Source organism: Oncorhynchus clarkii, chromosome 12 (genome assembly GCF_045791955.1).
Source record: "Oncorhynchus clarkii lewisi isolate Uvic-CL-2024 chromosome 12, UVic_Ocla_1.0, whole genome shotgun sequence".
NCBI classification, from domain to species: domain Eukaryota; kingdom Metazoa; phylum Chordata; class Actinopteri; order Salmoniformes; family Salmonidae; genus Oncorhynchus; species Oncorhynchus clarkii.
In genome coordinates, this window is record NC_092158.1 from 11,173,074 (window position 1) to 11,288,941 (window position 115,868).

A 115,868-nucleotide genomic window follows, 5' to 3' on the forward strand; every position below is an offset into this window, starting at 1 on the left:
ATCGTCTTCTTTCTCTTGTCCTCTCTGATTTAAGAGAAGCTTCTTTTATCTCTCCTTCCTTTTTTGTTTGCTTTTGTTTCTGAGGAGAAAGCAAACGTGCTTTCCTTTTTTTATGTATTTGCCAGGCAGGAAGGCGAGAGGGAGCGAGAGAGCGAGAGAGAGAGATAGATAGACAGAGACAGAGAGAGAGAGAGAGAGATAGACAGAGACAGAGACAGAGAGAGAGATAGACAGAGACAGAGAGAGAGAGAGCGAGAGCGAGAGCGAGAGCGAGAGAGAGAGAGAGATAGACAGAGACAGAGAGAGAAAGAGAAAGAGAGATAGAGAGAGAGCGAGAGAGCGAGAGAGCGAGAGAGAGAGAGAGATAGATAGACAGAGAGAGAGAGAGAGAGAGATAGACAGAGAGAGAGAGAGAGATGTTGGGAGGGACTGCAGTGCAGTGCGAAATCTGCAGCAGCAGGATAAGAGAGAGCGGAAGCTTATGAATGACTGTCAGTCTTCTTAGTTGTGTCGCTCCTGTGGACATTTTACATGAATGGTTTTTGGCTTCATGTAGAAAGACTGCTGATCTAGACTGCTGTTCTACTGATGCCTTGCCTTGCTGTTTGGATGAGCCTGTCTTCTTGTATTTCTGTTCTGAGTCAGTGTTGTCTGTTTAATTAGAAAACGTGTTTTTATTCTGTTTATGAATTATTCACTGGGATAATTCAGGACAGGCAGGTTGTTATCAGAGAGGTGAAGTATCATTCTACTGATCCTTTGTCTCAGAATGTAAATAGAATAGTGATAATGCAAATTCAACAGAGGAAGGAAAATATCTATTCTACGTTGTTCAATATTTTTTGAATGATAGAATTATCATGAAGTGTACTGATGTGTTCAAATACATAGATGTGTTATCTAGATGTATTTTAATATAAGATTAGGGTCTATTTTTGCATTTGTTTAAAGTATTTGTATTAATCTCATGCATGTGTCATCATCATGGTAGCATATAATATTTATGATGTTATAGAAGATATGTATTGATGTCCTTGTCCGTGTCATTGCAAAAAATGTGCACGCTGCAATGAGAACAGTATGTTAATGTAACAGTCAACTTGTACATTTTGTTGCAAATACAGATACTAGGAAGATTGTCCTCTTCTTCTGAAGTACTGTGGACATGGAATAGATTCATTGCCAGCTGCATGCCTATCACTCACATCAATGTTATTTTTCCTTGTTTCCTATTGATTTTTCATCACCTGTCATCAGTAGGCTATATTCAGCATCAATTACTTAGATTTTCCCCTTCACAGGAACATAATCCCAGTCTGTAGAGGAGTATGTTCTAACCAGATAATGTGTGAAGGGAGTATGAAGGGAGACAAGTTGATAATCATTTATTATCTTTTATCATCAGGATATATTTTTCTCTTTGCGATTCTTTCCCTTTTTCCCACAACCGACCGTACCACAGAATAAAATTGAAAAGCATTCCTGCGGTGAAGAGGAAATATCCGTCTGGGAAATTTGAGAATTGATTGGTTCTAGTGTGCTGTAAGTGGGAGGATTTTTTTTTTGTAACAGGAAGTGATTTTCAGTGTTCAGTGAGCCTTTTGTTGAGAAGGTCTCTGTTCAGATCTGTGAGTCATGCTTCTGCTTTGAGCCGGTAGGCAACAGTGAGAGGAGAGCAGCAGCGCAATATAACTATATCCTCCTCTACCACGTCCATCTCTCTCTCTGCATTCTGGAAGCTTCTGGAACCTTTTTTTCACCTTTCCTCCATGTTCTATTTCCATGGATTGTGTTCTTCTTTTCTGTTTATTTTCTACCAACGGATTGGATCATCGCGGCGTTGGATTTTCCTAACAGCAACCTCAGCCTCAGCATCAATAACAGCAGTAGCAGCAGCACTAACCCAGCTCTCTAACTTCCTCAGCAGCAGAGAAAATTCTAGTCAACCATCATACAGGGCCTGCTGGGGTTACTATAAGGCATTTGCTATGTTTAAGGAGAGAAGGATAATTTACTTGGCGGCATTACATCTGCCGGTGCATTTGTAAGGCAGAGGAGGGGGCAGAGGCAGAGAAGAGGGGAATGCTTCACCGTACCAAATACAACAGATTCAGGAATGAGTCGGTGACGTCCGTCGATGATCTACACGGCCTCACCATGAACCCCAAGGTCTCGGCAGCCCCTGCGTCCTCCGCCGAGCCCCCGTACACCCCTCCTACAGCGCCATCCGAGGGCGGCGTGAACCACCACCACCACCCCGCTGCCGACCCCTCAGACGATGGAACCAACACCCTGTGCACCCTCATCAACAAAGTGTCCAACCTGAAATTCACCAACTCAGGCTCCAGCCTGCTGGGTATCAAGAGCCTCCCCTCCCACGTCAAGGACCTGACCCTCTCCAAGCTGCAAGGTGCTGGAGGCTCCGGTGGTGGATCCAGCTGCATTGGTAGCGGCTCTGGCCCCAGTGTGTCGTTGGCAGCCTCCGGTGGCGGTAACGGTGGTGGTGGTAACGGCTCCTCCTGTGGCTCAGCCTCCAGCATCTCCCACCACCACCACCCTCCCTGCTCCCACTCCCACTCCTCCCAGCAAGAGCCAGGCACCATGAGCAACGCAGGGGGAAAGAAGGGCAGCAGGTTGGGGCTGGAAGAGAGGGAGGCTGGGCAGAGACAGGGACATGGAGGGGAGGACTGGGGACCTAGTGGAGGAGGAGGTAACAGTGGACTGGTGAATAAACCCTGTTCCAGGGGATGGCTGCATTCCAGTGAGAAGATCTCTGGACCCGGAGTGACGTACATTGTAAAGGTTGGTGTTGATTCTTGGTTTTCCTTTCTCTCTCTCTCTCTCTCTCTCTCTCCCTTCATCCATACATTTTTTTTTCCTTTTTCTCTCTCCTCTCCCCCCATTCTCTCTTTTCCCTCAATGACTGAAAAGGAGAAAATGTACGGTAGCCTAACCGCCAGATCGTGATCATCATCTTGCCCTAGTGTGGGCGTAGATAGAAACAGCAGGGATTATTGTGAAGAGAAAGACCAGCAAATAATAATTGAATAATTCAGACAAACAGAGAAGGTCATCATTGATAAAACCAGAGAAAACCCTTTGATGCCGTAACAAAAGGCCATGTAGCCATGCCTCCACCGTCCGGATGCTTTTATGTTTATCAACGTGTTTATGCTTTTATGTTTATGATCATCTTCATCATCTTCATCCTTTCATTTTTGTATTTTCTTTTCCTTTCCTCCTTTTTTGCCTTTATATGTTTTGACGCAGGTTAAAACATGTACTGTATATGTACTGTATTGAATATGTACTGTACTGTATATGTACTGTATATGTACTGTACTGTATATGTATTGTATATGTACTGTATTGAATATGTACTGTATTGAATATGTACTGTATATGTACTGTATTGAATATGTACTGTATTGAATATGTACTGTATATGTACTGTATTGAATATGTACTGTATTGAATATGTACTGTACTGTATATGTACTGTATATGTACTGTACTGTATATGTACTGTATATGTACTGTATTGAATATGTACTGTGTTGAATATGTACTGTACTGTATATGTACTGTATATGTACTGTACTGTATATGTACTGTATATGTACTGTACTGTATATGTACTGTATATGTACTGTACTGTATATGTATATGTATTGTATATGTATATGTACTGTACTGTATTGTATATGTACTGTATATGTATTGTATATGTACTGTACATGTACTGTATATGTACTGTATATGTATTGTATATGTACTGTACTGTATATGTATTGTATATGTATATGTATTGTATATGTATATGTACTGCATATGTACTGTACTGTATATATATTGTATATGTAATGTACTGTATATGTATTTATATGTATATGTATTGTATATGTACTGTACTGTATATGTATTGTATATGTATATGCACTGTATATGTACTGTACTGTATATGTATTGTATATGTACTGTACTGTATATGTATTGTATATGTATATGTACTGTATATGTACTGTACTGTATATGTACTGTACTGTATATGTACTGTACTGTATATTTATTGTATATGTATATGTACTGTATATGTACTGTACTGTGTATGTACTGTACTGTATATGTATTGTACAGTTGAAGTCGGAAGTTTACATACACTTAGGTTGGAGTCATTTAAACTTGTTTTTCAACCATACCACAAATTTCTTGTTAACAAACTATAATTTTGGCAAGTTGGTTAGGACATCTACTGTATGACACAAGTAATTTTTCCAACAATTGTTTACAGACAGATTATTTCACTTATAATTCACTGTATCACAATTCCAGTGAGTCAGAACATACACTAAGTTGACTGTGCCTTTAAATAGCTTGGAAAATTCCAGAAAATGATATCATGGCTTTAGAATCTTCTGTTAGGCTAATTTACGAAATTTGAGTCAATTGGAGGTGTACCTGTCAATGTATTTCAAGGTCTACCTTGCCTGTTTGCTTGACATCATGGGAAAAAAATGAAATCAGCCAAGACCTCAGAATTTTTTTTGTAGACCTCCATATGTCTGGTTCATCCTTGGGAGTAATTTCCAAGTGCCTGAAGGTACCACGTTCATCTGTACAAACAATAGTATGCAAGTATAAACACCATGGGACCACGCAGCCGTCATACCGCTCAGGAAGGAGATGCATTCTGTCTCCTAGAGATGAACGTACTTTGATGCAAAAAGTGCAAATCAATCCCAGAACAACAGCAAAGGACCTTGTGAGATGCTGGAGGAAACAGGTACAAAAGTATCTCTATCCACAGTAAAAAGAGTCCTATATCGACATAACCTGAAAGGCTGCTCAGCACGGAAGAAGCCACTGCTCCAAAACCGCCATAAAAAAGCCAGACTACGGTTTGCAACTGCACATGGGGACAAAGATCATACTTTTTTGAGAAATGTTCTCTGGTCTGATGAAACAAAAATATAACTGTTTGGCCATAATGACCATCGTTATGTTTGGAGGAAAAAGGGGGAGGCTTGCAAGCCGAAGAACACCATCCTAACCATGAAACACGTGGGTGGCAGCATCATTTTGTGGGGGTGCTTTGCTGCAGGAGTGACTTGTGCACTTCACAAAATAGATGGCATCATGAGGAGGAAAATTATGTGCATATATTGAAGCAACATCTCAAGACGTCAGTCAGGAAGTTAAAGCTTGGTCACAAATGGGTCTTCCAAAATGACAATGACTCCAAGCATACTTCCAAAGTTGTGGCAAAATGGCTTATGGACAACAAAGTCAAGGTATTGGAGTGGCCATCACAAAGCCCTGACCTCAATCCTATAGAACATTTGTGGGCAGAACTGGAAAAGTGTGTGCGAGCAAGGAGGCCTACAAACCTGACTCAGTTACACCAGCTCTGTCAGGAGGAATGGGCCAAAGTTCACCCAACTTATTGTAGGAAGCTTGTGGAAGGCTACCCGAAACGTTTGACCCAAGTTAATCAATTTAAAAGGCAATGCTACCAAATACTAATTGAGTGTATGTAAACTTCTGACCCACTGGGAATGTGATTAAAGAAATAAAAGCTGAAATAAATAATTCTCTCTACTATTATTCTGACATTTCACATTCTTAAAATAAAGTGGTGATCCTAACTGACCTAAGATGGAATTTTTACTAGGATTAAATGTCAGGAATTGTGAAAACTGAGTTGAAATGTATTTGGCTAAGGTGAATGTAAACATCCGACTTCAACTGTATATGTATATGTACTGTATTGTATATGTACTGTATTGTATATGTACTGTACTGTATATGTACTGTATATGTACTGTACTGTATATGTACTGTATTGTATATGTACTGTACTGTATATGCACTGTATTGTATACGTACTGTACTGTATATGTACTGTATTGTATATGTACTGTATATGTACTGTACTGTATTGACTGTGTATGTACTGTGTTGTGTATGTACTGTACTGTATATGTACTGTGTTGTATATGTATATGTACTGTGTTGTATATGTATATGTACTGTATATGTACTGTATTGTATGTACTGTATTGTATATGTACTGTACTGTATATGTACTGTATTGTATATGTACTGTATTGTACTGTACTGTATATGTACTGTATTGTATATGTACTGTACTGTATATGTACTGTACTGTATATGTACTGTATTGTATATGTGGAGACTGAATACTGCTGTGGCTCTAGCTAGTGATACAAGGAAGAGAATCAGACAGGCAGCAAAATGCTTGTCCTCACCTACTGTTCTCAGACCATATCAATGTACCTGCACAAGTGTATTCAGTCACCAAGAATTTACACCGTTTAGGCAATACAGATTTACACAAAGTTTAACCAAATGTAGGCTATCGTTGTTGTAAGTAACAGATTATGAAAATGAATGGAGGAAATATGGATGAAGAGGACCTGTACAAGATGTGGTTGGAACAACTAAAACCCACAACAGAATCTGCAGATTCTTTCCAATACAATAATTAGCAATGCTGATCCCTGGGAATCTAAATAGCACTTTCTCCTGTACATTAAATGAATACATATCTGCTCATTTCTATGTTTGAATTGATTTTGAGAAATGCAGCGTAACAGTTTGTCAGGTGAAAGAACAAGAAAGAAAACACATAATGTATGATCAGAATTTCATAGAGTCTGACATATCTGAATCAGGCATGTTCATGTCCCATGACACATTTCCTGTCTGGTGTTAGTCCATTAACAAATAGGCAGCAGTGGGGTTAGAGTGAGTTAGTTTGACCGACACACACAGCCAGTTGAATCAATACATTGAAAGTGTCCACAGAGGGGAAAGGGGAAATAGGTCTCTCTCATCTCCCCCATGCACTTTTCCCCGGTCTTAATGCGTTCCCAATGGAACCCTATTCCCTATATAGTGCACTATTTTTGACCAGAGCCCTATGCACTATGTAGGGGATAGGGTGCAATTTGGGATGCAAACCTCTATCTGCTGTGCCTGTTTATTGAGTTATTGGTGCTATTCTGCTCTTGGGCCTTTTTAATTAATGTCATGTGGTCGTGGTTACACACCATGCTCCATTAGGTTAACAGAGCAGTGGTTGGCATTGACACACAGCCGGGGTTTTGACTGACACTTATTCTTGACATAGTCGTGTTGCCGTGGTGAACATTCTAGACACAGAAGTCTATTTTAACGCTACACTAGTAGATCATTTTCTCATGTCTGTTGATCGTGTATTGTATTATGATGCTATGTGGTGTCTTTCATGTGTATTGTTACTGGCACATAGGCTATGCTAACCGTGTTCTGGACGCAACTCGGAAATATTTATTGTTATATACTGGTATGACCAGTTTAGTTTGGTTGATAATGTGTAATAACAATGAAAAATATATATTTATTAGAAATAGCACTTTGAATTCAGTTTACGAGCAACTGAACCCAGTAATTCTTTAACATGCTGTTCTCCATACTTCTCGGTAACCATAGCAATCCTCCTCGTGTCTCTCCCTGGCCAAGTTAGTGTTTGATTCTTGACTAAAGGTGTAGCTACATATTAAATGCAATTTCCGTAGCTTACAACACAGTGAATAGGATATTCATATAAAGCTTCAGGTGTGGTCTAGTGAGGATAGCCAGTGGGTACATGTAGGTTGGGCTATAATATACCAGATATGCCTTGATTGATAAAGAGTGTAGGATGTTGCATTTTTGTTATTCTTGCTAAAATGTTCTGATTACATTTGCTACTGTGTCTCTGGTGAGTTCAATAGTTGCTTGGTATTACAGTCTTTCTCTTTCTGTTGATACTTTGCCTGCAACATGCAATGATGGTTCAGTGTCAGATTAGATTGAAATAGGATTAGCTCTCTGCACCTGCCTTTGTTTCTGTTATGTATAATAAATGCAGTAATTTGATAAACAGTGATGCGTACATTGGAAATGCACTGTAAAGAATGGGGCCTCTGGTTGAAATATTGTAGGCCCATTGCATTGTGAGCTATATTTATAGCTATTTATATGTCCTGGCTAGCTATATATTATTTAGACTACATTTTAGAGTTCTCCCCTCTCCACTCATCCCTCTCTCCACTCATCTCTCTCTCTACTCATCTCTCTCTCTCCACTCATCTCTCTCCACACATCTCTCTCTCTACTCATCTCTCTCTCTCCACTCATCCCTCTCTCCACTCATCTCTCTCTCTACTCATCTCTCTCTCTCCACTCATCTCTCTCTCCACTCATCTCTCTCTCTACTCATCTCTCTCTCTCCAATCATCTCTCTCCACACATCTTTCTCTCCACTCATCTCTCTCTCTCCACTCATCTCTCTCTCCACTGCCTGAAGTAAGTTGGACTTTGTTCCCTTTCACTCTCTCCACGATTCAAAAAACATGGTTTGTTATTTACAGGTATTGTTATTTACCGGCAAAACATGGCATTTAAATAGTATAGCAACACTGCAGGTCCCGTAGCTTGTATCCACCCCTTCACGACCCTCTACTGTTGATTTACCTTCCACCACCTTTATATGGTCCTGCATTGTGGTTACAAAACCTCATACATTGACAGACACCTCACTTGATCAACTGTGGGTACTCACTTTAAGGTACTCTGAAAGCAAAAACATGTACTTTCAATGCAAATCGATAAATAAAGATGTGTTTCTATTATATTCCAGCTCTAAATATCATAGTTTCTGTGCACGTAATAATCCATAGCATTCTGTATCACCCGTGACCAAAAGGCTACAGAGGTTAACCAACCAACCAGGAAACACGCGGCACTGTGCATGATTATTATGAAGTGTTTTTTCATTCGTTTCCTCCTTTTTGCCCTGTTTTGTTTAGAGCCACTTCTTTATGAGTCTGTCTGAGTGAAGAGGAGGAGAGAAACTCCATCTTGCTCTTTTTTTAATTCTAGGGACAAAATGTTCCTTGCCAGTGGCATTAGCCAGCTAGAAGAGAGGAGGGTATGTGGGTGGATGTTATACTGAATGGGATTGGGAGACAATTACATTCATTGGATCATACTGCACTAACAGGTGTCTCTCCGTGAGAGGAAATTAGTCCCCTGGATAGTGTAGGTCACCGTGCTTACAGACACTAACCTTCCCTGGCCTGCTCCCATAGCTCAGACAGACACTAACCTGGCCTGCTGCTATAGCTCAGAGAGACATTAACCTAACCTGGCCTGCTGCTATAGCTCAGACACACACTAACCTGGCCTGCTGCTATAGCTCAGCTGGACACTAACCTCCCCTGGCCTGCTGCTATAGCTCAGCTGGACACTAACCTGACCTGGCCTGCTGCTATAGCTCAGCTGGACACTAACCTTCCCTGGCCTGCTGCTATAGCTGAGACAGACACAAACCTGGCCTGCTGTTATAGCTCAGACAGACACTAACCTGGCCTGCTGTTATAGCTCAGACAGACACAAACCTGGCCTGCTGCTATAGCTCAGACAGACACTAACCTGGCCTGATGATACATCTCAGACAGACACAAACCTGGCCTGCTGCTATAGCTCAGCTGGACACTAACCTTCCCTGGCCTGCAGCTATAGCTCAGCTGGACACTAACCTTCCCTGGCCTGCTGCTATAGCTGAGACAGACACAAACCTGGCCTGCTGTTATAGCTCAGACAGACACTAACCTGGCCTGCTGTTATAGCTCAGACAGACACAAACCTGGCCTGCTGCTATAGCTCAGACAGACACTAACCTGGCCTGCTGTTATAGCTCAGACAGACACAAACCTGGCCTGCTGCTATAGCTCAGACAGACACTAACCTGGCCTGCTGATAAATCTCAGACAGACACAAACCTGGCCTGCTGTTATATCTCAGACAGACACTAACCTGGCCTGCTGCTAAATCTCAAACAGACACTAACCTGACCTGCTGCTATATCTCAGACAGACACTAACCTGGCCTGCTGCTAAATCTCAGACAGACACAAACCTGGCCTGCTGCTATAGCTCAGACAGACACTAACCTGGCCTGCTGATAAATCTCAGACAGACACAAACCTGGCCTGCTGTTATATCTTAGACAGACACTAACCTGGCCTGCTGCTAAATCTCAAACAGACACTAACCTGACCTGCTGCTATATCTCAGACAGATACTAATCTGCCCCGGCCTGCTGCTATAGCTCGGACAGTCACTAACCTGGCCTGCTGCTATGTCTGAGACAGACACTAACCTGGCATGCTGCTATATCTCAGACAGACACTAACCTGGCCTGCTGCTATATCTCAGACAGACACTAACCTGTTCTGCTGCTTAAGATCAGACGAACACTAACTTGGCCTGCTGCTATAGCTCAGACAGACACTAACATGAACTGGCCTGCTCCTATTGCTCAGACAGACACTAATCTGGCCTGTTGCTATAGCTCAGACAGACACAAACCTGCCTTGATGCTATAGCTCAGACAGACACTAACCTGGCCCGCTGCAATATCTCAGACAGACACTAACCTTGCCTGGCCTGCTGCTATTGCTCAGACAGACACAAACCTGGCCTGGCCAGATGCTCCAGCTCACACTAAAACTAACCTGGCCAACTGCTATAGCTCAGACTGACACTAACCTTGCCAGCTGCAATAGCTCAGACAGACACAAACCTGGCCTGCTACTATATCTCAGACAGACACTAACCTGGCCTGCTGATACATCTCAGACAGATACAAACCTGGCCTGCTGCTATAGCTCAGCTGGACACTAAACTCACCTGGCCTGCTGCTATAGCTCATGCTGGACACTAACCTGACCTGGCCTGCTGTTATAGCTCAGCTGGACACTAACCTTCCCTGGCCTGCTGCTATATCTCAGACAGACACTAACCTGGCCTGCTGCTATAGATCAGACAGACACTAACCTGGCCTGCTGCTATAGCTCAGACAGACTCTAACCTGGCCTGCTGCTTTAGCTCAGACAGACACTAACCTGGCCTGCTGCTATAGCTCAGACAGACACTAACCTGGCCTGCTGCTATAGCTGAGACAGACACTAACCTGGCCTGCTGTTATAGCTCAGACAGACACAAACCTGGCCTGCTGCTATAGCTCAGACAGACACTAGCCTGGCCTGCTGCTGTTGCACAGGCAAACAGTTTCCTGCCTTGGCCTGCTGCTTTAGCTGAGACAGACACTAACCTGGCCTGCTGATATAGCTCAGACAGACGGTAACCTCCCGTGGCCTGCTGCTATAGCTCAGCTGGACACTAACCTACCCTGGCCTGCTGCTATTGCTCAGACGGACACAAACCTGGCCTGCTGTTATAGCTCAGACGGACACAAACCTGGCCTGATGTTATAGCTCAGACAGATACTAACCCTCACTGGCCTGCTGTTATAGCTCAGACAGACACTAACCTGGCCTGCTGTTATAGCTCAGACAGACACAAACCTGGCCTGCTGCTATAGCTGAGACAGACACTAACCTGGCCTGCTACTATAGATCAGACAGACACAAACCTGACCTGCTGCTATAGATCAGACAGACACTAACCTGGCCTGCTGATAAATCTCAGACAGACACAAACCTGGTCTGCTGTTATATCTCAGACAGACACTAACCTGGCCTGCTGCTATATCTCAGACAGATACTAATCTGCCCCGGCCTGCTGCTATAGCTCGGACAGTCACTAACCTGGCCTGCTGCTATGTCTGAGACAGACACTAACCTGGCATGCTGCTATATCTCAGACAGACACTAACCTGGCCTGCTGCTATAGCTCAGACAGACACTAATCTGGCCTGCTGCTATATCTCAGACAGACACTAACCTGTTCTGCTGCTTTAGATCGGACGAACACTAACTTGGCCTGCTGCTATAGCTCAGACAGACACTAACATGAACTGGCCTGCTCCTATTGCTCAGACAGACACTAATCTGGCCTGCTGATACATCTCAGACAGACACAAACCTGGCCTGCTGCTATAGCTCAGCTGGACACTAACCTCCCCTGAACTGCTGCTATAGCTCAGCTGGACACTAACCTGACCTGGCCTGCTGCTATAGCTCATCTGGACACTAACCTTCCCTGGCCTGCTGCTATAGCTGAGACAGACTCAGACAGACACTAACCTGGCCTGCTGTTATAGCTCAGACAGACACAGACCTGTCCTGCTGATAAATCTCAGACAGACACAAACCTGGCCTGCTGCTATATCTCAGACAGACACTAACCTGAAATGCTGCTATATCTCAGACAGACACTAACCTGGCCTGCTGCTATAGATCAGACAGACACTAACCTGGCCTGCTGCTATAGCTCAGACAGACACTAACCTGGCCTGCTGCTATCGCTTAGACAGACACTAACCTGGCCTGCTGCTATAGCTCAGACAGACACAAACCTGGCCTGCTGCTATAGCTCAGACAGACACTAACATGGCCTGCTGCTGTTACACAGGCACACAGTTACCTGCCTTGGCCTGATGCTTCAGCTGAGACAGACACTAACCTGGCCTGCTGATATAGCTCAGACAGACATTAACCTGACCTGCTGCTATAGCTCAGACAGACGGTAACCTCCCGTGGCCTGCTGCTATAGCTCAGACAGACGGTAACCTCCCGTGGCCTGCTGCTATAGCTCAGCTGGACACTAACCTATCCTGGCCTGCTGCTATTGCTCAGACGGACACAAACCTGGCCTGCTGTTATAGCTCAGACAGACACAAACCTGGCCTGATGTTATAGCTCAGACAGATACTAACCCTCATTGGCCTGCTGTTATAGCTCAGACAGACACTAACCTGGCCTGCTGTTATAGCTCAGACAGACACAAACCTGGCCTGCTGCTATAGCTGAGACAGACACTAACCTGGCCTGCTGCTATAGATCAGACAGACACTAACCTGAAATGCTGCTATATCTCAGACAGACACAAACCTGGCCTGCTGTTATATCTCAGACAGACACTAACCTGGCCTGCTGCTAAATCTCAGACGGACACTAACCTGACCTGCTGCTATATCTCAGACAGACACTAACCTGGCCTGCTGCTATATCTCAGACAGATACTAATCTGCCCCGGCCTGCTGCTATAGCTCGGACAGTCACTAACCTGGCCTGCTGCTATGTCTGAGACAGACACTAACCTGGCATGCTGCTATATCTCAGACAGACACTAACCTGGCCTGCTGCTATAACTCAGACAGACACTAACCTGGCCTGCTGCTATATCTCAGACAGACACTAACCTGTTCTGCTGCTTTAGATCAGACGAACACTAACTTGGCCTGCTGCTATAGCTCAGACAGACACTAACATGAACTGGCCTGCTCCTATTGCTCAGACAGACACTAATCTGGCCTGTTGCTATAGCTCAGACAGACACAAACCTGCCTTGATGCTATAGCTCAGACAGACACTAACCTGGCCCGCTGCAATATCTCAGACAGACACTAACCTTGCCTGGCCTGCTGCTATTGCTCAGACAGACACAAACCTGGCCTGGCCAGATGCTCCAGCTCACACTAAAACTAACCTGGCCTGCTGCTATAGCTCAGACTGACACTAACCTTGCCAGCTGCAATAGCTCAGACAGACACAAACCTGGCCTGCTGATACATCTCAGACAGACACAAACCTGGCCTGCTGCTATAGCTCAGCTGGACACTAACCTCCCCTGGCCTGCTGCTATAGCTCATGCTGGACACTAACCTGACCTGGCCTGCTGTTATAGCTCAGCTGGACACTAACCTTTCCTGGCCTGCTGCTATATCTCAGACAGACACTAACCTGGCCTGCTGCTATAGATCAGACAGACACTAACCTGGCCTGCTGCTATAGCTCAGACAGACTCTAACCTGGCCTGCTGCTTTAGCTCAGACAGACACTAACCTGGCCTGCTGCTATAGCTCAGACAGACACCAACCTGGCCTGCTGCTATAGCTGAGACAGACACTAACCTGGCCTGCTGTTATAGCTCAGACAGACACAAACCTGGCCTGCTGCTATAGCTCAGACAGACACTAACCTGGCCTGCTGCTGTTGCACAGGCAAACAGTTTCCTGCCTTGTCCTGCTGCTTTAGCTGAGACAGACACTAACCTGGCCTGCTGATATAGCTCAGACAGACGGTAACCTCCCGTGGCCTGCTGATATAGCTCAGACAGATTGTAACCTCCCGTGGCCTGCTGCTATAGCTCAGCTGGACACTAACCTACCCTGGCCTGCTGCTGTTGCTCAGACGGACACAAACCTGGCCTGCTGTTATAGCTCAGACAGACACAAACCTGGCCTGATGTTATAGCTCAGACAGATACTAACCCTCACTGGCCTGCTGGTATAGCTCAGACAGACACTAACCTGGCCTGCTGTTATAGCTCAGACAGACACGAACCTGGCCTGCTGCTATAGCTGAGACAGACACTAACCTGGCCTGCTGCTATAGATCAGACAGACACAAGCCTGACCTGCTGCTATAGATCAGACAGACACTAACCTGACCTGCTGCTATAGCTCAGACAGACACTAACCTGGCCTGCTCCTATAGATCAGACAGACACTAACCTGGCCTGCTGCTATAGATCAGACAGACACAAACCTGGCCTGCTGCTATAGTTCAGACAGACACTAACCTGGCTTGCTGATAAATCTCAGACAGACACAAACCTGGCCTGCTGCTATAGCTCAGACAGACACTAACCTGACCTGCTGCTAAATCTCAGACAGACACAAACCTGGCCTGCTGATAAATCTCAGACAGACACAAACCTGGCCCGCTGCTATAGCTGCGACAGACACAAACCTGGCCTGCTGTTATAGCTCAGACAGACACAAACCTGGCCTGCTGTTATAGCTCAGACAGACACAAACCTGGCCTGCTGCTATAGCTCAGCTGGACACTAACCTTCCCTGGCCTGCTGCTATAACTCAGCTGGACACTAACCTTCCCTGGCCTGCTGCTATAGCTGAGACAGACACAAACCTGGCCTGCTGTTATAGCTCAGACAGACACAAACCTGGCCTGCTGCTATAGCTCAGACAGACACTAACCTGGCCTGCTGATACATCTCAGACAGACACAAACCTGGCCTGCTGCTATAGCTCAGCTGGACACTAACCTCCCCTGGCCTGCTGCTATAACTCAGCTGGACACTAACCTGACCTGGCCTGCTGCTATAGCTCAGCTGGACACTTACCTTCCCTGGCCTGCTTCTATAGCTGAGACAGACACAAACCTGGCCTGCTGTTATATCTCAGACAGACACTAACCTGGCCTGCTGCTAAATCTCAGACGGACACTAACCTGACCTGCTGCTATATCTCAGACAGACACTAACCTGGCCTGCTGCTAAATCTCAGACAGATACTAATCTACCCCGGCCTGCTGCTATAACTCAGACAGACACTAACCTGGGCTGCTGCTATAACTCAGACAGACACTAACCTGGCCTGCTGCTATAACTCAGACAGACACAAACCTGGCCTGCTGCTATAGCTCAGCTGGACACTAACCTCCCCTGGCCTGCTGCTATAGCTCATGCTGGACACTAACCTGACCTGGCCTGCTGTTATAGCTCAGCTGGACACTAACCTTTCCTGGCCTGCTGCTATATCTCAGACAGACACTAACCTGGCCTGCTGCTATAGATCAGACAGACACTAACCTGGCCTGCTGCTATAGCTCAGACAGACTCTAACCTGGCCTGCTGCTTTAGCTCAGACAGACACTAACCTGGCCTGCTGCTATAGCTCAGACAGACACTAACCTGGCCTGCTGCTGTTGCACAGGCAAACAGTTTCCTGCCTTGGCCTGCTGCTTTAGCTGAGACAGACACTAACCTGGCCTGCTGATATAGCTCAGACAGACGGTAACCTCCCGTGGCCTGCTGATATAGCTCAGACAGACGGTAACCTCCCGTGGCCTGCTGCTATAGCTCAGCTGGACACTAACCTACCCTGGCCTGCTGCTGTTGCTCAGACGGACACAAACCTGGCCTGCTGTTATAGCTCAGACAGACACAAACCTGGCCTGATGTTATAGCTCAGACAGATACTAACCCTCACTGGCCTGCTGGTATAGCTCAGACAGACACTAACCTGGCCTGCTGTTATAGCTCAGACAGACACAAACCTGGCCTGCTGCTATAGCTGAGACAGACACTAACCTGGCCTGCTGCTATAGATCAGACAGACACAAACCTGACCTGCTGCTATAGATCAGACAGACACTAACCTGACCTGCTGCTATAGCTCAGACAGACACTAACCTGGCCTGCTCCTATAGATCAGACAGACACTAACCTGGCCTGCTGCTATAGATCAGACAGACACAAACCTGGCCTGCTGCTATAGCTCAGACAGACACTAACCTGGCTTGCTGATAAATCTCAGACAGACACAAACCTGGCCTGCTGCTATAGCTCAGACAGACACTAACCTGACCTGCTGCTAAATCTCAGACAGACACAAACCTGGCCTGCTGTTATAGCTCAGACAGACACAAACCTGGCCTGCTGCTATAGCTCAGCTGGACACTAACCTTCCCTGGCCTGCTGCTATAACTCAGCTGGACACTAACCTTCCCTGGCCTGCTGCTATAGCTGAGACAGACACAAACCTGGCCTGCTGTTATAGCTCAGACAGACACAAACCTGGCCTGCTGCTATAGCTCAGACAGACACTAACCTGGCCTGCTGATACATCTCAGACAGACACAAACCTGGCCTGCTGCTATAGCTCAGCTGGACACTAACCTCCCCTGGCCTGCTGCTATAACTCAGCTGGACACTAACCTGACCTGGCCTGCTGCTATAGCTCAGCTAGACACTTACCTTCCCTGGCCTGCTGCTATAGCTGAGACAGACACAAACCTGGCCTGCTGTTATAGCTCAGACAGACACAAACCTGGCCTGTTGCTATAGCTCAGACAGACACTAACCTGGCCTGCTGATAAATCTCAGACAGACACAAACCTGGCCTGCTGCTATAGCTCAGGCAGACACTAACCTGAAATGCTGCTATAGATCAGACAGACACAAACCTGGCCTGCTGCTATAGCTCAGACAGACACTAACCTGGCTTGCTGATAAATCTCAGACAGACACAAACCTGGCCTGCTGCTATAGCTCAGACAGACACTAACCTGACCTGCTGCTAAATCTCAGACAGACACAAACCTGGCCTGCTGTTATAGCTCAGACAGACACAAACCTGGCCTGCTGTTATATCTCAGACAGACACAAACCTGGCCTGGCCAGATGCTCTAGCTCACACTAAAACTAACCTGGCCTGCTGCTATAGCTCAGACTGACACTAACCTTGCCAGCTGCAATAGCTCAGACAGACACAAACCTGGCCTGCTGATACATCTCAGACAGACACAAACCTGGCCTGCTGCTATAGCTCAGCTGGACACTAACCTCCCCTGGCCTGCTGCTATAGCTCATGCTGGACACTAACCTGACCTGGCCTGCTGTTATAGCTCAGCTGGACACTAACCTTTCCTGGCCTGCTGCTATATCTCAGACAGACACTAACCTGGCCTGCTGCTATAGATCAGACAGACACTAACCTGGCCTGCTGCTATAGCTCAGACAGACTCTAACCTGGCCTGCTGCTTTAGCTCAGACAGACACTAACCTGGCCTGCTGCTATAGCTCAGACAGACACCAACCTGGCCTGCTGCTATAGCTGAGACAGACACTAACCTGGCCTGCTGTTATAGCTCAGACAGACACAAACCTGGCCTGCTGCTATAGCTCAGACAGACACTAACCTGGCCTGCTGCTGTTGCACAGGCAAACAGTTTCCTGCCTTGTCCTGCTGCTTTAGCTGAGACAGACACTAACCTGGCCTGCTGATATAGCTCAGACAGACGGTAACCTCCCGTGGCCTGCTGATATAGCTCAGACAGATTGTAACCTCCCGTGGCCTGCTGCTATAGCTCAGCTGGACACTAACCTACCCTGGCCTGCTGCTGTTGCTCAGACGGACACAAACCTGGCCTGCTGTTATAGCTCAGACAGACACAAACCTGGCCTGATGTTATAGCTCAGACAGATACTAACCCTCACTGGCCTGCTGGTATAGCTCAGACAGACACTAACCTGGCCTGCTGTTATAGCTCAGACAGACACAAACCTGGCCTGCTGCTATAGCTGAGACAGACACTAACCTGGCCTGCTGCTATAGATCAGACAGACACAAGCCTGACCTGCTGCTATAGATCAGACAGACACTAACCTGACCTGCTGCTATAGCTCAGACAGACACTAACCTGGCCTGCTCCTATAGATCAGACAGACACTAACCTGGCCTGCTGCTATAGATCAGACAGACACAAACCTGGCCTGCTGCTATAGTTCAGACAGACACTAACCTGGCTTGCTGATAAATCTCAGACAGACACAAACCTGGCCTGCTGCTATAGCTCAGACAGACACTAACCTGACCTGCTGCTAAATCTCAGACAGACACAAACCTGGCCTGCTGATAAATCTCAGACAGACACAAACCTGGCCCGCTGCTATAGCTGCGACAGACACAAACCTGGCCTGCTGTTATAGCTCAGACAGACACAAACCTGGCCTGCTGTTATAGCTCAGACAGACACAAACCTGGCCTGCTGCTATAGCTCAGCTGGACACTAACCTTCCCTGGCCTGCTGCTATAACTCAGCTGGACACTAACCTTCCCTGGCCTGCTGCTATAGCTGAGACAGACACAAACCTGGCCTGCTGTTATAGCTCAGACAGACACAAACCTGGCCTGCTGCTATAGCTCAGACAGACACTAACCTGGCCTGCTGATACATCTCAGACAGACACAAACCTGGCCTGCTGCTATAGCTCAGCTGGACACTAACCTCCCCTGGCCTGCTGCTATAACTCAGCTGGACACTAACCTGACCTGGCCTGCTGCTATAGCTCAGCTGGACACTTACCTTCCCTGGCCTGCTGCTATAGCTGAGACAGACACAAACCTGGCCTGCTGTTATATCTCAGACAGACACTAACCTGGCCTGCTGCTAAATCTCAGACGGACACTAACCTGACCTGCTGCTATATCTCAGACAGACACTAACCTGGCCTGCTGCTAAATCTCAGACAGATACTAATCTACCCCGGCCTGCTGCTATAACTCAGACAGACACTAACCTGGGCTGCTGCTATAACTCAGACAGACACTAACCTGGCCTGCTGCTATAACTCAGACAGACACAAACCTGGCCTGCTGCTATAGCTCAGCTGGACACTAACCTCCCCTGGCCTGCTGCTATAGCTCATGCTGGACACTAACCTGACCTGGCCTGCTGTTATAGCTCAGCTGGACACTAACCTTTCCTGGCCTGCTGCTATATCTCAGACAGACACTAACCTGGCCTGCTGCTATAGATCAGACAGACACTAACCTGGCCTGCTGCTATAGCTCAGACAGACTCTAACCTGGCCTGCTGCTTTAGCTCAGACAGACACTAACCTGGCCTGCTGCTATAGCTCAGACAGACACTAACCTGGCCTGCTGCTATAGCTGAGACAGACACTAACCTGGCCTGCTGCTGTTATAGCTCAGACAGACACAAACCTGGCCTGCTGCTATAGCTCAGACAGACACTAACCTGGCCTGCTGCTGTTGCACAGGCAAACAGTTTCCTGCCTTGGCCTGCTGCTTTAGCTGAGACAGACACTAACCTGGCCTGCTGATATAGCTCAGACAGACGGTAACCTCCCGTGGCCTGCTGATATAGCTCAGACAGACGGTAACCTCCCGTGGCCTGCTGCTATAGCTCAGCTGGACACTAACCTACCCTGGCCTGCTGCTGTTGCTCAGACGGACACAAACCTGGCCTGCTGTTATAGCTCAGACAGACACAAACCTGGCCTGATGTTATAGCTCAGACAGATACTAACCCTCACTGGCCTGCTGGTATAGCTCAGACAGACACTAACCTGGCCTGCTGTTATAGCTCAGACAGACACAAACCTGGCCTGCTGCTATAGCTGAGACAGACACTAACCTGGCCTGCTGCTATAGATCAGACAGACACAAACCTGACCTGCTGCTATAGATCAGACAGACACTAACCTGACCTGCTGCTATAGCTCAGACAGACACTAACCTGGCCTGCTCCTATAGATCAGACAGACACTAACCTGGCCTGCTGCTATAGATCAGACAGACACAAACCTGGCCTGCTGCTATAGCTCAGACAGACACTAACCTGGCTTGCTGATAAATCTCAGACAGACACTAACCTGGCCTGCTGCTATAGCTCAGACAGACACTAACCTGACCTGCTGCTAAATCTCAGACAGACACAAACCTGGCCTGCTGATAAATCTCAGACAGACACAAACCTGGCCTGCTGCTATAGCTGCGACAGACACAAACCTGGCCTGCTGTTATAGCTCAGACAGACACAAACCTGGCCTGCTGTTATAGCTCAGACAGACACAAACCTGGCCTGCTGCTATAGCTCAGCTGGACACTAACCTTCCCTGGACTGCTGCTATAACTCAGCTGGACACTAACCTTCCCTGGCCTGCTGCTATAGCTGAGACAGACACAAACCTGGCCTGCTGTTATAGCTCAGACAGACACAAACCTGGCCTGCTGCTATAGCTCAGACAGACACAAACCTGGCCTGCTGATACATCTCAGACAGACACAAACCTGGCCTGCTGCTATAGCTCATGCTGGACACTAACCTGACCTGGCCTGCTGTTATAGCTCAGCTGGACACTAACCTTTCCTGGCCTGCTGCTATATCTCAGACAGACACTAACATGGCCTGCTGCTATAGATCAGACAGACACTAACCTGGCCTGCTGCTATAGCTCAGACAGACTCTAACCTGGCCTGCTGCTTTAGCTCAGACAGACACTAACCTGGCCTGCTGCTATAGCTCAGACAGACACTAACCTGGCCTGCTGCTATAGCTGAGACAGACACTAACCTGGCCTGCTGTTATAGCTCAGACAGACACAAACCTGGCCTGCTGCTATAGCTCAGACAGACACTAACCTGGCCTGCTGCTGTTGCACAGGCAAACAGTTTCCTGCCTTGGCCTGCTGCTTTAGCTGAGACAGACACTGACCTGGCCTGCTGATATAGCTCAGACAGACGGTAACCTCCCGTGGCCTGCTGATATAGCTCAGACAGACGGTAACCTCCCGTGGCCTGCTGCTATAGCTCAGCTGGACACTAACCTACCCTGGCCTGCTGCTGTTGCTCAGACGGACACAAACCTGGCCTGCTGTTATAGCTCAGACAGACACAAACCTGGCCTGATGTTATAGCTCAGACAGATACTAACCCTCACTGGCCTGCTGGTATAGCTCAGACAGACACTAACCTGGCCTGCTGTTATAGCTCAGACAGACACAAACCTGGCCTGCTGCTATAGCTGAGACAGACACTAACCTGGCCTGCTGCTATAGATCAGACAGACACAAGCCTGACCTGCTGCTATAGCTCAGACAGACACTAACCTGGCCTGCTCCTATAGATCAGACAGACACTAACCTGGCCTGCTGCTATAGATCAGACAGACACAAACCTGGCCTGCTGCTATAGCTCAGACAGACACTAACCTGGCTTGCTGATAAATCTCAGACAGACACAAACCTGGCCTGCTGCTATAGCTCAGACAGACACTAACCTGACCTGCTGCTAAATCTCAGACAGACATTAACCTGGCCTGCTCCTATAGATCAGACAGACACTAACCTGGCCTGCTGCTATAGATCAGACAGACACAAACCTGGCCTGCTGCTATAGCTCAGACAGACACTAACCTGGCTTGCTGATAAATCTCAGACAGACACAAACCTGGCCTGCTGCTATAGCTCAGACAGACACTAACCTGACCTGCTGCTAAATCTCAGACAGACACAAACCTGGCCTGCTGATAAATCTCAGACAGACACAAACCTGGCCTGCTGCTATAGCTGCGACAGACACAAACCTGGCCTGCTGTTATAGCTCAGACAGACACAAACCTGGCCTGCTGTTATAGCTCAGACAGACACAAACCTGGCCTGCTGCTATAGCTCAGCTGGACACTAACCTTCCCTGGCCTGCTGCTATAACTCAGCTGGACACTAACCTTCCCTGGCCTGCTGCTATAGCTGAGACAGACACAAACCTGGCCTGCTGTTATAGCTCAGACAGACACAAACCTGGCCTGCTGCTATAGCTCAGACAGACACTAACCTGGCCTGCTGATACATCTCAGACAGACACAAACCTGGCCTGCTGCTATAGCTCAGCTGGACACTAACCTCCCCTGGCCTGCTGCTATAACTCAGCTGGACACTAACCTGACCTGGCCTGCTGCTATAGCTCAGCTAGACACTAACCTTCCCTGGCCTGCTGCTATAGCTGAGACAGACACAAACCTGGCCTGCTGTTATAGCTCAGACAGACACTAACCTGGCCTGCTGCTATAGCTGCGACAGACACAAACCTGGCCTGCTGTTATAGCTCAGACAGACACAAACCTGGCCTGCTGTTATAGCTCAGACAGACACAAACCTGGCCTGCTGCTATAGCTCAGCTGGACACTAACCTTCCCTGGCCTGCTGCTATAACTCAGCTGGACACTAACCTTCCCTGGCCTGCTGCTATAGCTGAGACAGACACAAACCTGGCCTGCTGTTATAGCTCAGACAGACACAAACCTGGCCTGCTGCTATAGCTCAGACAGACACTAACCTGGCCTGCTGATACATCTCAGACAGACACAAACCTGGCCTGCTGCTATAGCTCAGCTGGACACTAACCTCCCCTGGCCTGCTGCTATAACTCAGCTGGACACTAACCTGACCTGGCCTGCTGCTATAGCTCAGCTAGACACTAACCTTCCCTGGCCTGCTGCTATAGCTGAGACAGACACAAACCTGGCCTGCTGTTATAGCTCAGACAGACACTAACCTGGCCTGCTGTTATAGCTCAGACAGACACAAACCTGGCCTGTTGCTATAGCTCAGACAGACACTAACCTGGCCTGCTGATAAATCTCAGACAGACACAAACCTGGCCTGCTGCTATAGCTCAGACAGACACTAACCTGGCCTGCTGCTAAATTTTAGACGGACACTAACCTGACCTGCTGCTATATCTCAGACAGACACTAACCTGGCCTGCTGCTAAATCTCAGACAGATACAAATCTACCCCGGCCTGCTGCTATAACTCAGACAGACACTAACCTGGCCTGCTGCTATAACTCAGACAGACACTAACCTGGCCTGCTGCTATAACTCAGACAGACACAAACCTTGCCTGCTGCTATAGCTCAGCTGGACACTAACCTCCCCTGGCCTGCTGCTATAGCTCATGCTGGACACTAACCTGACCTGGCCTGCTGTTATAGCTCAGCTGGACACTAACCTTTCCTGGCCTGCTGCTATATCTCAGACAGACACTAACCTGGCCTGCTGCTATAGATCAGACAGACACTAACCTGGCCTGCTGCTATAGCTCAGACAGACTCTAACCTGGCCTGCTGCTTTAGCTCAGACAGACACTAACCTGGCCTGCTGCTATAGCTCAGACAGACACTAACCTGGCCTGCTGCTTTAGCTGAGACAGACACTAACCTGGCCTGCTGTTATATCTCAGACAGACACAAACCTGGCCTGCTGCTATAGCTCAGACAGACACTAACCTGGCCTGCTGCTGTTGCACAGGCAAACAGTTTCCTGCCTTGGCCTGCTGCTTTAGCTGAGACAGACACTAACCTGGCCTGCTGATATAGCTCAGACAGACGGTAACCTCCCGTGGCCTGCTGCTATAGCTCAGCTGGACACTAACCTACCCTGGCCTGCTGCTGTTGCTCAGACGGACACAAACCTGGCCTGCTGTTATAGCTCAGACAGACACAAACCTGGCCTGATGTTATAGCTCAGACAGATACTAACCCTCACTGGCCTGCTGGTATAGCTCAGACAGACACTAACCTGGCCTGCTGTTATAGCTCAGACAGACACAAACCTGGCCTGCTGCTATAGCTGAGACAGACACTAACCTGGCCTGCTGCTTTAGATCAGACAGACACAAACCTGACCTGCTGCTATAGATCAGACAGACACTAACCTGACCTGCTGCTATAGCTCAGACAGACACTAACCTGGCCTGCTCCTATAGATCAGAGAGACACTAACCTGGCCTGCTGCTATAGATCAGACAGACACAAACCTGGCCTGCTGCTATAGCTCAGACAGACACTAACCTGGCTTGCTGATAAATCTCAGACAGACACAAACCTGGCCTGCTGCTATAGCTCAGACAGACACTAACCTGACCTGCTGCTAAATCTCAGACAGACACAAACCTGGCCTGCTGATAAATCTCAGACAGACACAAACCTGGCCTGCTGCTATAGCTGCGACAGACACAAACCTGGCCTGCTGTTATAGCTCAGACAGACACAAACCTGGCCTGCTGTTATAGCTCAGACAGACACAAACCTGGCCTGCTGCTATAGCTTAGCTGGACACTAACCTTCCCTGGCCTGCTGCTATAACTCAGCTGGACACTAACCTTCCCTGGCCTGCTGCTATAGCTGAGACAGACACAAACCTGGCCTGCTGTTATAGCTCAGACAGACACAAACCTGGCCTGCTGCTATAGCTCAGACAGACACTAACCTGGCCTGCTGATACATCTCAGACAGACACAAACCTGGCCTGCTGCTATAGCTCAGCTGGACACTAACCTCCCCTGGCCTGCTGCTATAACTCAGCTGGACACTAACCTGACCTGGCCTGCTGCTATAGCTCAGCTGGACACTAACCTTCCCTGGCCTGCTGCTATAGCTGAGACAGACACAAACCTGGCCTGCTGTTATAGCTCAGACAGACACTAACCTGGCCTGCTGTTATAGCTCAGACAGACACAAACCTGGCCTGTTGCTATAGCTCAGACAGACACTAACCTGGCCTGCTGCTAAATCTCAGACAGATACTAATCTACCCCGGCCTGCTGCTATAACTCAGACAGACACTAACCTGGCCTGCTGCTATAACTCAGACAGACACAAACCTGGCCTGCTGCTATAACTCAGACAGACACAAACCTTGCCTGCTGCTATAGCTCAGCTGGACACTAACCTCCCCTGGCCTGCTGCTATAGCTCATGCTGGACACTAACCTGACCTGTCCTGCTGTTATAGCTCAGCTGGACACTAACCTTTCCTGGCCTGCTGCTATATCTCAGACAGACACTAACCTGGCCTGCTGCTATAGATCAGACAGACACTAACCTGGCCTGCTGCTATAGCTCAGACAGACACTAACCTGGCCTGCTGCTATAGCTGAGACAGACACTAACCTGGCCTGCTGTTATAGCTCAGACAGACACAAACCTGGCCTGCTGCTATAGCTCAGACAGACACTAACCTGGCCTGCTGCTGTTGCACAGGCAAACAGTTTCCTGCCTTGGCCTGCTGCTTTAGCTGAGACAGACACTAACCTGGCCTGCTGATATAGCTCAGACAGACGGTAACCTCCCGTGGCCTGCTGATATAGCTCAGACAGACGGTAACCTCCCGTGGCCTGCTGCTATAGCTCAGCTGGACACTAACCTACCCTGGCCTGCTGCTGTTGCTCAGACGGACACAAACCTGGCCTGCTGTTATAGCTCAGACAGACACAAACCTGGCCTGATGTTATAGCTCAGACAGATACTAACCCTCACTGGCCTGCTGGTATAGCTCAGACAGACACTAACCTGGCCTGCTGTTATAGCTCAGACAGACACAAACCTGGCCTGCTGCTATAGCTGAGACAGACACTAACCTGGCCTGCTGCTATAGATCAGACAGACACAAACCTGACCTGCTGCTATAGATCAGACAGACACTAACCTGACCTGCTGCTATAGCTCAGACAGACACTAACCTGGCCTGCTCCTATAGATCAGACAGACACTAACCTGGCCTACTGCTATAGATCAGACAGACACAAACCTGGCCTGCTGCTATAGCTCAGACAGACACTAACCTGGCTTGCTGATAAATCTCAGACAGACACAAACCTGGCCTGCTGCTATAGCTCAGACAGACACTAACCTGACCTGCTTCTAAATCTCAGACAGACACAAACCTGGCCTGCTGCTATAGCTGCGACAGACACAAACCTGGCCTGCTGTTATAGCTCAGACAGACACAAACCTGGCCTGCTGTTATAGCTCAGACAGACACAAACCTGGCCTGCTGCTATAGCTCAGCTGGACACTAACCTTCCCTGGCCTGCTGCTATAACTCAGCTGGACACTAACCTTCCCTGGCCTGCTGCTATAGCTGAGACAGACACAAACCTGGCCTGCTGCTATAGCTCAGACAGACACTAACCTGGCTTGCTGATAAATCTCAGACAGACACAAACCTGGCCTGCTGCTATAGCTCAGACAGACACTAACCTGACCTGCTGCTAAATCTCAGACAGACACAAACCTGGCCTGCTGCTATAGCTGCGACAGACACAAACCTGGCCTGCTGTTATAGCTCAGACAGACACAAACCTGGCCTGCTGTTATAGCTCAGACAGACACAAACCTGGCCTGCTGCTATAGCTCAGCTGGACACTAACCTTCCCTGGCCTGCTGCTATAACTCAGCTGGACACTAACCTTCCCTGGCCTGCTGCTATAGCTGAGACAGACACAAACCTGGCCTGCTGTTATAGCTCAGACAGACACAAACCTGGCCTGCTGCTATAGCTCAGACAGACACTAACCTGGCCTGCTGATACATCTCAGACAGACACAAACCTGGCCTGCTGCTATAGCTCAGCTGGACACTAACCTCCCCTGGCCTGCTGCTATAACTCAGCTGGACACTAACCTGACCTGGCCTGCTGCTATAGCTCAGCTGGACACTAACCTTCCCTGGCCTGCTGCTATAGCTGAGACAGACACAAACCTGGCCTGCTGTTATAGCTCAGACAGACACTAACCTGGCCTGCTGTTATAGCTCAGACAGACACAAACCTGGCCTGTTGCTATAGCTCAGACAGACACTAACCTGGCCTGCTGATAAATCTCAGACAGACACAAACCTGGCCTGCTGCTATAGCTCAGGCAGACACTAACCTGAAATGCTGCTATATCTCAGACAGACACAAACCTGGCCTGCTGTTATATCTCAGACAGACACTAACCTGGCCTGCTGCTAAATCTCAGACGGACACTAACCTGACCTGCTGCTATATCTCAGACAGACACTAACCTGGCCTGCTGCTAAATCTCAGACAGATACTAATCTACCCCGGCCTGCTGCTATAACTCAGACAGACACTAACCTGGCCTGCTGCTATAACTCAGACAGACACTAACCTGAAATGCTGCTATATCTCAGACAGACACAAACCTGGCCTGCTGTTATATCTCAGACAGACACTAACCTGGCCTGCTGCTAAATCTCAGACGGACACTAACCTGACCTGCTGCTATATCTCAGACAGACACTAACCTGGCCTGCTGCTAAATCTCAGACAGATACTAATCTACCCCGGCCTGCTGCTATAACTCAGACAGACACTAACCTGGCCTGCTGCTATAACTCAGACAGACACTAACCTGGCCTGCTGCTGTAACTCAGACAGACACTAACCTGGCCTGCTGCTATATCTCAGACAGACACTAACATGAACTGGCCTGCTCCTATTGCTCAGATAGACACTAATCTGGCCTGTTGCTATAGCTCAGACAGACACAAACCTGCCATGATGCTATAGCTCAGACAGACACTAACCTGGCCTGCTGCAATATCTCAGACAGACACTAACCTTGCCTGGCCTGCTGCTATTGCTCAGACAGACACTAACCTTGTCTGGCCGGATGCTCCAGCTCACACTAACACTAACCTGGCCTGCTGCAATAGCTCACACTAACACTAACCTGGCTTGCTGCAATAGCTCAGACTGACACTAACCTGGCCAGCTGCAATAGCTCAGAAAGTCACAAACCTGGCCCTAACCTGCTGCTATAGCTCAGACAGACACTAACCTAGCCTGCTGCTATAGGTCAGACATACACAAACCTACTCTGGCCTGCTGCTATTGCTCAACCAGACACTAACCTGGCCTGCTGCTATTGCTCAGCCAGACACTAACCTGGCCTGCTGCTATAGCTCAGACAGACACTAACCTGACCTGCTTCTAAATCTCAGACAGACACAAACCTGGCCTGCTGCTATAGCTGCGACAGACACAAACCTGGCCTGCTGTTATAGCTCAGACAGACACAAACCTGGCCTGCTGTTATAGCTCAGACAGACACAAACCTGGCCTGCTGCTATAGCTCAGCTGGACACTAACCTTCCCTGGCCTGCTGCTATAACTCAGCTGGACACTAACCTTCCCTGGCCTGCTGCTATAGCTGAGACAGACACAAACCTGGCCTGCTGCTATAGCTCAGACAGACACTAACCTGGCTTGCTGATAAATCTCAGACAGACACAAACCTGGCCTGCTGCTATAGCTCAGACAGACACTAACCTGACCTGCTGCTAAATCTCAGACAGACACAAACCTGGCCTGCTGCTATAGCTGCGACAGACACAAACCTGGCCTGCTGTTATAGCTCAGACAGACACAAACCTGGCCTGCTGTTATAGCTCAGACAGACACAAACCTGGCCTGCTGCTATAGCTCAGCTGGACACTAACCTTCCCTGGCCTGCTGCTATAACTCAGCTGGACACTAACCTTCCCTGGCCTGCTGCTATAGCTGAGACAGACACAAACCTGGCCTGCTGTTATAGCTCAGACAGACACAAACCTGGCCTGCTGCTATAGCTCAGACAGACACTAACCTGGCCTGCTGATACATCTCAGACAGACACAAACCTGGCCTGCTGCTATAGCTCAGCTGGACACTAACCTCCCCTGGCCTGCTGCTATAACTCAGCTGGACACTAACCTGACCTGGCCTGCTGCTATAGCTCAGCTGGACACTAACCTTCCCTGGCCTGCTGCTATAGCTGAGACAGACACAAACCTGGCCTGCTGTTATAGCTCAGACAGACACTAACCTGGCCTGCTGTTATAGCTCAGACAGACACAAACCTGGCCTGTTGCTATAGCTCAGACAGACACTAACCTGGCCTGCTGATAAATCTCAGACAGACACAAACCTGGCCTGCTGCTATAGCTCAGGCAGACACTAACCTGAAATGCTGCTATATCTCAGACAGACACAAACCTGGCCTGCTGTTATATCTCAGACAGACACTAACCTGGCCTGCTGCTAAATCTCAGACGGACACTAACCTGACCTGCTGCTATATCTCAGACAGACACTAACCTGGCCTGCTGCTAAATCTCAGACAGATACTAATCTACCCCGGCCTGCTGCTATAACTCAGACAGACACTAACCTGGCCTGCTGCTATAACTCAGACAGACACTAACCTGGCCTGCTGCTGTAACTCAGACAGACACTAACCTGGCCTGCTGCTATATCTCAGACAGACACTAACATGAACTGGCCTGCTCCTATTGCTCAGATAGACACTAATCTGGCCTGTTGCTATAGCTCAGACAGACACAAACCTGCCATGATGCTATAGCTCAGACAGACACTAACCTGGCCTGCTGCAATATCTCAGACAGACACTAACCTTGCCTGGCCTGCTGCTATTGCTCAGACAGACACTAACCTTGTCTGGCCGGATGCTCCAGCTCACACTAACACTAACCTGGCCTGCTGCAATAGCTCACACTAACACTAACCTGGCTTGCTGCAATAGCTCAGACTGACACTAACCTGGCCAGCTGCAATAGCTCAGAAAGTCACAAACCTGGCCCTAACCTGCTGCTATAGCTCAGACAGACACTAACCTAGCCTGCTGCTATAGGTCAGACATACACAAACCTACTCTGGCCTGCTGCTATTGCTCAACCAGACACTAACCTGGCCTGCTGCTATTGCTCAGCCAGACACTAACCTGGCCTGCTGCTTTATCTCAGACAGACAATAACCTGTCCAGCTGCTATTTCTCAGCCAGACACTAACCTGGCCTGCTGCTATATCTCAGACAGACACTAACCTGGCCTGCTGCTTTAGATCAGACAAACACTAACTTGGCCTGCTGCTATAGCTCAGACAGACACTAACATGAACTGGCCTGCTCCTATTGCTCAGACAGACACTAACCTGGCCTGCTGCTATAGCTCAGACAGACACTAACCTGACCTGCTGCTATATCTCAGACACACACTAACATCCCCTGGCCTGCTCCTGTAGCTCAGACAGACACTAACCTGGCCTGCTGCTATAACTCAGACAGACGCCAACCTGGCCTGCTTCTTCATCTCAGACAGACACAAACCTGGCCTGATGTTATAGCGCAGACAGATATTAACCCTCACTGGCCTGCTGCTATAGCTCAGACAGACACTAACCTGGCCTGCTGTTATAGCTCAGACAGACACAAACCTGGCCTGCTGTTATAGCTCAGACAGACACAAACCTGGTCTACTGCTATAGCTGAGACAGACACAAACCTGGCCTGCTGCTATAGCTCAGACAGACGCTAACCTGGCCTGCTGTTATAGCTCAGACAGACACAAACCTGGCCTGCTGTATAGCTCAGACAGACACAAACCTGGCCCGCTGCAATATCTCAGACAGACACACTAACCTTGCCTGGCCTGCTGCTATTGCTCAGACAGACACTAACCTGGCCTGGCCGGATGCTCCAGCTCACACTAACACTAACCTGGCCTGCTGCAATAGCTCAGACTGACACTAACCTGGCCTGCTGCAATAGCTCAGAAAGTCACTAACCTGGCCTGCTGCAATAGCTCAGACTGACACTAACCTGGCCAGCTGCAATAGCTCAGAAAGTCACAAACCTGAACCTAACCTGCTGCTATAGCTCAGACAGACACTAACCTAGCCTGCTGCCATAGGTCAGACATACACAAACCTACTCTGGCGTGCTGCTTTTGCTCAACCAGACACTAACCTGGCCTGCTGCTATTGCTCAGCCAGACACTAACCTGGCCTGCTGCTTTATCTCAGACAGACAATAACCTGTCCAGCTGCTATTTCTCAGCCAGACACTAACCTGGCCTGCTGCTATATCTCAGACAGACACTAACCTGGCCTGCTGCTATAACTCAGACAGACACTAACCTGGCCTGCTGCTATATCTCAGACAGACACTAACCTGACCTGCTGCTATATCTCAGACACACACTAACATCCCCTGGCCTGCTCCTGTAGCTCAGACAGACACTAACCTGGCCTGCTGCTATAACTCAGACAGACACCAACCTGGCCTGCATCTACATCTCAGACAGACACAAACCTGGCCTGATGTTATTGCTCAGACAGATATTAACCCTCACTGGCCTGCTGCTATAGCTCAGACAGACACTAACCTGGCCTGCTGTTATAGCTCAGACAGACCTAAACCTGGCCTGCTGTTATAGCTCAGACAGACACAAACCTGGTCTACTGCTAGAGCTGAGACAGACACTAACCTGGCTTGCTGCTATAGCTCAGACAGACACAAACCTGACCTGCTGCTATAGATCAGACAGACACTAACCTGACCTGCTGCTATAGCTCAGACCGACACTAACCTGGCCTGCTGCTATAGATCAGACAGACACTAACCTGGCCTGCTGCTATAGGTCAGCTGGACACTAACCTTCCCTGGCCTGCTGCTATTGCTCAGCTGGACACTAACCTTCCCTGGCCTGCTGCTATAGCTGAGACAGACACAAACCTGGCCTGCTGTTATAGCTCATACAGACACTATCTTGGCCTGCTGTTGTAGCTCAGACAGACACAAACCTGGCCTGCTGCTATAGCTCAGACAGACACTCACCTGGCCTGCTGATCAATCTCAGACGGACACAAACCTGGCCTGCTGCTATAGCTCAGACAGACACTAACCTGAAATGCTGCTATATCTCAGACAGACACTAACCTGGCCTGCTGTTATAGCTCAGACAGACACAAACCCTGCCTGATGCTATAGCTCAGACAGACACTAACCTGGCCTGCTGCTAAATCTCAGACGGACACTAAACTGGCCTACTGCTATAGCTCAGACAGACACTAACCTGGCCTGCTGCTATAGCTCAGACAGACACTAACCTGGCCTGCTGCTATATATCAGACAGACACTAACCTGGCCTGCTGTTATATCTCAGACAGACACTAACGTGGCCTGGTGCTATAGCTCAGACAGACACTAATCTGGCCTGCTGCTGTAGCTCAGACAGACACTAACCTGGCCTGCTCCTATAGATCAGACAGACACTAACCTGGCCTGCTGCTATAGATCAGACAGACACAAACCTGGCCTGCTGCTATAGCTCAGACAGACACTAACCTGGCTTGCTGATAAATCTCAGACAGACACAAACCTGGCCTGCTGCTATAGCTCAGACAGACACTAACCTGACCTGCTGCTAAATCTCAGACAGAAACAAACCTGGCCTGCTGTTATAGCTCAGACAGACACTAACTTGGCCTGCTGTTGTAGCTCAGACAGACACAAACCTGGCCTGCTGCTATAGCTCAGACATACACTAACCTGGCCTGCTGCTATAGCTCAGACAGACACTAACCTGGCCTGCTGCTATAGCTCAGACAGACACTAACCTGGCCTGCTGCTATAGCTCAGACAGACACTAACCTGGCCTGCTGCTATAGCTCAGACAGACACTAACCTGGCCTGCTGCTATAGCTCAGACAGACACTAACCTGGCCTGCTGCTATAGCTCAGACAGACACAAACCTGGCCTGCTGCTATAGCTCTGACAGACACTAACCTGGCCTGCTGCTATAGCTCTGACAGACACAAACCTGGCCTGCTGCTATAGCTCAGACAGACACTAACCTGGCTTGCTGATAAATCTCAGACAGACACAAACCTGGCCTGCTGCTATAGCTCAGACAGACACTAACCTGACCTGCTGCTAAATCTCAGACAGAAACAAACCTGGCCTGCTGATAAATCTCAGACAGACACAAACCTGGCCTGCTGCTATAGCTACGACAGACACAAACCTGGCCTGCTGTTATAGCTCAGACAGACACAAACCTGGCCTGCTGTTATAGCTCAGACAGACACAAACCTGGCCTGCTGCTATAGCTCAGCTGGACACTAACCTTCCCTGGCCTGCTGCTATAGCTCAGCTGGACACTAACCTTCCCTGGCCTGCTGCTATAGCTGAGACAGACACAAACCTGGCCTGCTGTTATAGCTCAGACAGACACAAACCTGGCCTGCTGCTATAGCTCAGACAGACACTAACCTGGTCTGCTGATACATCTCAGACAGACACAAACCTGGCCTGCTGCTATAGCTCAGCTGGACACTAACCTCCCCTGGCCTGCTGCTATAACTCAGCTGGACACTAACCTGACCTGGCCTGCTGCTATAGTTCAGCTGGACACTAACCTTCCCTGGCCTGCTGCTATAGCTGAGACAGACACAAACCTGGCCTGCTGTTATAGCTCAGACAGACACTAACTTGGCCTGCTGTTGTAGCTCAGACAGACACAAACCTGGCCTGCTGCTATAGCTCAGCTGGACACTAACCTTCCCTGGCCTGCTGCTATAGCTCAGCTGGACACTATCCTTCCCTGGCCTGCTGCTATAGCTGAGACAGACACAAACCTGGCCTGCTGTTATAGCTCAGACAGACACAAACCTGGCCTGCTGCTATAGCTCAGACAGACACTAACCTGGTCTGCTGATACATCTCAGACAGACACAAACCTGGCCTGCTGCTATAGCTTAGCTGGACACTAACCTCCCCTGGCCTGCTGCTATAACTCAGCTGGACACTAACCTGACCTGGCCTGCTGCTATAGCTCAGCTGGACACTAACCTTCCCTGGCCTGCTGTTATAGCTGAGACAGACACAAACCTGGCCTGCTGTTATAGCTCAGACAGACACTAACTTGGCCTGCTGTTGTAGCTCAGACAGACACAAACCTGGCCTGCTGCTATAGCTCAGACATACACTAACCTGGCCTGCTGCTATAGCTCAGACAGACACTAACCTGGCCTGCTGCTATAGCTCAGACAGACACTAACCTGGCCTGCTGCTATAGCTCAGACAGACACTAACCTGGCCTGCTGCTATAGCTCAGACAGACACTAACCTGGCCTGCTGCTATAGCTCAGACAGACACTAACCTGGCCTGCTGCTATAGCTCAGACAGACACAAACCTGGCCTGCTGCTATAGCTCTGACAGACACTAACCTGGCCTGCTGCTATAGCTCTGACAGACACTAACCTGGCCTGCTGCTATAGCTCAGACAGACACTAACCTGGCCTGCTGCTATAGCTCAGACAGACACAAACCTGGCCTGCTGCTATAGCTCTGACAGACACTAACCTGGCCGTCTGCTATAGCTCTGACAGACACTAACCTGGCCTGCTGCTATAGCTCAGACAGACACTAACCTGGCCTGCTGCTATAGCTCAGACAGACACTAACCTGGCCCGCTGCTATAGCTCAGACAGACACTAACCTGGCCTGCTGCTATAGCTCAGACAGACACAAACCTGGCCTGCTGCTATAGCTCTGACAGACACTAACCTGGCCTGCTGCTATAGCTCTGACAGACACTAACCTGGCCTGCTGCTATAGCTCAGACAGACACTAACCTGGCCTGCTGCTATAGCTCTGACAGACACTAACCTGGCCTGCTGCTATAGCTCAGACAGACACAAACCTGGCCTGCTGCTATAGCTCTGACAGACACTAACCTGGCCTGCTGCTATAGCTCTGACAGACACTAACCTGGCCTGCTGCTATAGCTCAGACAGACACTAACCTGGCCTGCTGCTATAGCTCAGACAGACACAAACCTGGCCTGCTGCTATAGCTCTGACAGACACTAACCTGGCCTGCTGCTATACCTCAGACAGACACTAACTTGCCCTGTCCTGCTGCTCTCTTGTAGCTCTGCTGTTGTACTTGTTGCTTGATTCACAACGAGTCTGAGACTGGAATTCTGATCCAGGATTAGTTTTTCCTTTAAGATCATATGGAATAATATATGAATTTATGATGAAGTGTCTCAAAGTAATAGTGCGTATCTAGTTTCAGTGCCCAGATTCCCCAAACACTTATTTCGCAAGAACTTAAGAAGGTTCTTAAGAACAAAAATGAAGACTACATAAGATGGTTCTTATGCAATTCCTCAACAATATCTTAAGACTTAGTGATTTTCTTACGAACTTCTGAAATATCTTCTTACAAATCTTCGTAAGATGTTTGTTGCTAGGCAACCATTTTAGCTACCTCTCTAGCTAGCAATGGAATGTTAGCATATTTCTGATCTAAAACATGTTATTGAGTTTATAATTAATCAATACTGATACTTTCAGAAGTTTGTGAGTGAATTAAACATGTTCACATTTTTTTTTTTCAAAATGTTCAACTTTTTTCTCACTGCCCTGAGTTTAAGACAAAGGTTAAACCTTGGAATTAACAACATTTCCAATAACTTCATTTTCAAGAATCTAATTTCTTCTTAACTTTTTGCTTAAAGGTGAAACATAAGAAATACCGAAATAACATTTTCAATAACCTTTTTGAGGAATAGAAACTTTGCTTATCTTTCTTCATAAGTCTTGTAGTTAAGGAAAAAATGGCAGTTAAGAAGATATTTCTTCTTATAAGAAGGTTTTGTGAATCTGGGCCCAAGTCTCCCCTGTCCACATAATCTTATTCATTATGCTCTAAAAGGCTAAACTGATCCTAGATCATTTCGCACTCCTTCTCTGAGACGCTTTTGTGAATATTTATTTATTAACCTTTTTTTAAACAGGAAGTCACATTGAGATAAAAAAAAAATTTTCAAGAGAGCCCAGTATAAGTTTACAAATAAAACCCTGTACATAAAGAAAACACAACAGACCTACATAACCAATACAAATAAAACACACTATAATTAAACACACTATAATAATACACACTATAATAAGCTGCGGTCATCCCCCTCTTCAAAGGGGGGGACACTCTTGACCCAAACTGCTACAGACCTATATCTATCACCAACTACTTCTCTGATAGAGTTCAGTGTGTCAAATCGGAGGGCCTGTTGTCCGGGCCTCTGGCAGTCTCTATGGCGGTGCCACAGGGTTCCATTCTTGGACGGACTCTCTTCTCTGTATACATCAATGATGTCCCTCTTGCTGCTGGTGAGTCTCTGATCCACCTCTATGCAGACGACACCATTCTGTATACTTCTGGCCCTTCTTTGGACACTGTGTTAACAACCCTCCAGACGAGCTTCAATGCCATACAACTCCTTCCGTGGCCTCCAATTGCTCTTAAATACAAGTAAAACTAAATGCATGCTCTTCAACCGATCGCTGCCTGCACCTGCCTGCCTGTCCACTACACACTATAATAAAACGCACTATAATAAAACACACTATAATTAAACACACTAATAATACACACTATAATTAAACACAGACCTACATAACCAATTCAAATAATACACACTATAATAAAACACACTATAATAAAACACACTATAATTAAACACACTATAATAAAACACACTATAATAAAACACACTATAATACAACACAATATAATAATAAACACTATAATTAAACACACTATAATAAAACACACTACAATAAAACACACTATAATACAACACAATATAATAATAAACACTATAATAAACACACTATAATAAAACACACTACAATAAAACACACTATAATTAAACACACTATAATAATACACACTATAATTAAACACAGACCTACATAACCAATACAAATAAAACACACTATATTTAAACACACTATAATTAAACACACTACAATAAAACACACTATAATAAAACACACTATATATATAATTAAACACACTATAATAATACACACTATAATAAAACACATAATACACATCATTAAACATATTTAAGAAAAGCAATTGCATTCTGTAACATATAAGTCTCCAATCAATAATGTGAAATGCCTGAAAGGAACCAGAATATCGAACTGCAAGGAATACTGTTATTTTTCCACACATAAGGGGCAAAAAAAAACTATCCAGATTTCCCCAATTCTGTGGGTGGAGACCAAAGTTATCAGAGTTATCCATCCCTTAGAACGGGTTTGGTCATTAGTACATCTAAAATTAATCAATGAAGTAATGTACAGAGGAAGTTTCTGCAAGACTACTGTGTAAATACATAAGAGCTCTCTTCTTACAGACAGAGAGGTTCAGTGATGATTTTAGCATGTAAATCTTGGTGGGGAAAAACAAAAAAAATTGGGATGTATGCCAGCAAAGACACCACACAACACTAAACAACACAACATATTAATTGCATTATAACGGTGACAAACGGTGCCAACAAACTGTTAGGGCCTCCAGTACATAAAGCTGTTCCAACAGTAGAGTCCCAACAGCAGAGTCCCAACAGTAGAGTCCCAACAGGAGAGTCCCAACAGTAGAGTCCCAACAGCAGAGTCCCAACAGCAGAGTCCCAACAGCAGAGTCCCAACAGCAGAGTCCCAACAGCAGAGTCCCAACAGCAGAGTCCCAACAGCAGTCCCAACACCTTACCACTGCTCCACATGGCTATCAGAGGAGCCTTGTCTGGCAGTGAAACAGTTAATTCAGCCTCATTTACTGTCATTAAAAAAAACATAGCTGATATGGCTGACTTGCTTAAACAAATGTGGTTTCTACTGACAATTGAGATACAAACTATGGCATAAGGGGACGACAAGCGGATAAGAGGGAATCTGTAATTTTGATTAAGACATTAATGAGCGAGCTAGGACGGACATAGTCAATATAACTATTTGTGCAGCACTTTTGAAATGTACAGCTACAGAATTCAGAATATGGGCCTTTCTTCCAGTGTTCTCCCTGTACACCAAGTCAGAACTGTAGGATAAATAAAGGAGGCATATAAAGCAGACAATGATAGCTCTTACAATATTTGATGATTACATTTCTCTAATACAGGGGCCCCACCAAGTCAGAGCAGTAGGCAAAATTAAAAGGTGAAAATAGACCAAATAATTAGGGTGAAGCACATGGGCTACTAACAGCTTACTACACAACATCCACTTAGTATTATTAATATTACAATATTAACTCTCTTAGCTACTGTATACATATCTCCCTGGCATATTACAGCATACAAAACATTTTTGCACTCACCTCACCTCACCTTTTTGGACTCACTTGAAAAGGAAGGTAGCGCGGCGGTCCTTCGTGGGTCAATTTTGTCATCAAAGTCTGCCATTCTCTGGATTTATGGTGCTTTCAAGTCAAAACATCGAATCATGATGACATCAGGGATCTTCAGGTCGTAGCTCTCGAGTTGGGTGAAAGTTAAAAACGTATTTTCACAGTCATAGTTTGATTTTCCCAGTTGTCTTGAACTCACTGAAGTCAGATTTTGCAGTTCCGAGTTAACAGTTGTTTTGAGCGCGGCACAAATCCTGCTTCATTGACAGCATATGGCCAATGTTGAATGTTTTACATTTCAAACTAGGAAAATAGACCCTTAATCTTAGACTTGGTACCTCACAGCCACTCCACTGAATAGCAGGCCAATGATTGCTTTGCGATGCTTGCAGTTAGCCACTTATTCCTTCCAAACCACTCATTGTTGAATTTGCGATTTCCATCTTGTTGTGTAATGTTTTGTCCAGTGGCCGATGAGCACCGATACCTTTTATCTATAATTTCTCTTCATAATTTGTCTTAATATGACAAGGATTAAAAAGGATTTGCCAGTAGATTGTCGACTTGATTCATGATGATGACTGCTAGCTAAGATTTTGAAAGTATGATGTTGGACAGTCCAATCAAAGGTACTGTCGATAGAATGTGATTTGACTTCATTTTATCTGTGGCCAATGAGCTTGAGCCTTCTTGGATGGGCACTTCTAATGTAACTCTATGGCAGCACCCAAGGGGCTTGAATTGTCGAGGTCTACCCTTAGACTTGGCCATGAAGTAGTGTCCCCATGAGTGACAGAAAACGCTCTGTATTTTCTGCTGACTTGCCCCACCACCACAGAAAGCACTGAGCTAGGCTGAAACACCTGCATTTGGGAGCTGCCTTACTCAAGAAAACAAAAAAGAGACCATGTTTGTATGCGGCTTTAACTCAATGATATATATATATTTTTAATGTTGTTTACAAACTGATATGTGACACGTATTAATGCCAAAATTACATGCAAAAGAGGCAAGCCCGAAAAAAATCAATAATAATATTACATTTTTTGCCACTGGAAAGGTCTGTTCCACATGTTTGTAAAGAATACAATGATGAGTTCTAAAATGTATCGCAGTAATTAAACATATTACTGAATGGAAAACTGGGTCCAATGGCTTCAAAAACAGATGCTGCCGCGTGAATATAAATAATGTCAACATAGTCTATTACAGGGAGAATCTTCCTTCTATTTTCGGGAACTGAGGCAGGATTTATTTCTATGTAAAAAAACAATCAAAGATCTCAGCTTCTTTGTCAAGTTTTCAATGTGTGTTTCAAAAGGCGAACCTGTCATCAATCCAGATACCTAAGGAGTATAGTGAGAAACATGCTCAATTTGGGCTCCATTTTGGAGTACAAAATACGCAAGTTCTCAGGGTCAGCGCTACGAGACCTAGAGAACAGCAGAAACCTGGTTTCATTTGCATTTAACACTAATTTAACATCCGTAAGTGATTTTTGGATTGAGTCAATATCATGCTGAAGGTCACGAATGGCCTGCTGCACTGAAGAGGCACAGGAATAAATAACTGTGTCATCTGTGCCCTGGTCCTCTTTCTCAGACTACAATGACAGCGACTCCTGTGGCGGGCGGGGCGCAGTGCGCGCTAACCAAGGTTGCCAGGTGCACAGTGTTTCCTCCGACACATTGGTGCTGCTGGCTTCCACATTGGTGCGGCTGGCTTCCGGGTTGGATGTGCGCTGTGTTAAGAAGCAGTGCGGCTTGGTTGGGTTGTGTATCGGAGGACGCATGACTTTCAACCTTCGTGGGAGTTGTAGCGATGAGACAAGATAATAGCTACTAAACAATTGGATGCCACAAAATTGGGGAGAAAATGGGGTACATTTCAAAAATATAAAAAAATAAAAAAAATAGAATGGCTGATTATATTATAAGAGGTAGAATTGCAAATATCCTGGGTGTTAAAGTCACATTGTTTTGACATAATTAAATGCTTCACATTTTAACATTCATCCATTAACTAATTGAATCTCTTCTCTCTCTCTTCTAGTATTTGGGTTGCATTGAAGTCCTTCGGTCGATGAAATCACTGGATTTCAACACGAGATCGCAAATAACAAGGTAAGAGATTCATGTATTTTGAAGGAAATGGATACTATGTGGGAGCAATTTATTATGTGTTGTGTAATCCATTTCACCCATATCTTACCCATACTTTAACCCTGTTTTACCCAAATGTACCCCTATTTTACTCATGTTTTACCCCGGTTTTGCCCCTGTTTTACCAATGTTTTTATTTTACCCATATCTTACCCATATTCACATGTTTTACCCCCATTTTATCCCTATTTGACCCCATGTTTTACCCCCATTTTATCCCTATTTGACCCCATGTTTTACCCATATCTTATCCATATTAACCTGTTTTACCCCCATTGCATTCGGAAAGTATTCAGACTGACTTTTTCCACATTTTGGTACGTTACAGCCTTATTCTAAAATGTATTCAATTGTTCCCCCCCCCCCCCCCCCTCATCAATCTACACATAATAAATACCCCATAATGACAAAGCAAAAACAGGTTTATAAAAAATAAAAACTGATATATCACATTTACTTAACTATTCAGACCCTTTATTCAGTACTTGGTTGAAACACCTTTGGCAGCGATTACAGCCTTACGGTCTTCTTGGGTATGACGCCACAAGCTTGGCACACCTGTATTTGGAGAGCTTCTCCCTCCCCCCTCTCATTTGCTAGCATTTCAAAAAATCTGTTTTCGCTTTGTCATTATAGGGTATAGTGTGTAGATTAATCATTTGTTTTATTTAATGCATTTTAGAATCAGGCTGTGACGTAACAAAATGTGGAAAAAGTCAAGGGGTCTGAATACTTTCTGAAGGCACTGAAGCCTGTATTTTCTATGGTTGTTTATTGAATGACAAGGCCATGGCTGCCAGACGTGGGGACGTGGGGCCTGTACTGTGAATATGGCATGTCTGTGTCACGTTCACTTTTCTGCTTGAGTTCATGGAGTCAGCTAGCTGGTTTAAACCAGAGTGAAAGCTGTGCTCAGAGCCACTCTTCATTGTGCGCCTTCACACTACTGCAGGGCAAGGACCACATGATATTGTACCATCCATTGATGAGAGAGAGAGAGAGAGAGAGAGAGAGAGAGAGAGAGAGAGAGAGAGAGAGAGAGAGAGAGAGAGAGAGAGAGAGAGAGAGACCAAGACTTCACAAAATGGGACAAACACCAAATTGAGACTCTGCACGCAGAATTCTGCAAAAATATCCTCCGTGTACAACGTAGAACACCAAATAATGCATGCAGAGCAGAATTAGGCCGATACCCACTAATTATCCAAATCCAGAAAAGAGCCGTTAAATTCTACAACCACCTAAAAGGAAGTGATTCACAAACCTTCCATAACAAAGCCATCACCTACAGAGAGATGAACCTGGAGAAGAGTCCCCTAAGCAAGCTGGTCCTGGGGCTCTGTTCACAAACACAAACACACCCTACAGAGCCCCAGGACAACAGCACAATTAGACCCAACCAAATCATGAGAAAACAAAAAGATAATTACTTGACACATTGGAAAGAATTAACAAAAAAACAGAGCAAACTAGAATGCTATTTGGCCCTAAACAGAGAGTACACAGCGGCAGAATACCTGACCACTGTGACTGACCCAAAATTAAGGAAAGCTTTGACTATGTACAGACTCAGTGAGCATAGCCTTGCTATTGAGAAAGGCCGCCGTAGGCAGACATGGCTCTCAAGAGAAGACAGGCTATGTGCTCACTGCCCACAAAATGAGGTGGAAACTGAGCTGCACTTCCTAACCTCCTGCCCAATGTATGACCATATTAGAGAGACATATTTCCCTCAGATTACACAGATCCACAAAGAATTCGAAAACAAATCCAAATTTGAAAAACTCCCATATCTACTGGGTGAAATTCCACAGTGTGCCATCACAGCAGCAAGATTTGTGACCTGTTGCCACGAGAAAAGGGCAACCAGTGAAGAACAAACACCATTGTAAATACAACCCATATTTATGCTTATTTATTTTATCTTGTGTCCTTTAACCATTTGTACATTGTTAAAACACTGTATATATATATATATAATATGACATTTGTAATGTCTTTACTGTTTTGAAACCTCTGTATGTGTAATGTTTACTGTTAATTTTTGTTGTTTTTCACTTTATATTTTCACTTTGTATGTTGTCTACCTCACTTGCTTTGGCAATGTTAACACATGTTTCCCATGCCAATAAAGCCCTTGAATTGAATTGAATTGAATTGAATTGAGAGAGAGAGAGATATGGAAAGGGGGAGAGAGTGAGTGAGAGAGCGAGATAGATAGGGAGAGAGAGGGTGAGATGGAGAGATGGGGAGAGAGAGAGAGAAATAGGGAGAGAGAGAGAGAGAGACCCTTAACCATTTGTTGTTTTCAAACTTCTGTATGTATAATGTTTACTGTTAATTTTTATTGTTTATTTCACTTTTGTATATTATCCACCTCACTTGCTTTGGCAATGTTAACATGTTTCCCATGCAAAGCCCATTGAATTGAATTGAGAGAGAGAGAGAGAGAGAGAGAGAGAGGGAGAAAGGTAGAGAGAGAGAGAGAGAGAGATGGAGAGGGGGGAGGAAGAAAGGTAGAGAGAGAGAGAGAGGGAGTGGGAGAGATGGAGAGGGGGAGGGAGAAAGGTAGAGAGAGAGAGTCAACTTTTGGTATACTATAAATAGACTTCCTATTCTAAAATAATTGAGAGCATGTATTTAAAGACGGTGATAAAAATAAAATAAACACATTTCAATAAAGACATTACAAATAAACACATTTCTCTCTCATCACCACCAAAGCTACTGCTATAAATGTACTGTAGCAGAACCCTGTTATTTTGTTTCTTATTGTATTATTAGGTGCATTATCATCATACCACTCTAGAATCTAGGAGGAAGCTGTCTTCAAACAGAGGGCCAGGATTAAAACACGTATTTCCCTTGTCTCTATCTGTTGTAGAAGAATGCAGGTAGCCTAGCGGTTAGGAGTGTTGGGCCAGTAACCTAAATCTGTCGATGTGCCATTGAGCAAGGCACTTAACCCTCATTGCTCCTATAAGTCAGTGTCTGCTAAATGATTAAAATGTGAAATGCTACCGTTTGTTAACCGGCTGTCCTCTAGGTCCTCCAGAATCCATAGACATACAGTGCCTTCGGAAAGTATTCAGACCCCTTGACTTTTTCCACATTTTGTGATGTTACAGCCTTATTCTAAAATGTATTAAATAAAACACATTCTTCAGCAGTCTACACACAAAACCACATAATGACAAAGTGAAAACAGGTTTTTAGACATTTTAGCAAATGTATTACAAATAAAACAGAAATACCTTATTTACATAAGTATTCAGACCCTTTGCTATGGAACTCGAAATTGAGCTCAGGTGCATCCTGTTTCCATCGAACATCCTTGAGATGTTTCTACAACTTGATTGGAGTCCACCTGTGGTAAATTTTATTGATGGGACATGATAACACTCTAGAATCTAGGAGGAAGCTGTCTTATAGCAGAGGGCCATGATTCAAACACATATTTCCCTTGCCTCTATCTGTTGTAGAAGAATGCAGGTGGCCTAGCGGTTAGGAGTGTTGGGCCAGAAAGGCCTTGGTCAGGGAGGTGACCAAGAACGCGATGGTCACTCTGACAGAGTTCCAGATTTCCTCTGTGGAGATGGGAGAACCTTCCAGAAGGACAACCATCTCTGCAGCACTCCACCAATCAGGCCTTTATGGTAGAGTGGCCAGACGGAAGCTACTCCTCAGTAAAAGGTACATGACAGCCCGCTTGGAGTTTGCCAAAAGCCAGCTAAAGGACTTTCAGACCATGAGAAATAAGATTCTTTGGTCTGATGAAACCCAGATTGAACTCTTTGGCCTGAATGCCAAGCGTCACGTCTGGAAGAAACCTGGCACCATCCCTACGGTGAAGCATGGTTGTGGCAGCATCATGCTGTGGGGAAACCTGGAACCATCCCTACGGTGAAGCATGGTGGTGGCAGCATCATGCTGTGGGGAAACCTGGCACCATCCCTACGGTGAAGCATGGTGGTGGCAGCATCATGCAGGGAAATGTTTTTCAGCAGCAGGGCCTGGGAGACTAGTAAGGATTGAGGGAAAGATGAATGGAGCAAAGTACAACGAGATCCTTGATGAAAACCTGCTCTGGAATTCAGACTGGGCCGAGGGTTCATCCTCCAACAGGACAACGACCCAACGACCCTAAGCACACTCTCTGGAGAGAACTGAAAATAGCTGTGCAGCAACGTTCCTCATCCAATCTGACAGAAGATCTACAGAGAAGAATGGGAGAACCTCCCAAAATACAGGTGTGCCAAGCTTGTAGCGTCGTAGCTATGAAGACTCGAGGCTGTCGTCGCTGCGAAAGGTGCTTCTACAAAGTACCAAGTAATTGTTTTATATATATATATTTTATTTAACCTTTATTTAACTAGGCAAGTCAGTTAGGAACAAATTCTTATTTTACAATGACGGCCTACCCCGGCCAATCCCTCCCCTAACCCGGGTGACGCTGGGCCAATTGTGTGCCGCCCTATGGGACTCCCGATCACAGCCGGTTGTGATACAGCCCGGGATCGAACCAGGGTAGTGACGCCTCTAGCACTGAGATGTATTGCCTTAGACAGCTACGCCACCTAGGAGCGAAGGGTTTGAATACTTATGTAAATGCTAATACATTCCGAAAGACACTGTATTTCTCTTGCATCTATAAGACTGATGATTGCTAAGCTTACCCGTTGTTTAACCAGCTCTATTTTCTTGTGTCCTTCTATCTCTCTACCACCAGAGAGGCCATCAGCTTGGTGTGTGAGGCAGTCCCGGGGGCCAAAGGAGCACTGCGGAAGAGAAAGGTACCCCCTAACTAACTCCCCATATCTGGGCAGGGAGGGAGAGAGTGAGAGAGTGAGAAAGAGATTGAGAGGGAGTGTGTGTGTGTGTGTGTGTGTGTGTGTGAGAGAGAGAGAGAAGAGGGGAAGGGATGGGGGTGTGGGACTGTGTTCTCTGTGTGCGTGGGCATAGATCCAGCCCACGATGAACAGTGAGTGTTCAGCTATGGTCAGCTCTGCTCAGTGACTCATGTAGAGCAGAATATCACTAATCAGGAGGCTGAGCTGGAGATGGGGAGCCATGCAATGTGTCTGTGTCCTCGTAGTGTGGGGTGTTGATCCATGCCATGTGTTTGACCTAGCTATGTGCCTGAGAGGAGCGTGTCCTCTTGCAATACATTTAATCAGAGCAATATTCAGGTTGGATTCCATGTTAGCCTTTCCAATGTATATCTGTGTCTAACACATATCACAACTGGCTCTGCCTGAAAGAATATAATAATATAACAATCTGATGCCCTTAAACTGTAGACCAGTGGTCACCAACAGGTTGTCGATCTCCAATACATTTCTAGTCGATCGCCAAACATTTCTGTAAAAAACAACAACGACAAAGCCTTGTGTTCCTATAGTTTTATTAGTCTCGGGCTGTTGGTGGTAGGTGCAGCCAATTCAGCTGCCCTGCGCGCCGGGTAGGCAAACTGTTGCCATTTCTTATGTCTGAAGGTACAAACCCTGCCTTCCCGGTGGGCGTGGAGAGGACATCAAGTGCACTCGCCATCTCTGGCCTATCAGATTGCTCAGATGACTGAGTCTGCAGTAACGTAGCAGGCATACAAGAAAGCTACGGCAAAATTGATACAGTGAGATTTCAAAATGTTTAAATCAATGAATAGAGAGAGACTGTCAACGAATACAGTAAATAGCTGTTGTTTTTATGAGTAAATTCATGTTTAAGTATTTACTCAGCACTGTCAACACTTTGTTTTCAACAGTCTTTTAACCCATAAAATGCGCGTTCTTCCTATTTCCACTCAGCGCTACAACAACCAGTGCATCAGCAATGAATGAGTAGGAAAGTGTATCTATAGGCTTGCGTTGTTATTATTAGCGGCTTAGGTCTTTTTTAATATCGAGGAATATTTCATTCTCTCTGTTCATAGGAGTAACAACATGAACTTGCGCATTAATGCGGTGCGACTCAAGTTTCGCTATCATCTGGATGACCGTGTCCCTTTTTGGTCAGTGTCAGTGGAGGAAATGGAGAGCGGAGGGATGTTGAGAGACTGACCCTCAGTTTGCTGCTCTCTCCCTCTGCTGAGACTGACCCTCAGTCTGCTGCTCTCTCCCTCCGCTGAGACTGACCCTCAGTCTGCTGCTCTCTCCCTCCGCTGAGACTGACCCTCAGCCTGCTGCTCTCTCCCTCCGCTGAGACTGACCCTCAGTCTGCTGCTCTCTCCCTCCGCTGAGATTGACCCTCAGTCTGCTGCTCTCTCCCTCTGCTGAGACTGACCCAGCAGTCTGCTTCTCTCTCCCCCCGCTGAGACTGACCCTCAGTCTGCTGCTCTCTCCCTCTGCTGAGACTGACCCTCAGTCTGCTGCTCTCCCTCTGCTGAGACTGACCCAGCAGTCTGCTTCTCTCTCCCCCCACTGAGACTGACCCTCAGTCTGCTGCTCTCTCCCTCTGCTGAGACTGACTCCCAGTCTGCTGCTCTCTCCCTCCGCTGAGACTGACCCTCAGTCTGCTGCTCTCTCCCTCCGCTGAGACTGACCCTCAGCCTGCTGCTCTCTCCCTCTGCTGAGACTGACCCTCAGTCTGCTGCTCTCTCCCTCCGCTGAGATTGACCCTCAGTCTGCTGCTCTCTCCCTCTGCTGAGACTGACCCAGCAGTCTGCTTCTCTCTCCCCCCGCTGAGACTGACCCTCAGTCTGCTGCTCTCTCCCTCTGCTGAGACTGACTCCCAGTCTGCTGCTCTCTCCCTCCGCTGAGACTGACCCTCAGTCTGCTGCTCTCTCCCTCCGCTGAGACTGACCCTCAGCCTGCTGCTCTCTCCCTCTGCTGAGACTGACCCTCAGTCTGCTGTTCTCTCCCTCTGCTGAGACTGACCCTCAGTCTGCTGCTCTCTCCCTCTGCTGAGACTGACCCTCAGTCTGCTGCTCTCTCCCTCCGCTGAGACTGACCATCAGATGCAGGCACCATCAGCCCAGTAAAATAAAAAGCTAATTATTTAAACGTATGCTCACTCAGCTGTGCCTCACAAGTAATACAACAATGGATCTATTACCGGTATGATCATATAGCCTACCTCAAATTTTGAAATATATATATTTTTAAATGTCCCGAACAACAATGCATTGGTAGGTGAACTCAGGCAAAGCCAGTATGGTGATAATGTATAGGCCTATAGCTTACTGAACAAACCTCATTGCTACAGTACTGTTTTTAATTGGTTAAGGTTGCATGTGCTTACATTGTTTAAGTCATGGTAATAAAAAATCAGAGCGGGTAGATCTCGACATGCATTTTGACTCAGAAAGTGATCTTGACTCAGAAAAGGTTGGTGACAACTGCTGTAGACTATCAGAGTATAACAGCTGCTTCAGTGTCCTGGCACTTTGGGTTTCTGAATAAAATGACCAAACAAAATGTATTACTCATATTATTATTGCTCTATTTGTGTATGATGTACAACTCATCTCCTACCTGCCTCTCTTCTCTCCCCCCAGCCTCCATCTAAAGCCCTGTCCAGCATCTTGGGGAAGAGCAACCTGCAGTTTGCTGGGATGAGCATCAATTTGAATATCTCCACCAGCAGCCTCAACCTGATGACCCCAGACTCCAAACAGGTCAGTTTACAAACAATGTAAAGTTCCCTTTCGTGAAGAAAATATATTTCTGTAAGAGATGTCAAGAAAAGTTAGGCCTACAGTGTTATTTGATTTCCTGATCAATGTGTGTGCCTCTGCCAGATCATAGCCAATCATCATATGCAGTCCATTTCCTTTGCATCAGGAGGAGATCCAGTGAGTGATCCAGTAAGAACCATTTTTTTTATTTGAACCTTTATTTGAACCATTATTTGAACCGTTATTTAACTAGGCAAGTCAGTTAAGAACAAATTCTTATTTACAATGGGAGAGAGCTTATGGGAAATGTGGTTCACAAACACAAGGGGATTTATGGAGCCACGTTTTATCTGTTGAATGAATCTGACTGTAGATTATGGCTATAGACAATCCTGAGACTCATCCAAGTCTCTAATATGGGCAGATCAATGTTAAGTTTTTATATTTAACTAGGCAAGTCAGATAAGAACAAATTCTTATTTACAGTGATGGGCCTACCGGGGAACAGTGTGTTAACTGCCTTGTTCAGGGGGCAGAACGACAGATTTTTTTTTAACCTTGGGGCGTCTACCTGCCGCCCCACATCGGTTTATTTTGTTTATAACTCATGTCAATCCAGTGTATTAACACATCTATACATTAGTATGCAGACTCTCCTTAGGACTGCTGTAGATGTCGATGTATGAATGCCTTCCTGGTTGACTTTCCCTTTGGCGTCTCTGTTCACCATTGACTAATTGCCCTTTCCTTGGTCCAGGACACGACTCATTATGTTGCCTATGTAGCAAAAGATCCTGTCAACCGAAGAGGTAGGCCCTACCTGTATTTCCCTTCTTCTTCTTCTTCTTCTTCTTCTTCTTCTTCTTCTTCTTCTTCTTCTTCTTCTTCTTCCTTCTTCTTCTTCTTCCTTCTTCTTCTTCTTCCTTCTTCTTCTTCTTCCTTCTTCTTCTTCTTCTTCTTCTTCTTCTTCACCTTTCTCCTGCTGGTAGTTGACCTCTGCACCTCTTCTCCTATTCTAGCGTGTCATATTCTGGAGTGTTGTGATGGTCTGGCCCAGGATGTGATCAGCACCATCGGCCAGGCCTTTGACCTCCGTTTCCAGCAGTACCTCCAGTGTCCCTCCAGCAAGATGACCTCTGTACACGACAGGTGAGCCCGTCTGCCTTCATAGGCGACAGTGACATTATTTCCTATGTTTTGTGTGTGTGTGTGTGTGTGTGCCCTGCTAGACATATGTTGTATGTCCTCCCATCCGCCCTGCTAGACATATGTTGTATGTCCTCCCATCCGCCCTGCTAGACATATGTTGTACTTCCTTCCCATCCTCGCTGCTAGACATATGTTGTATGTCCTTTCCATCCTCCCTGCTAGACATATGTTGTACTTCCTTCCCATCCTCCCTGCTAGACATATGTTGTACTTCCTTCCCATCCAACCTGCTAGACATATGTTGTATGTCCTTCCCATCCTCCCTGCTAGACATATGTTGTACTTCCTTCCCATCCTCCCTGCTAGACATACAGTTGAAGTCAGAAGTTTACATATGGTACTTGGAGTCATTAAAACTCGTTTTTCAACCACTCCACAAATTTCTTGTTAAAAAACTATAGTTTTAGCAAGTCTGTTAGAACATCTACTTTGTGCATGACACAAGTAATTTTTCCAACAATTGTTTGCTGACAGATTATTTCACTTATAATTCACTGTATCACAATTCCAGTGGGTCAGAATTTTACAAACACTAAGTTGACTTTACACAGCTTGGAAAATTCCAGAAAATGATGTCATGACTTTAGAAGCTTCTGTTAAGATAATTGACATAATTTGAGTCAATTGGAAGTGTACCTGTGGATGTATTTCAAGGCCTACCTTGCCTGTTTGCTTGACATCATGGGGAAATTAAAATAAATCAGACAAAAATTGTGACCTCCACAAGTCTGGTTCATCCTTGGGAGCAATTTCTAAACGCCTGAAGGTATCACATTCATCTGTACAAACAATAGCACGCAAGAATTAACACCACACAGCCGTCATACCGCTCAGGAAGGAGACACATTCTGTTTCGTAGAGATGAATGTACTTTGGTGCGAAAAGTGCAAATCAATCCCAGAACAACAGCAAAGGACCTTGTGAAGATGCTGGAGGAAACATTTACAAAAGTATCTATATCCACAATAAAATGAGTCCTATATCAACATGACCTGAAAGCCGCTCAGCAAGGAAGAAGCCACTGCTCCAAAACCGCCATAAAAAAGCCAGACTACGGTTTGCAACTGCACATGGGGATAAAGATCGTACTTTTTGGAGAAATGTCCTCTGGTCTGATGAAACAAAAATAGAACTGTTTGGCCATAATGACCATCGTTATGTTTGGAGGAAAAAGGGGGGAGGCTTGTGTCGTGTCTTTACTATCATTAACTGAAGACTGATAGTTTTTATCAAAGATTCTCTGTAATTAGTTATTACGCGATTAGACTGATTAATCATGTAACCGTAATTACTAGGAAGTCGGTGCACCAAGGAAAAATATTCAGATTACAAAGTTAACATTTCCTAAAATAACTTTTCTGATATTTTATCTGATATATTAGTATTCGAGTTATTGAATTATTTACTTTACCTCACGTTAGTCTCATTCCAAACATCGTAAATTGTTGGTTATCTGCACGAACCCAGTCTTCACTATAAGTCATCCATACATCAATTGTCTTAAATCATTTATTTATTACTAACTAAGTAATTCACAGAAATGCATAAACAAACAAACAAACAAAGTAAATATGGTTACAAGAAATGATAGGAGAATGTGCCCTAGTGGGCTAAACCGGCATGGCGGCTTGTTAGACAAAAGGGGAAGTGGGGGTCAGCTGAGAAGTCCCGACAGAGTTGATAATTATAACAATTGAAATGCTAATCCTTTACACATGAACGCTCACTCATTCGGGAACAATTGCAATCAATATATATATTTACGCTCCGTGTGTCGTCGGGATCTCTGTTGAAAAGTTAATTTCTGTTGGAGAGTTTGTCTGCTCTCTCTCTCTCTCTCTGTCGTATTTAGAATGGATAGTTCAGAGTGACATTCATCGTTATAGAATGGTGTTTCGGCGGTTGTCGTTCTTCGTGTTCAATGATACCAAATTCTTAGCTGCAGACTAGTAATTAATATCAAAGACTTGTTCTTATTCTGTCAGTATCGATAGTCTAAGAGTTTATCCACGTGGTATGGTTAAAAGATTCAGCAATGGTCTACAACCTTTGTCCTCCTAATGGAGAAAAACATGGTCTGCAACCTTTAGCCATCTCATAATTGAGGTAAGCTCGGTCTGCTGATCGAAAACCCGAGTGGGGGTTTTATTCGGAAGGGCCGAAAAAGGGCTGTCCCAGGATGCCTGACCCTAACTGGGCTCAGGGGCGGTCCTCTGATTTAGTTCAAATCAAAAGGGAATTGTATTTTTCTTCATTAAACAGTCCACAATCATATTACACCATTATTCAAACAGTATCATACTCACTCATTCATCTTATACAACAATTAGATGTAAACCTCATATCTGAGGCTATTATATAAACAGCGTTATGGTAATGTGGCCACACCGTCTCCCATGAGCTTCCCCAAGTTGTGACAAATGGACCAGTTTGTAGCTGGATTCTTCACCGATTTTTCATACTTTCTCTGGAACATGAAATTTGTTCGTACCTCAAGTTCTGTGAGGTGGAAGGATTTCCTTTGTTCTCTATGAAAATGTACCCTCTCTATATACTGTGTGTCCATGAGGAAATCCTCAGGAATTTACGACGTCTCTCTGACCACAGCAACCTAGTTGAAGGAGGAAAGGGGGGGGGGGGGGCAGGGAGAGGGGGATGGGGCTTGCTATACCCAAAGAGGCCAACGTCATGACACTTGCAAGCCGAAGAACACCATCCCAACCGAGAAGCTCGGGGGTGGCAGCATCATCATGTGGGAGTGCTTTGCTGCAGGAGGGACTGGTGCACTTCACAAAATTGATGGCATCATGAGCAGGAAAATTATGTGGATATATTGAAGCAACGTCTCAAGACATCAGTCAGGAAGTTAAAGCTTGGTCGCAAATGGGTCTTCCAAAATGACAATGACCCCAAGCGTACTTCAAAAGTTGTGGTAAAATGGCTTAAGGACAACAAAGTCAAGGTATTGGACTGGCCATCACAACCCCCTGGCCTCAATCCTATAGAAAATGTGTGGGCAGAACTGAAAAAGCGTGTGCGAGCAAGGAGGCCTACAAACCTGACTCAGTTACACCAGCTCTTGCCAGGAGGAATAGGCCAAAATTCAGTCAACTTATTGTGGGACGCTTGTGAAAGGCTAACCGAAACGTTTTACCCAAGTTAAGCAATTTAAAGGCAATGCTACCAAATATTAATTGAGTGTTTGTAAACTTCTGACCCACTGGGAATGTGATGAAAGAAATACAAGTTGAAATAAATAATTCTCTCTACTGTTATTCTGACATTTCACATTCTTAAAATAAAGTGGTGATCCTAACTGACCTAAGACAGTGAATGTTTACTAGGATTAAATGTCAGGATTTGTGAAATACTGAGTTTAAATGTATTTGGCTAAGGTGTATGTAAACTCCTGACTTCAACTGTATGTTGTACGTCCTTCCCATCCACCCTGCTAGACATATATTGTACGTTCTTCCCATCCACCCTGCTAGACATATGCTGTAATGTCTGCAGGAAGAGCTTCACGATGCACATATTAAGCCTGCTTTCTAGTGAGCAGAAATTCACAGCTGATCGACCCTCTGTGTGATGACAGGGTTCTGAATATGGAGTCAGTCTGGACAGAGGAGGAGGAGGAGGAGCCTGCTGAACATCCGTACTACAACAATATCCCCGGAAAGATGCCACCACCTGGAGGATTCATAGACACCCGGCTAGGCCAGAGCATCCAGGCTGAGGTACAGGACAGTTCCCTCGCCACATCTCACCATATGCAGCAGCAACAGCCAGTACAGAGTGCTACACTTTAGGGCTCCCGAGTGGCACAGCGGTCTAAGGCACTGCGTCTCAGTGCAAGAGGTGTCACTACAGTCCCTGGTTTGAATCCAGGCTGTATCACATCCAGCCGTGATTGGGAGTCCCATAGGGCGCTGCACAATTGTCCCAGGATTGGCCGGGGTAGGCCATCATTGTAAATAAGAATTTGTTCTGAACTGACTTGCCGAGTTAAATAAATATATATATATATATACAATTCTGCAAAGAGTTCAACACAGTTTTGAACAGTGACTACATACATGTTTTATGTGATCACTGCGGGACATGAACCCACTATCTTGGCTTCACTGGCGTTGCACTAACTGAGCCACACAGGTACCACAAATCAACATGATGTGTAGGTACGTCATCACCAGTTAGAAATATAATTCCCAGGATGTCCATTCCACACTTACCTCATCTACACCAACCTCATCCATCCTTCGTCATCCACACTTACCTCATCTACACCAACCTCATCCATCCTTCCTCATCCACACCTACCTCATCCATCCAACCTCATCCATCCTTCCTCATCCACACCTACCTCATCCATCCAACCTCATCCATCCTTCCTCATCCACACCTACCTCATCCATCCAACCTCATCTACACCAACCTCATCCATCCAACCTCATCCACACCTACCTAATCCATCCTACCTCATCCACACTTACCTCGTCTATCCTACCTCATCCATCCTACCTCATCCACACCTACCTAATCCATCCTACCGCATCTTCAACAACCTCATCCTCACTTGGTAATCTCATCCACACCTACCTCATCCATACAAACCCCACCCACACCAACCTAATCCATCCTACCTCATCCACACCAACCTCATCCATCTTACCTCATCCAGAGTCTACCTCATCCATCCTACCTCATCTACATCAACCTCATCCACATCTACCTCATCCATCCTACCTCATCCATCCATCCTACCTCATCGACATCTACCTCATCCACACCTACCTCATCCATCCTACCTCATCCACACCTACCTCATCCATTATACCTCAGCCACACCAACCTCATCCATCCTATCTCATCCACACCTACCTCATCCATGCTACCTCTTCCTAAGGCACCCAGGGCCTACATACGTCATCACAGTCTAGAAACACATCCTGTTAGCCTCTGGGATTTGATTTGCTTCCCAATCATGAATGAGATGGATCCTGCTGACAGAGGAAGGAAGGAATACAGACCTTGCAGAAGAGTTGCTGTTTTTTTATCTTTATTTTTCTCTGACTCATTCTGTTGTTTTTCCTGTGTCTGTCCCTCGAGCAGCAGGCCCCAGGGGCTGGGGTGGACCAGACTTACTACCAGGGTAGACACTGTGGCGAGATCTGGGGGGCGGACAGGAGGCCTACTGGGATACTCGTCCAACAGGGTAAAAGAGGATCTATCTGTCTCTGGTCTCTCTTTCTCTCTCTCTCTCTCTCTCTCTCTGGTCTCTCTCTCTCTCTCTCTCTCTCTCTCTCTCTCTCTCTCTGATCTCTCTTTCTCTCTCTCTCTCTCTCTCTCTCTCTCTCTCTCTCTCTCTCTGATCTCTCTTTCTCTCTCTCTCTCTCTCTGGTCTCTCTTTCTCTCTCTCTTTCTCTCTTTGGATATATTTCTGGACGTGTCACAATCTCTCTCTTTTTTTCTGTTTGTCTCTAGCTTTCTCTCTCTGTCTGTCGTTCTCTGTATCTTGCTCTCTCTCCGTCTCACCGTCCCTCTCGCTCACCATTACGTATCGGTCCCGGACAAATTTAACTAAACATAATCTTAGGACCAAAATAGCTTTTTACCACCTGAGGAACATTGCCAAGGTACGGCCGTTTCTCTCTCAGGCTGATACAGAGACTCATCCATGCTTTTATTACAAGTTATATAAAAAATAATTGTGCTCCACAGATATGGTCAGATTTTGGCTAGGCTACTTTGAAGCAAGGTAAGACATGCCTCATAATATGTAATTAAAAGTTTCAGGTTTCAAACAGTTAAGTATCTGTTTTCAAAATGCATACTGCCTCCAGCTCATTGCAAAGTGGTGTGTGACTTGCCTTCTGTTGCCTTTGCATTTTGCATTTGCTGTTTGAGATGTTGTAGCAGCAGCTCTCGTGCTGTCTGACAGATTTTACGCTCAAAGAATGTATCTGTATGCTGTACGCATGTGATAAAATCCATAACGAATATACTGTACACGAGTGCCAAATTAAGTACACTAAATTATGCAAATGAACCTATAGACGGATAAGCATGACCGGTGAAATGTATTTCCATCAATGAAGAGGCTAAAAAGCGTTACTTCACAATGGTGTTTTTTCTTCTCTTCCCGGACAATTGGCCTGCTGCAATTTTATTTATCAGCTTTTCTATTTTTTTTATTGGTCAAAAGCCGGCTATTACCGGCTAAGGGAAACGTTGACACACACACACACACACACACACACACACACACACACACACACACGTCAGCTCAGACAGATCCAGCTCAGAGAGGCCCAGCTCAGAGAGGCCCAGCTCAGAGAGGCCCAGCTCAGAGGCCCAGCTCAGAGGCCCAGCTCAGACAGATCCAGCTCAGAGAGACCCCGCTCAGAGAGGCCCAGCTCAGACAGATCCAGCTCAGAGAGGCCCAGCTCAGAGAGGCCCAGCTCAGAGAGGCCCAGCTCAGAGAGGCCCAGCTCAGAGGCCCAGCTCAGACAGATCCAGCTTAGAGAGACCCCGCTCAGAGAGGCCCAGCTCAGACAGATCCAGCTCAGACAGATCCAGCTCAGAGAGGCCCAGCTCAGACAGATCCAGCTCAGAGAGGCCCAGCACAGAGAGGCCCAGCTCAGAGAGGCCCAGCTCAGAGAGGCCCAGCTCAGAGAGGCCCAGCTCAGAGAGGCCCAGCTCAGAGAGGCCCAGCTCAGAGGCCCAGCTCAGAGAGGCCCAGCTCAGAGGCCCAGCTCATGAGCTCCATCAGCAGCAGATTTTAATTTAGAATGGAAAATGAATGTGTTTATTCAATAAATGTGTGCATTGCATCGTATCGCATCGAACCAAATCGTTTCGTTACTCTAAACAAATAGAATCGGCACCAAATCGTTTCAAACTAAAACGTGTCGTTCATGTATCGTATCGGATCCCATGCATCTAAACATCTAAAAGAAACGTCCTCTCACTGTCACCTGCGTTTATTTTCAGCAAACTTAACATGTGTAAATATTTGTATGAACATAACAAGATTCAGCAACTGAGACATAAACTGAACAAGTTCCACAGATATGTTGTCACAATCGTCGATGGGAACGGACCAAGGCGCAGCATGAGTTCCATATACTTTATTACACAGTGAAACTATCAAAAACAATAAACAACACGAACGTGAAAGCCATAGTGCACAAAACACTAACACAAACAATATCCCACAAAACAGGTGGGAACAATGGAAAACTTAAGTATGATCCCCAATTAGAGACAACGATAATCAGCTGCCTCTAATTGGGAACCATACTAAAACACCAACATAGAAATACAACGACTAGAACACCCCCCCCCCCGAGTCACGCCCTGACCTAAAACACCATAGAGAACCCAGAGGGCTCTCTATGGTCAGGACGTGATACATGTGATGAACAGAAAGGGAATCATGTTTCCCTGAACAAAGGGTGGTCAAAATCAAAAGGAACAGTCAGTATCTGGTGTGGCCACCAGCTGCATTAAGTACTACAGTGCATCTCCTCCTCATGGACTGCACCAGATTTGCCAGTTCTTGCTGTGATATATTACCCCACTTTTCCACCAAGGCACCTGCAAGTTCCCGGATATTTCTGGGCGGAATGGCCCTAGCCCTCACCCTCCGATCCAACAGGTCCCAAATGTGCTCAATGGGATTGAGATCCAGGCTCTTCGCTGGCCATGGCAGAACACTGACATTCCTGTCTTGCAGGAAATCACGCACAAAACGACTAGTATGGCTGGTGGCATTGTCATGCTGGAAGGTCATGTCAGGATGAGCCTGCAGGATGGGTACCACATGGGGGAGGAGGATGTCTTCCCTGTAACGCACAGCGTTGAGATTGCCTGCAATGACAACAAGCTCAGTCCGATGATGCTGTGACACACCGCCCCAGACCATGACAGACCCTCAACCTCCAAATCGATCCCACTCCAGAGTACAGGCCTCGGTGTAAGGCTCATTCCTTCAATGATAAACACAAATCTGACCATCACCCCATGTGAGACAAAACCGAGACTCGTCAGTGAAGACTAGTCCTGTCTGCCAGTCCTGTCTGGTTCAGCGATGGTGGGTTTGTGCCCATAGGCGACGTTGTTGCCGGTGATGTCTGGTGAGGACCTGCCTTACAACAGGCCTACAAGCCTTCAGTCCAGTCTATTGCGGACAGTCTGAGCATGATTGAGGGACTGTGCGTTCCTGGTGTAACCCGGGCAGTTGTTGTTGCCATCCTGTACCTGTCTCGCAGGTGTGATGTTCGGATGTACCGATCCTGTGCAGGTGTTGTTACATGTGGTCTGCCACTGCAAGGACGATCAGCTGTCGTCCTGTCTCAGGGTCCTGAAAAGGGGCGTTTCTTTTTTTTGATGAGTTCAGATACCTATCGTTCCTGTATTGTATTAGAGCCCATAGATACCTATCGTTCCTGTATTGTATTAGAGCCCATAGATACCTATCGTTCCTGTATTGTATTAGAGCCCATAGATACCTATCGTTCCTGTATTGTATTAGAGCCCATAGATACCTATCGTTCCTGTATTGTATTAGAGCCCATAGATACCTATCGTTCCTGTATTGTATTAGAGCCCATAGATACCTATCGTTCCTGTATTGTATTAGAGCCCATAGATACCTATCGTTCCTGTATTGTATTTGAGCCCATAGATACGTATCGTTCCTGTATTGTATTAGAGCCCATAGATACGTATCGTTCCTGTATTGTATTAGAGCCCATAGATACGTATCGTTCCTGTATTGTATTTGAGCCCATAGATACGTATCATTCCTGTATTGTATTTGAGCCCATGTATCTAGTAGATACGTATCATTCCTGTATTGTATTTGAGCCCATGTATCTAGTAGATACGTATCGTTCCTGTATTGTATTTGAGCCCATGTATCTAGTAGATACGTATCGTTCCTGTATTGTATTTGAGCCCATGTATCTAGTAGATACGTATCGTTCCTGTATTGTATTTGAGCCCATGTATCTAGTAGATACGTATCGTTCCTGTATTGTATTTGAGCCCATGTATCTAGTAGATACGTATCGTTCCTGTATTGTGTCAGAGCCCATAGATACGTATCTAATCGTCTTGAAAGTGAAAAATATGCATCCCTCGTTTCTATTAACTCATAACCCCCCCCCCCCCCCCCAGGTAAGAAGAGAGAGACTCTTTATTGTCTATTTTATTTTCAGATGACAGAAAATATAAATGAGTCTTTCTTGCTTTTAACTTTTGCTTTGATGTCTAGGATCATGTGACATCTACAGTCTGCCCGAGGGGAAGAGTTCAGTACCAAAAACAGGGGATGTGCCTACGTACGTGAACACCCAGCAGATCGACGCCCAGGTGCTGGCAGTCCTGCAGGCTGAACAGGACAGCATGGCAGCAGAAGGGGCAGCGGGCACAGCAGCCAAAGATAGTCCAAGGAAAGACCTGTTCGACATGAGTAAGAATATCTACCTCTAACTGCTTATTGCTAACAGTAACGAGAGAGAGAGAGATATGTTTGCCTGTAAGCAATGTTCACATTATTGTACAGCATGGCAGAGGGGGCAGCAGGCGTAGCAAAAGACAGTCCCAGGAAAGACCTGTCTGACATGAGTAAGAAGAACTAACCCAACGCTGACATGGCTAATGCTAATAACTAATAGCATATTCCTATTCAACATCTATGAGAAGAAGGAACTAACCGCGGATCGCTAATTACACTAGAATATTCCTATTCAACATCTATGAGAAGAAGGAACTAACCGCGGATCGCTAATTACACTAGAATATTCCCATTCAACATCGACAAGAAGAAGAAACTGACTGCCAAACGCTAATTGCTGTAAACACTAGCATAATCCTATCCAATGATCCGGTCCTATTACGATTTCTACCCCTCCCCTTGGCCCTAGCCCTTCAATGTTTACAGATCTGTAGCTTTACCACTACTCTGCTTATACTTATCATTAGACATATTAACATAGAGGTGTAAGGGAACAAGGGGGATGGATAGGGAGTGATTTAGGACCGGCTGAACATACTTCAACCTCACTGCTAAAATGTTTATGCTAACAACACTAGTATAATTCCTATTGAACTTGTATAAGAATAACATTACCACTAATCGCTAATTGTTAACAGTAATAACACTAGTATAATTCCTATTGAACTTGTATAAGAATAACCTTACCACTAATCGCTAATTGTTAACAGTAACAACACTAGTATAATTCCTATTGAACTTGTATAAGAATAACATTACCACTAATCGCTAATTGTTAACAGTAATAACACTAGTATAATTCCTATTGAACCTGTATAAGAATAACCTTACCACTAATCGCTAATTGTTAACAGTAATAACACTAGTATAATTCCTATTGAACCTGTATAAGAATAACCTTACCACTAATCGCTAATTGTTAACAGTAATAACACTAGTATAATTCCTATTGAACCTGTATAAGAATAACCTTACCACTAATCGCTAATTGTTAACAGTAATAACACTCGTCCAACCACGAGACATGATTATAATTATAGAGGTGATCTGGCGATTGTTTCCAGGGGGTTGCTTTGTGCCATAATTACATTGTGTCAGGTCCAAAACAAAAGGGAGATATCTCTGTAGACCACAGGAGGCTGGCGGAACCTTAATTTGGGAGGATGGGTTCGTGGTAATGGCTGGGACGGAATAAGTGGAGTGTTAACAAACACATGGTTTCCATGGTTTCCATGTATTTGATGCCATTCCATTAACTCTGTTCTTGTCGTAATTATGAGCCGTCCTCCCCTCAGCAGCCTCCTGTGCTGTAGACACTATGATTGTCGTGGCTTCCCACCACCTCCCCACAACTTGAGGGTAACATGTAAACTGCATGTTATTCAGATATAGGTGATATATCTGTCAAACAAATGACATGTATACCACGTTGCTCCTTATGAATATAGTGTAGAGGTGAATGAAGAACCATGTGTGTCTTAATGGAGGCGGGGAATGAGGTGACATCTTGGTTATAATAGGTTCCTTCATCCAGGTTCTTCCTCCTCCTTTACAGTATGTGAACAATTTACTGAATAATATTTCAATCACTACCGAGTGCCTACACATAGTGTAATTATTTCCAGGAATAAAACTAGGGAAGTATTAATGTATGACTACACAGACATATAGCATAGTAACACATCTCACCATCCATTACGGAAGTTATAATCAACCAGGGGCTATGCGTTCTAAAACAAAATGTAGAAACGATGTGGAAGGTGGGTTCCACGACGCGTTGGTGTCCTTTAGTAGTGGTTTCTTTGCAGCAATTCGACCATGAAGGCCTGATTCACGCAGACTCCTCTGAACAGTTGATGTTGAGTTGTGTCTGTTACTTGAACTTCGTCTCGGGCCTAACAACACCCATGCCAATATATCCACCAAACACTGGCTTCTTCTTCACTTAAATAATGCATGCTATAGAATGCTTTTCAAGCCAATCAGAAACTTGTATTCAACGATGCAATGGTGTAACATACATTACACAACTTACATTGTCCATCCTCCCCTTTGTACCTGCATAGGCCTATTTTCACCATATTGTGTTCCCTGCTTACATATATTCTTTATCCCACCACCACAGAGCCTTTTGAGGATGCCATCCTGACCCAGTCAGCGGTCCCTGCCCTTCACAAGGCTGGATCTGTGGATAACTCCAGCCCCTTGTTGGTGCGCTCTGCTGCCTTCAAGGCCCAGGAGGAGCTGGAAGGCCAGGCCTGGTACCACGGCGAGATGAGCCGACGAGACGCAGAGAAACTACTGGTAGATGACGGAGACTTCCTGGTTAGGAAGAGCACCACCAACCCTGGGTCGTACGTTCTGACGGGCATGCACAATGGACTGGCCAAACACCTACTGCTGGTGAATCCTGAGGGCACGGTGAGCAGGAAGGGAGAAGCAGGGGGAGAGAGTTACACTAGTGTGAAAAGGCAAATAAGAGAAAGGGTGAGTGATTGAGTGAATACCCACTGGGCACAGAGGTCAATTCAACGTCTATTCCTCATTGGCTCAATGTAATTTTGTTGAAATGACGTGGAAGCAACGTTGATTCAACTAGTGTGTGCCCAGTGGGTGTGTGTGAGAGAGAGAGAGAGAGAGAGAGAGAGAGAGAGATACAGTATGCTAGAGAGAGAGAGAGATACAGTATGCTAGAGAGAGAGAGAGAGAGAGATAGTATGCTAGAGAGAGCGAGAGAGATAGTATGCTAGAGAGAGAGATAGTATGCTAGAGAGAGAGAGATAGAATGCTAGAGAGAGAGAGATAGAATGCTAGAGAGAGAGAGATAGTATGCTAGAGAGAGAGATAGTATGCTAGAGAGAGAGAGATAGAATGCTAGAGAGAGAGAGATAGTATGCTAGAGAGAGAGAGATAGTATGCTAGAGAGAGAGAGATTGTATGCTAGAAAGAGAGAGATTGTATGCTAGAGAGAGAGAGAGAGAGAGATACAGTATGCTAGAGAGAGAGAGAGATACAGTATGCTAGAGAGAGAAATATGTTTACCTGTAATAATAATAATCATATTAATATCTCCCATGTCACTCACTTTTAAACTTTTTGTATTTTTTTTACATCTTTGTATCTTTTGAAAAGGTGCGGACAAAAGATCACATATTTGACAGCATCAGTCACCTGATAGGCCATCACCGTGACAACAGCTTGCCCATAGTGTCTGCAGGAAGTGAACTTTGTCTGAAGCAGCCTGTGGGCAACAGGAAATAGTGACGATCCACTCACTAAACCTGCTGGGAGATGGAGTTCTGAAACTTAAACCTCCAATCCCTCCTGAAAACCTGAAACTTGAAGATGAAAATAGAGAATATATTATTGTTGAAAAAAGGTGACTTAACGATGATGACAGTGTCTTGGAAGCGGTCTGTGGCTGAGCAAACTCCCGGGCCACAAAAAAAGGAGGATGAGAAAGAAGAAGGTTTGCTGATATAAAAAATATTTATAGAACTGTTATTATTTTCTTGTGATGATTGAAATGCTATATTTTTGAGAAGACATATAGGTGCATTTGGGACATATATGTTGATTTGGTGTTTTAAAGACAAAGAAAAACAACTGTTAGTAGTTTAGATGACGAAGCGCAAATCGACATCAGAGGGGAAAGAAAATAGTATTTTCGAATAAAACCCTGAATTTGAGTTTTGTCTATCAAGCACAACCAGATTTACACAGTCATTGGTAAGTAGGATTTACAAATCCTAATAGTTTAAAATAGAGGAGAACAACTATTTGAAAATGCTGTTGTTTATATTGAAACTATTTTAGGATTATTTGTCCTTTATCGCAGCTATAGCGCGACGACATCTTCCCTTCGGGTTACTAATTCATCTATCCTGGTCCCAGACCTGTTTGTGATGTCTTGCCAACACCTGAGGGTGGGACAATGACCATAGCCCATAGGAGTTGGTAAGACAGCACACATGGGTCTGTGACCAGGCTAAAAATGAATCTGCTTTATAAGAACTAAAGACGTGAATGTGTTTTGCTTTACAGTAGTCACAGTGTGTTGGGGTCAGGGGTCGCAACCTTTGGCCCCTCATAGTGCTGTCAACATGGCTTTAAAGATACAGGGTGAATCTCAGTTGTACTCCCTTGATTCCTTGCATCCTCTCTCCTTGCCCCCAAAACCTCCCATTAGCCTTATGAAACCAGACTGATCTAACTGTAAGTCTCTCTGGATAAGACCGTCTGCTAAATGACTCAAATGTAAATGTAAAAATGTGACAATGTCACATTCTGTTTCACTTCACGAAATGTAAGCTCAGCGGTCAGTCTGGTTTCATGAGGCTATATAGATCCGAGGGGAGGACCCTCACATCTTCTGCTCCAATGTGCTTTGAGAAGGAAACAAGGAGGGAGGGGCATGAGGAATCAAGTTATTACTATTGAGATTGACCCACTGACATTTTTTTTTATATAATGAAGTACTCTTCTTGTGTCACTGCAGTCGCATGACTTGACAAATCTAACTGTTCCTGTGGACATTGTTCATAGACCTTGAACCCCCTTGGGAGTTACTTGTGTAATGCTAACACTGTAAAAAAAGAAGAAAAAAAACAACTATTTATTGCTTTTCAAAATATTATTTCATAATTGGTTTCTGGATCCTTCTTTAAACTGGGTGTGTAGTAAGTCAACTAGTTTGGAGCTTCGATCATGCAAATGAATATTCTTCACATCATTTCTAGCGTTTATGGCTCTATAGTGGATTTTTTGACAAAATTGTATTATTTGACAAAATTATTATCACAAATGTATAGCACAATCAGAAGTTTAAAAGATTATATGTGTTAATTGTATTGAGAACAATTCACCAACGTGTTTTAACGTAAATCACTATACCGACGGGAGGTTTAGAAAAATCCTCTCGATTTCACCTAGCGCACTCTTAATTAGATAATAAGGATATGACATCACTTTCTCTTGTGTAACAATATTGATTATAAATGAATTCTCATTTCTCAATGTATGGATTTCGATAGGTCTATTGACATCACAGAATGGTCAGAAGAACTGACTGATAGAACATTTAAATTGGCCTTTTACCTATGCATTTAGACAGAATTTACATAACTAGGAATAGTTCAATTATATTTATCATGTTATATAGCATATGTTACATATTTGTTATAACTATTGAAATAACATTGTAATAAAATTAAAATAATTCATATTGGAGTTGTATTTAAATTCAAACACTTGAAATCTATACATTAAATCATTTACAAATTCGTATTTCGAACTTTTTTTTAATATTTTTTTTTTACAGTAATTGCATAGGTAAAACAGCCATTTGGAGAAGAAGCTGAAAATATGTTTTAGCGTCACGTTCATGCATAAGTACAGAAACTAAATATTATGACCATTAACAAAAACCTGTGACACAAACGGGACACTGATGCATTTCACTGTTAGATAACGATGTGTATTTAGGATTGAACCAAAACAGAACCTGTGTTTCCAGTTCATTTGTTTGACAAGAAGACAGTTATTTACGATACTGTAGGATACCTGTATTTTGCAGCAAGAGGAAGTGTACGTGAATCTACTCCAACAACTGTCTTTTAAATAAGTCTTACTCTGATTTTTAAAGGGGATCATAGCAATGTTATGATATGATAACCTCCCCATCAAGATATGATACAGTTTCTGTCTAGCCTAAAGCAGCTTCATGTAATTTTAGTCTAGATTGTGTACATTTCCAGACAGCCCACTGCTTTTGTGGCAGTTTATGAACAGACAAAATAGAATGGTAATACATTTGGTTTGGCAGATCTGTACAGTGACTTTTTTGGAAAGGACCAAATTGAAGAATAGATTCCCCAAAACTCCTAGGGACAAATGCTGGAGGTCCACGCATGCTATTCAAACGTTTAAACAAATAATCAAACGATCTTACATGAATCAATCTTACACCATTACAGTACTAGCTTGGCATAAATAATGTTACGTTAGCTCAACAAAGAACTGTGAGTCAACTCAACATCCCCATGTATACAGTAGGGAGTCACACTAGAACATGGCTTTTTCAGATTTCTGTTGATGAAAATGTGCCTTTTCTTTGTACCACTGGTGTTTTTCTTCTTCAAAGTGCAATAGCTGGAACTTCTTCATGGGCATGCCCTGCCGTTCATTAGTGTGCGTCCCATTGGCACCCTAATCCTTATATAAAGCACTACTTTTGACCAGGGGGCCCTAGTTAAAAGTAGTGCACTATAGAGAATAGGGTGCCATTTGGGACGCATTCTAAGAGTTGTGTTTCGCAGTACTGCTTGAGTGTTGCTGCTTGAGATTCAACGTTTTTTTCTCTCTCTCTCTCTCTCTCTCTCTCTCTCTAGTTTCCAAATTCTGAATATGATGAGTCTTTTTGTCAGAAGGACCACAAAAACACATTTTGGAACAAGTAAAAAAAATAATAAAAACAAAGAAATGAGTCCAAACAATGTTTACAGATTTAGTCTTTGGTTGTATGAGTTATCATCATTCTGTATGACTGTTGGCAATAAAACCGTGAATGTCCTTTTATTTGTTTGATGAACAGTCATACTATTCTCCATGCAGTTCCACTGACTCCCTTTAAGCAGCTGTATATGTGCCTCAATGCACAGCAAACATATGTAGTGATAACATCAGGGATAAATAACATCAGGGATAACATCAGGGATAACATCAGGGATAACATCAGGGATAAATAACATCAGGGATAACATCAGGGATAACATCAGGGATAAATAACATCAGGGATAACATCAGGGATAACATCCGTGATAACATCAGGGATAACATCAGGGATAACATCAGGGATAACATCCGTGATAACATCAGGGATAACATCAGGGATAACATCCGTGATAACATCAATTGATTGTTTTATATCAAATGCTGTTTTCTACATACATACATTCCGATTAATTGCATTCCAACTAAACCACTTAATGTGTAAAATGTACTGTATTTGTCTTATTTGAGAAGTTTATGTTTATATTTGTCAGCTGAAGAGATGAACTGAAAGTCTCTTTAGTTCAGTGGTCGATCTCCAAGGCATTCATAGTCGATCACCAAACATTTCTGTTAAAAACAATGATAAAGTCTTCATCCTTATTTCATTTGTTTGTTTAGCGCTGTTGGTGGTAGGTGCACATGATTCCGCAGCCCTAGCGCCGGAAAGGAAAAGTGTTTCAATCTTGAACCGTTTCATGTGTCTGAAGGTGGAACTCCACGTACCCGGCAGGCCCAGAGACCAAATCAAGTGCCCCTATAGGCCTACCGCTGGCCAATCAGATAGCTCAGCTTACCGCGTCTGCAGTTTCCTCGAGCCATAGGCTGTAAAAAGAAGCCTCGAACGCGCAAAGTTGATACTGTGAGATTTCAAAACACTTAAAACCATGACTCGAGAGACTCGATGAACACAGCAAAGAGCTGCTGTTTTTACTAAGTTCATGTTGAAGTCGTTATTCAGCAACGTCAACACTTTGTTCAACACTGTTATAAAGCATAAAATGTGAGTTCTCCCTACTTCCACTCACCCTACAACCAGCACTGCAGCTGTAATGTATAGTACTACTTCCACTCGCCCTACAACCAGCACTGCAGCTGCAATGAATGAGTAGCAAAGGGTTTCAATAAGCTTGTGTTGTTATTATTAGTGGCTTGGGTCTTTTTTAATATCAAGGAATATTTAACTTTCTCTGGTCATAGGAGTAACAACATGAATTGGTGCATGAGGCAGAAATGTCTATGTCTACGTCCCCTTATCTTAGCAGAGGGATGGTGTGTTAGGTGAGAGCCAGCCTCACTGCTGCTCCCTCCCTCCCCTCAAACTGACCATCAGATGCAGGACATCAGTACAGTAAAAAAAGTATACATAATTATTATGTCACTCAGCTGTGCCTCACAAGTAATACATCAAATTATCTATTACCAGTCTAATCACATACCTAAAATGTTGAAATATAATTTTAGAATGTCCTGTTGAAAAACAACATTGGCAGGGCAATTCAAGCCTAGCCAATGTACAGTGATAGTGTATTGGGCCTATAGCTTACTGCACAAACCTCATTACTACAGTACTGTTTTTAATTGGTTAATGTTGCATAGGCTTACATTTTTTAAGTCATGTAAATAAAAAATCTGAGCGGTTTCCTTTCCCTTTTTGACCACTGCTTTAGTACATAGCAGCAGAGGGTGGTGCCCTGCAACCTCCAGTCAACACTTCAACCTAGTTTAGCACTGCTATAGGGAAGCTTCACTTCAACCTGGTTTAGCACTGCTACAGGGAAGCTTCACTTCAACCTGGTTTAGCACTGCTACAGGGAAGCTTCACTTCAACCTGGTTTAGCACTGCTACAGGGAAGCTTCACTTCAACCTGGTTTAGCACTGCTACAGGGAAGCTTCACTTCAACCGGGTTTAGCACTGCTACAAGGAAGCTTCACTTCAACCGGGTTTAGCACTGCTACAAGGAAGCTTCACTTCAACCGGGTTTAGCACTGCTACAAGGAAGCTTCACTTCAACCTGGGTTAGCACTGCTACAGGGAAGCTTCACTTCAACCGGGTTTAGCACTGCTACAGGGAAGCTTCACTTCAACCGGGTTTAGCACTGCTACAGGGAAGCTTCACTTCAACCTGGTTTAGCACTGCTACAGGGAAGCTTCACTTCAACCGGGTTTAGCACTGCTACAAGGAAGCTTCACTTCAACCTGGTTTAGCACTGCTACAGGGAAGCTTCACTTCAACCGGGTTTAGCACTGCTACAAGGAAGCTTCACTTCAACCGGGTTTAGCACTGCTACAGGGAAGCTTCACTTCAACCTGGTTTAGCACTGCTACAGGGAAGCTTCACTTCAACCGGGTTTAGCACTGCTACAGGGAAGCTTCACTTCAACCTGGTTTAGCACTGCTACAGGGAAGCTTCACTTCAACCGGGTTTAGCACTGCTACAAGGAAGCTTCACTTCAACCTGGTTTAGCACTGCTACAGGGAAGCTTCACTTCAACCGGGTTTAGCACTGCTACAAGGAAGCTTCCATGAGCTCATAGACATATTAACAGTTAAATGATGCTACAGTACAGGTAGTAGTATAATGTTGAGCAAATCATCTGGTTAAATACAATCGTTTTACACAATAAAACAAATAGCATGCTACCATTGTATAATTAAGCAATAAGGCCCGAGGGGGTGTGGTATATGGTCAATATACCACAGCTAAGGGCTGTTCTTAGGCACGACGAGTGCCTGGATACAGCCCTTAGCCGTGGTATATTGACCATATACCACAAACCCCCAAGGTGCCTTATTGCTATTATAAACTGGTTACCAACTTAATTAGAGCAGTAAAAATAAATGTTTTGTCATACCCGTGGTATACGGTCTGATATACCTCGGCTGTCGGACCAATCAGCATTCAGAGCTCGAACCACACAGTTTATAATGTAGAGTAACAGTATTTAGAAAAGCTGTACACATATGTCAAAGTAGGACAAACTAAAAAATAATAAATAGCTTTTTTCAAGAGTTACATTTACAATTCATGTAAAATAGCCATCTGTTTACCATCCCAGCCCACCATGCGTGCTTTACAGGGCCTACAGTATAGTGGCAGTCTACGTCTCCACTGTAGTTTATGGCCTAGATTCAATTCGGACCGCGGAATATCTGCGTTATAGAGCGATTTGACATTTAAAGGTAATTAAACCTATGCAGCGTTTACCATGAATGCAGTCTCTGTGAATGCAGAAAACTTTACCTTTATAAGGTGCCAAATTTAATCTAGCCCTATATCTCGATGGCACAGTCTTTATCTGGTTTGGACAGTTTCTGGACCCTCTACCCTCACAGAGAGGGAGAGCCAAGTGCTTGTTTGTGGTTATGAAGTAATTCGGCTAAATATACTGAACAAAAATAGAAACGCATCATACATACTGCCATATTCTCTATGACGACGTTGGAGGAGGCTTATGGTAGAGAAATTAACATTAAATTGTCTGGCAACAACTCTGGTGGACATTCCTGCAGTCAGCATGCCAATTGCACACTACCCTCAAAAGTTGAGACATCTGTGGCATTGTGTTGTGTGACAAAACTGCACATTTTAGAGTGGCCTTTTAGTGTCCCCAGCACAAGGTGCACCTGTGTAATGATCATGCTGTTTAATCAGCTTCTTGATATGCCACACCTGTTAGGTGGATGGATTATCTTGCCAAAGGATAAATGTTCACTAACAGGGATGTAAACACATTGGTGTGCAAAATGTAAGAGAAATAAGCTTTTTGTGCACATGGAAAATTTTGGGCCTCTTATTTCAGCTCATGAAACATGGGGCCAACACTATACATGTTGCGTTTATATATTTTTTCAGTATAGTTACATTATAGGCCTTCAATGTCTCTCCATCCTATGCACAGCATAGGGCTACAATGTCTTGCGTTGCCACACTTCATAGTCTCTTGTGTTCACTCAGAAGGATTCAGATATGGAGGTTCAGGGCCCAGCAGAAAACCTCAACCCATTGGCCACATTGGCGCACAATGATGTTGGACTATTTATCAAGGTCTGTGCCACTATAATATTCAGACTACTGTCCATGTCCTTCTGCTGCTCATCTGCCCTGCTGTGGTTGTTAGGATTATTATGGGCTGTGCTCCTGCTGTGCTCCTGCTGTGGTTGTTAGGATTATTATGGGCTGTGCTCCTGCTGTGCTCCTGCTGTGGTTGTTAGGATTATTATGAGCTGTGCTCCTGCTGTGCTCCTGCTGCGCTCCTGCTGTGGTTGTTAGGATTATTATGGCTGTGCTCCTGCTGTGCTCCTGCTGTGCTCCTGCTGTGCTCCAGGTTATTGGGCTTATTGGGCTCACCGCTGCTGGAGACATTCCCCTTCATCAGACAGCCACAGACCAAGCTAAAGAAGGCTCTCCTCATCTCCCTGCTGGCCAAGGTGTAGATAACAGGGTTCATGGCAGAGTTGAGCACGGCCAGGGCTATGAAGTAGTCGGCCTTGTAGAGAATGGGACAGCAGCGGTGCTCGCAGGCCACATCGATGAGGAGGAGGACGAAGATGGGCATCCAGCATGCAATGAAGACGCCGACCACGATGATGACAGTACGGAGGAGGGTCATGGAGTGCTCTGAGTTGGAATGTTTGGTCACCTTCCGACTGCTGGATAGATAGAACGACAGAGTGATAAATAAAACCACATAGACACCGGCCACCCATCCATCCAAGACAGAATACAAAAATATATAGAGAGCATCAATACACACCTGGTCCTCACCAACATATAGATAGCATCAATACACACCTGGTCCTCACCAACATGTAGATAGCATCAATACACACCTGGTCCTCACCAACATATAGATAGCATCAATACACACCTGGTCCTCACCAACATGTAGATAGCATCAATACACACCTGGTCCTCACCAACATGTAGATAGCATCAATACACACCTGGTCCTCACCAACATATAGATAGCATCAATACACACCTGGTCCTCACCAACATGTAGATAGCATCAATACACACCTGGTCCTCATCAACATATAGATAGCATCAATACACACCTGGTCCTCACCAACATATAGATAGCATCAATACACACCTGGTCCTCACCAACATGTAGATAGCATCAATACACACCTGGTCCTCACCAACATGTAGATAGCATCAATACACACCTGGTCCTCACCAACATATAGATAGCATCAATACACACCTGGTCCTCACCAACATGTAGATAGCATCAATACACACCCGGTCCTCACCAACATATAGATAGCATCAATACACACCTGGTCCTCACCAACATATAGATAGCATCAATACACACCTGGTCCTCACCAACATGTAGATAGCATCAATACACACCCGGTCCTCACCAACATATAGATAGCATCAATACACACCTGGTCCTCACCAACATATAGATAGCATCAATACACACCTGGTCCTCACCAACATATAGATAGCATCAATACACACCTGGTCCTCACCAACATGTAGATAGCATCAATACACACCTGGTCCTCACCAACATATAGAGAGCTACACACCCGGTCCTCACCAACATATAGATAGCATCAATACACACCTGGTCCTCACCAACATGTAGATAGCATCAATACACACCTGGTCCTCACCAACATATAGATAGCATCAATACACACCTGGTCCTCACCAACATGTAGATAGCATCAATACACACCCGGTCCTCACCAACATATAGATAGCATCAATACACACCTGGTCCTCACCAACATGTACAGTGCCTTGCAAAAGTATTCATCCCCTTGTCATTTTTCCTATTTTGTTGCATTACAACCTGTAATTTAAATAGATTTCTATTTGGATTTCATGTAATGGACATACACAAAATAGTCCAAATTGGTGAGGTGAAATGAAAAAAATGACTTGTTTAAAAAAATTGGGGGAAAAAAACAATGGGAAAGTGGTGCGCGCATATGCATTCACCCCCTTTGCTATGAATACCCTAAATAAGATCTGGTGCAACAAATTACCTTCAGAAGTCACATAATTAGTTAAATAAAGTCCACCTGTGTGCAATCACATGACCTGTCACATGATCTCAGTATATATACACCTGTTCTGAATCTGCAACACCACTAAGCAAGCAGCACCACCATGCAAGCAGCACCACCATGCAAGCAGCACCACCATGCAAGGGGCACCACCACCATGCAAGCAGCACCACCATGCAAGCAGCACCACCATGCAAGCAGCACCACCATGCAAGCAGCACCACCATGCAAGGGGCACCACCACCATGCAAGCAGCACCACCATGCAAGCAGCAACGCCATGCAAGCAGCACCACCATGCAAGCGGCACCACCACCATGCAAGCAGCACCACCATGCAAGGGGCACAACCACCATGCAAGCAGCACCACCATGCAAGGGGCACCACCACCATGCAAGCAGCACCACCACCATGCAAGCAGCACCACCATGCAAGCAGCACCACCATGCAAGCAGCACCACCCTGCAAGCAGCACCACCATGCAAGCAGCACCACCCTGCAAGCAGCACCACCACCATGCAAGCAGCACCACCATGCAAGCAGCACCACCATGCAAGCAGCACCACCCTGCAAGCAGCACCACCACCATGCAAGCAGCACCACCATGCAAGCAGCACCACCCTGCAAGCAGCACCACCACCATGCAAGCAGCACCACCATGCAAGCAGCACCACCATGCAAGCGGCACCACCACCATGCAAGCAGCACCACCATGCAAGCAGCACCACCATGCAAGCAGCACCACCCTGCAAGCAGCACCACCATGCAAGCAGCACCACCCTGCAAGCAGCACCACCCTGCAAGCAGCACCACCCTGCAAGCAGCACCACCATGCAAGCAGCACCACCATGCAAGCACCACCACCATGCAAGCAGCACCACCATGCAAGCAGCACCACCATGAAGACCAAGGAGTTCTCCAAACAGGTCAGGGACAAAGTTGTGGAGAAGTACAGATAACGGGTTTGGTTATAAAAAAAATCTGAAACTTTGAACATCCCACAGAGTGCCATTAAATCCATTATAAAAAAAATGGAAAGAATATGGCACCACAACAAACCTGCCAAGAGAGGGCCGCCCACCAAAACTCAGGGACCAGGCAAGGAGGGCATTAATCAGAGAGGCAACAAAGAGACCAAAGATAACCTTGAAGGAGCTGCAAAGCTCCACAGCGGAGATTGGAGTATCTGTCCATAGGACCACTAAGCCGTACACTCCACAGAGCTGGGCTTTACAGAAGAGTGTCCAGAAAAAAAGCCATTGCTTAAAGAAAAAATAAGCAAACATGTTTGGTGTTCACCAAAAGGCATGTGGGAGACTCCCCAAACATATGGAAGAAGGTACTCTGGTCAGATGAGACTAAAACAAAATCCCCACAGTGAAGCATGGTGGTGGCAGCATCATGCTGTGGGGATGTTTTTCATCAGTAGGGACTGGGAAACTGGTCAGAATTGAAGGAATGATGGATGGCGCTAAATACAGGGAAATTCTTGCGGGATACCTGTTTCAGTCTTCCAGAGATTTGAGACTGGGATGGAGGTTCACCTTCCAGCAGGACAATGACCCTAAGCATACTGCTAAAGCAACACTCAAGTGGTTTAAGGGGAATCATTTACATGTCTTGGAATGGCCTAGTCAAAGCCCAGACCTCAATCCTATTGATAATATGTGGTATGAATTAAAGACCCCAAGAGACTTGCAGCTGTAATTGCTGCAAAGGGTGTCTCTACAAAGTATTGACTTTTGGGAGGTGAATAGTTATGCATGCTCAAGTTCTGTTTATTGTCTTATGTCTTGTATGTTTCACAATAAAAAATATTTTGCAACTTCAAGGTGGTAGGCATGTTGTGTAAATCAAATGATTCAAACCCCATCCAAAAACATTGGTTGTAAGGCAACAAAATAGGAAAAATACCAGGGGGGTGAATACTTTCGCAGGCCACTGTAGACAGACAGGCAGACAGACAGACAGGCAGACAGGCAGACAGGCAGGCAGACAGACAGACAGACAGACAGACAGGCAGGCAGACAGACAGACAGACAGACAGACAGACAGACAGACAGACAGACAGACAGACAGACAGGCAGGCAGGCAGGCAGGCAGGACCGGACCGGACCCGATCGATCGATCAATCACCATAAGATAGCATCAATGCATACCTGGTCCTCACCAACATGTAGATGCGTATGTACAGGACGGACATGGCCAGCAGCAAGGCCATGAATATGATGATGCAGAAGGCCACGTACTTCTTGGTATAGAGCGGTAGGACTGTGGAGCAATCAGGGAGGTTGTCCAAGCAGTTCCACCCCAGGATGGGCAATGCTCCCAGGGATATCGCTATGAGCCAGCAGGTCCCTATGAGCAAGAACACCCTGTAATTCTTTTTGGCGTCGTAGGGCCTCATTTTAATCATGGTCAGATGTCTCTCTATAGCTATAGCCAGGAGACTGAATGTGGAAGCCCCCAGAGCTACAAACATGCTCCCTTCCCTTACAAACCACAACACTGGGGACAGGTGAAGGGTCTTCTCCCCTGACATGAGGAGGTTGACGATATAAGCCACCCCAGCCAGAAGGTCACACAACGCCAGGTTGGCTATGAAGAAGTACATGCGGTTGTGGAATTTATGGTTTTTCCATATTGCTACTAGAACAATCAGGTTCTCCAGGATTATGAAGCAACAGATGATGAGGAACACGATGGTTTTAGCATCCAAGGTGACGCCACCACCTGTGATTTTTCCATTCTGACGGTTTTCCAGCTTCCCTGTGTAGTTATAGTGGATGTATATCTGCTTGTTCATCGTCTCTGGTTGTCAAGATGTTATTCCACGAATGTCCAGCAGAGATCAGTAAAGAGGCGTATTAAAAGTCCTGTTTAGAGTGAGATCGACGAATATCCCACCTTTTACAGCTGAGTTGAAAGTGATGGACCAGCTAGATTTTTTTCTAAAGTTGATTATTAACACTTTAGTTTTTTTTTGATCCCTCTCTCTTGATCGAAAATTAATGAATGCATCTGGGTAGCATCTATCCGGAATTGAGACGTTTATTATCCAGAGTTGCTGCCCTAGAAAAACATTTGATTTCGTCTATGATTGAAATATACTGTAATTTAAATCTTACTGTCAATTCAAAGGGTCTCGACAAGCACACCCTTTGTTCTTAATGTGTTTAACCACAAAATAACTTACAACCAGAAAAAATACAATTAATCTAATTAATGTAATTTCACAGAATTATGTTACATTTCAAATAAAGATACAAATACAATGTGATTTTAAGATTATCTATAGTTTATACTGGCGACTACAGCCAACAAAATATATTTTTAATCATAGTTTTTAATATAGCCTATTGAAACGAATTAGAATCCCGTACAGCTATAGATGTAAATAGTAAAGACTCGCCGTCAGATGTTCTAGTCTAGAGCCGATTTCAGAGATCCTTTCCAGCGGCGCGCGACAGTTACTCGACTTCATCCAAGCTTCTTTTATATCATTTCATAGTTATACATTTCTTCAAGTGGTGGTGATAAATCCTCTTCATTTAGTAATAATACGAGTCTGCAACGTTATTCCTTCACCCCCAAGTTCTTCTTGCAGAAGTTTCAGTATTTTTCTTTACACATTTCTCTACATGTGTAATGAAGTAGCCTATCCCTCTGTCTCCCATTTCTGACTAATGGCTGAAAGCACACCCCTCCCTTCCAGAGAGAGACTGACGGGAAAATTTGGGAGGGCTGTATTGACAAGAAGACTGCAGACATTATTAAAGACATGCATTACTCAAAGTAATTTGGATCAATATTGAGTTCAGTATTTTGATCATGGTAGGATACAGATACCATGATACAATTTAGGCGTCTTTGTAAATAAGAATTTGTTCTTAACTGACTTGCCTAGTTATAATGAAGATTACACTGTTAAAGCTCTCACATGGTTATAGCTCGCAATTCACCGCTTTATTGACAACTTTAAATCCAAAACAGATCTTCATCAGGTAAAAACAAAACACAGCTCAAACCATTGTTTCTAAAGTAGTCGGTATCACGTTGTATAAAGGATTGGAGACAGGCGCAGGAATAGGTCATTGGTGGTTTTAATACTCCACCCAAAAATACAACATGCCATGAAAGACACAGGGAGGAAGCCCAAAACAAACACGTATACAACAACAAGGATGAGCGAAGTAAAACCTCTAATAAATACACGGGATGAGACCCGTAATAACAATACACGGGATGAGACCCGTAACAACAATACACGGGATGAGACCTGTAACAACAATACACGGGATGAGACCCGTAATAACAACACACGGGATGAGACCCGTAATAACAACACACGGGATGAGACCCGTAATAACAACACACGGGATGAGACCCGTAACAACAATACTCGGGATGAGACCTGTAATAACAATACACCGGACGAGACCCGTAATAACAATACACCGGACGAGACCTGTAACAACAATACACTGGATGAGACCCGTAACAACAATACACCGGACGAGACCCGTAATAACAATACACCGGACGAGACCTGTAACAACAATACACGGGATGAGACCCGTAATAACAACACACGGGATGAGACCCGTAACAACAATACACGGGATGAGACCTGTAATAACAATACACCGGACGAGACCCGTAATAACAATACACCGGACGAGACCTGTAACAACAATACACTGGATGAGACCCGTAATAACAAGTGAGCAACAATACACGGGACGAGACCCGTAACAACAATACACGGGACGAGACCCGTAATAGCAAAACACGGGACGAGACCCGTAACAACAATACAAAGGGACGAGACCCGTAACAACAATACACTGGATGAGACCCGTAATAACAAGTGAGCAACAATACACAGGACGAGACCCGTAACAACAATACACGGGACGAGACCTGTAATAACAATACACGGGACGAGACCTGTAACAACAATACACGGGAGGAGACCTGTAATAACAATACACCGGACGAGACCCGTAACAACAATACACCGGATGAGACCCGTAACAACAATACACTGGACGAGACCCGTAATAACAACACACGGGATGAGACCCGTAATAACAATACACGGGACGAGACCCGTAATAACAACACACGGGATGAGACCCGTAATAACAATACACGGGACGAGACCCGTAATAACAATACACGGGACGAGACCCGTAACAACAATACACTGGATGAGACCCGTAATAACAAGTGAGCAACAATACACGGGACGAGACCCGTAACAACAATACACAGGACGAGACCTGTAATAACAATACACGGGACGAGACCTGTAATAACAATACACGGGACGAGACCTGTAACAACAATACACGGGAGGAGACCTGTAACAACAATACACGGGACGAGACCCGTAATAACAATACACTGGACGAGACCCGTAACAACAATACACGGGACGAGACCCGTAACAACAATACACGGGACGAGACCCGTAATAACAATACACGGGACGAGACCTGTAACAACAATACACGGGACGAGACCCGTAATAACAATACACTGGATGAGACCCTAATAAGAATTGCACAATACATGCAGCACAAAAGCTGGAACAACAAAGCACAGGTACTCACAAGAACAACGGACATGGGAACAACAACCAACAAGACAATGATGAACAGAGGGCACATATAGAAAATTACTAATCAGGGGAATTGGAATCAGGTGTGCATAATGAGACAGTTCAGTGGCGCCTAGAGCGGGAATCCGTGACAGTAAGTAGACTACAATATAGGTGACCAAGCACCACTTTTCACAGCCTGGTCTCATAGACTAGACGTAACATATTGAATGTCATTTCGGGAAACTCAAATTAGTATGATAAGTTAATTAGCAACTTTGCAACTACTTAGTATGTTAGCTAACCCAAACCTTAAACCTTTAACCTAACTCCTAACCCTAACCTTAACCCCGAACCATAACCCCTAACAGTAGTGTTAGCCACCTCAGCCAGATTATAAACTCTCCAGAATCATAACTGATTATAAACTCTCCAAAATTTCAATTTAAAATAACGTCTTACATGACTCTTAGATGACCTACTCACTTTAAACTATTTGATAACTTATAACCATGTTATAACTGATTTATAATTAATGTTCCTGAACCCAGAACAGCTGCAACTGTTTTACCAAACAGAGAAAACTAGAGAAGACCCACAAAGGCCTGTTCTAAAGACTTCCACACCAAACCAATGTTATAAACATCATATGGTGTGACTTTAAAATAGCCCTCTCACTGTGCTGCAACAGCAGGTTCTGCTCTGCCTTGTGGTAAAGGCGTGTACCTTTGGCAAAGGGGAGGGCTATGGCATGCTAAGAGAGGGGGGAGACAGGCAGATAAAGAGACAGAGAGAGAGAGAGAGAGAGAGAGAGAGAGAGAGAGAGAGAGAGAGAGAGAGAGAGAGAGAGAGAGAGAGAGAGAGAGAAAGAAAGAAAGAAGGAAAGAAGGAAAGAAAGAAAGAAAAAGAAAGACATTGAGGGAAACAGAGAGAGAGAGAGATATCTGTCAGGCGAAATACAGTGTGCAGTAATAGCAGCAAGATGTGTGGGCCGTTGCCATGAGAAAAGGGCAACCAGTGGAGAACAAACAACATTGTAAATGCAACCTATATTTATCTGTTTATTTATTTTCCCTTTCATACTTCAACTACTTGCACATTGTTACAGCACCTGTACATAGCCAACAATAATACATTTCAAATGTCTATATTATTTAAAAACTTTTGAGAGTGTAATGTTTAGTCAAGTTTCACTTCTTTATTTCCCTTTTGTTGATTGTCTATTCCGTTCGCTTTGGCAATGCAAACATATGTTTCCCATGCCAATAAAGCCCCTTTGAATTTAATTGAGAGCGAGAGAGAGCAGAGAGAGAGAAAGAGAGAGATAGAGCCCATTGCCCTTTATGGTTGTGAGGTCTGGGGTCCGCTCACCAACCAAGACATCACAAAATGGGACAAACACCAAATTGAGACTCTGCATGCAGAATTCTGCAAAAATATCCTCCGTGTACAACGTAGAACACCAAATCATGCATGCAGAGCAGAATTAGGCCGATACCCACTAATTATCAAAATCCAGAAAAGAGCCGTTAAATTCTACAACCACCTAAAAGGAAGCGATTCCCAAACCTTCCATAACAAAGCCATCACCTACAGAGAGATGAACCTGGAGAAGTGTCCCCTAAGCAAGCTGGTCCTGGGGCTCTGTTCACAAACACAAACACACCCTACAGAGCCCCAGGACAGCAGCACAATTAGACCCAACCAAATCATGAGAAAACAAAAAGATAATTACTTAACACATTGGAAAGAATTAACAAAAAAAACACGCAAACAAGAATGCTATTTGGCCCTACACAGAGAGTACACCACGGCAGAATACCTGACCACTGTGACTGACCCAAAATGAAGGAAAGCTTTGACTATGTACAGACTCAGTGAGCATAGCCTTGCTAATGAGAAAGGCCGCCGTAGGCAGACATGGCTCTCAAGAGAAGACAGGCTATGTGCTCACTGCCCACAAAATGAGGTGGAAACTGAGCTGCACTTCCTAACCTCCTGCCCAATGTATGACCATATTAGAGAGACATATTTCCCTCAGATTACACAGATCCACAAAGAATTCGAAAACAAATCCAATTTTGATAAACTCCCATATCTACTGGGTGAAATTCCACAGTGTGACATCACAGCAGCAAGATTTGTGACCTGTTGCCATGAGAAAAGGGCAACCAGTGAAGAACAAACACCATTGTAAATACAATCCATATTTATGCTTATTTATTTTATCTTGTGTACTTTAACCATTTGTACATTGTTAAAACACTGTATATATATATATATATATATATATACAGTGCCTTGCGAAAGTATTCGGCCCCCTTGAACTTTGCGACCTTTTGCCACATTTCAGGCTTCAAACATTAAGATATAAAACTTTATTTTTTTGTGAAGAATCAACAACAAGTGGGACACAATCATGAAGTGGAACGACATTTATTGGATATTTCAAACTTTTTTAACAAATCAAAAACTGAAAAATTGGGCGTGCAAAATTATTCAGCCCCTTTACTTTCAGTGCAGCAAACTCTCTCCAGAAGTTCAGTGAGGATCTCTGAATGATCCAATGTTGACCTAAATGACTAATGATGATAAATACAATCCACCTGTGTGTAATCAAGTCTCCGTATAAATGCACCTGCACTGTGATAGTCTCAGAGGTCCGTTAAAAGCGCAGAGAGCATCATGAAGAACAAGGAACACACCAGGCAGGTCCGAGATACTGTTGTGAAGAAGTTTAAAGCCGGATTTGGATACAAAAAGATTTCCCAAGCTTTAAACATCCCAAGGAACACTGTGCAAGCGATAATATTGAAATGGAAGGAGTATCAGACCACTGCAAATCTACCAAGACCTGGCCGTCCCTCTAAACTTTCAGCTCATACAAGGAGAAGACTGATCAGAGATGCAGCCAAGAGGCCCATGATCACTCTGGATGAACTGCAGAGATCTACAGCTGAGGTGGGAGACTCTGTCCATAGGACAACAATCAGTCGTATATTGCACAAATCTGGCCTTTATGGAAGAGTGGCAAGAAGAAAGCCATTTCTTAAAGATATCCATAAAAAGTGTTGTTTAAAGTTTGCCACAAGCCACCTGGGAGACACACCAAACATGTGGAAGAAGGTGCTCTGGTCAGATGAAACCAAAATTGAACTTTTTGGCAACAATGCAAAACGTTATGTTTGGCGTAAAAGCAACACAGCTGAACACACCATCCCCACTGTCAAACATGGTGGTGGCATCATGGTTTGGGCCTGATTTTCTTCAGCAGGGACAGGGAAGATGGTTAAAATTGATGGGAAGATGGATGGAGCCAAATACAGGACCATTCTGGAAGAAAACCTGATGGAGTCTGCAAAAGACCTGAGACTGGGACGGAGATTTGTCTTCCAACAAGACAATGATCCAAAACATAAAGCAAAATCTACAATGGAATGGTTCAAAAATAAACATATCCAGGTATTAGAATGGCCAAGTCAAAGTCCAGACCTGAATCCAATCGAGAATCTGTGGAAAGAACTGAAAACTGCTGTTCACAAATGCTCTCCATCCAACCTCACTGAGCTCGAGCTGTTTTGCAAGGAGGAATGGGAAAAAATTTCAGTCTCTCGATGTGCAAAACTGATAGAGACATACCCCAAGCGACTTACAGCTGTAATCGCAGCAAAAGGTGGCGCTACAAAGTATTAACTTAAGGGGGCTGAATAATTTTGCACGCCCAATTTTTCAGTTTTTGATTTGTTAAAAAAGTTTGAAATATCCAGTAAATGTCGTTCCACTTCATGATTGTGTCCCACTTGTTGTTGATTCTTCACAAAAAAATACAGTTTTATATCTTTATGTTTGAAGCCTGAAATGTGGCAAAAGGTCGCAAAGTTCAAGGGGGCCGAATACTTTCGCAAGGCACTGTATATATATATATATATAATATGACATTTGTAATGTCTTTATTGTTTTTAAACTTCTGTATGTTTAATGTTTACTGTTAATTGTTATTGTTTATTTCACTTTTGTATATTATCTACCTCACTTGCTTTGGCAATGTTAACACATGTTTCCCATGCCAATAAATCCCCTTGAATTGAATTGAATTGAGAGATTGAATTGAGAGAGAGAGTGAGAGAGAGAGAGAGAGAGCGAGAGAGAGAGAGAGAGAGAGAGAGAGAGAGAGAGAGAGAGAGAGCAAGAGAGAGAGAGAGAGAGAGAGAGAGCAAGAGAGAGATAGAAAGAGAGAGAGAGAGCGAGAGAGAGACAGAGAGAGCGAGAGAGAGAGAGAGAGAGCGAGAGAGAGAGAGACAGAGAGAGCGAGAGAGAGCGAGAGAGAGAGAGAGAGAGAGAGCGAGAGAGAGAGAGCGAGAGAGACGAGAGAGTGAGAGCGAGACAGAGAGAGAGAGAGAGAGAGAGAGAGAGAGAGAGAGAGAGAGAGAGAGAGCAAGAGAGAGAGAGAGAGAGAGAGAGAGAGAGAGAGAGAGAGAGAGAGAGAGAGAGAGAGAGAGAGAGAGCGAGAGAGAGAGAGAGAGAGAGAGAGAGAGAGAGCGAGAGAGAGAGAGAGAGAGAGACAGAGAGAGCGAGAGAGAGAGAGAGCGAGAGAGAGAGAGAGAGAGAGAGAGAGAGAGAGAGAGAGAGTGAGAGAGAGAGAGAGAGAGTGAGAGAGAGACAGAGAGAGAGAGAGAGAGAGAGAGGAAGAGTCTGGCCGAAAGTTTGGTGACATTTACTGTTTCCTCTCATTGATGAACTGAAATGTTACCTACAGTGATCACTCCCTAAGCACAGCAAATCAGTTAACACAGTCCATAGTGTAGATGATTTTGCAGCAGGAATCCACCCCTTCCTTTGCCAGTCCTCTCCAGGCTACTCTCTCCTCTAACCTTCTGCCATCCCATGAACCCCCCTCCCCCAGCCTGTCCCAGGCTGCCCTCCCTTTCCCCTGCAGTCCACCTACATAGCTAACAGGTACTGTCCCATCTCAAAACCATGATGCCTCCCTTGACCCACTGCAGTTTGCCTACAGAGCCAACAGGTCTGTGGGCAATGCTGTCAACATGGGCCTATACTGCATCCTCAAACACCTGGACAACACAGAGATAATGTTTGTGGACTGTAGCTCTATGTTCAATACCATCATTCCAGAACTGCTACAAGACAAACTTTCCCAGCTGAATGTGTCCAGCTCCATCTGTCAGTGGATCACTGACTTCCTGACCAACAGGACACAACATGTGAAGCTGGGAAAACACTTTTCAGCACCGGAGCGCAACAAGGATGCGTGCTCTCACCTCTACACTACTCACTCTACACCAATGACTGCACCTCCAACAACGTATCTCAAATCAAATCAAAGTTTATTTGTCACGTGCGTCGAATACAACAGGTGTAGTAGACCTTACAGTGAAATGCTGAATACAACAGGTGTAGTAGACCTTACAGTGAAATGCTGAATACAACAGGTGTAGTAGACCTCACAGTGAAATGTTTACTTACAGGCTCTAACCAACAGTGCAAAAAAGGTATTAGGTGAACAGTAAAAAGTAAAAGACAGGCTACATACAGTAGAGAGGCTATATACAGTAGAGAGGCTATATACAGTAGAGAGGCTATATACAGTAGAGAGACTATATACAGTAGAGAGGCTACATACAGTAGACAGACTATATACAGTAGACAGACTATATACAGTAGAGAGGCTATATACAGTAGAGAGGCTACATACAGTAGAGAGGCTATATACAGTAGAGAGGCTACATACAGTAGAGAGGCTATATACAGTAGTGAGGCTATATACAGTAGAGAGGCTATATACAGTAGAGATGCTACATACAGTAGACAGACTATATACAGTAGAGAGGTTATATACAGTAGAGAGGCTATATACAGTAGGCAGACTATATACAGTAGAGAGGTTATATACAGTAGAGAGGCTATATACAGTAGAGAGGCTACATACAGTAGACAGACTATATACAGTAGAGAGGTTATATACAGTAGAGAGGCTATATACAGTAGAGAGGCTACATACAGTAGACAGACTATATACAGTAGAGAGGTTATATACAGTAGAGAGGCTATATACAGTAGAGAGGCTACATACAGTAGACAGACTATATACAGTAGAGAGGCTATATACAGTAGAGAGGCTATATACAGTAGCGAGGCTATATACAGTAGCGAGGCTACATACAGTAGACAGACTATATACAGTAGAGAGGCTATATACAGTAGAGAGGCTATATACAGTAGAGGGGCTATATACAGTAGAGAGGCTATATACAGTAGACAGACTATATACAGTAGAGAGGTTATATACAGTAGAGAGGCTATATACAGTAGAGAGGCTACATACAGTAGACAGACTATATACAGTAGAGAGGCTATATACAGTAGAGAGGCTATATACAGTAGCGAGGCTATATACAGTAGCGAGGCTATATACAGTAGTGAGGCTACATACAGTAGACAGACTATATACAGTAGAGAGGCTACATACAGTAGACAGACTATATACAGTAGAGAGGCTATATACAGTAGAGAGAATATATACAGTAGCGAGGCTATATACAGTAGCGAGGCTACATACAGTAGACAGACTATATACAGTAGAGAGGCTATATACAGTAGAGAGGCTATATACAGTAGAGGGGCTATATACAGTAGAGAGGCTATATACAGTAGACAGACTATATACAGTAGAGAGGTTATATACAGTAGAGAGGCTATATACAGTAGAGAGGCTACATACAGTAGACAGACTATATACAGTAGAGAGGCTATATACAGTAGAGAGGCTATATACAGTAGCGAGGCTATATACAGTAGCGAGGCTACATACAGTAGACAGACTATATACAGTAGAGAGGCTATATACAGTAGAGAGGCTATATACAGTAGAGGGGCTATATACAGTAGAGAGGCTATATACAGTAGAGAGGCTATATACAGTAGAGAGGCTATATACAGTAGAGAGGCTATATACAGTAGAGAGGCTATATACAGTAGAGAGGCTACAAACAGTAGACAGACTATATACAGTAGAGAGGCTATATACAGTAGAGAGGCTACATACAGTAGACAGAATATATACAGTAGAGAGGCTATATACAGTAGAGAGGCTATATACAGTAGAGAGGCTACATACAGTAGACAGACTATATACAGTAGAGGGGCTACATACAGTAGAAAGATTATATACAGTAGAGAGGCTATATACAGTAGAGAGGTTATATACAGTAGAGAGGCTATATACAGTAGAGAGACTATATACAGTAGAGAGGCTATATACAGTAGAGAGGCTATATACAGTAGAGAGGCTATATACAGTAGACAGACTATATACAGTAGAGAGGCTATATACAGTAGAGAGGTTATAGACAGTAGAGAGGCTATATACAGTAGAGAGACTATATACAGTAGAGAGGCTATATACAGTAGTGAGGCTATATACAGTAGAGAGGCTATATACAGTAGAGGGACTATATACAGTAGTGAGGCTATATACAGTAGAGAGGTTATATACAGTAGTGAGGGTATATACAGTAGAGAGGCTATATACAGTAGAGAGACTATATACAGTAGAGAGGCTATATACAGTAGACAGGCTATATACAGTAGACAGGCTATATACAGTAGAGAGGCTATATACAGTAGAGAGGCTATATACAGTAGAGGGACTATATAGAGTAGAGAGACTATATACAGTAGTGAGGCTATATACAGTAGAGAGGTTATATACAGTAGCGAGGCTATATACAGTAGAGAGGCTATATACAGTAGAGAGACTATATACAGTAGACAGACTATATACAGTAGAGAGGTTATATACAGTAGAGAGGCTATATACAGTAGTGAGGCTACATACAGTAGACAGACTATATACAGTAGAGAGGCTATATACAGTAGAGAGGCTATATACAGTAGACAGGCTATATACAGTAGACAGGCTATATACAGTAGAGGGGCAATATACAGTAGTGAGGCTATATACAGTAGAGAGGTTATATACAGTAGTGAGGCTATATACAGTAGTGAGGCTATATACAGTAGAGAGGCTATATACAGTTGTGAGGCTATATACAGTAGACAGGCTATATACAGTAGAGAGGCTATATACAGTAGAGAGGCTATATACAGTAGAGAGGCTATATACAGTAGAGGGACTATATACAGTAGAGAGACTATATACAGTAGTGAGGCTATATACAGTAGAGAGGTTATATACAGTAGTGAGGCTATATACAGTAGTGAGGCTATATACAGTAGAGAGGCTATATACAGTAGAGAGGCTATATACAGTAGACAGGCTATATACAGTAGACAGGCTATATACAGTAGAGAGGCTATATACAGTAGAGAGGCTATATACAGTAGAGAGGCTATATACAGTAGAGAGGCTATATAAAGTAGAGGGACTATATACAGTAGAGAGACTATATACAGTAGTGAGGCTATATACAGTAGAGAGGTTATATACAGTAGTGAGGCTATATACAGTAGAGAGGCTATATACAGTAGAGAGACTATATACAGTAGAGAGGCTATATACAGTAGAGAGGTTATATACAGTAGAGAGGCTATATACAGTAGTGAGGCTACATACAGTAGACAGACTATATACAGTAGAGAGGTTATATACAGTAGAGAGGCTATATACAGTAGTGAGGCTACATACAGTAGACAGACTATATACAGTAGAGAGGCTATATACAGTAGAGAGGCTATATACAGGCTATATACAGTAGACAGGCTATATACAGTAGAGGGGCTATATACAGTAGTGAGGCTATATACAGTAGAGATGTTATATACAGTAGTGAGGCTATATACAGTAGTGAGGCTATATACAGTAGAGAGGCTATATACAGTAGTGAGGCTATATACAGTAGAGAGGCTATATACAGTAGTGAGGCTATATACAGTAGAGAGGCTATATACAGTAGATAGGCTATATACAGTAGTGAGGCTATATACAGTAGAGGGGCTATATACAGTAGTGAGGCTATATACAGTAGAGAGGCTATATACAGTAGAGATGTTATATACAGTAGAGAGGCTATATACAGTAGAGAGGCTATATACAGTAGAGAGGCTATATACAGTAGAGAGGCTATATACAGTAGAGAGGCTATATACAGTAGTGAGGCTACATACAGTAGAGAGGCTATATACAGTAGAGAGGCTATATACAGTAGAGAGGCTATATACAGTAGTGAGGCTATATACAGTAGAGGGGCTATATACAGTAGAGAGGCTATATACAGTAGATAGGCTATATACAGTAGAGAGGTTATATACAGTAGAGAGGCTATATACAGTAGTGAGGCTATATACAGTAGAGAGGCTATATACAGTAGAGAGGCTATATACAGTAGAGAGGCTATATACAGTAGAGAGGCTATATACAGTAGTGAGGCTACATACAGTAGAGAGGCTATATACAGTAGAGAGGCTGTATACAGTAGAGAGGCTATATACAGTAGAGGGGCTATATACAGTAGAGAGGCTATATACAGTAGAGAGGCTATATACAGTAGAGAGGCTATATACAGTAGAGAGGCTATATACAGTAGTGAGGCTACATACAGTAGAGAGGCTATATACAGTAGAGAGGCTATATACAGTAGAGAGGCTATATACAGTAGAGAGGCTATATACAGTAGAGAGGCTATATACAGTAGAGAGGCTATATACAGTAGAGAGACTATATACAGTAGAGAGGCTATATACAGTAGAGGGGCTATATACAGTAGAGAGGCTATATACAGTAGAGAGGCTATATACAGTAGAGAGGTTATATACAGTAGAGAGACTATATACAGTAGAGAGGCTATATACAGTAGAGAGGTTATATACAGTAGAGAGGCTATATACAGTAGTGAGGCTACATACAGTAGACAGACTATATACAGTAGAGAGGTTATATACAGTAGAGAGGCTATATACAGTAGTGAGGCTACATACAGTAGACAGACTATATACAGTAGAGAGGCTATATACAGTAGAGAGGCTATATACAGTAGACAGGCTATATACAGTAGACAGGCTATATACAGTAGAGGGGCTATATACAGTAGTGAGGCTATATACAGTAGAGATGTTATATACAGTAGTGAGGCTATATACAGTAGTGAGGCTATATACAGTAGAGAGGCTATATACAGTAGTGAGGCTATATACAGTAGAGAGGCTATATACAGTAGTGAGGCTATATACAGTAGAGAGGCTATATACAGTAGATAGGCTATATACAGTAGTGAGGCTATATACAGTAGAGGGGCTATATACAGTAGTGAGGCTATATACAGTAGAGAGGCTATATACAGTAGAGATGTTATATACAGTAGAGAGGCTATATACAGTAGAGAGGCTATATACAGTAGAGAGGCTATATACAGTAGAGAGGCTATATACAGTAGAGAGGCTATATACAGTAGTGAGGCTACATACAGTAGAGAGGCTATATACAGTAGAGAGGCTATATACAGTAGAGAGGCTATATACAGTAGTGAGGCTATATACAGTAGAGGGGCTATATACAGTAGAGAGGCTATATACAGTAGATAGGCTATATACAGTAGAGAGGTTATATACAGTAGAGAGGCTATATACAGTAGTGAGGCTATATACAGTAGAGAGGCTATATACAGTAGAGAGGCTATATACAGTAGAGAGGCTATATACAGTAGAGAGGCTATATACAGTAGTGAGGCTACATACAGTAGAGAGGCTATATACAGTAGAGAGGCTGTATACAGTAGAGAGGCTATATACAGTAGAGGGGCTATATACAGTAGAGAGGCTATATACAGTAGAGAGGCTATATACAGTAGAGAGGCTATATACAGTAGAGAGGCTATATACAGTAGTGAGGCTACATACAGTAGAGAGGCTATATACAGTAGAGAGGCTATATACAGTAGTGAGGCTATATACAGTAGAGAGGCTATATACAGTAGAGAGGCTATATACAGTAGAGAGGCTATATACAGTAGAGAGGCTATATACAGTAGAGAGACTATATACAGTAGAGAGGCTATATACAGTAGTGAGGCTATATACAGTAGAGAGGTTATATACAGTAGAGAGGCTATATACAGTAGAGAGGCTATATACAGTAGAGAGGCTATATACAGTAGAGAGACTATATACAGTAGAGAGGCTATATACAGTAGTGAGGCTATATACAGTAGTGAGGCTATATACAGTAGAGAGGTTATATACAGTAGAGAGGCTATATACAGTAAAGAGGCTATATACAGTAGTGAGGCTATATACAGTAGAGAGGCTATATACAGTAGTGAGGCTATATACAGTAGAGAGGCTATATACAGTAGAGAGACTATATACAGTAGAGAGGCTATATACAGTAGTGAGGCTATATACAGTAGTGAGGCTATATACAGTAGAGAGGTTATATACAGTAGAGAGGCTATATACAGTAGAGAGGCTATATACAGTAGTGAGGCTATATACAGTAGAGAGGCTATATACAGTAGAGAGGCTATATACAGTAGTGAGGCTACATACAGTAGAGAGGCTATATACAGTAGAGAGGCTATATACAGTAGAGAGGCTATATACAGTAGTGAGGCTATATACAGTAGAGAGGCTATATACAGTAGAGAGGTTATATACAGTAGAGAGGCTATATACAGTAGAGGGGCTATATACAGTAGTGAGGCTATATACAGTAGAGAGGCTATATACAGTAGAGAGGTTATATACAGTAGAGAGGCTATATACAGTAGAGGGGCTATATACAGTAGTGAGGCTATATACAGTAGAGAGGTTATATACAGTAGAGAGGCTATATACAGTAGTGAGGCTATATACAGTAGAGAGGCTATATACAGTAGAGAGGCTATATACAGTAGAGAGGCTATATACAGTAGAGAGGCTATATACAGTAGTGAGGCTATATACAGCAGAGAGGCTATATACAGTAGAGGGGCTATATACAGTAGTGAGGCTATATACAGTAGAGAGGTTATATACAGTAGAGAGGCTATATACAGTAGTGAGGCTATATACAGTAGAGAGGCTATATACAGTAGAGAGGCTGTATACAGTAGAGAGGCTATATACAGTAGAGAGGCTATATACAGTAGAGAGGCTATATACAGTAGAGAGGCTATATACAGTAGTGAGGCTATATACAGTAGAGAGGCTATATACAGCAGAGAGGCTACATACAGTAGACAGACTATATACAGTAGAGAGGTTATATACAGTAGAGAGGCTATATACAGTAGAGAGGCTACATACAGTAGACAGACTATATACAGTAGAGAGGCTATATACAGTAGAGAGGCTATATACAGTAGCGAGGCTATATACAGTAGCGAGGCTACATACAGTAGACAGACTATATACAGTAGAGAGGCTATATACAGTAGAGAGGCTATATACAGTAGAGGGGCTATATACAGTAGAGAGGCTATATACAGTAGACAGACTATATACAGTAGAGAGGTTATATACAGTAGAGAGGCTATATACAGTAGAGAGGCTACATACAGTAGACAGACTATATACAGTAGAGAGGCTATATACAGTAGAGAGGCTATATACAGTATAGAGGCTATATACAGTAGCGAGGCTACATACAGTAGACAGACTATATACAGTAGAGAGGCTATATACAGTAGATAGGCTATATACAGTAGAGGGGCTATATACAGTAGAGAGGCTATATACAGTAGAGAAGCTATATACAGTAGAGAGGCTATATACAGTAGAGAGGCTATATACAGTAGAGGGGCTATATACAGTAGAGAGGCTACATACAGTAGACAGACTATATACAGTAGAGAGGCTATATACAGTAGAGAGGCTACATACAGTAGACAGACTATATACAGTAGAGAGGCTATATACAGTAGAGAGGCTACATACAGTAGACAGACTATATACAGTAGAGAGGCTATATACAGTAGAGAAGCTACATACAGTAGAGAGGCTACATACAGTAGACAGACTATATACAGTAGAGAGGCTACATACAGTAGACAGACTATATACAGTAGAGAGGCTATATACAGTAGAGAGGCTATATACAGTAGACAGAATATATACAGTAGAGAGGCTATATACAGTAGAGAGGTTATATACAGTAGAGAGGCTATATACAGTAGAGAGACTATATACAGTAGAGAGGCTATATACAGTAGAGAGGCTATATACAGTAGAGAGGCTATATACAGTAGACAGACTATATACAGTAGAGAGGCTATATACAGTAGAGAGGTTATATACAGTAGAGAGGCTATATAAGGTAGAGAGACTATATACAGTAGAGAGGCTATATACAGTAGTGAGGCTATATACAGTAGAGAGGCTATATACAGTAGAGAGACTATATACAGTAGAGAGGTTATATACAGTAGTGAGGCTATATACAGTAGAGAGGCTATATACAGTAGAGAGACTATATACAGTAGAGAGGCTATATACAGTAGACAGGCTATATACAGTAGACAGGCTATATACAGTAGAGAGGCTATATACAGTAGTGAGGCTATATACAGTAGAGAGGCTATATACAGTAGAGAGACTATATACAGTAGTGAGGCTATATGCAGTAGAGAGGTTATATACAGTAGTGAGGCTATATACAGTAGAGAGGCTATATACAGTAGAGAGACTATATACAGTAGAGAAGCTATATACCGTAGAGAGGTTATATACAGTAGAGAGGCTATATACAGTAGTGAGGCTACATACAGTAGACAGACTATATACAGTAGAGAGGTTATATACAGTAGAGAGGCTATATACAGTAGTGAGGCTACATACAGTAGACAGACTATATACAGTAGAGAGGCTATATACAGTAGAGAGGCTATATACAGTAGACAGGCTATATACAGTAGACGGGCTATATACAGTAGAGGGGCTATATACAGTAGTGAGGCTATATACAGTAGAGAGGTTATATACAGTAGTGAGGCTATATACAGTAGTGAGGCTATATACAGTAGAGAGGCTATATACAGTAGAGAGGCGATATACAGTAGAGAGGCTATATACAGTAGTGAGGCTATATACAGTAGAGAGGCTATATACAGTAGAGAGGCTATATACAGTAGTGAGGCTATATACAGTAGAGGGGCTATATACAGTAGTGAGGCTATATACAGTAGAGAGGTTATAAACAGTAGAGAGGCTATATACAGTAGTGAGGCTATATACAGTAGAGAGGCTATTTACAGTAGAGAGGCTATATAAAGTAGAGAGGCTACATACAGTAGACAGACTATATACAGTAGAGAGGCTATATACAGTAGAGAGGCTACATACAGTAGACAGACTATATACAGTAGAGAGGCTATATACAGTAGAGAGGCTACATACAGTAGACAGACTATATACAGTAGAGAGGCTATATACAGTAGAGAAGCTACATACAGTAGAGAGGCTACATACAGTAGACAGACTATATACAGTAGAGAGGCTACATACAGTAGACAGACTATATACAGTAGAGAGGCTATATACAGTAGAGAGGCTATATACAGTAGACAGACTATATACAGTAGAGAGGCTATATACAGTAGAGAGGTTATATACAGTAGAGAGGCTATATACAGTAGAGAGACTATATACAGTAGAGAGGCTATATACAGTAGAGAGGCTATATACAGTAGAGAGGCTATATACAGTAGAGAGACTATATACAGTAGAGAGGCTATATACAGTAGAGAGGTTATATACAGTAGAGAGGCTATATACAGTAGAGAGACTATATACAGTAGAGAGGCTATATACAGTAGTGAGGCTATATACAGTAGAGAGGCTATATACAGTAGAGAGACTATATACAGTAGAGAGGTTATATACAGTAGTGAGGCTATATACAGTAGAGAGGCTATATACAGTAGAGAGACTATATACAGTAGAGAGGCTATATACAGTAGACAGGCTATATACAGTAGACAGGCTATATACAGTAGAGAGGCTATATACAGTAGTGAGGCTATATACAGTAGAGAGGCTATATACAGTAGAGAGACTATATACAGTAGTGAGGCTATATGCAGTAGAGAGGTTATATACAGTAGTGAGGCTATATACAGTAGAGAGGCTATATACAGTAGAGAGACTATATACAGTAGAGAAGCTATATACCGTAGAGAGGTTATATACAGTAGAGAGGCTATATACAGTAGTGAGGCTACATACAGTAGACAGACTATATACAGTAGAGAGGTTATATACAGTAGAGAGGCTATATACAGTAGTGAGGCTACATACAGTAGACAGACTATATACAGTAGAGAGGCTATATACAGTAGAGAGGCTATATACAGTAGACAGGCTATATACAGTAGACGGGCTATATACAGTAGAGGGGCTATATACAGTAGTGAGGCTATATACAGTAGAGAGGTTATATACAGTAGTGAGGCTATATACAGTAGTGAGGCTATATACAGTAGAGAGGCTATATACAGTAGAGAGGCGATATACAGTAGAGAGGCTATATACAGTAGTGAGGCTATATACAGTAGAGAGGCTATATACAGTAGAGAGGCTATATACAGTAGTGAGGCTATATACAGTAGAGGGGCTATATACAGTAGTGAGGCTATATACAGTAGAGAGGTTATAAACAGTAGAGAGGCTATATACAGTAGTGAGGCTATATACAGTAGAGAGGCTATTTACAGTAGAGAGGCTATATACAGTAGAGAGGCTATATACAGTAGAGAGACTATATACAGTAGAGAGGTTATATACAGTAGTGAGGCTATATACAGTAGAGAGGCTATATACAGTAGAGAGACTATATACAGTAGAGAGGCTATATACAGTAGACAGGCTATATACAGTAGACAGGCTATATACAGTAGAGAGGCTATATACAGTAGTGAGGCTATATACAGTAGAGAGGCTATATACAGTAGAGAGACTATATACAGTAGTGAGGCTATATGCAGTAGAGAGGTTATATACAGTAGTGAGGCTATATACAGTAGAGAGGCTATATACAGTAGAGAGACTATATACAGTAGAGAAGCTATATACCGTAGAGAGGTTATATACAGTAGAGAGGCTATATACAGTAGTGAGGCTACATACAGTAGACAGACTATATACAGTAGAGAGGTTATATACAGTAGAGAGGCTATATACAGTAGTGAGGCTACATACAGTAGACAGACTATATACAGTAGAGAGGCTATATACAGTAGAGAGGCTATATACAGTAGACAGGCTATATACAGTAGACGGGCTATATACAGTAGAGGGGCTATATACAGTAGTGAGGCTATATACAGTAGAGAGGTTATATACAGTAGTGAGGCTATATACAGTAGTGAGGCTATATACAGTAGAGAGGCTATATACAGTAGAGAGGCGATATACAGTAGAGAGGCTATATACAGTAGTGAGGCTATATACAGTAGAGAGGCTATATACAGTAGAGAGGCTATATACAGTAGTGAGGCTATATACAGTAGAGGGGCTATATACAGTAGTGAGGCTATATACAGTAGAGAGGTTATAAACAGTAGAGAGGCTATATACAGTAGTGAGGCTATATACAGTAGAGAGGCTATTTACAGTAGAGAGGCTATATAAAGTAGAGAGGCTATATACAGTATAGAGGCTATATACAGTAGTGAGGCTACATACAGTAGAGAGGCTATATACAGTAGAGAGGCTATATACAGTAGAGAGGCTATATACAGTAGTGAGGCTATATACAGTAGAGGGGCTATATACAGTAGAGAGGCTATATACAGTAGAGAGGCAATATACAGTAGAGAGGTTATATACAGTAGAGAGGCTATATACAGTAGAGAGGCTATATACAGTAGAGAGGCTATATACAGTAGTGAGGCTACATACAGTAGAGAGGCTATATACAGTAGAGAGGCTATATACAGTAGAGAGGCTATATACAGTAGAGGGGCTATATACAGTAGAGAGGCTATATACAGTAGAGAGTCTATATACAGTAGAGAGGCTATATACAGTAGAGAGGCTATATACAGTAGAGAGGCTATATACAGTAGTGAGGCTACATACAGTAGAGAGGCTATATACAGTAGAGAGGCTATATACAGTAGAGAGGCTATATACAGTAGAGAGGCTATATACAGTAGTGAGGCTACATACAGTAGAGAGGCTATATACAGTAGAGAGGCTATATACAGTAGAGAGGCTATATACAGTAGAGAGGCTATATACAGTAGTGAGGCTATATACAGTAGAGAGGCTATATACAGTAGAGAGACTATATACAGTAGAGAGGCTATATACAGTAGTGAGGCTATATACAGTAGTGAGGCTATTTACAGTAGAGAGGTTATATACAGTAGAGAGGCTATATACAGTAGAGAGGCTATATACAGTAGAGAGACTATATACAGTAGAGAGGCTATATACAGTAGTGAGGCTATATACAGTAGTGAGGCTATATACAGTAGAGAGGCTATATACAGTAGAGAGGCTATATACAGTAGAGAGGCTATATACAGTAGAGAGGCTACATACAGTAGACAGACTATATACAGTAGAGAGGCTATATACAGTAGAGAGGCTATATACAGTAGAGAGGCTACATACAGTAGACAGACTATATACAGTAGAGAGGCTATATACAGTAGAGAAGCTACATACAGTAGAGAGACTACATACAGTAGACAGACTATATACAGTAGAGAGGCTACATACAGTAGACAGACTATATACAGTAGAGAGGCTATATACAGTAGAGAGAATATATACAGTAGACAGACTATATACAGTAGAGAGGCTATATACAGTAGAGAGGTTATATACAGTAGAGAGGCTATATACAGTAGAGAGACTATATACAGTAGAGAGGCTATATACAGTAGAGAGACTATATACAGTAGAGAGGCTATATACAGTAGTGAGGCTATATACAGTAGTGAGGCTATATACAGTAGAGAGGTTATATACAGTAGAGAGGCTATATACAGTAGAGAGGCTATATACAGTAGAGAGACTATATACAGTAGTGAGGCTATATACAGTAGTGAGGCTATATACAGTAGAGGGGCTATATACAGTAGTGAGGCTATATACAGTAGAGAGGTTATATACAGTAGAGAGGCTATATACAGTAGTGAGGCTATATACAGTAGAGAGGCTATATACATTAGAGAGGCTATATACAGTAGAGAGGCTATATACAGTAGAGAGGCTATATACAGTAGAGAGGCTATATACAGTAGAGAGGCTATATACAGTAGCGAGGCTATATACAGTAGAGAGGCTATATACAGTAGAGAGGCTATATACATTAGAGAGGCTATATACAGTAGTGAGGCTATATACAGTAGAGAGGCTATATACAGTAGAGGTGCTATATACAGTAGTGAGGCTATATACAGTAGAGAGGTTATATACAGTAGAGAGGCTATATACAGTAGTGAGGCTATATACAGTAGAGAGGCTATATACAGTAGAGAGGCTATATACAGTAGAGAGGCTATATACAGTAGTGAGGCTATATACAGTAGAGAGGCTATATACAGTAGAGGGGCTATATACAGTAGTGAGGCTATATACAGTAGTGAGGCTATATACAGTAGAGAGGCTATATACAGTAGAGAGGCTATATACAGTAGTGAGGCTATATACAGTAGAGAGGCTATATACAGTAGAGAGGCTATATACAGTAGAGAGGCTATATACAGTAGCGAGGCTATATACAGTAGAGAGGCTATATACAGTAGAGAGGCTATATACAGTAGAGAGGCTATATACAGTAGAGAGGCTATATACAGTAGAGGGGCTATATACAGTAGTGAGGCTATATACAGTAGAGAGGTTATATACAGTAGAGAGGCTATATACAGTAGAGAGGCTATATACAGTAGTGAGGCTATATACAGTAGTGAGGCTATATACAGTAGAGAGGCTATATACAGTAGAGAGGCTATATACAGTAGAGAGGCTGTATACAGTAGAGAGGCTATATACAGTAGACAGGCTACATACAGTAGAGAGGCTATATACAGTAGATAGGCTATATACAGTAGAGAGGCTATATACAGTAGAGAGGCTATATACAGTAGAGAGGCTGTATACAGTAGAGAGGCTATATACAGTAGACAGGCTACATACAGTAGAGAGGCTATATACAGTAGATAGGCTATATACAGTAGACAGGCTATATACAGTAGAGAGGCTATATACAGTAGTGAGGCTATATACAGTAGTGAGGCTATATACAGTAGAGAGGCTATATACAGTAGAGAGGCTATATACAGTAGAGAGGCTATATACAGTAGTGAGGCTATATACAGTAGTGGGGCTATATACAGTAGTGAGGCTATATACAGTAGAGAGGCTATATACAGTAGAGGCTATATACAGTAGAGAGGCTATATACAGTAGAGAGGCTATATACAGTAGAGAGGCTATATACAGTAGAGAGGCTACATACAGTAGAGAGGCTATATACAGTAGACAGGCTACATACAGTAGAGAGGCTACATACAGTAGAGAGGCTATATACAGTAGAGAGGCTATATACAGTAGAGAGGCTATATACAGTAGAGAGGCTATATACAGTAGAGAGGCTACATACAGTAGAGAGGCTATATACAGTAGACAGGCTACATACAGTAGAGAGGCTACATACAGTAGAGAGGCTATATACAGTAGTGAGGCTATATACAGTAGTTAGGCTATATACAGTAGAGAGACTATATACAGTAGAGAGGCTACATACAGTAGAGAGGCTATATACAGTAGAGAGGCTATATACAGTAGTGAGGCTATATACAGTAGTGAGGCTATATACAGTAGTGAGGCTATATACAGTAGAGAGGCTATATACAGTAGAGAGGCTATATACAGTAGAGAGGCTATATACAGTAGTGAGGCTATATACAGTAGTGAGGCTATATACAGTAGAGAGGCTATATACAGTAGAGAGGCTATATACAGTAGAGAGGCTATATACAGTAGAGAGGCTATAAACAGTAGAGAGGCTATATACAGTAGTGAGGCTATATACAGTAGAGAGGCTATATACAGTAGAGAGGCTACATACAGACACCGGTTAGTCAGGCTGATTGAGGTAGTATCTACATATGTATGTAGCCTCGCTACTTTTATAGCCTCGCTACTGTATATAGCCTGTCTTTTACTGTCTGTCAAACTACTCAGGTTTGCAGATGACACCAGACTGGTTGGTCTTGTCACCACCGGCGATGAGTCCAATTACCGTGCAGAGATCGACCAGCCAGTGGCCTGGTGCAGTTGCAATAACCCGGAACTCAAAACAGACAAAACCGTGTAAATGGTGGTTGACTACAGAAAATGACTCTAGTGGGAAGACAACATCACAGCCTCCAGTGGGAGGACAACATCACAGCCTCCAGTGGGAGGACAACATCACAGCCTCTAGTGGGAGGACAACATCACAGCCTCTAGTGGGAGGACAACATCACAGCCTCCAGTGGGAGGACAACATCACAGCCTCTAGTGGGAGGACAACATCACAGCCTCCAGTGGGAGGACAACATCACAGCCTCCAGTGGGAGGACAACATCACAGCCTCCAGTGGGAGGACAACATCACAGCCTCCAGTGGGAGGACAACATCACAGCCTCCAGTGGGAGGACAACATCACAGCCTCCAGTGGGAGGACAACATCACAGCCTCTAGTGGGAGGACAACATCACAGCCTCTAGTGGGAGGACAACATCACAGCCTCTAGTGGGAGGACAACATCACAGTCTCTAGTGGGAGGACAATATCACAGCCTCTAGTGGGAGGACAATATCACAGCCTCTAGTGGGAGGACAACATCACATCCTCTAGTGGGAGGACAACATCACAGCGGTCACCAAGGAAGCACACCAGTGATGTACTACAGAAAACAAAAAATCCCACTGTCATTCCTGATCCGGTTTTACACCTTAAATTGTTGAGTCCTTCCTCACCTCCTCCACCAGTGTCCGGTCTGGTTCTGCGTCTGCCCACTGCAAGAGAAAACTGCAACACAGTGTCCGGTCTGCAGAGAGGGTCAGCTTCTGCCACCTGCCCTGCATCAAGGTCCTGCACGACTACAGGGCAAGGAAGAGTTAAGGAAAGATCATCGCCAACCCCTCCCACCCCGGTCACACCTTCCTCCAAAAATTCCCCTCTGGCAGGCGGTTCAGGTCACCTGAAAAGCTTCCTCCCTCAGGCTGTGGCCCTCACCAACCAGCCTTCTGGCCCATAGAGACTATAGAACTATGCAATCTATGCTGCACACCACATCAAGCCATCGCTAGTGCTGAGCGATTAGCGGTTTTAAACAACTAATTAACCTACGTCGGTTCAATTATTTTAATTCCATTTCTTTCATTTTTTCCCCGTTGAGCTCAATGAGCACATTACTACAGTTTCTCTAGAGATAAATCAGAAGACCAGCATCCCGGAGTCGCCTCTTCACTGTTGACGTTGAGACTGGTGTTTCGCGGGTACTATTTAATGAAGCTGCCAGTTGAGGACTTGTGAGGCGTCTGTTTCTCAAACTAGACACTGTAATGTACTTGTCTTCTTGCTCAGTTGTGCACCGGGGCTTCCCAATCATCTTTCTATTCCGGTTAGGGCCTGTTTGCCCTGTTGTGTGAAGGGAAGAGTACACAGCGTTGTACGAAATCTTCAGTTTCTTGGTAATTTCTCGCATGGAATAGCCTTCATTTCTCAGAACAAGAATAGACTGACGAGTTTCAGAAGAAAGTTATTTGTTTCTGGCCATTTTGAGCCTGTAAACAAGCCCACAAATGCTGATGCTCCAGATACTCAACTAGTCTAAAGAAGGCCAGTTTTAATGCTACTTTATTCAGGACAATAGTTTTCAGCTGTGCTAACATAATTGCAAAAGGGTTTTCTAATGATCAATTAGGCTTTTAAAATGATAAACTTGGATTAGCTGCCATTGGAAAACAGGAGTGATGGTTGCTGATAATGGGCCTATGTAGATATTCCATAAAAAATCTGCCGTTTCCAGCTACAACAGTCATTTACAACATTAACCATGTCTACACTGTATTTATGTTCAATTTGATGTTATTTTAATGGACAAAAATGTGCTTTTCTTTAAAAAACAGGGACATTTCTAAGCCATCCCAAACTTTTGAACAGTAGTATATATTTTTTTTAAACTCATTCACTCTGTTGAGAGTTAGAGGTGCAATTTTTGAATTTGGTTGTGCATCAGTAGTTTTACTCTTGTCATGTCAGTCACTGATAGTCAGTCAATTAGCCCATGTCAGCTAACATTTTTAGATTGTTAAGAAAGTTATGCGGTCTTCTATATTAACTTGTTATCATGGTCGAATTACCAGCCGGAGGGCCCCTATTGATTTTGTTAGTCAGTCTCACTCAGATATATTAAAAACAGCTAACATTTCTCTCCACCCCATGACAAAATGAGAAGAATTGAGTCAACATGCTTTTAAACTGCAACACTTAATGAATTTAATGGGGGAAGGGCCTGATCCTAGATCAGCACTCCTACCCTGAGACGCTTTGTGAATGCGGACTACAGCGTCCAGCAGCAACAGCGTACTAGACCTGTGAACCTCCTGGCTTTGAGGAGCTGACCTGCCGGCTACAGGAAGGATGGGAAGGGCAGGCAACATGGTGATGTAGAGAGGGAACACCAGAACACACGGGATGTTTATTACTGTGACAGAGCCTCTGAGCTGAAGGATTGCCTGGTTTAGTGAAAAGATCATCTCGCTTGCCAGACTCGAGGCACTCCACGGCACCTTTGGGAAGAGACTGGTGGTTTCATCAACATGGAATGATACAGTAGTAACTTTACTATAATGCAGGTTTTGTAGCGTCATCTAAACATAGATGCTCTTGAAAAGCAAAGTATGCAGATTTACACCAAACAACAACACGTAAATAATGGTCAACAGTTATGCAGCCTAAGCATTTGTAATAAATATTGCCACAAAATTCTTCCTTTCAATATCCCCATTTAAGGAAGTGTGGGTCAATCACATTGGCCAATAACTTTTTAATCTGCTTGTGTGTGGTATGGTTATTAACTGTAAGGAATGCTTAGTAATGTGTTCCGTGATTGAGTAGTAGTGGTGTAGCCTGGTTACAGATCTGGTTTTACTGTCTTGCCAACTGCTATCATCTGGATCCTAGCTAGTTAATGGTGAGGTCTGGTCAGGCTCCACTCTCTTTGTTACGGTTGCAATCAAAGCTATTTGCTATTTCCTGGACCTGGAGGTCACTGTGTGCTCACTGTGCCAGGCAGCAATGGGAAAATATCTCTCTTTTCAGAGGAAAATGCCCAACCGTTTATCTGTAGTCAGCCCCATTCTGGGAGCAATCAAGGCTTGAGTCAAGATGTTAGTTAGCACATGTTGTTGCAAGCAGACCAGGGTTCGAGAACTCCTTCAAATCTTTAAAATACTTGATCGTTTTCTCTAGCCTGCCTGGAGTGCCAGATGGGCGGTGTTTGCCATTTTGGGACTATTCTATTAGTTCATTAACCCACGCAAACTCAATCAAGCAGAGATAAAGTATTTTAAATGATTTACATGAGTATTTGAACCCAGGTCTGGTTGCAAGCATAGATGGAAACCGTTGAGATGTGCTGTGCAGAGAGCCTTGGTTGGTTTACAATAGATGAGACGTTAGAAGAGTTGCCATGGTGAAAACTCTGTCTGGTAAGATTTAGAACCCTCAGCAAAATATAAACCAGAAATACTGTGCTGTGTGTTAGTACTCTTGTGGGTTGCTAAGGGTTGCACTCCTGCAAGGACCACCCTCGCAAAATGTTATTTTGTAGTCAACCATAGATGTGGTTTCTGGGATCACATTTCCTTGTCATCTCCGTCAGCAAGATAATAATTAGTCTCCAGTCCGCTGCAGTGCACCAACTGGACTGGAGTTAAGTCTGTGGCCGGCGTCTCCTTGCATCGTCATCAATGCTTTAGTCCACACAGTTGTGTTTTCTCCTTCTGGACTGTATTTTTGAACCAAAACCTCAGACCTGCAGTCTCTCATTTAACTTGCAGACCCTTGCCTCTTCCTTCCACAGTAGAAGCTCCTTTCACAGCTGTGAATTCAATCCGTGGAATGTTTTCTCCATCCCTTTAGTGGCTTCGTCCCAAATAGCACCCTATTCCCCTATTTAGTGCACTGTGTAGGGAATATAGAGAGCCATTTGGGACGCAGGCCTGTAGTCCTTCCTACAGTAAGAGCTCACTCAGTGCAGTGGTACCTCGGCCAAGTCCATTCCTAACTCTGGACCAGCAATTACTGTAGATCAACTCAACATTGACGATTAGCTGTGTGCAATATCAGCATTGTCAAATTGTACTGCAGCCTTGAAATTCCCATCCACTAAAAACATCCACCGTACCATCACCATACAAATTCATTTGGCACAAAGACCAGCTAGCTTTATACTTGGAGCCAATTCAATTGAGCTACAACTTGATGCTGCATTCCTGTTTGTACTGTAACCCCTCATTGGGGTCAGAGTCAGTGGGAGAGAAATGTACAATTAGGAGGCTTTCGCTTTTCATTTCTGCCCCTCCAACTCAGCCTGTGAATTTGGGCTACAAATAAGAGGAGACGTCCTGGCCTGTGGCTCAGTGGTGACGATCCCACGGAGGCCCTGTGATTCGTTAGCATGGTGTGTGTGTGTGTGTGTGTGTGTGTGTGTGTGTGTGTGTGTGTGTGTGTGTGTGTGTGTGTGTGTGTGTGTGTGTGTGTGTGTGTGTGTGTGTGTGTGTGTGTTTTTTATTTTTTTATTTTACCTTTATTTTACTAGACAAGTCAGTTAAGAACAAATTAACTGACTTGGGGGGGTATTAATGAGATGGATATGGGGAGCCATGCTAGCTAGCTATGTGCCTGAGAGGAACGTGTCCTCTTGCAACACATTTAATCAGAGCAATATTCAGGTTGGATTCCATGTTAGCCTTTCCATTGTATATCCATTGGGGGGGGGTATCGGAAAGATGTCAAATATTTGAGCCCCAGGTACGGCTGTGGAGGTCATAACATTTTGTCAGACAGTTATTGTCATGCAAAAGAATCCCGGCCTCACGGTAATTGACCGTTAACTAACATCAACATGTTCATCATCTCCAAGCCTCCACACATACAAGCAAGCCGCTGATGAGCCCCTTTGGAACATCTACATTTTAAAAAAGTCTAATAAAATCAATTTAATTTACACCATATCAATATATACATGATTTATTTTAGTCAGGTCTATAGAAACATTATGATACGAAGAAAATGTATTTCAGAAGAACAGAATAGCAATAATGTTGTTAGCCTATGTTATCTGGCTATCTGTCGGTTTGTTCATTTAGCTGCTAACAAGATTTAAGTCCAGTGGAATTATTGTATTATTATTTTGTTTTGTATGATTATTTAGTAAGAATAGTATTAGTTGAACTGAGCTGAATAAAATAGAAAAGGTAGTTACCCATTATTACGTAGCACCGCGCATATGAAGTTGAGTGTAAAAACCAAGTGATCATTTGATACAGGCCCCCCTATATGCTAGATTTGGACTTATTTGGGAACTTTAGTTGTGTGAATGATACAAACCTTAGAATGTCTTAGAAATCCATACTTATATCGGCTGCATGATGCGAGAGAGTGCGAGTGATGCGAGTATATTGATGATTTGAGAAAGTAAAAAAAAAAAGATTGCGATCTGTTCCTTGCCTCAGGCTGCACACACTGGTCTCTCATCAAGATATCATATTTTCACCCATCCGACTACTCTCAACTGAATTTTGTATTTACTAATATGTACCATTTGTTTAAATTTGGAATAGCCCATTATCCAATGGGCAGGGAGAGAAAGTACATGTCATCTGTACGCACTCCAATAGCGAATGGAGGTTCTACCTTATATCTCTTTCCTACATTCTACCTTATATCGCTTTCCTACATTCTACCTTATATCTCTTTCCTACATTCTACCTTATATCACTTTCCTACATTCTACCTTATATCGCTTTCCTTCCGGCCTCCACTCATCAACCACTGTTTGAGGATCATGCTCTTGCCTAAACTCTGTATACCATGGGCTCTCCAACCTTGTTGCAGCAGTTACCCAGTGATTCATTTGGGAAACCAAGTGAAATCTGTTCGGGAACATCGACAGTAACGTTAACATGTTTTTCGCAAACAAAAACACAATTTCACTAAACTGTGAAATACGCATTATAATAAAGTCCACACTCAAAGGCCTTTTGAAGTACAGGCTAGACCAATTATGGACCAAAGACATCATATCAATATTGTTTTATGTTTTTCTACCATGCGTAATATGCGGTAGGCTAAGTATTGATAATTATAGACTGGGTGGTTCAAGCCACTGAAGGCTGATTGGCTGACAGCCGTGGTATATCAGACCGTATACCACCGCTATGAGAAAACCTTTCTTTTTATTGCTCTAATTACGTTGGTAATCAGTTTATAATAGCAATAATAATATAATAGCAATAGCACCTTGGGGGTTGTGGTACACAGTATGGCCAATATACCACACCCCCTCCTGCCATATTGCTTAAAGATATTCCAGGGTTTTTTCCGGGCCTGGGCTCATAAGCTTATGCATAAGCTACAGTATGCTTATGGGAGTTTTTAATTAATTATCCCCTTAGAAAGCGCTGCCCATTTCGTTGTTTTTTTGTCTGTGAAACAAAATCCACAACAACAATGGTTTACACTGTTTCAACCAGCTGTAGAACTTCTTCAAATTGATCATCACAGTGAGGTGATTTTTAAAAGCACATTCTGTTCTGATGATACTTAGATGTGATTTTCCATTGCATTTGCATTGATGTCAGAGTGGTTAAGGAACAATAGAGCCCTGAGTACTAGACCATTAGAACCTGATGGAGGGACAGTAGGGCCCTGAGTACTAGACCATTAGGACCTGATGGAGGGACAGTAGGGCCCTGAGTACTAGACCATTAGGACCTGATGGAGGGACAGTAGGGCCCTGAGTACCTGACCATTAGGACCTGATGGAGGGACAGTAGAGCCCTGAGTACCAGACCATTAGGACCTGATGGAGGGACAGTAGGGCCCTGAGTACCAGACCATTAGGACCTGATGGATGGATAATAGAGCCCTGAGTACCAGGCCATTAGGACCTGATGGAGGGACAATAGAGCCCTGAGTACCAGGCCATTAGGACCTGATGGAGGGACAGTAGAGCCCTGAGTACCAGGCCATTAGGACCTGATGGAGGGATAATAGAGCCCTGAGTACCAGGCCATTAGGACCTGATGGATGGATAATAGAGCCCTGAGTACCAGGCCATTAGGACCTGATGGAGGGATAATAGAGCCCTGAGTACCAGACCATTAGGACCTGATGGAGGGACAATAGAGCCCTGAGTACCAGGCCATTAGGACCTGATGGAGGGACAATAGAGCCCTGAGTACCAGACCATTAGGACCTGATGGAGGGACAATAGAGCCCTGAGTACCAGGCCATTAGGACCTGATGGAGGGACAATAGAGCCCTGAGTACTAGGCCATTAGGACCTGATGGAGGGACAATAGAGCCCTGAGTACCAGGCCATTAGGTCCTGATGGAGGGACAATAGAGCCCTGAGTACCAGGCACTAGGACCTGATGGAGGGACAATAGAGCCCTGAGTACCAGGCCATTAGGACCTGATGGTAGTTAGCAAGTTGGGTACTACTAAAGCATGTCCAGAGTGGATAAAAGGAGTTTACTGTAAACGCTAACGTGGAATTTTACTGCAGCCATGTCTTATGATGGCCGTGAGGCGGAAATAGGGTCACCGCAACAGCCCTACAATACAGGTATTTCCGTCTGTCTATCCATCCATCTGTCTGAGTTGCTGTGGTTAAGACAAAGAAAAAACACTGTACAAGCACAGCAGCACACAGATGCCAACTTCTGGCACCCCTATGATGTTGAAGTCTATAGATGAATGTGGTTCACCTGAGAAAAACTGCCTGTCAGTTTTAGATTCTTCAATTCGATTTTGTCTTTGGGTTTGAGGACAGAGAGAGAAATAACTGTCCAACTGCTGTTGATAATGACAGTCTACATAGTATCCCAACCTGGTCTAAGAGCTTTTCATATTATTCTGTATGTAAATCTGGAACGCTCCTTTAGTGTGATGTGTTGAGTTTGGTATGGATGCTTACTTAATACTAGGTGACAAATCTTTCGATGTGCCTTTGAGCAAGGCACTTACAGTGCATTCGGAAAGTATTCAGACTCCTTGATTTTTCTACATTTTGTTACAGTATTGCCTTATTCTAAAATATATTTTTTTTAATTCCCCTCATCAAGCTACACACAATATCCCTTAAAAGCAAAGAAAAAAATGTTTTTTAGTCATTTTTGCAAATTAACAAAAATCAACTGAAATATCACATTTACATAAGTATTCAGACCCTTTACTCCGTACTTTGTTGAAGCACCTTTGGCAGCGATTACAGCCTTCTTGGGTATGACGCTACAAGCTTGGCACACCTGTATTTGGGGAGTATCTCCCATTCTTCTTTAGAGATCTGTCAGGTTGGATGGGCAGCATCGCTGCACAGCTATTTTCAGGTGATGAGCGGTGCCAGGCGTGGCGCTTGGCATTCAGGCCAATTTGTTCAATCTTGGTTTCATCAGACTATAGAATCTTGTTTGTCATGGCCAGCGAACTTCAAGTGGGCTGTCATGTTCCTTTTACTGAGGAGTGGCTTCCACCTGGCCACTCTACCATAAAGGCCTGATTGGTGGAGTGCTGCAGAGATAACTGTCCTTCTGGAAGGTTCTCTGGCCATTGTGTTCTTGGTCACCTCCCTGACCAAGGCCCTTCTCCTGCGATTGCTCAGTTTGGCTGAGCGGCCAGCTCTAGGAAGGGTCTTGGTGGTTCCAAACATTTCAGAATGATGGAGGCCATCGTGTTCTTGGGGATATTCAATGCTGCAGAATATTTCTGGTACCCTTCTCCCAGATCTGTGCCTGGACACAATCCTGTCTCAGAGTTCTACGGACAATTCCTTCGACCTTGTGGCTTGGTTTTTGCTCTGACATGCCCTGTCAACTGTGGGACCTTATATAGACAGATGTGTGTCTTTCCAAATCATGTCCAAACAATTGAATTTACCACAGGCGGACTCCAATCAAGTTGTAGAAACATCTCCAGGATGAGCAATGGAAACAGGATGCACCTGAGCTCAATTTCAAGTCTCATAGCAAAGCATCATACCCACAAAGACTCAAGGCTGTAATCGCTGCCAAAGGTGCTTCAACATAGTACTGAGTAAAAGGTCTGAATACTTATGTAAATGTTCACGTTGCTTCACTTTGTCATTATGGGGTATGATGTGTAGATTGATGAGGAAAAACATATATTTATCAATTTTAGAAGAAGGCTGTAATGTAACAAAATGTGTCAAACGTCAAGGGGTCTGAATACTTTCCGAATGCACTGTAACCCGTAGTTGCTCTGGATAAGAGCATCTGTAGAATGTAAATGTTAGTTAACTTTAACGTTAACCCTAACGTCTAGCTAACGTTAACAACCTAGCTAAAATTTGTAACATCAAACATTTAGCAAATTCGTCACATATAGTACGAATTGTAATTTGTAACATACACAAAATGGGTGATGGACATGCACAAATGAATACATACCATACGAAACGTAAATGGGGAACGTACTGTTCCCCATTGTTATCAGAAAACTTCTGATGTTCCCTCGTAAGATTTTTATCTCATCTGGCTCGGGCTAGCACATTAGTTGCTGATCTTGTTTTTGTGCATAACTGAGGGAGATAGCATACCTTTTCTTTTTTTTTGGTTTTTCTTTGAATTTTACCCCTTTTTCTCCCCAATTTCGTAGTATCCAATTGTTGTAGTAGCTACTATCTTGTCTCATCGCTACAACTCCCGTACGGGCTCGGGAGAGACGAAGGTTGAAAGTCATGCGTCCTCCGATACACAACCCAACCAAGCCGCTGTCTGAGTACAGCGCACATCCAACCCGGAAGCCAGCCGCACCAATGCGCCGGAGGAAACACCGTGCACCTGGCCACCTTGGCTAGCGTACACTGCGCCCAGCCCGCCACAGGAGTCGCTGGTGCGCGATGAGACAAGGACACCCCTACCGACCAAGCCCTCCCTAACCCGGGCGACGCTGGGCCAATTGTGCGTCGCCCCACGGACCTCCCGGTCGCGGCCGGTTACGACAGAGCCTGGGCGCGAACCCAGGACTCTGATGGCACAGCTGGCGCTGCAGTACAGCGCCCTTAACCACTGCGCCACCCGGGAGGCCCGAGATAGCATACCTTTTCATGGTTGTTTGATCAATAAGAATGTAAAGTTCCTAAATATAAGAGGACTCCACTGGTATTTACGTATTTGCAGAAATCCATTCAGGAATATTTTGTGGCTTTTGGCGAATGAGTTCAAATGATCTGAAGTCTCGCTGTTGCTACTTCCTGTAAACACACAGTCCAGTTCAAATGATCTGAAGTCACGCTGTTGCTACTTCCTGTAAACACACAGTCCAGTTCAAATGATCTGAAGTCTCGCTGTTGCTACTTCCTGTAAACACACAGTCCAGTTCAAATGATCTGAAGTCACGCTGTTGCTACTTCCTGTAAACACACAGCCCAGTTCAAATGATCTGAAGTCACGCTGTTGCTACTTCCTGTAAACACACAGTCCAGTTCAAATGATCTGAAGTCACGTTGTTGCTACTTCCTGTAAACACACAGTCCAGTTCATAGTGAATGATAACAGGTCCTACTGCCTGTAAACACACAGTCCGGTTCAAATTGAATGATGACAGGTCCTACTGCCTGTAAACACACAGTCCAGTTCATAGTGAATGATGACAGGTCCTACTGCCTGTAAACACACAGTCCAGTTCATAGTGAATGATGACAGGTCCTACTTCCTGTAAACACACAGTCCAGTTCAAAGTGAATGATGGCAAGGCCATGTGGCAAATGGCTTATTTGCATATAGGTCTACTGTAGCTCTGATTGGCTATGGTGCACTGGTCTGCGTAAACTCCGGTCCTGGACAAGACAGGTTTGTTTCTGCAGTGTCTATTAATTGTCCAAACGCACGACCGCTTTCCCACTCTATACTGCTATATAATTTCACAAATACCTTACTATACGTCATTACCAAACATTCTATGAATTTATGAAAATGTGATAATGACCATATCTAAGTGCTCGCACGTCCGAAAATGTAAAAACATATTTTTTTAAGTGTCATATCCTTCCTGGGGGTGTATATGAACAGATTTGCATAAATGTCATTTTAAAATGCTGTCAGTTCCACTTTAAAAGTATTTCCTTAGGTGTTTGGTATTACCACAAGAGCACAATACAATGTTTACGTAGCACTGATAACAATCTTTTGAGGTTTTCTCTTTTAAACTGAAAAAAGGAAATGTTTATCTGCATGTCTCTACAAAGACATGCAGCGCGTTGCAATTTGAGCTTTTCCATCCCACTGCGTACACGGCGAGAAGGTGAGAGAGAGAGAGAGAGAGAGAGAGAGAGAGAGAGAGAGAGAGAGAGAGAGAGAGAGAAAGACAGAGAGAAAGAGAGAGATAAAGACATAAAGAGAGAGAGAGAGAGAGAGAGAGAGAGAGAGAGAGAGAGAGAAAGACAGAGAAAGAGAGAGAAAGAGAGAGATAAAGACATAAAGAGAGCGAGAGAGAGAGAGAGAGAGAGAGAGAGAGAGAGAGAGAAAGACAGGGAGAAAGAAAGAAAGAGAGAGAAAGAGAGAAAGAGAGAGAGAAAGACAGAAAGAGAAAGAGAAAGAGAGAGAGAAAGACAGAGGGAAAGAAAGAGCGAGAGAGAGAAAGCGAGAGAGAGAGAGAGAGAGAGAGAAAGTGAGTGACAACTTTCAAAACAAAACCTCCCCTTCCCTTAAGAGGTAATATTTTCTCTATTGCTTCCACTGGAGTCCCCCCAGTGTCTGGGCTACTTGGCCAGGTAGCTATAGTTCCCAGGTAGCTTTAGTTCCCAGGGTGCTATAGTTGCCTCTGTGTTTCACAGTACTTCATTACTAAAGCCCTTGCTCCTTGGGGGAGCATATAGGCCATCTACAAACTCACTTTACAGTAAAGAAAAAGCCAAACCCCAGGGTAAGCTACTATACTCCCCAGAGCCATGAGAAGAGTGATCTGGTGCTGTATCTGAGGAAGGAGGTGGAAGGGGAAGACATGCCCCATGCCGATTGAAGGTACTTATTAAAGAAGAAAATCTATATACTTACCGTGCCCAGACAGGAAATGAATCAACAACCCTTCAGACCACTTCCATGGTGTAGTGAGTGGAGTACGATCAAGGTTATTCTAGGACAGATATACGTCATGCACATCTATGTTCACTACAGCCCTCAGTCCTCTACAGTTGAAGTCGGAAGTTTACATACTCTTAGGTTGGAGTCATTAAAACTTGTTTTTAAACCACTCAACATATTTCTTGTTTAATAAACTATAGTTTTGGCAAGTCGGTTCGGACATCTACTTTGTGCAATTGTTTAAAGACAGATTATTTCACTTATAATTCACTGTATCACAATTCCAGTGGGTCAGAAGTTTACATACACTAAATTGACTGTGCCTTTAAACAACTTGGAAAATTCCAGGAAATCTTGTCATGGCTTTAGAAGCTTCTGATAGGCTAATTGACATAATTTGAGTCAATTGGAGGTGTACCTGTAGATGTATTTCAAGGCCTACCTTCAGACACAGTGCCTCTTTGCTTGACTTCATGGGAAAATCAAAAGACATCAGCCAAGACCTCAGAAAAAAATTGTAGACCTCCACAAGTCTGGTTCATCCTTGGGAGCAATTTCCAAATGCCTGAAGGTATCACATTCATCTGTACAAAAAATTGTATGCAAGTATAAACACCATGGGGACCATGCAGCCATTATACCGCTCAGGAAGGAGACAAGTTCTGTCTCTTAGAGATGAACGTACTTTGGTACGAAAAGTGCAAATCAATCCCAGAACAACAGCAAAAGACCATTTGAAGATGCTGGAGGAAACAGGTACAAAAGTATCTCTATCCACAGTAAAACGAGTCCACTGCTCCAAAACCGCCATAAAAAAAGCCAGACTACGGTTTGCAATTGCACATGGGGGCAAAGATCGTACTTTTTGGAGAAATGTCCTCTGGTCCGATGAAACAAAAATAGAAGTGTTTGGCCATAATGACCATCAGTCAGGAAGTTAAAGCTTGGTTACAAATGGGTCTTCCAAATGGACAATGACCCCAAGCATACTTCCAAAGTTGTGGCAAAATGGCTTAAGGACAACAAAGTCTTTATGTCAACTCCTGTTCTGTATGTGCCCAATCCAAATCTCCCCAGAACTCTTCAACAGGGAAACTCCTATCCCTTCTTGTGCCTCAGCGTCCCTGGTCTCATCTGTCCATTGCCTTTGTCACTGATCTCCCCTCTTCTGATGGTTTTACCACCATTTTGGTCATAGTGGACAGAGTCTCTAAATCATGCCGTTTCATCCCTCTCTCTCTGGTCTTCCTACCGCTCTCCAGGTCGCTGAGGCACTGTTCTCCAGGTCGCTGAGGCACTGTTCTCCAGGTCGCTGAGGCACCGTTCTCCAGGTCGCTGAGGCACCGTTCTCCAGGTCGCTGAGGCACCGCTCTCCAGGTCGCTGAGGCACCGCTCTCCAGGTCGCTGAGGCACCGTTCTCCAGGTCGCTGAGGCACCGTTCTCCAGGTCGCTGAGGCACCGTTCTCCAGGTCGCTGAGGCACCGTTCTCCAGGTCGCTGAGGCACCGTTCTCCAGGTCGCTGAGGCACCGTTCTCCAGGTCGCTGAGGCACCGTTCTCCAGGTCGCTGAGGCACCGTTCTCCAGGTCGCTGAGGCACTGTTCTCCAGGTCGCTGAGGCATTGTTCTCTTCTATCAGTTCTTCCGGCACTATGGCCTTCTGGAGGATGTCGTTTCTGATCATGGCCCAATTCACATCACGTGTATGGAAGGCTTTCAAGTAGAAGCTCATGGTCACGGTCAGCATCAATCTATCGGGCAGATGGAGAGGATGAACCAGCAGCTGGGGAGGTTCCCGAGGAGCCACTGTCTGGACCGGCAGGGGGATTGGGCCCGATTCATTCCTTGGGCTGAATACGCCCGTAATTCATTGCGACACTCGGGCTGACTCCCTTCCAGTGTGTTCTGGGTTATCAGCCAGCCCTGGCTCTGTGGACTCCAAGCCAGACTGAAGCTCATGTGGTGGACGAGTGGTTCAGGTGCGCAGAAGAGGTATGGAACGATGCCCAAGTGAGACTCCAGCCCCGCTCCTCCGCTCCAGCGCTCGAGGTCACCGATCCACTAACCACCGGTCCAGACAACGCATCTTTACACACACCTGGCAACTATCATTACGCTCACCTGCGTTTCATCATTCACACCTGGACTTCATTACTCCCTTGATTACGTATCCTTTACATAGCACTCTTTTGTTATCACTCATCAGGTAGTATTGTTTATGTTTCTATGTCAGACACGTCTCTTGTTTTGTATTGCTTCCATGTGCGTTACTATTAAACTCACAAACAGCACCTGCTTCCTGACTCCCTGAAATCTTTTCTCAGAACCTGCAACCTAAAAATATACATTCCCAGAACAGGGTAAATGTTCACTTCACTTTTCAGTTTCAACGGTCAGGAAACTTATGGCTTTGTTCCCAGAATCAATGGGACACTGAAAATGTATGTTCCCACAACTTCCAAAGAACCACGCGTGCTAGCTGGGGAGGTTGAATTCCAGGACAGAACAATGACCACATACAGTAGAGCATAGAAACCTAAAACAGGGCGGCAGGTAGCCTTGTGGTTAAGAGGGTTTGGCCAGTAAACAAAATGCTTTCAAATATTTTTACCTCAGGCTCGGCAGCCCCAGAAGGGTTAGTAACAGTTAGTGTTAACAGTACTCATATTGTGGTATTCTCTGAACAAATACTTGCAGCAATACACACGTACATCTAACCTTTTATTGGTTGTGTTTAGACTGGAAATGTAAGTGGATGGGGAGGGGTATGTGTGTGTGTGTGGTGTGTGTGAGTGAGTGCGTGCGTGCTTGCGAGCGCGCATGTTTTTTTCATCATGCTCAGTTGCAGCAAGTGTTTATGTTCCTGTCAGCAATGAAATATTAGCCATATAAGGAAACAGTTTGTAAAAGCGCAACAATATGATGCAACAGCTGCTCTTGTCAGACCTATTGTGTCCAGTGTGCAGTCAGAATACCAAGTTCCTCAATACAAACATTAGCTGCACTTAGAACAAACTTCGGGACACATTTGGAACACACATTAGGACACACTTGGAACACACATGTAGTGCACTAAGGGAAAAGGGTGCAGAGGGTCTGCAAATGTTTTCTGGGTAGGAGATAGGAGTTAGGAGTTAGGATGTAGGAGGGAGGAGGCTCGGCTTGGAGCATAATGTCAGGAAGTCAGAGAATGGCCTGAGCTGCATGACTAACAACTGCATCAATACAACTGTGTCCCACAGTGTGTTCCATGGCATTACAGGCATTATAAAGGGAATAGGGGTCCATTTGGGACAACGACTCAAAGTTTCTTTAAGTGCAGTCACAAAAACCATCAAGCGCTATGATGAAACTGGCTCTCATGAGGACTGCCACAGGAAAGTCTCAGCCTCAGAAATTGCAGCCCAATTAAATGCTCCACAGAGTTCAAGTAACAAACACATCTCAAAATCAAATCAAAATCAAATCAAATCCAATTTTATTTGTCACATACACATGGTTAGCAGATGTTAATGCGAGTGTAGCGAAATGCTTGTGCTTCTAGTTCCGACAATGCAGTAATAACCAACAAGTAATCTAGCTAACAATTCCAAAACTACTACCTTATAGACATAAGTGTAAGGGGATAAAGAATATGTACATAAAGATATATGAATGAGTGATGGTACAGAGCAGCATAGGCAAGATACAGTAGATGGTATTGAGTACAGTATATACATATGAGATGAGTATGTAAACAAAGTGGCATAGTTAAAGTGGCTAGTGATACATGTATTACATAAAGATGCAGTAGATGATATAGAGTACAGTATATACGTATACATATGAGATGAATAATGTAGGGTATGTAAACATTATATTAGGTAGCATTGTTTAAAGTGCCTAGTGATATATTTTACATCATTTCCCATCAATTCACATTATTAAAGTGGCTGGAGTTGAGTCAGTATGTTGGCAGCAGCCACTCAATGTTAGTGGTGGCTGTTTAACAGTCTGATGGCCTTGAGATAGAAGCTGTTTTTCTGTCTCTCGGTCCCAGCTTTGATGCACCTGTACTGACCTCGCCTTCTGGAAGATAGCGGGGTGAACAGGCAGTGGCTCGGGTGGTTGTTGACCTTGATGATTTTTATGGCCTTCCTGTGACATCGGGTGGTGTAGGTGTCCCGGAGGGCAGGTAGTTTGCCCCCGGTGATGCGTTGTGCAGACCTCACTACCCTCTGGAGAGCCTTACGGTTGTGGGCGGAGCAGTTGCCGTACCAGGCGGTGATACAGCCCGACAGGATGCTCTCGATTGTGCATCTGTAGAAGTTTGTGAGTGCTTTTGGTGACAAGCCGAAGTTCTTCAGCCTCCTGAGGTTGAAGAGGCGCTGCTGCGCCTTCTTCACGATGCTGTCTGTGTGGGTGGACCAATTCAGTTTGTCTGTGATGTGTACGCCGAGGAACTTAAAACTTACTACCCTCTCCACTACTGTTCCATCGATGTGGATAAGGGGGTGTTCCCTCTGCTGTTTCCTGAAGTCCACAATCATCTCCTTAGTTTTGTTGACGTTGAGTGTGAGGTTATTTTCCTGACACCACACTCCGAGGGCCCTCACCTCCTCTCTGTAGGCCGTCTCGTCGTTGTTGGTAATCAAGCCTACCACTGTTGTGTCGTCCGCAAACTTGATGATTGAGTTGGAGGCGTGCGTGGCCACGCAGTCGTGGGTGAACAGGGAGTACAGGAGAGGGCTCAGAACGCACCCTTGTGGGGCCCCAGTGTTGAGGATCAGCGGGGTGGAGATGTTGTTGCCTACCCTCACCACCTGGGGGCGGCCCGTCAGGAAGTCCAGTACCCAGTTGCACAGGGCGGGGTCGAGACCCAGGGTCTCGAGCTTGATGACGAGCTTGGAGGGCACTATGGTGTTAAATGCCGAGCTGTAGTCGATGAACAGCATTCTCACATAGGTATTCCTCTTGTCCAGATGGGTAAGGGCAGTGTGCAGTGTGGTTGAGATTGCATCATCTGTGAACCTATTTGGGCGGTAAGCAAATTGGAGTGGGTCTAGGGTGTCAGGTAGGGTGGAGGTGATATGGTCCTTGACTAGTCTCTCAAAGCACTTCATGATGACGGAAGTGAGTGCTACGGGGCGGTAGTCGTTTAGCTCAGTTACCTTAGCTTTCTTGGGAACAGGAACAATGGTGGCCCTCTTGAAGGATGTGGGAACAACAGACTGGGATAGGGATTGATTGAATATGTCCGTAAACAACCCACCAGCTGGTCTGCGCATGCTCTGAGGGCGCGGCTGGGGATGCCGTCTGGGCCTGCAGCCTTGCGAGGGTTAACACGTTTAAATGTTTTCCTCACGTCGGCTGCAGTGAAGGAGAGTCCGCATGTTTTGGTTGCGGGCCGTGTCAGTGGCACTGTATTGTCCTCAAAGCGGGCAAAAAGTTATTTAGTCTGCCTGGGAGCAAGACATCCTGGTCCGTGACGGGGCTGGTTTTCTTTTTGTAATCCGTGATTGACTGTAGACCCTGCCACATACCTCTTGTGTCTGAGCCGTTGAATTGAGATTCTGCTTTGTCTCTGTACTGACGCTTAGCTTGTTTGATTGCCTAGCGGAGGGAATAGCTACACTGTTTGTATTCGGTCATGTTTCCGGTCACCTTGCCCTGATTAAAAGCAGTGGTTCGCACTTTCAGTTTCACGCGAATGCTGCCATCAATCCACGGTCTCTGGTTTGGGAATGTTTTAATCGTTGCTATGGGAACGACATCTTCAACGCACGTTCTAATGAACTCGCTCACCGAATCAGCGTATTCGTCAATGTTGTTGTCTGACGCAATACGAAACATATCCCAGTCCACGTTGGAAGCAGTCTTGGAGTGTGGAATCAGATTGGTCGGACCAGCGTTGAACAGACCTCAGCGCGGGAGCTTTTCCGAAAGGAGGGCGGGGCAGGGCCTTATATGCGTTGCGGAAGTTAGAATAGCAATGATCCAAGGTTTTTCCAGCCCTGGTTGCGCAATCGATATGCTGATACATTTTAGGGAGTCTTGTTTTCAGATTAGCCTTGTTAAAATCCCCAGCTACAATGAATGCAGCCTCAGGATATATGGATTCCAGTTTGCAAAGAGTCAAATAAAGTTTGTTCAGAACCATCGATGTGTCTGCTTGGGGGGGAATATATACGGCTGTGATTATATTCGAAGAGAATTCCCTCGGTCAACATTTGATTGTGAGGAATTCTAAATCAGGTGAACAGAAGGACTTGAGTTCCTGTATGTTGTTATGACCACACCACGTCTCGTTAACCATGAAGCATACGCCCCCGCCCCTCTTCTTACCAGAAAGATGTTTCTTTCTGTCGGCGCGATGCGTGGAGAAACCAGCTGGCTGCACCGACTCCGATAACGTCTCTCCAGTGAGCCATGTTTCCGTGAAGCAAAGAACGTTACAGTCTCTGATGTCCCTCTGGAATGCTACCCTTGCTTGAATTTCATCAACCTTGTTCTCAAGAGACTGGACATTGGCGAGTAGAATGCTAGGGAGTGGCACGCGATGTGCCCGTCTCCGGAGCCTGACCAGAAGACCGCTTCGTTTCCCCCTTTTTCGAAGTCGCCGGTCGCCGGCTGGGATCCATTCCGTTGTCCTGGGTGAAAGGCAGAACACAGGATCCGCTTCGCGAAAGTCATATTCTTGGTCGTACTGATGGTGAGTTGATGCT

At 44.3% G+C, this 115,868-nt stretch overlaps 2 protein-coding genes across 2 annotated transcripts; one reads left to right on the plus strand and one right to left on the minus strand.

Annotated features, from left to right (window-relative positions):
- Positions 1–491: 491 nt before the first annotated feature.
- On the plus strand, positions 492–63,299 carry LOC139421860 (SHC (Src homology 2 domain containing) transforming protein 3). The gene is made up of 12 exons (XM_071172987.1): positions 492–2,802; positions 40,235–40,305; positions 45,074–45,137; positions 47,840–47,959; positions 48,083–48,148; positions 48,717–48,768; positions 48,979–49,108; positions 52,764–52,905; positions 54,281–54,383; positions 58,449–58,646; positions 60,817–61,112; positions 61,824–63,299. The coding sequence occupies exons 1-12, from the start codon at positions 2,083–2,085 to the stop codon at positions 61,950–61,952; spliced, it is 2,091 nt and encodes a 696-aa protein (XP_071029088.1). The 5' UTR covers positions 492–2,082; the 3' UTR covers positions 61,953–63,299.
- A 4,732-nt stretch (positions 63,300–68,031) lies between these two features.
- On the minus strand, positions 68,032–74,083 carry LOC139421861 (sphingosine 1-phosphate receptor 3). The gene is made up of 2 exons (XM_071172988.1): positions 73,437–74,083; positions 68,032–69,895 (listed from the first exon to the last, which is right to left on the minus strand). Exons 1-2 carry the CDS (start codon positions 74,081–74,083, stop codon positions 69,463–69,465), a joined length of 1,080 nt encoding a protein of 359 aa, XP_071029089.1. The 3' UTR covers positions 68,032–69,462.
- Between the last annotated feature and the right edge of the window lie 41,785 nt (positions 74,084–115,868).

What these genes read in the sequence shown, in the direction of transcription:
- LOC139421860 (XM_071172987.1), top strand. Translation starts at nt 2,083, where the DNA reads ATGCTTCACCGTACCAAATACAACAGATTCAGGAATGAGTCGGTGACG. An exon ending in ACGAGATCGCAAATAACAAG is followed by an intron (nt 40,306 to 45,073) that starts GTAAGAGATTCA and finishes CTCTACCACCAG; the next exon opens with AGAGGCCATCAGCTTGGTGT. An exon ending in GAGATCCAGTGAGTGATCCA is followed by an intron (nt 48,149 to 48,716) that starts GTAAGAACCATT and finishes TCCTTGGTCCAG; the next exon opens with GACACGACTCATTATGTTGC.
- LOC139421861 (XM_071172988.1), bottom strand. Translation starts at nt 74,083, where the DNA reads ATGAACAAGCAGATATACATCCACTATAACTACACAGGGAAGCTGGAA. An exon ending in TACATGTTGGTGAGGACCAG is followed by an intron (nt 69,896 to 73,436) that starts GTATGCATTGAT and finishes CTATCTATCCAG; the next exon opens with CAGTCGGAAGGTGACCAAAC.